General features: G+C 39.0%; 5 protein-coding genes across 10 annotated transcripts; 2 read left to right on the plus strand and 3 right to left on the minus strand.

Moving 5' to 3' along the window:
• Positions 1-20,740: 20,740 nt before the first annotated feature.
• LOC149299027 (renalase-like) lies at positions 20,741-63,345 on the minus strand. Of its 2 annotated transcripts, none has more exons than XM_089486971.1 (7): positions 63,228-63,345; positions 60,295-60,400; positions 59,676-59,818; positions 58,706-58,864; positions 30,082-30,255; positions 24,528-24,703; positions 20,741-20,893 (listed from the first exon to the last, which is right to left on the minus strand). In XM_089486971.1, exons 1-7 carry the CDS (start codon positions 63,343-63,345, stop codon positions 20,741-20,743), a joined length of 1,029 nt encoding a protein of 342 aa, XP_089343097.1. The 2 variants fall into 2 exon arrangements, with proteins under 2 accessions (XP_089343097.1, XP_089343096.1); XM_089486970.1 differs by having other exon boundaries at positions 58,706-58,867.
• Positions 63,346-68,245: 4,900 nt separating this feature from the next.
• LOC149299028 (lysosomal acid lipase/cholesteryl ester hydrolase-like) lies at positions 68,246-78,427 on the plus strand. Of its 2 annotated transcripts, none has more exons than XM_089486846.1 (9): positions 68,246-68,374; positions 71,346-71,460; positions 73,398-73,596; positions 75,083-75,192; positions 75,499-75,635; positions 76,502-76,648; positions 77,289-77,360; positions 77,516-77,584; positions 78,194-78,427. In XM_089486846.1, the coding sequence occupies exons 1-9, from the start codon at positions 68,246-68,248 to the stop codon at positions 78,425-78,427; spliced, it is 1,212 nt and encodes a 403-aa protein (XP_089342972.1). The 2 variants fall into 2 exon arrangements, with proteins under 2 accessions (XP_089342972.1, XP_089342973.1); XM_089486847.1 differs by lacking the exon at positions 76,502-76,648 and adding an exon at positions 73,331-73,340 and having other exon boundaries at positions 68,366-68,374; positions 71,346-71,464; positions 73,406-73,596.
• Positions 78,428-81,251: 2,824 nt separating this feature from the next.
• Positions 81,252-89,667, minus strand: LOC149299029 (ankyrin repeat domain-containing protein 22-like). The gene is made up of 6 exons (XM_089486982.1): positions 89,647-89,667; positions 86,346-86,537; positions 85,051-85,158; positions 84,394-84,471; positions 82,089-82,187; positions 81,252-81,329 (listed from the first exon to the last, which is right to left on the minus strand). Exons 1-6 carry the CDS (start codon positions 89,665-89,667, stop codon positions 81,252-81,254), a joined length of 576 nt encoding a protein of 191 aa, XP_089343108.1.
• A 22,564-nt stretch (positions 89,668-112,231) lies between these two features.
• On the plus strand, positions 112,232-118,125 carry LOC149299030 (AMSH-like protease). The gene is made up of 10 exons (XM_089486910.1): positions 112,232-112,264; positions 112,529-112,746; positions 112,824-112,899; positions 113,293-113,388; positions 114,374-114,731; positions 115,182-115,306; positions 115,602-115,739; positions 116,446-116,558; positions 116,728-116,827; positions 118,069-118,125. Exons 1-10 carry the CDS (start codon positions 112,235-112,237, stop codon positions 118,123-118,125), a joined length of 1,311 nt encoding a protein of 436 aa, XP_089343036.1. The 5' UTR covers positions 112,232-112,234.
• A 4,803-nt stretch (positions 118,126-122,928) lies between these two features.
• Positions 122,929-126,592, minus strand: LOC149299031 (actin, aortic smooth muscle-like). 4 transcript variants are annotated; one of them, XM_089486890.1, is made up of 8 exons: positions 126,464-126,592; positions 125,842-125,970; positions 125,477-125,587; positions 124,542-124,626; positions 124,292-124,453; positions 124,010-124,201; positions 123,476-123,657; positions 122,929-123,072 (listed from the first exon to the last, which is right to left on the minus strand). In XM_089486890.1, the coding sequence occupies exons 1-8, from the start codon at positions 126,590-126,592 to the stop codon at positions 122,929-122,931; spliced, it is 1,134 nt and encodes a 377-aa protein (XP_089343016.1). The 4 variants fall into 4 exon arrangements, with proteins under 4 accessions (XP_089343016.1, XP_089343018.1, XP_089343017.1 ...); XM_089486892.1 differs by lacking the exon at positions 125,842-125,970; XM_089486891.1 differs by lacking the exon at positions 125,477-125,587.
• Between the last annotated feature and the right edge of the window lie 17,587 nt (positions 126,593-144,179).

A 144,179-nucleotide genomic window follows, 5' to 3' on the forward strand; every position in this document is an offset into this window, starting at 1 on the left:
TGTGCATATGGAAAGGAAAAAAGAGACGCTTTATTCTGGCGATAACAGAGCTGTGTGCTCAATACTGTCTGATTTACTGGTGTGTTACTTATTTTGCCTACAGGTTAATAATATTCCATTATTTACACATAACTACCACTTTGGGACCCAAATCCTTCTGTTCCTCTCGCCTTTTTTTCTAGCAGCTCAGAATGCATGGTGGCATTGGCGTATCTATAGGGGTCCCGTGCGACCCTTTGTTCCTGTCTCTTGAGATGGAGTATGTGTTAATGAATATATTAAGTGTGTGTCATTTGTATAAGTGTGTTTAGATTTGTTGTATGTTGGAAGGGGGCAAGGGGCAAAGAAGGCACAGACAGGTTGTTTGGGGGCAATGATGGCACAGACCAGCTGTTGTAGTTGGGGGGCCCCGGGGCAATCTTCGCACCAGGACCCTGTGGTTTCTAGTTACGACCTTGCATGGTGGTACAAATCTCTCACAGTGTTCTAAAGCCCTAGATCTCACGATATTATGTCTGCAATAGGACATATGGTTTAAAATCCTAAAAACATATTATTTCATATTATATCATATTATATCAGAATCACAATGGACTACTACTACTTACCTACTGGCTGGCATCACATTGAAAATACAGTGGTCCTTATGTACAAATGTTTGAGATTTACTGACCAAGGACAGACAGCCGCTTAATAACCTTAAACTTAGATGTCTTGTGCCATTACAAACGAAAATCTCCATCGACATATCAGTTTGAGGCTATTAAACCAGCAAAGGGGTAATCAATATATAGCTTTCTTTATCTCAGCTATCTTGATGAACTACATACAACAGGAATGAAAATGACCCTAAACCAGTACCCTAAAAGAAAAGGAGTCTGAGTATCATCAGAGGTGAAGTTTGAGACCAGATGCACATATATGCTGTTTCTATAAGCATTATGATGTTTTTTAGGATTGTAGATCCTAAAAATCATCACAATATCCCCGGGCTCTCAGAAAAGAGGGGCGTCAGAAGTCGGAGGAAGGACAGAGTTTTGAGTCCCATCAAAGGACCATCCCTCATACACAGGGGGAGTCGGAAGGCATGCTTAAAGGAAATGCAAAGGTTAATGGGATCTACTTCATCCATTATGCCAATAGCCCTCAAGCATATGCAGTTAAAAATGCATCAACACAATCCTTGGAAGCTGTAGTAGGCCGGGTGATTCCAGAATGAGTATTTATTTCACTGCAGCAGATGTGTGGACCAAAGTTCACTCCGAGTGCATCCACATTACAAGCACAGTGTGCTTTGTTCTGTCAAGATATAGAGATTGGGATAAGTAACTAAATTCAATATTAAATAGGGTGGGAGGAGGGGGGAGGGACTGAAGAATTAACCGTGGGTGTAATATGCCAAAGAATTTGAAGTTCAAGTCGCCTCCCTGGGAAGCTTTTGTATATACGGCCAATCTCTTCAGTGTTGGGCATTTGTGTGAAAAACAAAACTTTGTACACAAATGGCAATTTCTAAAATGAGAGTGAGCAATAAACGAGAAGATGCCACTCCGGATTCCCGTCTGTAAACAATTACCACCAAAGAGAGCCAAATCTCTTCAATATGCAGCCTGGAAAAAATGGAATTACCCAAAGGCGGATTTTCCTGGCTCAATTCATATCGATTTACGTAGAAGTGCAGAAGCGAGGATAGACGTTTTGTTAAGACTCATGCAATTGTTGCATAAAATAGGATAAGTTAAAGTGGCAGCTAAAACAAACTGGACCATACCAACAGAGCAGATGGGCTGCTTATGGGTTTTTCTCCAAAATTTTAATGTGCCAAAGATATTTATATCATATCCTCATGTATATTGAGCAAATATCCATGTACAGCAATTCTGGAGCAAATCATTAAAATTGCGACTGTTATCATGACAACAGAATATTTGTGTTGATTGCATCAGCTTAACTTATATAAAAAAAAACTTCTTGGAACTTGTAACATTTTTGTTATCTAAATTGTACATTAAATGTAGGAGAATGATGTTCGTGCCCTATACTCAAAGCAAATAGCATACAATATTTTATAGCAAATACCTTAAAAATAGCCACTTGAAGGATTTCTACCATTATTGCAAATTACAGAAATTTGCATGGAAAAAATGCATTAAAACATTCCTTTGAGTTGCACGGGAGCATGATTATATAATCCTGTGCACCAGATTCCCCAACATTATTTGCCCCAAAATACTTTGCCCTTACATTACCTGTCTCGTGCCCACTAACCATACAGTGTCCCATGATGTACCTTGCCGAGCAAGTGTTTATTATTAAGTATTATATGAAATACTTGTAACCAGGCCCGGACTGGGACAAAAAATAGGCCCGGGCATTTAAGCCTGAGCAGCCCATTTATATTTATTTATTGTTAAAGCCCACCCTTTATGTACCACCCTTACAAAAAATTACTGCAGTTTTTCTGAAGTAATACTGCAGTTTTTTGGACATGAAAAAACTGCAATACTGCACTTTTACTGCAGTATTACTGCACATTTACTGCAGTTTTACTGCATTTTGTACTTCACTGTACTGCAGTTGTACTGCACATTTAGTGCACTTTTTTTTTATACTGCAAACCTACAGTTGTACTTCAATGTACTGCAGCTTTATTGCATTTGTACTTCCGTACAAAAATAACTGCAGTAAAACAGTAAATGTGCAGTAATACTGCAGTAAAAGTGCAGTATTGCAGTTTTTTCATGTCCAAAAAACTGCAGTATTACTTCAGAAAAACTGCAGTAATTTTTTCGTAAGGGCATCTTTGCATTTACTCACTCATTCACACAAATCATTAACACATTCATGAATGCAGTCTCACAAATCATTTAAGCAATTCATCCACACATGAATTCATTAATTGTCATACGCATTCACACAATTCATCCACACATTTATTCATTCATTCTCATACGCATTCACACTTCCCCCTCTCCCCATCTTATCTGCCCCTTCTCACTATGTTCCCCCTTTTCACTATGTACCCCTATCCCCACTTCTCAATATGTACCCCCTCTCACTATCTATCCCCTCTCTGCCCCTTCTCACTGCACCCCCCCTCCCTCACCCTACTTACCTTGTTGCCGGAGCAAGCAGCAACTGCTACCGGGTCCGCGGCAGGGCCGGATTGATTTAGGGGCTGATGGAGCTGCAGCTCCAGGCCCCTACCTTAAAATAGGCCCAGTCAGGACCGGACTGACTGGGCCTATGCGGCCCCTACGGACGCATTAACTTAGGGCCTCTTATGCCCGCCGCAACTGCGACCGGGTCCGCCACCCTAAGGGGCCGAGAAGCCCCCACCAGGGCCGGCCTTAGGGGTCTGTGGCCGCATAGGGCTTAAATTAAAACATAGGGGGGGGGTTTAACTTTATTTAACATCCTCCATGTTAAATAAAGTTTTTGTTAACTTTATTTAACATGGAGGATGTTAAATAAAGTTAACAAAAACTTTATTTAACATGGAGGATGTTAAATAAAGTAAAAAAAAACAAAACAACAAATAAAACCCCCCAATGTTTTAATTTAAACCCTGTGCGGCCGCACACCCGTAAGGCCGGCCCTGGTGGGGGCTTCTCGGCCCCTTAGAGTGGCGGACCCGGTTGCAGTTGCGGCGGGCTTAAGGGGCAGATGCCGCTTCTGCCCTGCATTAATGCGGCCGTAGAGGCCGCATAGGCCCAGTCAGTCCGGTCCTGACTGGGCCTATTTTAAGCTAGGGGCCTGGAGCTGCAGCTCCATCAGCCCCTAAATCAACCCGGCCCTGCCGCGGCCCGGCCCACCAGGCAAATGCCCAGTGTGCCCAATGGCCAGCCCGGGCCTGCTTGTAACTGGTGGGACAAAGAGGGGACAGGAGGGAGTAGAAGGGTCCTTTTTGTGTCATGTATCCTTAGTATGCCATATGGCCGCTCTTCATTAACTGGGTACCTCTTACTAAATTGAAAAAATATAAAATATGCATGTCCTTAAGACAAAACCTCTACTCTTTTTACCCACAGAATGATTTAAATTAAATATTTGAGGGCAAAGGTCAATCAGATCCATCAGACTTCTGGTTAATGGGAAATTCCCAAAAAACTTCGTCATATGAACGTTTACATGCTGTGAAGATTGTTCTGTTGAGATTCCTTTGGAATAACTAGTTGAGATCAGGATTTACCAAATAGCTGGATTGAGGAGTTTATCAAATTTGTGATCATTGTTAGGTGATAAATGAATGGATCAAATCAGAGAAGTCATTAATTCACTTTATGGGGGGAATAAAGTAACACAAAGAATCTGTCTGGTGTCGTCATAAACATGGTATCTGTGCACCAGGGACCACTATTGATATAGCAGACCTATAACTGACACATCTAAAATAATTGTTGGGAAGCAGGTAACGCTCTATAAACTAGAAACTATAATTGTCACCTATTTTGACTATTAACTCTAATATTCAATTTTGTTACTACTCTGTCTTGGACCATGACTTTTTTTCACCAGTATTCATTAAGGTGAAACTATCAACCCAGATCCTCTTTGTCCAAGTGACAGTTTTGACCTATTCCAACCGTAGTGCACTGGTGAAGGTGAGATATATAAATTAGAAAACAACGGGGGTTTATTCACAGTTATGTTTCAGCCCCAGGAAGAGTTGCAGAAGCTCTCCAAAGTCTCATCACCCATTAAATTATATGTAATAGATGGCCAGATGAACACTTCTTGCTGGAGAAACTTACCAGTATTCACCCTTCATAATAAAGCAAGACGGTTGAAACCACAACTCTACCGCCACCTCTGTCTTTAGTGAATAAATCCCAGAGTTGGGCTGCAGCTTTCATCAGGATTTTAGTCCCTGGATCTTTCTTCTTTCTGTCTTACCACCTCTCAGCCCAATACCCAAGCTCCAGGCCTCCTAGATTACAAGGGGCAAAGGGGGTATTTCTACAACTACATGCCAATACATGATCAGATAATGAGACTGCATGCGTGTTACATGGTCACCTTTGTTGTCTGACGGAATGTGTTCATTTCTCGTGTTAAGTATTTCTTTGTGATATTAAAATCAGGAGTAAATACTAAAGTCAGTATAATATGAGTCATGGCTTGGTATTTGCAGATATTTATTTTGTACACTGTGTCCTTGATGAATTTTCTGTGACCTCAAAATCCACTTTTAGACACAAAGAGACATCTGTACAGACGTGCTTCTTTTTTGTGTGCAAAGTCTTTCTGTCACTGATCTGCTATAAACACAGAGGCTTTAGGATTTTTTTAACCTCTGGTTTTCTGAATGGTTTTTGGTACTTTATTGATGGACCCTCCATGTTACCTTTGCAATCATATAATCAAATAACATTTTTAGAAGAGGATTAGTCTGTATTTATCACTGTTTTCAATGTTTATCTCACTGATGTCCTTCAATCACATAAGAAAGAATCATTAAAAATACCCCCTTTTCACTGTAGAAAGTGCCACCTTTTCCTTGGCATTCATGCGCGATAAAGTGCATGCATACACAAACGTTGGGGAGCACGGTTACTCACTATTACCGGTCCTAGTAGAAGAGACATGACTACACCTTTAAGATTTGACACACAATTGTAGAGAGTTAACTGATGTTTCAGTAAAAATTTTGTTACTTCCCTTAAAATAGGGAAGTAAATATATTTATATAACTTGGCATTGAATTATATTTTAATCTGCTGAGATTGCGTATTTCAGAGCCCCTATTTAATTCAGTTTTATATGAGTGCTAGAGAAAGCTTTTCCAGGTGGCTCCTTCAAAAAGGCAAAGCGTGTCACATCTTGGCCATTTTGTGTTGGATCAATTGAGTCTAACGAGGAGTGTACTCATTAAACAACATTTATCCAACATGACAATTTACCAGCTTCATTATGCACAGCAAAGGGCCAACCTTGCTGAGTTTCTAGTCTAGTTGTCCCTATATAATTTAAGTTAATGACATTCATGAAAACTAATGTAATTCATGATGCAGGAATTATACTGTACAGTGGCAGAGTCTTAAAGGAGTTGGCCCTTCATAATGCATTTTGTGGTCAGGGCGTTGAAATGTTCCTGCAAGCTCATGGTTTAGCCAATACTCGAGAGTTTGACGAGATGAAACAAAACATCATGTCATGTTTGGAGAGAACAAGCTGTGATAAAGTTCTAATCATCAAAGACTCCGCAGCAAACCAAATAATTCCAACGTATGCAGATAAAGTAGACACACACTAGACCTACATTGTCTGCCGATTAACTCGATTCTTTACAGCATCACGGATAATTAAGTCACTTATTAATCTTCATCATTTCTACTTCTTCAAAGAAAACAAAAGATACTATAATGGGGTAACTATGTAAATAGTATAGCATTGCTTTGAAGCTAACAGCTGCAAGTTTTTTAAAAAAATGTCTAAAAAAACCCACACTTCAATATTAATTTCCAAGTTTAGCGTTAACCCTCTTTTATTTTATTGTCACAGCCCAGGTAATAGATCCAGCTATTAGTTAGGAAAGACAGGGTAGTGTCGAGATCAGAAAACGTCTCCAAATGTTTATTGTACATGGCTTCTCTAGCTCCTGAAAACAATTTTGCAATACATCTTAAGCTTTCATTCTGGCTCAGAAAATCCTGCAGCTTGTGCAAGTCCTTGATGGCATCTCACCACCAACTATAACATTTTGTCTAAACTAGACAATCTTACAGAAAAGCATAAATAACATTTCTTACAGAAACATGACTTTTTTGGTTTTGTGCCCACTGCATCGTATTGGTGTACAAACCTGTGACGAGACAATCGTTAAGCCATTAGAGATAGTCCCCAAGACCCCTCCTGATTGCCAGCAGTGTGGCTCATGGGATGATCGAGGAGATCCTTTCATCCCAATCAGTCTGGCTATCAATTATGAGATTACTGGATAAAGTTTAAATTTAAGCACATTTTCAGTGAATTGTTCATGAATTGGAAACTACTTCAATCTAGTATACCATATTTCCAACATAACCCAGAACTTAGCTTTGTGTAGTGGGGTCTGTCGGGTTTATCCACCTGCAGAAGCACCAGCACATATATAAAACACTGTATTTTACCTACGTTCAGGTACACGGCCCGTTAGTTGGTGTCTGTAATATGGTGCCAAATTCAATAACCCATCCAAATGTTAAGCGATTAAACTGCAATTCACCTCCCATCATGTCTACGCTGAAGTCTGCACTGCGACCAGTAAATAGACTGCATAAGGATCAATAAGAAAACAAGCTCATCTAATTGAGTCAGTAGTGTGTCCATGTCTTAACTTGATACAGTCAAATCATATTTTGTAGATGATAAAAAAAGAATATATAGAGATTTGACCAATTTACATTAGATAAAATATCTCAGTATTGTTATCTCAGAAGTTTCTACTACAGGATATGGGCAGAACGTGAACTTCCTGTCATTTCTTGGTATATGTGAACAATCTGTAATCACCACAAAATTACCAAAATGCTATTAGTTTATAAAACATATAAGATTAAAGCAACATCAGCAATTCCTGTTGCTAGGGACTGCCAGCCTCACAAGCCGTAAAATCGACAGAGCCTGCAAAGACCAATGACTTAAACCATGTTAAAATATGTTTATTAAACTGTAACTGCAAAGTTACCAGTACCAAAAAGGCAGGATATGTATGTATATATTTTTACGCAGGGCAGGTGATGTAAGCGGTGATATGCAACAGCAGGAACTGTGCTTAAAAAGATGATATCAACTTGAGCTGTGGTTGACCGCAATATTCTCGTGATCAGCTGAACGGTCAGATGTCATGGGTGACTGCAAACGAAGTTCATTTTCCCACAGCACAGATTAGAAAAAAGCCAATCTGCTGCATGCAGTATGTGACAGTTACTAAAGACAAAGGAGATTTTACGAAAGAAAAAAAACATAGAAATTGAGAAAATATCATTAATGCAGTATGTTTTGTATGAGCATAATCTAGAAACACAATTTAGAAACACAAAATATTTGGGGGTTTTTTGGTGAGGGGTAAAAGGCTATGGCCAGGAAATGTAACTCATAACAAGGGGAGGGCTGGCACCTTCTGCCCTGGGGGCCGGTAAAGCCAAGTTACCCTCCCAACATAAGCACTGGCACACATATGCACACACACCTAAACACTCATGCTAACACACACTCCCTCTCACACCACTTACATATACACTTTCGTGCTCACACATACACAATAATGCAAACACACAAACACACATATACATTCATACTAACACACAAACACTTACACATACACATTCATACTAACACACAAACACTTACACATACACATCAATGCTAACACATAAATACACATCCATACTAACACAAATATTTATACATACACATATGTATATTCCATACAGGGACCAGGGGGGGATCAATATCTGGAGGGACACCCTGTTCCAGTATACATAGATGGAGACATCTGTGGGGGACCTTCATGCAAAAAAAAAAGTTACTCCCACATTGAGGCATAGAAGTTAAAATAGCTAACTGAATATACAAATATATCCAAACATAACCCAGCAGACAAGACCGTACAAAACAATTTTGTATCCTTTTCCTTCTACATCTAGTGATATACCGGTACTTAGACACACATATGCATAATGTATATACATACATACACAAACATCTAGGGAGATATATGGCCACTGGCACCACCACATGTATGTATACAGATGCCTCTACACATAAGTATATAGAAACATGATGCACACTGAAACCCATACACATACACTATATGGCCAATATATGACCTGTTCTTGGGAACAGGAAAGGGTCTTCTCCAAACTGCTGCCACAAGTTTGGAAGAATACAATGATCTAAAATGTCATGATATGCTGCGGCTGGAACTAAAGGGCCCAAACCCTGAAAAACAGCCCCAGGCCATTATCCCTCCTCCACCAAGCTTTACAGTGCCTGGTATCAGACTTCTACATTGTGAAGCGTGATTCATCACTTCACAGAAACGGTGTGGCGGAGCGCTTTACATCACTCCAGTCGACCCTTACTATTGTTTATAGTGATCTCCCTCTTGTGTGCAGCCGCTCAGCCATGGAAACCCATATCATGAAGCTCCAGATGCACAGTGCTTGTGTGGAAGTTGCTTCTAGAGGTGAGTGAAGCTACAGGGGACAGGCAATTTCTAGTAAAGCACTCAGCAGCCCCGTGAGTGGTCTACAGCTTCTTGGGTGAGCTGTTGTTACTCCTAGATGCTTCCTTTTGACAATAATAGTGATTACAGTGATCGGGGCAGGTGCAGCAGGGCATTAATGTCACAAACTGGCTTGTGGCAAAGATGACAGTGACATGTTTAAAGTCACTGATCTCTTCAGTACGACCCATTCTACAGCCAGTGTTTGAATAAGGAGATGGCTGCCTATGTGATTGATTTTATAAACCTGTTAGCAATGGGTTTGGCAGAAACACCTAGATTAAATAATTAGGAACGGTGCCCACGGACGTTTGGTCGTATCGTGTAGTATAGATCGACATGACGGGAATTAAGAAGCTCCCTCTGTCATTACTGATCTTACACCATAATCGGAGTGTCTCTGCAAATACCCCTAGCACAGGAGAAGTAGTGATGTCCGGATCATGAACGAATCGTTCATTTGATCCGGTTCTTTTTAGTGATCCGGATGAATCGGTTCACTAGACTGAACGATTCATTTGTAGCGGTTCAGTCTGTGAATCATGCAGCTGTAACCTGATCCTAGAGCTGTGAGTCATCTGCAGAGCACTCAGACACAGACTCTGGGGTCAGGTTACAGCTCATTCATTCACACAGGAACGATGACTCATAGAGTCAGAGAGTCGTTCGAAGAGTCGAATGATCCGAAGAGTCGAATGATCCGAAGAGTCGAATGATTCGAATCTTACAGGGATCCGGATCATACAAGGATCCGAATCTTACAGAGATTCGAATCATTCAGAGAATATTACTGATACCATACTTTTATAAATAAATACATTAATAATGTTCACACTGCCCCCAGGATTTAGATTCCCCTGAGTTTGCCCCCTTTACCTATAACTGCACCTACAGTTAACTTTATTAAATTAATTAAATTAACCCTCAGTCATCAGCATAAAATTAACCCTTATACCCCATCAACCATAACTGCCCCTGAAATTAACCGTAAAGATCCCATTAACCATAACGGCCCCTGAAATTAACCCTAAAGACCCCATTAACCATAACGGCCCGTGAAATTAACCCTAAATACTCCAATAACTGCCCCTAAATTAATTGCATGTACTCCAGATAAATTACCTAATAAATTGGTATGGTTGATGGGGTCTTTAGTGTTTATTTAGGGGCAGTTATGCTTAATGGGGTGTTTAGGGATAATTTAGGGGCAGTTATGCTTAATGGGGTCTTTAGTGTTAATTTAGGGGCAGTTATGCTTAATGAGGTGTTTAGGGTTAATTTGGGGGCAGTTATGCTTAATGGGGTCTTTAGTGTTAATTTAGGGGCAGTTATGCTTAATGAGGTGTTTAGGGTTAATTTGGGGGCAGTTATGCTTAATGGGGTCTTTATTGTTAATTTAGGGGCATTTATGCTTAATGAGGTGTTTAGGGTTAATTTGGGGCAGTTATGCTTAATGGGGTGTTTAGGGTTAATTTGGGGGCAGTTATGCTTAATGGGGTCTTTAGGGTTAATTTGGGGGCAGTTATGCTTAATGGGGTGTTTAGGGTTAATTTGGGGGCAGTTATGCTTAATGGGGTGTTTGGGGTTAATTTGGGGGCAGTTATGCTTAATGGGGTGTTTGGGGTTAATTTGGGGGCAGTTATGGTTAATGGGGTGTTAAGGGTTAATTTTAGGGGGCAGTGATGGTTGATGGGGTGTTAAGGGTTAATTTTAGGGGCAGTCATGGTTGATGGGGTGTTTAGGGTTAATTTAATGGTGAGGGTTAATTTAATTAATGTAATAAACTTAGCTTAAGGTGCAGTTGCAGGTAAAGGGGAATGTAAATCCTGGGGGCAGTGATTATTAATGTATTATTTATAACAGTATGGTGATATTCTCTGAATGATTAGAATGCCAATGAAGGCAGAGAGTCGTTCAAAGATCCGGATCTTACAATCATCCGGATCTTACAATGATCCGGATCTTACAGTGATCCGGATCTTACAGTGATCCGGATCACTGTAAGATTCGGATCCCTGTAAGATCCGAATCTTTGAACGACTCTCTGCCTTTATTGACATCACTGGAGGCAGGGGGGAGGATTCATAATGAAAGGGGCGGGGCCAATCGTTAGTGTGCCTGCACGGAGTTACTGGAAAACAGTAACTCCGTGCAGGCACACTGAGTGATCCGAAGATCCGGATCATGAATCGGATCATTTCAGTGAACGAATCGAAATGATCCGATTCACTTTAATGATCCGAACTTCCCATCACTAAGGAGAAGGACCCTTTGCGGCAAATAGGCCCCTACACGACCCAGCACAATAAGTTGTTTTGGTTGATCAGTGCTGGCAGATCTCATAATGAGAAAGCAGAATATAAGCAGCAAGCAGGGGGCCTGAAGCAAATGCCCTTTTCACACCATTGTAATCAGTCCCTGGCCGGCACACATTTCTGTAAAAGTGCACTCAATGAATGAATGGCTTCCAAACTGCTCTGAGTCTTTAGTAGGTAGGGGATATTAGAATCATGGAGCACTTAATAATGCAATTTCATAACGTATTATGTTAGCAAAAATAATGCTTAATATGCATGGGCTTTTGCCGCTAACTTTTGTGCTTCAAACTGTTAATTATTTAGTGTTGTAAAAAGAAATGTGGTTGCAGCAACTGCTATATTCATGTAAGAAACAAGTAAAACTGGGAAAAAACACAGATCCTCACATCTTGTGGCCTCCAGCAAAGGGGTCAGGCAGCTGCTTCCCGGTTCTCTGTGTAGATCCTCATCTGCATAAATGAAAGGAGGTTTCCCTTGAGATTAAGGAAATGGAAAGTTCGCTTAGTTGTTCCGTTACCCTTTCACTGCTGACAGAGGCAGCTCTAAGTCATTTTCTTCTTTCGCCCAACCTAGAAGATGGAATTGAGTGCAGCCGGTTTGTGAATAGCCACACTTCTTATTCTGTACTTCCTTTGGCATTCATTTCATTTTACGATGCTGAAATGAATTACTTAGCCCTTGGCTCAATTTGGTTCCACAAAATGTTTTGTTTTTCTTTTTGCAGTCAAATACAAAGGTAACTTTGATGGCATTCTGGGATAGTAATATTTCATATGGCAAGCATATTCTTGATGTTCTAAGTAAGAAGAATGGGATTTCAAGAATGTGGTTTCTTTCAACAAAATGTTTTTTTACTGAATTTATTTGTACTTCAGGGATTATATTGATGATTTCCTGGTATTGTTTGATGAAGATTGCCTCCATGTTGGCTCATTAATACTAGCTACCGAACCTTCTATACCCAGTTTTAGTCCTTGGGCCAACTGGGTTTCAAATTGCTTGGTAAATATGTCTTTTGATATGGACCACTTATTGCTAAATTAAATCTCCATACACACAATGGAGAAGCTTGTGTTATCTCAGTTGACTACAAGTTTCCTCAAATTTTTTAACTCAGGTCAGCATTTAACCCTCAGGGATCACATTGGAATGAGAAACTGGGTTGTTTCCATACATTGAAATTTCCCAGGGAAGGGTATTTGGAGCTCTCCTTTTTCTAGGGGGGTGGTTTTATGAAGGGATGGGGCCACATGCACATTTGGGTGGGGTTAGCCCCACATAGCCTTTAGCGAATGAGAAGTGGGAGGGAAGTGGGCAGGGTGAAGGTGGGGCATGGGCATGGCCAAAAACCACTCCTCTTTCCAGAGAAAGAAGAATCTCTGGAAGCAATGCTTAATCTAGAGGGCTCATATGTACGTCTATATCCGAAATTCTATTATCTTGAGGTTACTTTGAGCCATGGTACAGAACTCACAGTCTTATATCCCAAGTATGTCTTAGTTGCCATATACGTGATTTTATACACTTTAAGGATAAGCTAACCCTGAGAGATCAGAAAATGCTAACCGTAGGATATTCCATCACAAAAGAATCCATGCTATCATTTGCCATATATACTATTCTCACTGTTGTCAACCTTTCATCATTCACTTTGTGATTTCAGAATAAAGGCTGAGACTTGGGGTCTAATGCTGACTGAGTATGGATGGAAAATCCTCATTGATGAATGCAGTAAGGATCTCACTTTTTCCTTTATATCAGTTACTATACCTTCCATATTATAGCTGAGTGAGCCAGTACTGGGTTGATCATGGCTCATGAAGACAAAAGGAATGTGAACCAGAGCCGCATCAGCTAAAACAACCACTGTCGTGATTTCGATCCTCACCAGGACCTGGTATGTGCCCAGCTCACTGAGCCGAGTCTTGGATTTGGTTTACTGGCTGGGCTGGCACACTCAACTCTACACCATGTTTCACTTTCCTGCCATGCAAGTCAGTTCATGCTGGAGCCCATTACTATACTGGAATAAAGAAACTTAAAGGGTAAGATGTGCGTTAACTTCAACACCTGGCAAGTAATTAAGCTGGGTTTTTCACTCAATGCAACCCAGCTAAGATTTAGAAATGCTAACTGGTAGCTTTCTGGTTGATGTGGATATGCAACACGTAGGATGTCCAGCCTGCATCCTATAAAAAAAATGACGTTACTTGCTAAGCATTATGGGAATTATAGTTTACAGCAAAGGTATAGTACCAGTTGGCTGAACCAGGTTATGCCTTCATACATACCTATATTGTCATCTGAATGAACACCATTAGTTGTTTCTAGATCCAGAATCTTTGTAAGGAATCCTTGCTTTCAAAATATAAATTTTGGGGGGATGATGTGGCAAAAAAGTAAAACATTGATGGAAATTATCACTGTTCTTTTTTTCCCACCGCAACGTGTATCCGGTGCAAGTTTAAATCAAATATGCATGTGTGTATATTTCTAAAAGAAAAGTGATTGCGCATATTTATAGGTATAAACACCAGATTATAAACATCTTGAAGGGAAAATAACTTTGGTTGTGTATTCATGTGGCTTATCAGATTTGTTGAGGTCTACTAATGATCAGATTGCGGAGTCAGCGGAAGGTCAAAAGCCTCAAGCATTTCCTGTTTTATTTATCTTTTGGCTTGTGGTAATCATACCAGCGAACAATATATGCACCACAACGGAATATTTGTACAGTATACACATGCTGATGTCTATGGAAACCCCTATAGCTATTATTTGCTGTAAACCCCAATCTTCTTTACTAATATTTGGTATTGTATGGTTACCATTCTATTCTTTAAACACAGATTTAAAACGAATCCCTCTTTCTGTCCAGGCCTCTTTATGTTCTATACGTGTTTTTCTCTAAAACACCATGCTAAGTAATAATTCAATGATTCAAGAACAAACTACACAATAAAGTTGTTTACATACATAATAAATCTTTGTCAGACAGCAATCAAGAAAAGTGAGACAAAGATATTTGAGACTCAAAGAATGAAGGCATGTAAATCTTACATATGATAAATTGGTTCTCTCCTCATCGGTGACACTAGCCACTGGGTCCACCAGGGGTTACACAAACAGCAGTGTCCTCGGTTAGGCAACTTCAATATGAAATCAGGCGTCCCCTACTTATACAACACATCTCTGTTCCACAAGAAAAACACTCAGGTTTTGCATGCCACAAGTTGTAATGCTGATTGCCCCCTTTGGCACTCAAGGAATGAAATAGTTCCACTTAGTCCACAATCTAGACAACAGAAATATATTTTAATTGTTTGAAGATGCTAAACTTGGAATGCTAGTAAAAAAAGCCCTCTGGCTAACCAGCTCTATCCAAATGTGGTTGTCACATTGCTTTATCACATTAGTATTTGGTAACATTCTTGTAATATTAAGTGCCTTCAGTTTGGAGGACATCATCTAGCAATGTAGAAAATGACCTAGTGTTCCTAATGGTAATACGATCAGATCAAAGAATGGAAAACAATAGGACTTTGAATGTTTAGTACGCTAATTATTTTCATTTGCACTCAAGGTCCCTAAATAAAAATTAAAATAGGTCTTACTGTTTTTGACAGAGTTGACTTATCGCATTTTCTATATCGAAATAAGTAGAGGATTATTCCAGCAAGGGATATTTAAATATTAACAAATAAAAAAGGTTTGCATGGTAGGACATGTCAACCAACAAGAAAAGAATAGAATATAGTATTGTGCACATTTATTAGAGTTGCTATTTAACCAAACTATGCAGGCTTTAAATATATTAAAGGAGTTCTTGGGTCTTATTTTCATGTTAAATGCATGGAAACCAATGCATATTACTGCATGCAAATAGGTGCAGGTATTCTTACATTATTGGAGTTGGAAAATTCGACTCCTCCCCAGCTGCTTTTTCTGAAAGCAGGTAGCATACTTCAGTATGCTTCCTGCACATGCTTAGTAGATCTCCCATTCTAGCTGAGCTCCTCTTCTAATCAATAGGAGTAGCAGCAGCTAATCCCACATGTGTTATGTGATCACTGTTGTCTTGCTACCATACTTGTGATTGACTGTTGCTTTAGTGACTTCAGTGGAAGTGCTACAGCATACCTCTTACCCCATATAGACAGTCCGATACACATACCCCTAAGTGCAGGCACAGCCTCTCCTTTATCTTCTTATCGCTTATTGGGTGCCCATATGTAATACCACTTATTACAGGTGAATCATGGAAAAAAGATGCTGCAGTCCAAGATGAGATCCCCCAAAACTATACGGCCCCATATAATTCAGGACAGCTGCAAGGTATGTTACTGAACATATGCTAGAGGTTTGCATATTAATGTTTGTTGGTTTCAGTAAAGAAAGCACTTGGAGGAGAAGAATGAGATGCACAATTCAATTACAAAACAAACTGAAATCTTTGAGGGGGAACTTTTTTTTTTTTTAAACTTTTTTTCCCATTCCCATCACTCCTGCGTTCCAAAGGCACGTGGTGTTTGTTCATTCAAGTTTAAAAGGCTAATTGATCTCTAAACCCTTTTAAACCCTTTTGTAATTATGTTACAGCTAGAAATGTCCTTATTTTCCATGAAAACAGCCAAGTGACCCCAAACTTTTAAACAGTAGTGTACATAAACACACAGTCACTCTCTCCTTCTCCCTTCGGTGTAGCTTGCCAGCTCTCCCTCCCACCTTACCGCATACAGCCCTATTGACATGGGGTCAAGTTATATGCGTTACTTGACCCAACTGTATGCCTCAGTTACTGAGCACCTCGGCTTTCCCCTTTAGTGCACCTGTTAGAGAAAGCTATATAAAACTGAGAATATATTTCCCCACCTCGATTAATGTGGTTTGTTCATTATATTTAGTAGTTAAGCTGCTGTCTGGAGTGTGAGTAAGGAGCGCTTAGTGTGAAAAGGTGTGTCAGTCTTACAGACACTAGAAAGATCTCATCTAGCCCAGAACAAAGTAAAATATCTACAATATATACTCGTCTATATGCATCTACTTATAATCCTTACGTTCATTTTGGTCCTGTCTTCTGAAATGCTGATCAGAGAAATAAAACTGAATGCTCACCAAATCACCAAGGTAAAGTAGAGTGGGAAAAGCCCAAAACCTCAATAAAAATAGAAACCGGATGTCCATGTGCAATGGAAAATGTTGACCTTTTAATCAAAACAGAATTAGCGCTAGTTTGCATAAAATTAGTCCAAGATGTAATTTGATAAATTTAGAAGGCGCTTTGTTTACATGTGTATTTATTGACGTTGTGTTTTCTTAGTGATCAGTTTTTTACGTGTCAATTTGCAGCTAGACATACATGGGTTATTAAATTCACAAAAGATAAAATATTTAATTTATTAAAACATAAAATATGGTTTTTTTTTGTTTTGGGAGGTAAATGTTCCATGTCAATTATGGCAAAGGGGACATGTACATTCAATCTGTATATTCTACATAGTCTTTCGAGAGTCCTCTACTCAACTATCCCGTTATTCAGTCTCCTTCTGCAAATTAAAATGTAAATGCGTCTAGACGTTTACATGGCATACCATGATCCATACATTACCCGGTCCTATATAAAACACAGTCATTCCACTCATTCACATCCTCTTTTCACAACACTATCAAATCCTTTCACGCAACATTAGGGGAACATTAGTCTTCAAGAATTTCTTTTTTTATTGTAATATTTCACAAATGAGTAAATGGTTAGGTTTGGTTAGGAGTCAAGCTTTCCATTGTACTTCTGGACAAAATATGTTATATGGGCTGTGTTGGGGATACGTAAAACCCTTTCGTAATGCATACATCTGTCGGGAGGCGTTAAATTACCTATAATCAGGACAAAATGTCATATAGACATATATCATAACCTTTGAACTCGTTTTCCATAAACAATGCTTTCCATGGAAATGTGGTGCCCATGGGTCATTGGAAAGGATGACTGATAAGGAACTACTCATCGAGACAGCAAAATTTGATTCTAAGAAATAATACGCTAACTATAAAGATTTGGGATGGAAAACTGAAAACAATTCCACCTGTTAAATTATATGTTACTACATTGATTAAAAAAACCTCTTTTACAATAATTATGACTGTGATGGAAGGCAACTAAAACATAAATGATTCACAGTTTTGTCCCTTTAAATAAGATTAAGCGATGGAATGCGCCTTTCAGAAATATTATTGTCAAAAGCTACATTTTGCCTTATCGCGGTTTACTGCCCCCAAACAGGAAGTCATCCCTGACATTTTAATCACTGCTTTACAAACAGGAAGTACTTTATTGAAATTTGGATGAAACGTATTTCTTGAAATCCCAAGAGATCTTTTTTAAACAACCAGAAATGAGCAGCATTTATAACGCATGGAAACTAAGCGTAAATAAATAATATATATTTGATTGGCATTTCAAAGCACAGCGCTAAACCTCTAGTACCACATTCTTTTTCTTATAATAAAATGCTTTTATAAATTAAAAGTAATCAGGATAGATTTTACATTTTATTCCTTAAAAATGACTTAACTAACTAGAAGTTTCAAACTTTTGTTATAATCAAGTACGAGGCCCCCCATCAGCTCCACTGGGAGGTTGTTTAAGGGATTGTAAATGTTTCCAACCAAATTGTATTTATTACAATATACAGTATTTTCCCACGGCTTTCATCTGTCTCTTAACAAAAAAATATTTTCATTCTTCATAACCCTGTCATATGTGTAAGTTTACTTCGCAGGGCTCTGTTCTCTACCAGCTCTCTAATGTCTATGGTTACATTTTTATATTTTTAATGCTTTTTTTGTTAATTTTCAGTGGCCCCTTTTATTGTAACAGTGCTACGGAATCTGCTGAAGCCCTATAAATAAATGCAATATAATGAAGGTTCAGGAGTCCAGCTGAACTTTAAAGGCCCGGTTACCAGAAATAAACTTCACTGTGCACAAAATGACTTATTTGTTGTGTTAACATTTTTAATAAACCGATGACAGTTTTATTATTATTTACGCAGACTACAGAATATGATGGCACTTTGTAAGTCAATAATAATATAGTGGCTACACCGAGAGGTATATTTACCTTAAACGCTGCCCTTGAAATGCTGATCAAAGGCACCACTCCCACCCCCCCCACCGCTGCTGCTGTCCTCACTGTTGGGTACAGGGATATGACTTAATTTCCCACGATTAAGGGGCTTTGCTGGCTTAGCTGAGCCTCCATAGTGCAAATGGGCTGGTTGGAAAAGATCTCCCTACTAAATGACCCATTGAGCAGCGACACATCGGGAGCCTGATCACCAAAGAGAGTGATCTGCCACCTGGTTTTGCAGAAAGTTGACCGTCTACAACATACCTCCCAACAAGTCCGTTTCACTCTGTCTTTGGTAGATGTCCTATAGTCTTGCCTTTGTGGGCAGTGGGGATCATGGGCCTGTTGGGGAGATCTTCGAATCTCCCCTGACTAGACGGGAAGCTGTAAAATCTATGGAGGTCTGTGTTACTGCAGGACTCCACCGCAGCTCCCTCGCGGCCGCCGGATGACGCTACAGCTACTTGGTGGCTCGCCGGTAAGGCAGGTGGAATGGCCGTGCCTCAAGCCCAGTCTACCTTTTGCTACATCCTAAACTCAGACCAGATTTGGGGGTGGAAAAGAGTTCCAAGAAAATAAACACCAAGTCTCACTTCAGACGTTTTGTCCATCAATCCGAAAACAGCACACAATCAAAAGCAGTATCGAGGCTCCAATATGCAACTTTTAGAAAAATGATTTCTATTATGTAACAACCTATTTTCAATTGTTTCCGTACACATTAAACGGAAACAAATCTAGCCATTGTTAAGACACAAGGCATGAGAAAATGTCTAGCAACTGATAAGATCTCTGGCAATACTGCATTTGCTTAACCAGTGTTAAACATTTACTATGGAATACAATACCACCTATTCTTAGCACATGGCCCAGGTGCATAGCGACTAAAGTACAGAACTTCAAGTGAAGTAATTAAGATATGGTCTGAAAGTTGTGGAGTTAAATGATTAAAACTGACTTCGAAATCATCATCACATAACTTTCAAAGTTATTTTCTCACCCCAAACAACTAAATGGAGGCGCGTCAAGGGCAACTATATTTACAATAGCTGTTGCGCTCCAACAACGTCTTTACAAAAAATAATTTTGATTTAATTTGATTTGTTTTATGTTAAAAACAAAAGTTGCACATAGTATGGTGTAACCAAGGTTTTGAGGTCCAAAGCTAAACAGGTTTAGTAGTTTTATTTTTAGAGGTTTTTTAATGCATTATGATAACCCTTTCTAAGTCTTTCTTAGCCTGGCAAAGGTAAATTAGCTCAGTTCTCCAACAGGGGCCATGGATGTATAGAGTGTCCCCTTTATCACTACACATATGTATGTATCTATACATCCACAGCTGATAAACCTCGTTGTCAATCAGTGAGATAATCTTACAAATTGAACTCTGCATTTTTCAGAGCCAACTCTACTTTTCTTACAGAAACTTGCCATGGATGGCCATAGATGCCGAGTTAAGTTGGCGTTTCACCCCACCTTAAATTATATATAAATAAGCCAAAATAAGTTGAATTGTGGAATCTTACGCCTCTGGTGACAGCGTGGTAGTTTTGAAGCCCGGGGTATGTAGGTCACTGTAGTGTAATGTTATGTTTTTTATGGCCAACCATATAAAAAATGGACAATTGTATTTTAAGCCGCATTTTTATATATATCAGTGTATTTCCTGTGACATTTAAACAATCATGCTATGTGAGTTTGCACAGACCATATTGTTAAAAGAACAGAGCTCCATATCCATACTCATTAACCCACAAAACGACACATTTTCATAAAGTATAAAACACAGAGACGTTTGGAAATGCAATGTGTCTTCACTTTATATTTGATTACAGCGCCATAAAAAAACTTGATAAATCTGCTTCATGATTTCGCAATGAAGAACCAGCGACACCTCCTATAAAAGTTACAGTCGGGTCTATCAGAGTATTTTTTAGAACACCTTTCAGTGAAAACGTCAATCGTGGCCAAGGGCAGGAAACAATAAATTGAATCAGCATATCCCCACAACTGCGTAATGTCCACTAGTAAAAAGTGATGTTATCACGTAACCACAGTGTACATAGATGTTCCGTGCCAATATTATAACCGAGATGCTAACATTTCCACAATACGCAAGGCTGACTCTGTGCACCCGTCAAAATTAGAATGAGTAAATCCGTCTCCTCCGCAAAGCAGCAGCGGCTCTGTGTGTAGCGGTATCTGGCCGGGGCAACCTGGAAACGCCTCAGTGACCTGCAATATAAATCCGTGATTAGTAAGGGGTACCAGGAGCAATGGAAAATGGGGTTCACACATTGGAATAGCATTCTTATTGCATGAAGGAGTGGGATTATGTATAAAGTACAACTGTGTAGCAGAGTGATAATAATGATGCAATCAGCAGATCTATCTCTTTACTAAGGCGACTGCACCATTTCACCACTTTGCACAAGAGTTACATATAAACTCCAGTATGTATAGAATCTTAGAATCTTGTCAATGCTAAATCTTCAGAATAGGCAGGCGAGTATCAAGGTAACTGGAGATTCCTGTAAAATCAGATTACTCACTGCTCTCCTTACATAGATAGATTTACCTGTTTATATATGTCAGCAGCCATTGATTATCTGATTATTGAACAGCCACCAAAAAGTAATTGGACAAAGAATGACTGCCTAAACATTAGTGTTTGAGTATATGTGTATTTTCATCCAACATCTAATACAGCATATTATGACTATTATTATTAACAAGCATAAAGACATGGTTGGATGAGTTTGGTGAGGAAGAACTTGACCGGCCAGCACAGAGCCCTGACCTCAACCCCATCGAACACCTTTAGGATGAACTGGAACCGAGATTGCGAGATTGCCTTTCAATACAGACACAGGAGAATCATAAGCACTTCACACTGAATGTTTGATAAGTTCCATCTAATAATTAGATTTCAATATATTACTAAATAAAAGAAAATTTAGTGGAAATATATTTGAATTGAAAAGACAGGACATGCACAATTACTTTCAATCATTTTCAGGTTCAGGTTTACAAATAAAATACGAAATTACAGATTTATATCAACAGTTGTAGAGAATGCTAATAGCTAAAGTCTATAACACACTTCAGGAAGACTGGTTTTCGAGATACTCAAATCTTTTCTTATATTGTGTATTAACCCAGTTGTCAGAATAATGATGTGTTGTACAAAGTTCCTTCAAGATTTATTATGGCAGGTGAAGAAATGATAAATAATTTCCATCAATTAATATCTATCAATTAAAATGTAACAACTTAAACACAATTTAAATAGCAGTAGAAGTGTCAGGCAGTCCAACAGAACATAAAATGCAGTCTATCATATTACTGGTTTTATAATTTTTGGTTTTATATTTACACCTTTTAGGTCAACTGTTTTTATCTTTGGTGTATGATAATATGTATCTTGGATCCCTTTAAGGAAAAGCAATAAAGCCTAGGGTGTTTTAATTTCTTTGATACACTGAGAGCCATGAAAAACACATTGGGTGTCACAAATAGTCCACATCTGAGTCTGCAGTTTTGAAGGTCAATGAGATATACGGCAAGCATGTGTTTGAGAGTGGGTGGTTGATATGGAAATGTCCAGAACCTACGGGTTCTATCTACGCTTCTGGTTTGCAATGTTTTTATATTTTACAAAACAAACTGGTTCGCTTCAGTACCCGGACAGCCCTAGCGCACTGGGGTGCAGATCATGTTCAATGTTGAAGACCGATGGCACAAGAGAAAAAAGGCAAGATTCTACTGAATAAGTGATTTTAAGGGACTCTCCAGCCATCATGTACATTTATTGCATACGATAGCCCAGTGTTTCATCTAGCAATGCATTCCACCCATATACATTTGCTGCTTTCCCTGACCTCAGAAGCTACTTGGCTTTCAGGAAATGTGTTCTTCTAAACACATCAAAAGAGACCCCCATGCATACGTGCAGAAAGTGCTCCCATTGATTGCAGTGGACCACTTTCATGACAGATTTACATCTTTAAGTGGGTATATGAGACCACAGAGGGGGTCCAGCAGCAGCTCTGCAGGTTCAAGTACTTATAAAGTATTTTAATATGTACGGTTTGTTGGGCAGGATGCCTGGGACACTGGATTTTACCCCTGAATAAGAAAAGATGAAATTGAAAAAACTAACGATGGTTTCATCATGTAGTCCAGTGTCATGGCATATGTACAGAACATTTTGATTAAGGTTTTACCAACTTCAGGTCTCTGCATTTGTATGCTATTTATCTTTAATGAAAGTTTCCAGGAAGTTTTGCTTAAATATAAGCAGGATTAATAAAACAAGTTGTCTATAGTTTATCTCGAAGAGATTACACTTTGGCTCAGTTTCATTTGGAAAACATGTATTCCAAGTTGCAGCTTGCACCACAAGTAAATAATAGCTGAAAAGTAGACTGAGGATTAGTAATTATGCTCAAAAATATCATTTTTATTGTTTTATATAGCGCCACCATAATCCATAGCGCTGTACAATAAGATAGTGATGTTTTCTAATTTCTGCATAATGAAACTTTGCTCTACATATCACTATGAAGCTGTTCAGGGAGTCACATGGAACGATGAAAACGGTAAACTTTCCTTGAATATGAAGTTTCTATATTTGTGGGACTTCAGCAACAAAAAAACTGGACATTGCTTTCTGTTCCTTTGTAATATTCTGCATCTGTGGTCGTGTTCCAGCTTTGAAGGAGCATCTCATAAACACGGGTAGACAAAGTGTCTGTGACAAGGCTTGTGGTAGTCATTGCTGCTAATGAGGCATTTAGTCAAATATTCATCACAAAGAATGTTGCTATAGCCTGTGATTAAGTGTCTGTGGCTGTGAAACATGTAAGGTTTTTTTTCTTGTTTTTCCTCTTTTGTGATGTTTTGAGATTAAACAGTGCAAATTATTTACGACTGCAGCATCCATTTATTTCTACAGCCGGTGGGCTTTCCGGCTTGGGGCGAGGAGGCTCAGGTTTGTTCTCTTGATTCCTATTTTATTATGTAACTTTCCAATATACGCTTCATAAAGTTAGAATAATCATTTCCCATTTAAAACATTGAGTATTTAGCACAAGTTAATACCTTTTACCAAGACAACATAGAAAAAAAAAAACCCATAACGTCACACAATCTTTTGGGACCTTGGAGGTGTCTTCCTCAGACGAGACCTCTTGAGTTCCCAAAGGCTTATATGGATTTATATCTTTCAATGTAGACATTACTTTTAGATTATCGCTGATATAATCAGTAGACATCTTTCCTGTTTCTACAGTCTATTCGCTTGTTTCATCAAAAGCGAACGGCTTCACTGATGCCTGAGAAGAATAAAAGGATATTCATGGCTTTGCCTTGAAATGTTCCCCTCCACATCAGATATGCTAAGATAAAACCTCCACGCTTTATGAGGCTAAAGGCAGAGAAAACAAGCCAAGCAGAGCATGTCCGCATGTAATATAACAAGTATCATGTAATTTTATGGTTTGTGCCAGGGCAACAGTCTGTATCATTATGTGAGTTTTCAATAAAAGACCACCCACTAAATGTATGCTCAGCGTCTCAAAGCTATGCTTAAAATATAGCAAAGTGTTGTTTAGAGGGATTTGGCCCCAAATTACTGCTTTTCTTAGGACAGGAAACTTTGCTTGCTTCCGAGTCTCAGATTACGAACACTCATACTCTGCTTTGGACCTTCCACTGACATCTTTGCTATCCATTGTTGACTTGCTGAATTTTGAACCAAATGGTGACATATTAACATATTGATCATCTCAGGCAGACAGAAACAAAATCAAAAGTTAATTGAATACCACAAATGTTATACACATAACATGTCATATAAATGTATTACCTGCGAATATCTCCATTTTTGACACTTGATGTCAACTGGCTGGGGAAGATGAGACAAAATGGTGCTAAGCTCCTTTAAAATCAGTGGTTGTACAACTTCCTTTTCTTCCTCCAGATGTTTAATCCCGAAAGGTACACTGGTGTGGACAACAATCGATGGGCCAATTCCTGAAGATTCTGTATTGAATAAAAACATTTAATAAAGTCACCTTGGGAGCATAAAAGTGAGCTTCTGGCTACAAGATAGTCCAGCTTTTCAAACAGTTAAACAATTATAAAAAGCACAAGTAGAAAAGGATATTTAGATCTGGACTGAAATGAAGCTTTAAAAAATTTAATAAAACAAAATTTAGTGAATTAAAAGGAAGTGGGTAAGTGTTGTGCAATGCTAACACAGGCCGTTCCTCTATAAACTGTCATTAATAAACATATCAGGTAGAATGATGAGGAGTCGGGGTGTTTGGGGAGTAGATCGGGCTCAGATAACAGAGCGAGCATTCACACAAATGGCGACTATGAAGCTGTCTGAAGATTAGGTTTTTAAACAGATTTTGAATCTAATACTAGTAATAGAAAATAGTGGGAGTTCCCTTTTGATTATATTAATAGGGTTTATATCTGTAAATGCAAGAGACCCTCCATGTAGTTCTTCATTTTATACATTGTATGTGCTGGTTCGTCGCATGTATAGAGCATGTTAACCCCTGTAACAGCCAAATGAATCACTTGCAAACCAATGCAATAGAGCGATTATCAAACAAGCCCAGATACAGGAGCTTCCCCTGCAGGAGGTCTCAAGTGTGCCCTGCATAATGTATTGTAAACATGAAAGTTTATATGAAAGTAATATACGCTCATTTATATGTACAGCATATGGATTTAAACAAAAAAAATATAGAAGTACAATTATTAAATTATCTGTACATATCTCATTACACCATTTTGAGTTAATAAAATAATAAAGGAACTAAGGTATTGACTTTGAGTATAAAATACAAATTTAACATAAAGTCTTCTGAGGTCACCGTTGGTTCATTTAGAATGCTCTCCAAAGTGAAATTCAAACTCCACAATTTATTAGCCTTGTGTAACAAATCTATGAGCCTCGTGCACAATACAAAGCCAAATACGCTGCTTCAACAAGCTCTCTCATGTCGGACACTTTTCTGGCGCTGGTTCATTGCTGCCCAACCCAATGCAGTGAATTCGGTTCACAGAATGCTAACAGCCCATTTGACAATTGTTAGGAAACACAACGCGTATAATATGGCTTTTAATGTGAAAAGAAAAGGACACGACAGCTAACGTGTCAGTGAATACCATAGTGTGCATTTATTCGTGATCATGCATTGTAGGGGGCTGTCAGAGCGTCACTGGAGCTGAAGAGTGACAGATTTGTTACTTGGGCTCTAACCGAGGCATTGATCTGTAATAGATTTGGAGCACAAGCCCAGGGCAAACTCCTATTCAGGTACAGAAATATACATGTACACACCTTTTCCCTATCTATGACTTTTCTTGTGCCCTTGACCTGTTTCCAGTCTTTTTTTCTTTTCTCCCATGATCTCTCTTACTCCAGTTCCCTACCCTCTTCTCTCTCTAGTAGAAGTCTAATGCCCCTTTCCCCAACCATGGTCTTCCTTCTTCCACAGTCCCCTAAGCAAAAAACCCAGAAGCATTTTATTTCCTTACACCAAATTTTCTCGGCCAAGTGTCATTATTAGTATTTATTGTTTTATATAGCGCCTTCAAATTCCAGAGCGCTGTACAGGTGAGGAGGGCCCTGCTCAAACGAGCTACCAAAATAGAGTCATCCATCAGTCTCCAGCCGCAGATGACCAAGTTGCACTATGGACCACTTTGTCTATCCGGCACAGCTTACAGAGCATGCAGTTCCCACATGCCAGATTCCCTTAAAGGAATCAAGCAAGCAAACAGGGGTCACACAATATAACATCTAACATTCTGATGGAAGGCACATATAGTCTTCACCTCCAAAATCCATTGCTAAGACTTAAAAATAATAATAACTTGGATACGGCTTGCTAAAAGTACCACACAGTTTATATTACAAACCAGAGAAGAGCAATAAAGATTTGTATTTTTGTTGGGACTTGAATACAGATGTACGTTGCTGCTTTGGCTAAAACTACTGGATGAAAAACAGCTTTAGGTTAAAGATTATTCCTGGAAGATGTGTAGATGAAAAAGATCAGAGAAAAGAATGTTAAAAAAAAAAAAAATAGATCACTGAAGCATACAATAGATTTGAAAAATAATATAATGTAACGCTGTAATTTTAGACTTTTAATGTCTGAGACTTACGCTTTTAATGTTTGCCCATTAATTAAATGTGTAGAGTTACATGGCTTCCTCGAATATTACATTACATTGCAAACTAACTTGAGACCACACTGTGTGTTGGAGCCAAGATATACACAAATCTCAGTGTTGTGATATGTTTCCTTGAGATTTATTTATGAAGTCCTTAGCATGCTGTGCTTGATTTTACTTTATTAAAAATGTGTAAGACCTCACGACGAAGCTGTCCAAGAATACCAATGTTCAAAAAGGCTAATTAAGGGGCCAAATGCTGGTGGGGAAATGATTCAACTTTTCTTTCAGTTGCAACCAGTTATAACAAATTCTCAATTTTACAGGAATTCAAGATGGCATTTATGCTTTTTTTTTTTGTAGCTGAGCTAAAAAAGAATACCACTGTTCAACCCGCCAGAATACCAAGGACTCCTTACAAGTAAAGGGTCATCTTTGGCCTGGTTGTTAATGATAATCATGGTAGATGATGATCAGCATGGACAGGGATGGGGTTTCTACTTATGGATGTCATATGGAACATTGAACTCATTATGGAACATTGTACTCATGCTGGATAAAAAAAATATGAAGCTAGCAAGGTGTTCAATCGCTAGCTCTTCTAAATTGCTACCAGCCCATGACCTTCACACTTTTCCAGTATTCCAAAACTGACCCAGGACATCATCTTTTCAGTAGCAAAGTAGAGTGTGGTGGCACCTGGCACGGCTTGTTTGCTTTACCCTATTGGTCTGTCGTTTGCAAAAATATGTTTTAATGCAGTAAAAAAAAACTGTAGAAATTTAATGTTAGGAATTATATGGCAGTGTCACTGGAATAGACTAATTTGGAATAACAACAATATTTAACAAAGTTCCATGTTGAGTTGAAACAGTGATGTCAGTAGTATTCTGCAATTCAGTCATTTGGACCTTTGACACGCTGTTGGGCAATTAACCACTCTGGAACTTGTTACTGGATAATCCCATAAAAAATGAAATCTGAAGAGGAAATACAATAATTGTAGCCATAACTGCAAAAAGAAAACACAGCTGTGAAAAAAGGGTTCTCCTTGACCAGCGTTCGAGTTTCCATTTAGTCTCAGGACTTGTTTTCATGGGAGACTTCATTAAAAAGTACTCAGAAAATCCATGACTGGGATATAAAAACTGCTTTAAGCAAAACATTATGTGGTTCTCAGGAGTTTGTTTTGGTCAGGACTATAGAAAGGAAAGTTACAGGTTTAAAAAAGTGATTTCTTTAAAGGCCGACATTTCACATTTTTTGGTTCTGGGTTATAAAGTTGTCTGTGCTCCCCTGAAACCTCCAATTTATCATCCTACGCTCCGTGGTGACTTCTTCAGTAACCCCTGAAGTGTGATGGCAATGTGCAAAGTAATGCAGTGCATAAACAGTTAATCTTCTATAACTAAGTACCGTATTTGCTCGATTATAAGACGACCCTGATTATAAGACGACCCCCCAAAATCTGAATATTAACTTAGGAAAAAAAGAAAAAGCCTGAATATAAGACGACCCTAAAGGAAAAAAGTTTTACCAGTAAATGTTAATTCATGTAAACTATTTTTTTTAATAAAAGCTATGATTGAGAAAAATATTTTTTTTGTTTTTATTTCTTGTATTTTCCAACCTGTCCCCCAGTTACGCACATCTGCCCCCAGGCTTGCCACTCCAATATGGCACTGTGGCCCATGATATGCCTTTTAACCCTCTATATGCCACTGTGCCCCATGGTATGCCTTTTGACCCCCTATGTGCCACTCTGCCTCCAGAAATGCCTTATACCCCTATATGCCACTCTGCCTCCAGAAATGCCTTATACCCCTATATCCCATTCTGGCATTTAGGGGGTTAAAATGCATATTATGGGGCAGAGTGGCATATAGGGAGGTATAAGGCATTTCAGGAGGCAGAGTGGCATTAAGGGAGTTAAAAGGCATTGTATAGAGCACTCTGCCTCCAGAAATGCCTTATACCCCTATATGCCACTCTGGCATTTAGGGGGTTAAAATGCATATTATGGGGCAGAGTGGCATATAGGTGTATAAGGCATTTCAGGAGGCAGAGTGCTCTATTAAATGCCCCCTTAACGCCACTCCAGAAATGCCCTATGCCCCCATTTAACACACACACACACACACACACACACACACCCTATACCCCCATTTAACTAACACACACACACACACACACTCTCCCCTCCCCTCTCAGCCCTCTCTTACCGGTGCTTCCAGCCGGGGCAGCGGGTTGACGTCGCCTTCTGCTGCAGCCGGAAGGAGGTGGAGTTGGCAGCGGGGGTTTGTCTGCGTCCGTCGCGTATACTTTCCCCGGCTGTCAGAGATCAGAGTTCCCCGCACCGGTGCGGGGAACTCTGATCTCTGACAGTCGGGGAAGGTTTGCGCGACGGACGCAGACAACCCCCGCTGCTAGCCACACCTCCTTCCGGCTGCAGCGGACGTTGTCTACGCGGATCGCGTAGACGTCAACCCGCTGCCCCGGCAATACAGCAGGAAGCACCGGTAAGTGTGTGTATGATGGGGGGGGGGGGTGAGACAGGAGGATCCAGGTCCCCTGCAGCGGTGCGGGGGATCTGGATCTTAGTCTCCTAATCAGACTCTATTTGAGGTCTGATTAGAAGACGACCCCGATTAGAAGACGAGGGGTATTTTTCAGAGCATTTGCTCTGAAAAAAACCTCGTCTTATAATCGAGCAAATACGGTATATTTGAATCTGATCAGTTTTGAGCTATTTTGATGAAACCTCTTTAAGGCCAGCTGCCGCCGAACGCACATTATACTTTTATACTCAAGCAGCATGTATACCGCCGGCCGGCCCATACCGCAGGACCCAATCATGCAGGAGGTGACATTGACAATGCAACGGTCCTTTAAAGTTCGCTTTAGTGTGCACTTCTTCAGTAGGGGTAGTTAAGTGAGACAGAACCTTATTTTCTTTCTCTAACAATTAAAACGTATTAAAATGCATTGGAGTCCGTGCGACTCCCATATGTATTTAATGTGAAAATACAGCATTTAATCCCTTCTGAAGGAACCGTGGATTCCTTATTATCCTTGGCCTAGTGTGACTTTGTTTTATCCAATTTAGGCCTGAAGCTAAATACATGTTCTCTGCAGAGCTACAGCACTCAATTAAGCGGTATATCTCATGATCCCCACCCTCCATTGTCCCCGTGTTTAAGGGAAATAATGGAATCACTGACCTACATTGCGCTTCTTATTATCAATGCAGATGAAGCGTATGCACGGATTATCGGTGATGTACTTTGCTGCCCAGGGGACATCAATCTGTGTGCCTGCTTCATAAAAGAGACCCAGGGCATAGCGAGACGAGTAGCTGACAGTTTCCAGTTGTTGCCTTTGGCTTTCCTTAATTACTGCAAAAAATGTAAGACAATTATTATTATTATAATTTTTTAGTTCAGTCTGAACAAAAGTCATACACATACAATTAAAAATGTAAAACATCAATACAGCATTTGTGTTAAAATAAAAAAAAAACCCATGTCACCAAAACAGTGCTAATGCATAATATGATCCCTATAAGAAGCAAACATTTGAAAAAAAATGTAATATGTACACATATCGTCTTATGTTTTCATTAATCATAATTAGCGGTCATAAAAGTTAATGACGGAGGTCCCCGTTTTATAATCTACTGAAATATTGCTGACTGATTAGAAAATACAGATGCATTTCTTTGTTTCTTACGAACTTTGGAAGGTTTGTAAAAACATTGTTATAGGCCAAATGAAACCAAAGACTTCTTTGACATCTTCTAGAGGCAATCCAGTTGTAAATATGTGGACTTGATTTACTGTAACGAGGAGCCCAGCAGAGCTAAAACCAATATTTTCTAGCTGTGCCAGCTCCCCGGTCCCCGCGATAAAATGTTTTATATACACTAATAAAATGAAAATAACACGTTTAAAAGGTCTGACAGGTCAACAGATTCACTCCACAAAGCATAGGGCTGTCTTGCGTATTAAAAACAAATAAGTACAAGTATCTTGGGGGGTTTTACCAAAAACAGTCGTAACCGCTCACTTATTTCTTTTTAAATGTTATTTTAGATCTTTGAAATATTAAAGGCTACACAAATGTGATATTGGAATAACAAAACGCAAGTTTTCTTTTTGGAAAATACTACTGTATATTAAAATCTAACCAAAGATGTTATTTTAAGTTTTTCTTTTTATTATTGTTGTTATTGTACAGCCTCGAAAATTCCGCTGTGATTTCCTTACATTTGACAAAGCTGTTAAATACTTTTAGAATTTCTTTTTTTTTCTTCTTCTTGCTTTTCTGCAATTTGACTGAACAGTCAGTATTTCATGTTTCAAAATAACACTTCATTTACAGAAGTAGGTGTGGGGACCGCAGACTATTTTCAGAGGTTAAAAAGATATAAAAATAGTTACATGGTTTCATTTGGCCAAACCACCATATCAAATGCCAGATTGTAAGGGTAGGGATTATGTTCTTAGCAAAGTCTATATGTTGATAATAATTGACAAAATGTACACGTCTAGACGCTTGCCTTAAAATTACTTTAAGCAAACAAAAATTGTGTTTCTCAGATGTTTCCATAATGGAAAATAGTATAAATTAGCTTTAGGGTTTAGTGGGGGTCAGGGAGACCTCGGGGGTCAAATAAGCAAGATGGGCAGAAATCTCAACCAGGGTCTGTCCCCTTTAAACAGGCACATTTGGTAACCCTATTAGACAATCTGGAATAGAACCCAACGCCATCAAGTAGTAGAAAGAAAGAAGAAAAATCAAATTGACCTTTGTTAAAGATAGGGAAATGATTCTACATCCGTTATTTTAGAACAAAGTGGCCAACATCTAATTTCAAAGAAAAAGATAGGAAAGTATCCAAAGAGAGCTAAAAAAGAATCGGAAAACAACTAACAGAGATGATGTCATTAGCAGAATGGAGCTAATACTGAGGAAAGAACCCAACGCTTTTATGAACATATTTATTTATGCAAAGCTGATTTTTTTCACATGTTTTCAAGATAAAAGAAATATTGTTTTGCTGAGGACTGTGGATTTTTTTTGTCATTCCCTGTAAAAATAAACCACACTGGGAAATATTAAACTTGTGTTTGTGTCCCTTAAGACCCAGAGAAGTCTGGTTAGAACCATTTGGTGTCATCCATTCTTTTGTAGGGCAGATGGGGGTCAAAGGTTGTATATCCCTAGACTAAAAGCTTTATTTATTCTGTAATTTTCCCCAAAACAAAGCTGGCTGGTTGCCTGTGCTGTAGTTATTTCAGGCAGCAAAGCCGTTTGCATTTCCTCTGCGTGCGTAGGTTGCAGCAAAGGTTATGAGAAAGACTTTGGTAGCAACGCACACTCCATTCAATGTCTCCAATATGTGCTCTTGATCCGGTATGCAAAGCAATGTCTTTAGTCTTGTGGTTCTCTGCGTTACTATCGCCCCGCTTTAAAGCACGCTTACTCAGACTGCGAAGTGACGAGGGATCGCTTTGTGCCATTGGAAGCAACCTACTTATTACTATCTAGATATGTGTCATTAAGCACGATATCCTGAGCACCCTTAATTATGTGCTTTAATGTCTAAAATGCACAGCTGCTTTGAACTGCTGTACCGTATGGAAGGTAAGATTATGATCAAAAGTATTTGCATTTCCTTTGTTGTTACATTGAGCCCACTGCTGTTATACTGCAGACCCAGGCAACAAACACGTTCAACATCACTTCGTCCTCTTTAAACAGTTTGAAGGCACCGGACTGGCCATCTGGCACAGCAGGCAAATGCTGCCGGCTGACAGCCCTCCATACTCACCTGATCTACTGCTCTAGTGGCAGATCAGGTGCTGCGGTGCGTGCAGCAACCGCACTTACATCATTTGGCTGCCACTGGCCTTAAAGTGGTAGGACCGACTTAACAGACTCATTTCGGTCCTGGTACCACCTACTGCACAGCATTAAACACTAAAAATACAAAAAAAGGAAGCATTTACCTAACATAAAAATACATATTCTGAGGTGCTGCCAAAAAAATACCACCAACTACATAATTTCTACTACCATTGAGTGCTCAGACCTTGTTACGCAACAGAAAACAATGCGCTAATAGTTTTTTGCCATAAAAACGGAAAAAGCTTCTTAAGAGTTTCTATTGGCCGATAATATCCCGTTGCCACATCAGCGCTTTTTGCCTTCTCCGAGCAGCTAGAAGGAACGGAAACTTTGGGGCTGTTGTGGTAGAAGGACATCCCAAAAACTTTGCATCTGGTTTCTTAAGAATACGGACAGAATAGCCATATTTTTGAGTTCCGTGACTATCAGGAATAAGAAATAAATCCATTCGAAAGTTTTAATCACTGTAAAATAAGCATTAATCTAATTATCTGAAATAGCCCATTCCTTCCTCCTTTGTCCAGAATATATATTGCTAAATAATAAACACAAACTATGTAGGTTTTGGCAGTGATGAGATTACCAAAGGCATCCCAGCCAGGGGTAGCCTATAAATTTTCTAATCTAATTATGACTGTTATGAGAAAATATCCTTGGCTACATTAGTTCGCAAGTATATTACATATCCCTTTGCTGTGTAGAGGAAAAGGACAGGATGGTATTGTTTAGGATAATTACTTCGAGTTTTACAACCCATGCTTGAAGACAAAAAACCTATCAGCCGTTTTATTAGTCTGGACTGTGTTTAGGCATTTAATATACCCCAAGTAGTGTCCATGGTGGGTAGGCACCTTTATTTTCCTTAAGCCAGCTATACCCAGCTTAATTTTTAGATAATTTGATATAATAAACATTTCGCTGCTCTAAAATCCTCAGTTTATCAGAGCACCACAAAATAAATGAATGCAGGCTCTTATCATTATACCATTTCCAATGTTATCCTGCAAGGTTTTGTTTTAGCTTCTCCAAGGTTCTGTAAGTCCAATTTTGTCCAATGTTGCTGCTTTATAAATAAATTGCTAATATTAGAACCATAGTATCTGTACCCAAATTCAGAGCTGCCCAGCTAAATGGAGATTTACTAATACAAGTGGCCTAATAACTACACGGCTGCAGCTGTAGCAAGTCCCAAGTTGCAGAGGACAATGCCACCCACCACTTTTTGTAAGTCCTGTTCCAGATGGTCTGTTGGGGTAGTGGGAAGCAGAGGGATATGTGCCTCCTCGTGGGCAGATCTCTCTTCTCCTGTTCCCCACAAGTTCTGCATGTGCTAGATGTATGGTGGCTTCTGATGATATTACATGAGTTTCTAGCACGTTTTAAGCAGTATAAGTGTGATCTGTACTGGGGTATCACTAACCAGGGCCGGCCCGACAATGGAGCCGAGTGGGGCAACCGCTCCAGGCGGCACTTTTGAAGGGGCGGCACTTTGCTTTTTTTTTTAAAGCCGAGAAGAGAGAGAGAGGGGCGCCGAGTGGTTTTCTCTTACCAAGTTGTCAGTACATGCTCGGCGCCCCTCTCTCTCTCCTCTGCGAGCCCTCTAGCTCGGTCTCGGTGCCGGCTTGTAATGTTGAGCGCCGGAAGATGATGTCATTTCCGGCACTCAGCTTTACAAGCCGGCACCGAGACCGAGCAGGGAGACTCACCGCAGGACTGCTGAAAGGTAAGCACGGGGGGGGGGAAGGGTAGATAATAGGGGGGTGGCAGGGAGAGGAAGGGTAGATAATGGGGGGGGCATTTTAAACTTCGCCCCAGGCGGCATTTTGTCTTGGGCCGGCCCTGTCACTAACCACAAGATGAGTGATCTGTACTGGGGTATCACTAACCACTACATGAGTGATCTGTACTGGGGTATCGCTAACCATTAGATGGTCAATAGACAAACTCTGGACCCCCCCCCCGCCTTTAGTTCTGACGGTACATTTTAAGGGGACCCACCCTGGTATTAGTTCTGGTTATAATAGTCGTGCAGCTGTACGCAGTGATTATTGCCAGCTGCACTAAAACAATAAACTAAATTAACGTTAAGCAAAGAATGCTCAAAAACCTAAACCGGGTCGGGCTGCATCCAATGATCTGCATAGGTTAACATTGGGATTTTGCGGCTACATTACATTAACCAGTGGGTCATATTTATAAAGCACGGTTCTAGGCTTATGTTGCCATCATTATGGATACTGATGGAAAAATTAATACTGATTGCTTCACACTTAGCACTCCACAACTGCTAGCGACAATAAAAGCCAGCAGGGAAGCAGTCCCTACATAGTTCATAGTCTGCATACGACTGGCATCTATCATGGTAGGAAACAATGAGAAGCCGAGCCAGCAGAACAATATTGTGCATACATTTAGGCATAATACAGTTAACTGACATGGGACGCACGTGATCTGGAGCAGCAGGGAACAAAGATCTGCATATATTTGTGGCGACTGGAAAGCAGTTAACAAAGAGAAGCAATTATCAACTGTACCTTCCAGACATTTTTCTTATAGATTTTCAATAATATAATCAGAATATTGCAAAGCTCACACCAAAAGACGCTATATATTAATAGATCTTTTTTTGCATATTTTTTTTGTTGTTGTTGTAAACTGAGACCTAAGACAAGGGACATTTATTCAGTTTTAACCCTACAGTGTCTTGATCTATACATTACACAATTCTAAGTAATGTAACCATGAACCCATCCGTAGTACTCTTTTTGTAAAATACATTGAATCGTTTGGATTTCAGTTATTGTTATGCCAATGACCAAGCCATAACGTGGTTAATCCTTGAAATAGAATAGTGAAAATAAAAAAAAATAAAAAAAACCCAAAACAATTACACAGTCCTATTTTTACTATAATGTAAATTAAAATACTCCCTTTTGATTTTGCGACAAGTCAAACACTTGTCTGTTAGTTATTGTTGCGCTTGCTATTAATGTATTCATTGTACGGTCTCATTATCCTTTGAAGTTGAGTGTTACCCTTTAGGTGCTGATGGGAGATGAGGAGACATAAAAGACCTCCCACTCATAAGCTTCAAACAGACAAGCGTATTACTGCTAAACAAAATGGAATATTTTCTTTCAACTTATTGTACGCACTTTGTTCTTATCTTAGAAAGCCAGCCTTTGACTGCTTGGATTTTTTTTTAAGTGACAGACTGTTACAAAGTCAGTTTCCCACTTATCAGATTAATGTCTGATAAACCTGTCTACTCCATGCTTCATGATATGTACAGTACCCATCTCACACATGGTGTGACGCTGTACAGATTTCTACGCTGGAAATATTGCTTCTCAAAGATAACGATATGTGGCTTGATTGAAGATGTCCAGAATTCCAATGACTGATCTCCCCAAGGCCAATGTATGCATCAGACATGCCATCCCGGTCACTGTCTGCATGACTCCCTGCGGAGCATCTCCAGAATTTCTCCCGTGATCCACCTTTCTATAGAGTTACCCAATCCTCTCAGACTCTCTTTAACTTTCTCTAGCTATAAACACAAAGGAAATCTTTACCTAAATACAAGCTGTATTGTTAGAAAACAACAACCAGCTCCAATATCTCAAGGAAACGGTGTTGACTACTAAACTGATCAAGGAGACACCATAAGTTTAATGGAGGGCTGTAAGAGAGGGAAAAGGGACAACTGCCCTGCTTTCAATGACATATTTCAGGGACTTCTTTGTTTTTTTGAATCATATGAAATGGTACATGGTACACAAGATAAAAGTTTTAAGGGAACACCAAACAACCTTAGCATTTCAAAAGAGTATAAGTGGTGGGACAAGATGCCATAATATAAAACTAGGGAGTCAAAGGCTTAAGTATGATGCAAGAGAGTATTTCTTCATGGATATGGTGGTGCATACGTGTTATACCCATCCAGCAAAGTAGAGGTTTAATACCTAAGCAGACAAAAAGGCTTTATTTATATAGAAGACAAATTAGGTTCAGTAGATGAACCGAATGGTTCCTACCCATTGGCAACTTGAGTAGCAAGAAGTTGGGAATCATTTATAGCATGACAGGTTTGTTTTGGCCAATACTTAACCTTTTGTCTTCCCTGTAATCTGCTTGCCCTCCCCCGAGTATATATGTGGGCATGTATATTTCTCTCGTTCCCTCTCTCCATATATATAACATTTTGAAGCATTTCCAGGAAAAGTAATAAGTAAACGCTTTGTTTTATTAAACAGCCGTGAGGCGTTTAGAGCCCTGAATGGATTTATTGTAATTTCTTGGCGCGATAAAGTCAATGCTTGTCTCATTTTACTTGACTGTGGGGCAAATTTTCATCCACCCCACTGTGCACTTTAATTTACCAGCTATAAATACACAGTAATGGCATCATAATTTGCCGATAGTAGAAATGTTTTGAAGGGTGCATAAACAAATCACATAATCCAAATTCAATACCAGCACATGAGCCTTTCTTCTTACTAGTGACAGAAAGTATACTTTAAACATTAAAAAAAATGACTTTTTAATTATCAGTAATAAGTAATGTCTTAAATAACAACAGGTACAAAATAACATTGACAATTAGCAATTAAATTGCATTGTACTGTGTGTATATTAGTGTGGTCAGTTTGTTACCCAATGCAACACTTTTGAGCTTAGCTTGGCTCTATTCTATATGAACCGTCCTTCAATATATGAATCCGTAGGGGCTGTTGTCCAACAATATAGAAAACTAGAAGACTCAATTCAAAAGGACAATATGATCCTTATTGTTTCATCATTCAATTGCTACATTGTTGTTCTGTAAGAAATCCTGATTGAATTAGGCTCCTGGTGTTGGGACCAAAGCATGTTACAGGGGTCCTGGGCCATGTAGTTTTGAAGTGTTGGTCAGATCTTTAGCTATATAACAATCATAAGCATTGCTTACATTAATATTTCATTTAACATGGTTGACTTGTGCTTTAAGGAGGCAAGAGAAAGGGGTATTACACATACTTGTTGATCATAGTCCTTTAATATTATTATTGTTATCTTTTATTTATATAGCAATCATACCATTTTTCAAGAAACCATTCTTGGACCCTACAAAATAAAATACCTGCAGAGGAGGGCTGGCACCTTCTGGGGATGGAAAGAGTGGCCCCCATGGTCCCTTAAACCCCCTCCTGGTAACATACGTAGCATACACACACTAGCACACACACCCACGCTTACACACACAGCACACACACATACAAAAGTTAGTCCTGTATGCGCTTGAAGAAGTCTGCATCTATGGTGGGACTGTAACTCCATTACGCTTATGCAGTAGGTTTGTCTACCCTTTATTTACAAGCACAAAGGCCTTCTTTTCACAATAGTTTATGTTTAAATAAAGCATTGCATTCAAATGATGTGATGCCAATTCCAGAAGATAATATCAAGTGTGACCAGTACTTTAGTGTGACAGTATTGGACTTTCAGGTCTCATGGATGCTGCAGAATTCTAATAAATGCTGATAAATCATGACAATAAGTCAAAGAGCTGCCAAATCTTGTGCCAAAGGCTACACGGCATAGAAATAATTATATGTATGAACCAACAGTCAGCTATGAAAGTTACTGCACAAAAAAAATAGAAACAGAATAGAAATAAATTGCTTTTTATATCTGTCCTACAGTATAGGAGCTTAAGGCTTCATTTCCCAGTTAAAATAGGGAATACGATTTTGTTTATTAATAAAAACTTCAACTGAAGAGTGTCAATGGAGATAACAGATTTATAACTGCTTCACATTCATGAATATTTATTTGTTGCAACTATGATCTATAATTCAATTAAAACTGTGCGCGGGGCTGATGTTACATTTTCAGCTCAAAGGATTGTTAATATTATAATTTTTATTTCTAATGCACCAACATAATCTAAAGTACAAGAATTGGAAAATTAAAGTGTTGTAGTGAATGGGCTAGAACTGTTTATATTTCTGTTTTTTCTAAATACCTGCTCGTACATTAAGATATTTGACAGTATGGACTGGCTGAATAATGACATCATAGCATACACCTATATAACTTTTGGTCCAAAAGAAGAGACTTTAGTTGAATGTGATTTCTTGTATTGGGCCAATATAGACAGACATTACTCAGATTAAAATAAAGAGATGACTCGAATGCCATTGAGTGATATGTTTCTGCAGCACACAGAGCCTATATGACGAGTTAGCAAATTGTTGTTTCAATTTTGATGCGCCTGCAAGGAAACCAGTGCCAAATTTTCAATCCAAATTCTCCTGCAAGGCGAAATTGACCCAGAGACCCAGGGAAGCATGACTTTATCCAGAGACACGAGTTAAACCCAGAGTTCCCAGGTATGCTGACATAATACATCCTTTTATTTAATATCCCTTTTACGTCTACACTCCAAATTCTATAGCCTTAAACCACAACAGGGCTTCTTTTTGCCTAGTGATCTGAAGGAAGCTGAAGGAAGAACAAACACTAACACTTGCTAACCATGATAAAAGTAAACAAATACAAATCAAGTAAAGACAGGAAAAAAAACAGTAATAATATTAATTTTCTTGCAAAAATAATTACAATTTAAAAATATCAGAATTCTGCAATTTCAGGTGTTTCTCCCAGGTCACAAAATACCCTGTGCAGGCTGGACAAGGACTTACCAGCACCATCCTGAATTATAGTGTTTTAGGATCTGGGTGATATCAGTATGTGATTATTTAACCTTCGTAATACTGGAGTGCAACAATGTGTGTTCAGGTGTGTAATTATTTAATCTGGAGCGCGCAACTTCCATTAACTATAAATTACACATTGGCAATATCGATGGAACCTTTCCAACAGAGGGCAAGGGTAAAGAGGCCTTAAAATGCTGGAGCTGGTGTTTTTCCAGGGCCTGTCCTGTCCAGATATCGATCCACCATTTTGGTACCTCCACCTGTATTATCTAGCCTTAGTGCACCCACTGTGCTCAGTGTTTGTAAAGCAGGACTGGGCAGTCTGCATCAAGCTTATTGGGACCTTTACATGACCAGCATAATAGGGCTTGTATCTATGGAAATATCAGGACTTTGGAAGAAATACGAGGATACGTTGGTCTAGAGGCCTCTGTTGAGCTCAAAGCAATCTAGCAGTGCAAACTTGCATGCGTCCAATATTTGCACAACACAGTTTAGGATATTGGCATTTCATAAATAAAATAATTATTTGGCACACGTCTCAAAGTTAATTCCTTAAGGACATTACTCATTATATAAAGGTTAGGTTAGCACGAGTTACTAGGTATTACAATGCTGTCTGGTTTTTGTATTAACTTGTGCAAATAAAGTATAGATGATGTCGGAGCGACACCTAATCCAAAGATTAAAAAGTTATTCAACGTAACTAACCTATTTTAAACTAATACACTATAGAAATGAGCATTTTTCAAATGGGGTTCTAGACTCTACCGGATGGGGGGGCTTCTCAGAAAACATGACTGCTTGGAAAGTAATATTAATGAAATTAATTTGTTATAAGATGGTAACACGTTCTATAAAATAAGTATTTGATATATTAAAACTAAAGTGAACAAAAGTTACCATGCAGTCCTAAATAGCACTAAAACTCGTTCAGCTCTCCCTTCACCAAAAACATGCCTGCCCATTAGGTACATCCACATACTCAATACCAAATGATTAGAATTTAAAGCCTATTTAACTGGAAAGTTCAATAAATCACACACAATAAAAGTCCATCTATTAACATGGTTCCCTTTAACTTCTTAAATGTTACTCTCTGAGGGATTCAATCTCTGAAAGCTTCAACTCACAGCTAATCGTTCAAATGGCCTTCAACTGGCCAAGAGGACATCTGGAATGACACAATAACGCAAAAAGTAGACATAAACCGTGCAGTTGGAAAGCTTTTTATTTCCCCAGAGCTGACACTGGCCTAGCCTGAAAAGTGATGTCTGGTAGAAGTATTGCAGGTTCGGCTGTAATCGTTCATTTGTTTGGCATGGTTTAGTCTTTGGCTCAGAGAGACACATTTACCATTAACCTTCAGGTGGAGATAGCAAACAGATTCCCATCTGCTGAAAGCACCAGGTCGCCTTTTTATAGCAAGATAAATTCTTATCTGCTTCGAGACACAGATATCGATCCTTAGACAGAGGAAAATGAAAGCCTCGGTTTATCAGCAGAAAGGGGAAATATTAATCATTTCTATGAATTTGTGTAGAACACTAGATAGATTGTATGAAGAACTGGGGGGGGGATCTCACGCCATCAGAAGTAGATAAAGAGGTTACAAATTTCAATGAGGAACAATCTCAAAATGTTTTTGCTTCTCCTTTGCAGGTGCTGGAAATCCTTGTACATTATATTATAGTACACAATAAATTAATATTTTTGTTTATAACGGGGCAAGTGCTTGGCACATTCCTTAAGTGGGAGCATTTTGACCAGAAAAAGAAATATGTATATATAAGTCTGACAATTTAGATGTAGAATTGCGCTGGCAGAAGTCACAATTAATTACCAAGACCATGCATTACTTTGAAGCGAGGCCAGTGTTTTTTATGCCCCGAACAACTGAAATATTTTACACTAGTTTTATATAAATAGGAGTAATAATCCTAATAATCCCTCTTGTGTTAACAGAGAGAAGTGGATCAAACAGAAAATTCTCAAGCGAAAGCACAAGGAATGGAATTAATATGATTTAATAACGTCGTTTTAATAATTTAGGCAAAACATATTCTCTTTCATCGTATTGTTCACTTAACACAATGTTAGGTCCTAAAAATATACTCAAAATTTCTTATGGTTTAATGCCAAGGTACTTATTATTTGTTTGTTATAGTTCTAATTTCAGATTTGTAGAATGTTCATTAACTCTTTGGATACAATTCCGATTGCAGCGCAGACTCCAATGATACAAGTGAAAATAGCTTGTGTTTTGCCTCTTGGGGGATGAAGATCCTTTGAAGTTTGAGTTGGGAAGAAAAAGCAGACATGTCGCAAGATTTATGAATATACAAAAATGCAGCTAAGGGGGAGGGTGCAGAAAACAAAATCACTAATAGCACAAAGTCTTATTTAACTGCAGATTTGCAAGAATCAACCGGCATCATGTCTTCTACTAGAACATCTTATAAAGACTGCTTATTTCTGAATCCGGCTACCAGGAGAAACAACACAATACAATATACTTTTAGTACACAGAATAGGTTTTTTGGTATTTTTTCCCACACAGGAACAGGACTGCCAAAAAAACCACCCATAGTTATATTTGGCCTGCAGCCCACCAGCTGGTTGCCAGCAGAATTTGACATATTTTCTACTAACAAATGAAATAACGTCCCTGATTTTCCAACAGGCTTATCCAGTTGACCACTTGGGGAAATAAAAGGTTTCAAATCCAACGCTAATCTTCCATAGTAAAGATATTTCCCTGAAAAATCTGGACCCTCTTTAGTATTTTTTATTGTATGTATGTATATATATATCTAAAACACAACAATTCAAGAGATCAGCGCACACCCAGTAAATACTATTTTTTAATACTATTATGAGGAATAAATATTCCAGATTCCGTCACACTATATGGCTGTATATCGCTTACCAATGGGACTGCTTTGCATTTTAAGCCAAACCATTTAATGAGGCACCTATGTGATATGTGGGGTGCTTAACCCTATGGTTTGGTAAAAACCTTTAAATAAATAAATAATAATAAAATATATATATCTCATTTATGGGTTTTTTAATGTTTGAAAAGTTGGTTATTGGCCTCTGGCCAGTCTGCTACATTCTTTTCTCTGTAGAGGAAGCTTTTTGCATTTAATGTAAATACAATGCTTTCCTCTATAATGGAAGTCTGTACAGTTAAACACACAAGACTTCCACTGTTTTGGGACATAGCTGCCAACCAGCTCAGAAATCAGTTGGCAGTCCCATCCTGATGGTGAGTCCACGGATGGAAAGAAGAGAGTGCAGCCATCTATGTATCCATAAGTGGTTTCCACTAAAAGAGTTTAACACATAGTTTACACATTTATGCTGTATTACAATGACAGAAATGGGCAATTGTACATTGAGTTTAATTATATGGTCAAAATGTAAGCATTGCATGTTTTATTAATCTTACAGATTGTCTGCCAAAGCGACCAAAATCAAACCTCCAAATGGAGATTTCACTCACTAGCCCAGGGCTTCAGCCATTAGCAGAAATAAACATTAACATTATACTTTACATATGTCCTTTCCTTACACAAGGCAAAATTAAAATAATTCATTCCCTTGTCATATTCCATCTGAATTGTTGCAACTAACCGGTCTCCCACTTTTCACCACTTCAATCTATCACAAACATCTCTGCCAGACTAATTTTATTTCATCAGCGGCTGCTCCTCTGCGTCAGTCCTTCTACTGGTTCCCCATACATCCTAGAATAACATTTGAACTCCTTACTTCTATAGCTCTGAACAGCTCTGCACTCCTATATATCTCTGCTCTTATCTCCAAATACTCTACTGACCACCATGGAGTCCATCACCTTGATTGTCATTCCCTTCTCCTTTGGACCAGTATGTCTTATGTGTGTTCATGTTATTGTTAATATGTATACTGGTTATTTTTATGTTTTATTTTATGAAAAATGTAATAATAATCATAATAGTAGTGCTGAAATGTAACTTGTATGCAACATCACTACTCAAAGCACCCAGGTGAGAATGTCATGTTCTCAAGTAGTATTAGAGCTGCTTTAACGATTCAAGAAAATAACAAATATGATTCAGTATTTGATTCTGAAGAAAATAAAATTACTAGGCAGACCCTAATTCTGTCCTACGTCGCACAAGCTTAGTACCCAAGCCTGTTTTATTATGGCATGTAAAGTGTCAACTGGGTTTAATTTGTAGACCCAACTACCAGGGGAATGGGCGCTGGGGATCACGGTGATCAGCGACGCTTGTAAAGGCACTAAATTCCCTCGATGACCCATGGGTATAAATCCCAGCATTTTTCATGTACAATTTGAAAGCAACTTTGAAGTATCAGAAAGTGAAGCGAATCAAATATTTTGGGTCCAGTCTGAACTTATGAATATGTTTATATTAACCGTAATTTCTTTTTTTTTTTACAGCACCAGAAATAAGAACTTTTATCTGAGTAATGAAAATAAAGTTAGTTTTCTCATGCCAACATACTTCCCCCTGGGATTAACAATCTATCTTGTGCATAAAGCGAGTGAGTATATTTTTAGTACAATCTGCTAACATTAATATTTATTTAAACCTTATTTTTTAATCAGATCCTGTAAATGTACCAGCGTTTAAATGTTCATTTTCCTACATATTAAAATGTAATGTCCACATGGAAATATTTTCACTTGAATTATGACTAAAGTATCATTTCTTGAGTAGGTTATTAATCAAATGACAGTCAATGAAGCAAATCATCTATAACCCTCTAGGGATTACTTAAATAAAGGAAACATTCTCATGCAAGTTACGTCAGCAAGCGGCAGTCTTTCCAACAAGATTTCTTTTCACTTGGAGTAATGAGTAAAATAATATCTTAAAAGGAAGTCGTTTCAAAGACCTTCTAATATAGTAAAGACCAGTTTTGGGTGATCTTCAAACATCTACCTTCCCTTTATGTCTTTTATTTCAATCACCTTCCACCAAGCAGATGTTGTATTCCTGTGCTTGCAAACGTGTACATAGACAAGTAACAGAAAGAAGCCAGGTTCTTCACTTTAGGCCATGGCGCTTTAGTAAATGTGACAAAGCACTATGGTTCTTATATGTGTAAATGTATATGGGGTTCTTTCCCAAGCATTATTAAATAATAAGATTTAAGATACCTAATTGTATCCTATCAATAAGCCTTTTCATCATAAAACTTTACCCACAAACACTTTCCTTTTTTGAAGCAAACAGAAATGTAAACCACCTATTGTGGCCACATTGTCCAGAAGCCACAACTCTACACCAGCAGGTGGATCAGTACCTTCACATTTCTTGGGACCTGGCCTGTAGGAAATTAAAACTTCACCATTTATAACTCCCACAGGGTTTTGCCATACCTCCGATGACTAATCCCATAACGTAGTGTTATTTAACTTGAGAACCCTGCCATCAAAAGCTTAACTTCCCCAGAAAAGTTCATCTGAAGAGAGCTGGTGGGCAGGAAAGTACTTTCTGCTCCAGGGAACAGAAGGACTGTTTCTCCCCTTCCAGGGATAACTTCTCCAACACATTGGCACCACCAAATACCCCCTTGCTGTCTTTCCAGCGAGGCCTGGCCACTACAAGGTTTCAAGGATAATGTTAAAAAAGCTCTGTTACATTTGTAAATATTAAATATATCACTATACATTGTTAATAATGTAGAGATGAAGATTCATCATCACCATTCCAAGGGACTTAATGCCAAACTATTGGTTCACACATTGGACAGAGATCATCAAGGTGGTGGAGTAAAGTAGTTCAGTGAAAAGGCACAGACTAGATGCTTTAAAAATCCCACTACACCGAGATATTTAATGTCTATGTAAATCAATCAATAAAAAGGAATGATTCAGGCAACACTGCAATTATTCGCAAGCCATGCCATTTGAGGTGAATTCTATGCATGGCTACTTTACAGATTGCGTGCAAAGTAATCTGCCCCAAAAATGTCTTCTCAGCAGATATGTCCAAAGTTGTATCAAAGCAAAAAGCATTATTTTGTCTGGTCACAGAAATATGTACCAACAAAGCTAAATTTAACGCATACCAAAATGCCCACAAATGCATGTAAATGCACATTAAGGAAACATGTAAAATAACAAAACCCAGTAAGTCTAAAAATACACAATTACACTTTGTGTGTTCCCTACATTATGATCCGAGCACAGCTTTTTATTAGAGAAAGAGAAGTTGATTTAGACCGCAGTCTGAGTCAAGTCATGAACAGTGAGAGAAAAGAATTAAGAACTTTTGGCAGACAGAATGATGAATTCAGTGAGTTTCTAACCTCCTACACAGAAGCTTTGATGTTAATGTATTGCTGAAAAGGATTTAGCTATTCTGAACTGCTTGTAGCAATGGTAAGCATTCATAGTCTTGATTCTCGTTGAGGAGAGGCTACTACACTAGGCCTTACTATACATCTTCTACAGCCCTTTGCCCCAGAGGTTGAGCACCTGGTTACTCTGTGTTAGGTTTAAATATACTGTACATGAGCAGGATGTGCCTTTACAGGAAAGGAGAGAAAAACACTCATCTGCCGGTCAAACTTTGGATCTTGGTTAGTTAGGGTGTGACACCTGTCCCTCGAAACTACCTGATCCATTAGACGAAACCTGCAGAAACAAAGGGTGAACCAGGAACTACACGGGTATCCAAGCTGAAACTTACATGGGGCAAGGGATGCAGCTGTTGTCTCCCCCCCTGTTCCAGCCAACCCCGGCACCTGCCTGACTTCCCTGGGTCTAAGTCTGGCCCTGGTACAAAATGTGATGATGCTATATAAGTCAATAAACATTAATAAGTTGAACATCAATCAGATGTTTTTTATAAATGTATGAAGTAACTTATTTTGTTACCAGCAGATGGTTTGCAACAAATTTGTGAGAAGCTCTGATTGCTTATATAAAATGTATGGGGAGCAGGGGCGTACCTGGAGTATTTGGCACCTGGGGCGGATTCCGTATGTGGCACCCCCACCCCCACACAACACACTTAAAAACAGCATAACTACTATCATTATATACTGAGGCAGACATCACAGTGGAACAGCATAACTACTATCACTATACACTGAGCCAGACATTGACAGTGGTACAGCATAACTGCTATCATTATATACTAAGAGTAGGGTGACCATATCAGCCATGTTTTCCAGGACACATCATTTTTACATATTGCTGACCAGACCAAAGTGCTGCCCAGCAGTATGGATAATGTTTAACCGACTAATTGGTTCCCTTCCATGAGTCTATACATCCCACATACTGCAGGGCAGCTTTTTTTCTGGGCTGGTCATCAATATGGAAGAATACAGGAGATGATATGGCCAGGTAGTAGAATTAAAGGGAAATGGAATAATGGTTCTGAAGCAGAGTCTCTTTAAATCTGGAATCAACCTTTGCAATAAATGATGAGCATAAACAAAAGATCCTGTAGCTCCTCGTCTGCTGGAGGCTGAGCAAACACAGATACAATCTAGGGAAATATTAGCAACCACAAGACTTCTCATAAAACTGCTAAAGCCTAATCTAATAAAATAGACTGAAATATATGAGCCAGGATGGAATGTTGCCTATTTAAAATATAAAAATCATTTCAAGAACACTTATTAATAATACACAAGAGAAATAGGACAGTTATGGTTGTTAAATACCGTATTGGCTCGAATATAGGGCGCACTTTTTTCCCCCACTTTAAGTCTTTAAAGTGGGGGTGCGGCCTATATTCGAGGTCTAGCGCCGGGCAGGCAGCGGGGTTAGGATACAGATCCCCCGCAGCGGTGCAGGGGACCTGTATCCTACTCTCGGATGCGCTCAGACAGCCTCCCCTGCCAGCACTTCCTACGGGGGGGTGGTGCCGGCACGGGAGATTGTCTAAGCGCATCGCTGCCGGCACGTCTGCACGATGTGCTTTAACAATCTCCCTTGCTGGGAATTCCCACGGGGGGAGTCCCGGCAAGGGAGATTTATAAAGCACATCTTGCAGACGTGCCTCGCATCGCCGCTGCCGGTGAACGTCTGCGTGAACAATCTTCCTTGCCAGTACTTCCCACGGCGGAAGTGCCGGGACCGGAAGTTTCATACGTGTTATGTGTAGATGTCCCCCGCCGGCCCCGCAAGACCCCGTGGAGTCTGCACCGATAAGTCTGGTGGGGGGGGACATCTTGGGGACAGAGTGGCAACATATCTCGGGGGGGATAGAGTGGCAGCATATCTCGGGGGGGTACATCTCCGGGACAGAGTGGCAGCATATCTCGGGGGGGGCAGAAACTTTTTTCATTAAAAAAGCACCTAACTTTTAGGGTGCGGCCTATATGCGGGTGCGGCCTATATCCGAGCCAATACGGTATCTGCAATTTGTTCATCAAAACGGCAAGCTATATGAATGTTAAAGCTTCATAAAATACAAGTGGAAGAAAAAAGTAATTTCCAACTACAACATTAAGCTTCTTAAGTCAGCTCCAGGAACCCAACTCTGCTCTTTAAAACCCTGCTGACTTCCAGTAGTGCCAGGTTGACTTTAGGGACAGGTGTGCAGGAGAAACAGATGAAGGGCATCACCATAAGACACACCTTAGCATGCTTGGACTCCAGTGCCAATTAGTGACTGCTATTAAGGGCAAGTCCCAAGCAGCGAGGGTCATTTTCCACTAAATATATTTCCACTAAATATATCCCTAGGCTTTTTTTAACATCTCATCCTATCCCATATGCATAGGATTTAACTTTGAAGGTATTCTAATTAAAATAGTTTACTCTGCCATTTTAAGTTTTGTTTGGATATCAGTATTCGTTGGATAACCATTACATGTAAGGGGGGAAGCAGCCCCGCAAGACATCATCCAGAATGTAATTCAACATGTTGATATTATAGCCAAAGACACTTCTGCCACTAATAGTTATATTACTGAATAAACTGCAGATTATCTGAGCTCATACAAAACAATGGCAAAATAATATTTGGGTTAAAAAGAAAAAAAAATATGACAACATGATATGCTTTCCAAAATGTACATTAAATAGACAGACACTTTATTAGGTACACTTTGCTAGTACCGGGTTGGACCCCCTTTTGCCTTCAGAACTGCCTTTATACTTTGTGGCATACTTTCTACTTCAATTGGTACTAAGGGGCCCAAAGTGTGCCAAGAAAATGTCCCCAGACCATTACACCACCACCAGCCTGAACCGTTGATACAAGGCAGGATGGATCCATGCTTTCATGTTATTTACGCCAAAGTCTGACCCTGCCATCTGAATGTCGCAGCTGGAATCGAGCCTCATCAGACCAGGCAACGTTCTTCCAGTCTTCCGTCGTCCAATTTTGGTGAGCCTGTGCAAACTGTAGCCTCAGTTTTCTGTTCTTAGCTGACAGGAGTGGCACCCGGTGTGGTCTTCTGCTGCTGTAGCCCATCTGCCTCAAGGTTTGACGTGTTGTGCGTTCAGAAATGGTATTCGGCATACCTTGGTTGTAACGAGTGGTTATTTGAGTTACTGTTGCCTTTCTGTCATCTTGAACCAGTCTGCCCATTCTCCTCTGACATCAACAACACATTTTTGTCCACACAACTGCCGCTCACCGGATATTTTCTCTTTTTCGGACCATTCTCTATAAACCCTAGAGATGGTTGTGCGTGAAAATCCAAGTAGATAATTAGTTTCTGAAATAACCAGACCAGCCCGTCTGACACCAATAACCATTCAGTGTTCAAAGTCACTTAAATGCCCTTTCTTCCCCATTCTGATGGTTGGTTTGAACTTCAACAAGTTGTCTTGACCACGTCAACATGCCTAAATGCATTGGGGTGCTGCCAAGTGATTAGCTGATTAGCCATTTGTGTTAACAATCAACTGAGCAGGTGTACTTAATAAAGTGGCCAGTGAGTGTATATATTCATAGATGTTTTTCTTGACGTATCATTTAGTATAGACCTAGTATAGATCTAGTATAGACTCAACAAAGCAAGGAATTAGAACAATTCATAGACTACATTTGTAAAAACCCCCAACACCAGCCATATGATTACACAATTAAACTCATTACCCTAAAGGGCATCTTCTAAACCTTTGATTTTCCACAAAAACTCAAGTTAATTCCAGACATCAGACCTATACTTCCCACTTCCACCATAATTTAAGAAACGTGCTTCAGACAGATAAGACAGACCTTAGAGTAAGTATGGCTGATCTAGATTTTAGTCTGACACTATCTTTGCAAAATGCATCAGCAAACTACGGTGTCTGGGTTTTAAATTTTTTATGACGGGCTAAGGTGACAGCTTACTGACAGATTACAATGGGTTGTCGCTATTGGGGGTAGTCAAAGTAAGATTAAGTTCTATAATGGCATTCTTTCTCTTCAACAATTCATTAGCATAAGTATAAGGAAATCTTTGGAAGGTAAGGTCATCAGCTCCTACACATGCTGCCTCTTTCAATTAACTGATCAAGTTTATAATACGCGACATATTTTTCAATAAATGGACTATAAATGTTAGTCCTCCCCTAACAAAGCTGTGGTTCATGATGTAATAGATGTTGATTTTACTTTAATTTACACAGACACCTTTTTAGTGAGAGGGTCTGTGTTGGCATGGAATGGGAAGATAGCGTTAGAGACAATTAGCCCTAACTCCCTCTTCCACCAAGAACAGGTACCTATCACTACATACTAATATTGAGCTCAAAAATCCTTATAGTTACACGGCAACACTATAGTTTCCTTTGGTTGGTTCACTGCTAGGAATCGTTCATACCGATACACATATTTGGCTGTAAGCCTAGTTTTAGTTTCGTTCCTACTGTATCTGTATGTCCTTTTAAATGTGTCAATCACAGTTAAGTGTCATCATTTGTCTCTCTTCCACTTTATGGTTCATCATCTGGAAGACTCTTATAGGGTAAATCACTACAAACCACAATACTCATTTTTAACTACCTACTTACTGATGTATAGCAAAACTGGCAGTGAGTTTTGGTAGAATGATCAGTAATCGACATTTGGTTCCGTTACTAGTGTTTTGAGGGAGCTGAAGACAAAGTATTTCATGGGTTATATCGGTGTCTCCCAACCCAGTCCTCAAGGCAGAACAACAGTCTATGTTTTTTAATCTCCTAATTGAAACAGAATGTGGTAATTACTAAATCCTGTCTTGTTTGTGTGCCTTGAGGACAGGGTAGAACTGTAAAACTTTACAAGTTCTGGCTTCTAAGAACAGAAAAAAAACCTAAACATCATGCATTGAACAGGAAAAGAGATCTGACCGGTGAACCTCATCCACTATATTTAAAAAAAAAAAAAAAAGTATATTCCTGCATTAATATTTCTGGCAAAAGGTCTTATGTAATAATTACTCCTGCCTAAATATTTACCGTCAACAAGAATGTTGGTTGTATAAATCCATCCATGTACGCCAATCTCATGTCAAATTAGAAGCATTAAATTAAGTATTCAATAATGGTGCTTTAAAAAAGCTTGGTTTATGTCAGCACACACACGCAAATGAGCAGAAAGAAAACGATCCACAAAAAATAGCAACAGTGAAAAGGAACAGCATGTCTTAGCCATTTTGTTGGTTTTCCCTTTTGCCTTCTGTTGACTTTGGCTGTTTCTGGCCTTTCTCAATGAAAACAGACACTTGGCTTTATGTGCTGCATTAAAATTTTGAGCATGATGGAAAACATCCTGACATATTCATGAACGGCTTTCTTTTAATCAGATGTCATGCAAATGTTCTGAGAGGCACGCATGTGCACTCAGGGGTCTGTCGCTGCCAGCACATGTGTAAATCTACTTTAAGATACCACCGTGAAATTATTTAACTCTACACGCATCAAAGGGAAGAAGTATTTTTACCATTTTACAAGATGTTATGTGTCTCTCTGAGTGTTCTCAAAAGGTTTGCTTTTTGTTGTCTTAAAGGAACAGAGTTTTTGTCACTGATTGCTTAAAAAACGTAGCATAATTTCTTCTTCAAGACACGACAATCCACTTGTGTCTCTATTAGAGATTGCCAGGAAGTATCACTTTGGAGAGATATAATGTACAACTCCTGAAACCTCATTAAAGAGGAACGTCTAACATTTTTAGATAATTACATATTACCAAGATGTTCTCTAACATTCCTGTTGGTCACCTGAGATCACCACAGTCAAACGAAAGAATAACTGTCCCTCCTACAATTCCATCTTAATGGTTAGCAAGGTAAGAAACAGTAATGGGAAAAAGCCTCCCCAAATTACATTACTTAAGTCACGTTGAGGCTGCCATTGTTACATAAGTCTTTAGTTCTGCCGTCTGTTAGCATCTCAATAAATACTGGAACTTAGAATTGTGTGACAAATAAAAGCCATCCCTGTCTCCTCCAGGCTTTCCGTTTCATTAACTGGTGAAAAACAGCCTTGTTTGATCCTTGGTGTGATGTTCAAGATGGCCTGATGATCACCATCCTAGTTAAAGTGTTGTAATAAACCATTAAATATGTAAGCAATGCCTCCTTAAGTCTTTAGATCTTTCATTGTATTTCCCTGGATGGTTTAACATGAATACTAATGATCTTCTGGCACTCTTCTGTGTCTTCCCCTGTCACTTGGGAGCTGCCTTGACAGCATATGCAATGTAGTGTGCAATATCATTATTTAAGTATTGAAGGGTGCTTGCTGCCGAAAAAGCAAGTTGTGGAGGTATTTTTAATATGGGGCTTTACGCAAGGGGCGTCTGAATTAATTGGAGGAGGTCACCACCACGTTTGGTCAAAGGTCCACCTAGGAGAGGTGACACTGGAGCGCTGTGAAGAAATGGCATCCTGCACAAGGAGGAAACCAGTAAGCAAGAATATCCAAGGAGAACTTCAGGTAAGTTTTCAAACACGCTGCTATACCTAATGCTAGCTGGCGGAGCATGCAACCTACCCAATACCCCACTGACTGCACAACTAAACTATCACCAAATCTGCCGGCTGCCATCTTCAATGACAGATTTGTAATAATGGGCCTCATTAAAATTTATACTAGATACCACCAGATAATGTATTGAGAGGTGGCAGGCTAGGGAGATAAGAACAGCAAACACACAAAAATATAGAACGCCAAAATTAAAGTTATAATAACCATAAAATTGCATTAAATTCAGCACTAAAAATATAATATATAAATATATAATACAAAATATGATGCTGAATTGTGTATAAATGTTTACCCATAAAATACAAGGAATGGATTTTCCTTAAACAATTAGTTTATTTAAGGCACGCTGTTGCTTTTAACTGTGCAAATTATTCCTTAAAATGACATAGTGACTTCCAGAATCTTCCAGAATCCCGATTACTCATACATACCGCAGTTATACTTTTATAAGTTGTTTTGTGGAGTAACATGATCTTTCTAAAAAGGTCAAATATTAAGTTTCCCAATTAACAGCTGCAGTGCAATAGTACAAAAAAAAAAAAGAAGTCAAGCCCCAAAAATATGCATTGCTACTCAGTTAAAATAAATAAATAAATAAATAAATAAACCTATTTGCAGGCCTGGAGGCAGCCATTGTAGTCAATTATTTGACATTTTGGATGACTCCCTCACTGAGCGGATTCTTTATGGCAATGCTAATGAAGTCCGGTCCTTTAAGAAATCAGCACAATATTATTCCAAAATACATATTTTTATCCTAAAGCTAGTAAAAGAAAAATGGTGGAAATTTGCCTTCAAGTACATTAATAGTGTTCTTACCTTTAAACACAAGAAATTGTCCAAAAAACATAATTGTTTTAAAACAGAAAACACCACAATATTTTAGAAAACTGATTCCAGCAATATCAGTAGGCGGTAGCTCCCCTTTATGGTTTAATAGTATAAAAACTAGGGTTTTATCATTCAATAGTACTAGGAATGTTGTTTACTCATACTTTAGAATGGGGGGGCTCACTTATCTGAGCTAGAAGCTGCAGCTTTGCAGCTGCCACCCCTTCTGTTTACCACTTAAAATATCGGGGGGGGGTATATGGGCAAATTCTACACATTAAGGGATAATGCAGCCATTTTATACATATGATGGCTGGATGTCCTTTTAAATACCTCACTGGCCTGTTGCACCACAATATTCTATAGTTTAGCTTTAAATCAATTCAACTTTCTACCCTCAAAAGGATTCACTTTATTTTAAGAGAAAAATTGGATTTAACCAGTGCCTGACTGTTCTAAAATAAGTCTTTACATCTGGCGTTTTGCTGCATGAAACTGTAAGGTCAATGTTTGGAATTGAACACACGCTGAATTGGGAAGTATAAGTATACCGCCACCACCTGGGCACATCGGGAGTGCGCAGTACCTTCAGTTCTTTCACCAGACTTTTATATCCTGCCGTTATACTCCAATGCTTGTAAGAAATACATATATGCAATATTTGTTTCAAAGACTTGCATTAATAGTAACTATTATTTATTTCTATATTTTTCATACGAGTATTAATCTACTCAAGGTACTCCTTTCCTGCAGCCCTGCTTCTTCACTTGCCTCTTCCGTCTTCTTTCACACCATGGAGGATGCGCTCCTTGAGGCCTGGTTAGCGGAGCTGATACCAGGGAGAAGCGGCTGTAGAAAGAAGGAGAAGCAAGAGAAGAACGGAGCTGCAGGAAAAGAGACAGGGATATGGAAGGGAGACATTGACAGAGAGAGTGTGAGTGAGAGCGTGAGTAAGAGTGACAGTGTGACTGTTTTTACATTTTAAAGTGGGGGGTCAAATAAGATTCGTCCCAGGTGCCAAATACTCTAGGTACGCCCCCGCAACATAATCATATAAATATTGATGCTGCAAATGGCGTTAAACGAAACTACATAAACCACATATACTTCTGTTTCTACGACTTCACGCAGCTCAGGTTAATACCGCCCCCGTAAACCTACAGCTGTATAACTAGTCCTAAAAGGCAGCATTACAAGATGGGCTAACCATGTGGATGCACAGGTGCGCACGATGTACAGGTGCAGGGGGTGCGCACGATGTACAGGTGCAGGGGGTGCGCACGATGTACAGGTGCAGGGGGTGCGCACGATGTACAGGTGCAGGGGGTGCGCACGATGTACAGGTGCAGGGGGTGCGCACGATGTACAGGTGCAGGGGGTGCGCACGATGTACAGGTGCAGGGGGTGCGCACGATGTACAGGGGGTGCGCATGCGTCTTCTCCCAGTGACCCGCCTATGCCAATGTCACCAACGAGGAGGAAATGAGAAGAGCGGTGCTTCTGCACAAAGAAACACAATGTAGGGTATGCAGAGGCTTGGGGCTCCAATATTTAGTCACCACAAATAATATAACAAACAATATAAATATAACAAACAAATAATCCTAACATGTTAGCCCTGTATAACATGTTTAGAGCCAGGTCCTAAACACAGCTTAGTGCAAAGATAACGATGGCCTACGAACACAATTCTTTAATTCATATTTTAATCTGCTGCTCCATAAAACAGTATGAAGAGAGGGAATACGCAGTATTTGAACTGGTGTGAAAGCGGCAGAATTTCTGTGAGCAGCTCAATAAGACTGATGTTTTATTTATTTATTTTTTTACCGAATTCTCTAGTCTTTCTATATAAGTAGTGCTTCACCACTGGTGCTTTCGTATTTATATATCCTGTCTCAGTATATGCCCTGAATGCAGCCCGAACACGCACACTTTTTTATGTTCTTTTTTTCTTCCTTTCTTTCTTTCAATGGTCTCGCTGCCAACTCATTCAGAAAGTTCCCTCAGGGATTAGTCCTGTTAATGGGAGCCTGAATTAGGAAGGTCATTGATTATTCACATAGCTGTTTTGTAAAGTGAGGCAGTAACACTGTATTTAGACATGAGATCATTGATGCGATCAGACCTATATCACATGCACATTTGCAGCACTACCATCTGCCCATTTCTCCCCAATCAATAAATACTTGCTGCTTTCTCAGCAATATCTCATATTCTATTCCTATTTTGCTCTCAAGGTTGAAACAAGCATTTTATTTACCTGTTACTGGGATATTGTTACTGGAATTTATAATGAAGTCTCCTTCAGTATTGAGGCAATTGTAATATGAACGCTAATGCACAGCCCATCCATCTTCATATTCCGTGCATTACTGTCACACCCCAACCCGTAGATACCTCCTTTAGCAATAATGGATTGAGAATTGGACAATCACTCCAAGCCCCTTGAGATGTAAGGCCTGATCAAGCTTCCGTTTTATTTAGATCCAGAGTGAGTGGGATTGTCCTGAGTTGGAAGGTCAACAAGGCATTCCCTATACTTAATACCGGAGAGTAATGAAATACGTGAAGTATGATGTCATCTTGCTACACTCACCACTAACTGTGTCCATTCTGGTAATACTTCTCCCGACTTAGCACTGGCCCAGAATGCACCTGTTGTTAGAGGCTATTTCAGGATACATTTCAAAATGTACGTGTCCCCTGTTTTGATTCAGACATTAAATTACATTTGATAAGAAACAGTTTCTGCTGGGATTTCCAGTTGGGAAAACATTTTGTTGGGGGTACTAGACGAAATTTTTTCATAATTTCACTTAATTAGAATACGTGTTGATGGGAGGAGGTTGAGAATCCTTGAAATGCAGGGGACAGGCCCGGACTGGCCATCGGGCACACCGGGCATTTGCCCGGTGGGCCGGACCACGGCAAGGCTGCATTGATTTAGGGGCTGATGGAGCTGCAGCTCCAGGCCCCTACCCTACCTACGGCCGCATTAACCGCCGCAAAAACCCGATGTTTTAATTTAAACCCTGTGCGGCCGCAGACCCCTAAGGCCATCCATGGTGGGGGCTTCCCGGCCCCTTAGAGCAGGGCCGGCCTTTGGGGTGTGCGACCGCACAGGGCGCCACACTCCAGGGGGCGGCGGCGGGGGGCGGTCCGCACCGGGTGCCGCTCATCAGGGGGTGCCAACTTGCGGCACCCGGCACCCCTCCAGAGACGGACAGTAATGTCCGCCGCTGGAGGAGCAGGCTCGCAAGGGAGCGGTATCGGAGGTCTTTAACAGACCTCCGGTTCCCTTGAGTGATTTTAAGCCGGGTTCAACCCGGCTTAAAATCACTCAAGGGAGCCGGAGGTCTGCTAAAGACCTCCGATACCGCTCCCTTGTGATCCGCGCGGCAACAGCTGCTGTGCGCCGGGATTTGTTGTCAGATCCCGGCGCACAACACTGAAGCCGCGCCGACCGCTGTTCGTGCCCTCTGACCCGGAAGAAGACAGAGAAGACAGAAGAACTGAAGAAGAGGAGGAAAAGGAGCTGTAAGGAGAAAAAAAGGAAAGGTAGGAAAACATTCAGTGAGAGTGGATTGGTATATGTGTGGATTGGTGTATACGTGTGTATTGGTATATATGTGTGTGGATTGGAATATGTGTGGATTGGTATGTGTGTGGATTAGTATATATGTGTGGATTGGTGTATATGTGTGGATTGGTGTATATATACGTGTGGATTGGTATATATATGTGTGGATTGGTATATATATGTGTGGATTGGTATATATATATGTGTGGATTGGTATATATGTGTGTGGATTGGTATATATGTGTGGATTGGTGTATATATATATGTGTGGATTGGTGTATATATATGTGTGGATTGGTATATATATATATATATATATATATGTGTGGATTGGTGTATACGTGTGGATTGGTGTATACGTGTGGATTGGTGTATACGTGTGGATTGGTGTATACGTGTGGATTGGTGTATACGTGTATATTGGTATGTGTGTGGATTGGTGTATATGTGTGGATTGGTGTATATGTGTGGATTGGTGTATATGTGTGGATTGGTGTATGTATATGTGTGGATTGGTGTATGTATATGTGTGGATTGGTGTATGTATATGTGTGGATTGGTGTATGTATATGTGTGGATTGGTGTATGTATATGTGTGGATTGGTGTATGTATATGTGTGGATTGGTGTATGTATATGTGTGGATTGGTGTATATATATGTGTGGATTGGTGTATATATATGTGTGGATTGGTGTATATATATGTGTGGATTGGTATATATATATATATGTGTGGATTGGTATATATATATATATGTGTGGATTGGTATATATATGTATGTGTGGATTGGTGTATACGTGTGGATTGGTGTATACGTGTGGATTGGTAGGTGTGTGTGGATTGGTAAGTGTGTGAGAGTGATGGGTGTTATGCTGTACCATTTCCAATGTCTTTTTCATGATCTAATTATGCTCTAAAAGTACATCATAACTCCCATCACTCTATACTGTTCCATACAGTGGCAGAGCTGGGAGGCAGAGGCCTTGCACCCCCACCGCAGGACTCCTGAAAGGTAAGTGAACTTCAAAGAGGGAGAGGGTAGATAGTTAGGAGGGGGTAGTTGCGGCGGGCTTAAGGGGCTCTGCGTTAATGCGGCCATAGAGGACCAGTCAGTCCGGTCCTGACTGGGCTTATTTTAAGGTGGGGGCCTGGAGCTGCAGCTCCATCAGCCCCTAAGTCAATCCTCCCCTGCCACAGGTGCGGTCGCAGTTGCTGCTTGTTCCGGCAACAAGGTAAGTAGGGTGAGGGAGGGGGGTGCAGTGAGAAGAGGCAGAGGGGGGTTAGATAGTGAGAAAGGGGGAGAGGGGATAGATAGAGGTGGTACATATTGAGAAGTGGGGAAGGGGGTTACATAGTGAAAAGGGGCAGATAAGATGAAGAGAGGAGGTAGTGTGAATGCGTATGAGAATGAATGAATAAATGTGTGGATGAATTGTGTGAATGCGTATGACAATTAATGAATTCATGTGAGGATGAATTGTGTGAATGATTTGTGAGACTGCATTTAAGAATGTGTTAATGATTTGTGTGAATCATTAAATGCAAAGATGGTACATGAAGGGTGGGCTTTAACAATAAATAAATAAATAAATAAATATGGGCTGCTCAGGCTTAAATGCCCGGGCCTATTTTTTGTCCCAGTCCGGGCCTGGCAGGGGATATAGTCTGTGTGGGGATGCCACCAGTAACACCAAACATATCCTTAATCATGATACATAACGTTACTAGGCACCTAGGTTTGCCTATTCACTTATGCAGATGTATTATGTTACGATGAACATGTTCTGGAACACAAGCTAGATGTCATTTTAAGGATTATTTTATTCTATAGGATGATGATTTGAGTTTGGGAAAAAAGTGTGAAGACTTACATTTTGCAATGTCACCCTGAAGCTGTAAAATCTGGGGGACGGGCATAGTGAGGACCACTGCATCAAAGTTTTCAGGAGATCCAGATCTTCTGCACACCTGCCATTTGCCACCTTGAAGGTTTATCTGTGTTACATGGTGTTCATAGAAGACATCAGCACCTGCTTGGAATGGCAGACAGTTAACATTTACTCATCCCATTCTCAGACCAAGGCGTCAGAAAAATAAAGCTATCTACCGGATAAAAGGTTTTTGTTTATATTAATAGCATCTTGTCGCAGGTTCACCAAATCAAGGTTTTATTTCCAAACAATCACTCTGCCATGCATATGTAAACATCTATGCCATATGTCTGGATGCATCTATTGATTCCACTAAGTATGGTTTACTAGAGTAGAATTTTGAACCCTGTATTACATGAACCCCCTTGGGGCACTTCTGATCAATCCTGGGTCTACTTTGAAGTCTGGTATAAACCGAGAGGCTTAGTGAAGTAGTTCATTTGGGTTCTTGGTTGTGAAAATTACATGGTTGGAAAAAAACATCACGTAATACTGCACTTTAAAATTGGTACAATTAGTATATTACTACGTCGCTGTCTTGACTCTTGACGTATGTACGTTTTTAAGAATGTATTATTTAGGACAGATCTATTGAATTGAAGGTTTCTGACAAAGCATCTTGCCACTTACTTAAATGTTATATTATTGCATAAATTGTATGTGTATAAAACTGAATGCCCTGCATGAGGTGAATCAATCGTGATGAGGTGGATCAATCCCACATCAATGATATGGAACGCTGCAGATACAAAGTTTCCATAACACAAAGGTCCTATACATGGACACATTTGACTGTGCCGGTGATGATCAGCTGATTGCCAGTCACAACTGCAACAGGGGCGACTGTGACAAGATATCTAAAAACTGAACTGTACTAAAAGTAAATATTATAGGTTATAATGGGTGCCACCTGACTGTTTGAGGTAATGCTTGACGATGGAAGAGATTCCTTGAGGTGTAACCAAATTACGAGACCCATCTTTCATCACCATACCCTCCACCACAGCACTTAGGGGTTTACAAATGCCATGGGCCAACAGGTCATCGTGAAATCTGAAAGAGACAAAGCAAGACTTTGGCTATGGACTCTCTCGACCACTAGTCGTACTTTTTCTCATTCCATTTTCATGTCATTTCTTTAGATTTAAATTTTAATAGTATATCTTTTTCAAAACTTTTCCTTCAAAAAAAAATAAAATCCCTCAGTTCTCATTTAGAACGGTAACCTTTAGATATAACTCAATAAATCTGTGTCTAGGAAAAAATAAAGTATATGTTTGTGAACCTCGCTAATAAAAACATACCACATACCATCAGCCATGTTCCTTTAAAATTGATTCGATTTAACATCTCTTACAAATATATTACTTATGGATTTTTAACCCCATTCTGTAAAAAAAAATAAAAAATCATTGAGGTCACCCTGCTATAGAAGTACTGGAGATTTGAGACTTGAAGCTATCAAACCACAAGCAACATTTGGCAATACAATTTACAAAAGTAATTTTCGGAACGATGTCACCACTCACGTTTTGTGCTTCCGTGCGTAATCTGGAGTTACGGTGATATACTGGGCTCCCAAGTCAACTGTACAGTTTGGATCAGATGGACAGCGGCTTGTGGACATTCTGCCTCCTACAAAAAAAAGTAATTGACCCGTGAATTTATATGTAAGGAGGATATTAATAATGACGGCTCAAAATATATAATTTAAGATGGTTGAGTTAAAAAGAAACTGTAAGAATTGAACAGCCCGTCCCAGCTTCTGACTAGGAATTATCCCAGTCTGTCTCTTGGCCAGACCCCCTATCAAAATGGATACATGGCTCTCCCCCTAAGAGATCAGCATTGTCCAGATGGGTACCACCAGTGTCTGTTGTTGGATTGGCTCCATTATCCAAGGAAAGTAAAGGCTGGGGCTTCCATAGTATTTTTGTGTGATTTTCAGAGTGATTTTGGATTTGTACTGTGACACAGCACAGGGCACAGATAATGGAACAGACTAACGGTTCTAGGCTTTTCTGGTGAGGAGGGGGTTAGCTATCTCTTCTCAGCACCCCTCCAAATGTGGCCCTAAACCCTTGCGTGAAAGGGCCAAGAAGATCCAACCCTCCTGCAGTCCTTTTTGCTGGGGAGAAAAGGAAGGGGCCACACAGTGCAACCCCATAAGCAACAGAAATGGGCACCTAGGGTCCACCGGGGCCTTCTGGCACCGTTTTATGTTTTTGTTTTTTCACAGCTCACTGATGTGATTACTGTCGCTTCCCTGTACATCTGTCCTCTCTGGCAGCCTTTGCTGCTGCCCTGACTTCCTCAGGGGGCTTCTATGACGGAGAGACGGAATCACATGACCTTCCGGTGCTCCACCATAGAAGCACCAGCGGAGGTGCCGGCAGCAGCGGAGGTTGTCTGTGCGCATCCCGTAGCCGGGGTGTGCGGGACGCGCACAGACAACACCCGCTGCTGTCGGCACCTCCGCCGGGCTTCTATGGTGAAGCACAGGAAGGTCACGTGATGCCAGCGCTCCGTCATAGAAGCCCTGGCTGAAGTACTGGCCACCAGCAGCGGAGGTCTGCATCGCACAGACCTCCACCGGCTGCCCCACTAGACACCAGGGAGTCTGAAGACGGGTTACAAGTAAAGGGATGCACTGGTAAGTCAGGGGAGTTAAGAGTGGCAGAGAGGGGGTTGAGAGCGGCAGAGAGGGGGTTAAGAGAACGGCAAGGTTCAATGTTTTTCTGGAGGCAGAGTGGCATATAGGGCAGGGCTTGACAAATTTGTTGTAAATCTAGGCGCCAGCTAAAAAAGTTAGGAGCCAGGAATTTTTTTTAAACTAACAGTTGGTTAGGAGGGATCTGATCATCATCAGCCCACTTACTAAACTCACAGCATTTGACCTGGAAGCACCCTGGACTTTTAGGTCAGTGCTGGGTTTTTTTTTTTTTTTTTTATATATATAAATATATATTTAACGCTTTCAATGCTGATGTTCCATTGGAGCACAGCATTGACTGATATTTAGTCCCCACAAGCTTGTGGGGACAAATGTTAACCCCTGGAATGCCACAAATGTGTTATAGACAATTGTGGAATTGAAGGGGTTAACGCTGCACTGTCGCTCTCATGGAGCGATCAGGCAGCAGGGGAGGGTTGGGGCTGCTCTCCACACTCATGTGGAGACCAAAGAACCCTCTCCCCCTGTCCCTGAAGCTGCCTCTGGCAGCTGGGACGCAATTGCTGGTCTATAGACCAGCCATTGCAGGGGGGAGTCTCTGATGACTGCTGTAGGCTTCCATGCCTACAGGAGTCAAAGGGCTTGTGGGGGCTGGTTTTTGCTGTTGCTGGTCTGCCTGGGCTTCCAGGCAGACCACCAGCAGCAGAGCCCCTTACAAAACGGGAATTAACCCCTAAATGCCGCGACCGCCGCATTGAAGGGGTTAACGCTGCCCTGTCGCTCTCATGGAGCGACCAGGCAGCAGGGGGATGTTGTGTCAGGTCCCCACACTTGTGTGGGGACCCAATCAACACTGAACCCCCTTTCCTGAAGCTGCCTGTGACAGCTGAAAACGCTATTGCAGGTTTTCCTGCAATCGCGGTTTCAGCCTACAGGATCACTCCGTGGGAGGGGTCTCAGGCTCGGGTGACGCGGGGGCATTTTTTTTTGATGTAAGAGGCTGACAAACTCCTAGGCGCCAGGACAAAATTCTGAGTCGCCATGGCGACCTGGTGCCTGGGATTTGTCGAGCCCTGATATAGGGGGTATAAGGCATATCTGGGAGGCAGAGTGGCAAATAGGGGGATTAAAAGGCATATCTGGGGCAGAGTGGCTCGTTAGGGGGGTATAAGGCATATCTGGAGGGGCAGAGTGGCATATAAGGCATATCTGGGGGCAGATGTGCACAACTAGGGTGGCAAATAAAATTAAAAAAAGGTTTTTTCAATCATAGTTTTTATTAAAATAGTTTACATGTGAATTAACATTTACTAGTAAAACTTTTTCCCCCCTATAGGGTAGTCTTATATTCACCCCCCCCCCCAAAATAATTAATATTCACATTTTGGGGGGGTCGTCTTATAATCGAGCAAATACGGTAATAAGTAGTATATAACTATTTGGCTTACAGAAACAACAGGCGTGGAGGGTCCTGCTCAATCATGTACATCTTAAGCTTACATTTTCTACTGAAATCAATCCATAGGGTAATCCTAACTTAAAGTAAAGCATTAAAGCAAATGTTCCGGCATGTTTACTGAGAAGGGCAAGAAATGTCATTCCCAAGATCACTGCAGACAAATGTGACCTGCCGGTTACAGGAAAGTTGGGATTTGGAACCTTATATGAAATGTAAATCTCTGGACATTATGGCTGCAGCACGGAGAGATCACGTGTGTATATAGGAGCCCATCACAGAGGGACTGTTTGTTATCTATATGTTATAAAACACATATACAGATTTATTACCTGCACCCTTGGCTTTGTCCCATATGACAAGCTGCAGTTTGCCAGGCAGTTCCTTTCTTAAGAGATAAGCACACAGGCTGCCCGTGAGCCCGGCGCCTACGATTAGTATCCGGGACATGGCTGTGTGCAGCCGGCGAGTACAACGATCAGCCTGCGGACAGCCGCTTACAGCAGCCGGACAAACGTAACTTTCCCCGGGTTACAGTCTGGGAAAAAGCTCAGGCCTGCTGCGAACGCTACTGCAATTCCAGCGCTGGCAGATAGATGGCGCTGCACACATTACCCGCTCTCACTCAATGTGCTTAAAGGGATAGTCACAGCAATATAAACTGAAGTGTGAAGCTGCATTGTACACAATACACCGCTGTATGTTTTGGGTAATAAAGGACAAATAGTTATAAAACTAGGCGTCCATTAATTGCAGCCACTTCATGGACTTCTTCCTATGATGTTTCAGTGGGCAGAGGTTAAATAGTGAGAATATAATGTCCTGCAGTCATAGCGACAACATAATGCTCTGTCTTTGCTGGTGTTCTGTTGCCTCCTGCTCAGAAATAGGCAGCTAAATAGAACTTACCTTTCACCTTAAATCAAACACCGATCTACCGTCATTGTGCTACAGTCCTGATGTGGTTTAATTTGTAAAACCCGAGGTATCTGCATTTCCCTCATCAAGTGAAGAAATGGTGACTGTGCTCCATACAGAGGCATGCTACATACACCGCTGTGCCTTCATCTTGTGATGGAGCAATCTGGAGGATCATTCCATTGGTTTCTGTAGCGATTGCTCCACATTACTAACTTAATCCAGAATAGCTATTCATAAATACATGTGATACAACGTGATTATTTTTCCTTTGGTAAAATACCAAGTAGGGCACAGCAGGACAGCTGTCAGAAATTATTAAACTCGCGTACCACACCCTTCTATCAACCATAGTCTACCTTTCCTGGACTAGGCCGACTAGGCACAATGGGACGGTTAAAAGGGAGATCTTTGTTCTCCCCAACTGGCCTATTTATGCTATGGATGATGAAGTGGGTCAGCACAGCCGCCGTAGACTTCATTAAAAGAGAACGTATCCCGGCGCTCCGTTTCTTTAAGGCATCCAGCTCAATCATTGTACCTGGATGCTGACCATGGGGGAGAAGAAGACCGGGGGCCGATGATCCAAACGTGAGCACGTCACTGCTTGTGGGTGCGAGTTAGCATGCTTGCGATGTTTTCTTCCCTAGGGGCAGGTTCAGAACAGAAGCCTGTTGGCTGCTATCCGATACGGGGGCACATAGCCTGCTGTGTTACCTGCCATAAACCGAAAAAAGGGGGGCAGCACCGCTTGGAGAGGACTTCACTGATTTCATAGAAAAGAAATGCCAAGCTGAAAAAACAGTTTAATATTACAAAAAATGCTAAACCACCAGGGTTTCAGCGCTTTATTAATGACAGCATTAGTGTGGGGGTATTTAAAATTCCAGTTTAAACTCATCATGATCTTAATAAAATCTTAGCAAAGGCAAATTATTTTGAACGATTGGTAAGGAAAAAATGCTGCTAAAGGAGTTTGTCACTTGTGATTTATAATGTAGCAGTTTCCATGGTGATGATAAGGATGTATAATACTACCTTTATATTATTATTATAATAATATTCATTGTTGCAACATTCCATGGAAACAGTCAGATTACAAACTAACATCTACCCATACGATTATACATGAGCATGATATTAAACATTCAGACTATTAATGGCCATTATAATTCTTCTTGACATTTGGGCATTCAAAGTCATGCCTTTTAGGCTCTGCTTTACAACCAAAGATATTACAAGGAATTCAGAGGCAGACCTAGTTTTACAGAGGGACGACTTAATGGGACAGGCGCAGGCACTCACCAAGACGAAGAATGTACGTTTAATACACATTCTTTAATGTTGTGTAAAATAAATAAAGAACTTGCAGTAAGAAGAAGTTGCAACACGCATTGGCTCCTCTGTGGTCTGATGTTTAGCACCACTGAATGTCGGCGTCAAGTGGCACCCACACATAATCAACTGGTGGGGGGTGGTCATGTTAGGTCCCCGAAATGCTCTGACTGGAAGGGAGAAAACAGGCTGAGTATCTCTTATCCGAAATGCTTGGAAGCAGAAGTATTTTGGATGAGGGATAACTTCAGATAATGGATCCGTGTCGGAGTATGGTGGGGATATATTGACCCCTGTACTCTCTGGCCATTCTCGGCGCACAGCGTCACAGCAGAGAAGTCGAGGAGGCAGGGAATGGCTCTGTGGGACTACAGGAAAGGTCAGGTAACAGCAACAGGAGCTTTCCACCCACCCCAGGCATTGGTATCCCTAATCTGAACTGCACTCATGTGGACAGAAATTCAGATTTTGGATAAGGGATCTTCGTATAAGGGATGCTCAACTTGTGTGTACATGGGGGGGGGCAAAGGCATAAAGTAGGGTTCTACGTTAAAATGTAAAGGGTTCACCCAGCTTCCATAGCAGAGGATGACCAGAATATCCCTTTAAATGTGTCCAGGCTGCCACCATTTGGTCCAATTACGCAACAGAGAAATCAAAATGACTCACTGCTTCTAAAAACACTTCAGTCCTATTCTTTGCCTTGTGGTTATCTGATGGCATTAAATATTCGCATTGACAGGTTGCTCATATGCATGGGATAATTATATTTAGCCTTGAACTTTGGATAGTGGTGTTTTTATTTCATTAAAAACCCACCTTTTAAAATGAAAGTACAGAAAACAACAAAGTCCTAACTAACTTTTACTAACACAACTTATGGTAACTGTGGAATAAAACATTTCGAGTGGTGAGAAAAGATAAAGCGATATAGTTACAGTATACGGCCATCCTTCTGTATCACTAAACTAAATTTAAAAAATGAGAAAATAATAATAAAACCACGAGACACATTAATTTAATTAAATGCAATTATTTTAATATTTTAAATAAAAAAAGAACCAAAGAGCTCCTATGTACTGCAACTCCCACCATCATTGGCCAGGATGATGACAAAGGAGTAGTAGCCCTGCAGGTGTATTTTCTACCAAACTCGTTCCTCTAGCTCGGTGTGCCCACCCTGCTATCCATTCCATACTGTCACCTACATGGGCTGCGTGTGGATGCGATATTTTATACGCCAGGGAAGGTGGGGTGTCCCGGGCGACTGTTTCCATATCTGCCTTTTTAGCATTAAGAAAAGAGAAGAAAAGGGTTACAAAATACCAAAGAGGAACTAAAAGTTATAAGAACCTTAATATAGAAAACAAAACAAGAAGCAGAACAAATGACTAACTTTATATCGCAAAATATGTGGCTTTGTAACAGGAAAAGGGGACTTTAAATTATTGTAACATTACTCAGTTTGCCCTGACGGTCAATGCTTTGCACAAGCAAGATCTGCTTGCCTATTTCTGGCATACTTCAGCCTTAATCAAGGTGATTAATTTATTTACCGCATCATCAGCTTATTAAACTTTACCTGCAGTTGGATAAATTATTAATTTGTTAATTGGGGCAAAAGGAAACAGCATTCACAAAACATTTCCTGCCATTATCAGTGATCAAAAACTGCACCCCAATCATGGATGCTGCAGGGCAGGGACTCTGATTACCACGGCCGGGGAGTGTGTGTTATGTATACACTGTGGCCACTGACAACACGATGAATACTTTTGTTTCTAAAAACCTTTTGGACCAAAATACAAGAGTATCTTCCGGGCTGTCCTGTAACATGTTGAATTTGTAGGTTAAGTCTCCAGTCTCCGGGTAATAACCCCAAATAAGTAAATATTGATAAGGATATTGAGTTTAAAAACCTGGGTTTTGATACTAAAAGGTTATGGATACAGGGAAGATGCAGATCTCATTGAGGCCCATCTGAAACCATCGCATTTCCGCGCACGCATCATTCTCACCTCCGGCGCTAATTCGGGGGGGAACGCTGCGGGTGAGGTGTCTGTGTGGATGTACGGAAAGAATTCCTGTTGCAATTAAGCAGCCAATCAGGGGCCAGAATCGTGATACCACAGAGGAGTACGGTGACTGCGGATTGTGCATCTTTCTTTGCAAGGGCTGTCAGGGGCAGTTTAATGTCCCTTTAAAACTTTAAACTTTCTGCAAAGTCATATCATGCAGAAGCACCTATCGCTTTTTATAATTTAATAATAATAATATATAATATATGGACTTGGGCACAAAAAAAAATACAACTCAACCTTACAGTGAAAGGCAATGTATTACCTGCAGAGACTTCCCAAATAGCTGTTTACTTAAGAAACAGTGTAAGCTTTGTGGGACGTAATAGAAGCCCCTCCCGTGTATATTGCTCCATTGTTCTCATGTTACAGTAAGTTACACAACCATTAACTGCTGTGTAAACGGAACCTGACGAGCATCCTTTACAGAAACAGTCGTCCTCGGTTACAGTGCAGTCACGTGATGAAAGTTTCATTCTCAACCCGAAGTGCCTCTCAAACATGGTCACATATGATTGGATGCTGTGCCTACTAGGTGAGGTAGTTCAGAAGCAAATATACACCTCTCCCATTGGTGAAATCTGCATATTCATCGAGTAAGAGCACAACTGATTGGACGTGTAACCTGTCGCCGTCAGGAGAACGAGCCCGCCCCTTTAGTTATGTGCTGGTGGTGCGTCACTTGTCTGAGTGAGCTGATAGGCTAATAGGCTTATGCGCATCCTGGTTCTGGTCACAGTGAAGTCTGTGTGCTGCTGCTGGAGAGGGTGTGTGCAGCCGTGTGTCTGCGGTATGTGTTTAGTAATTACTTTAATAGAGTATTTTGGTGTGATAAGTCCCAGTGAGTGTAATTACTAATGACACTGTGTAAGCTGAGTACGTTTACTTATTGTCAGGGTGTCAGCGTAGAGTGTTTGTCAGTCTAGTAAAGATGCATTAGAAGGCTCTTGCACCGTATGCTCTGTATATGTACATTTATTTATAAAGGTATTCCTGTCTATATGAATAACAGTTACAAGATGTGGCTGCCGGTAGCTGTTCTGGTTCTGGCCCAAGGCGTTGTGCATTCGGTGGATGTGTCAAGCAAAGTCCGAAGAGGAGCCGGAGACTTTATCTATAGAGCAGATCCTGAAGCATCAATGAATATTGTAAGTCAAAGATATATAAATATACATATCGGTGTATGTGTGTGTGTATGTATATATATATATGCACACTACCGTCTGGGGTCACTTGGCTGTTTTCATAGAAAACAAGGAAGTTTCTAGCTGTAACATAATTGCAACACTGTTTTCCAATGATTGCTATTAAAGGACCACTGAACGCCTATGAAGATATTCCATTAAAAATCAGCCGTTTCCAGCTACACTAGTCATTTACAACATTAACGCCGCCTGCTCTGGATTTCTGGTCAATTTCTTGTTATTTTTAATGGGAAAAATTTGCTTTCCTTAAAAACCAAGGACCGTTAAAAGTGCATCGTTGTGTATATAAAAGTGCATCGTTGTGTATCTAAATAGATATATATAGATACAGGTATATCGATATAAAGACAATTTCTAACATAATAAAGCACTGCTTTTAAACAAGGCTGGGGTGTAAGACAGATCTAGCACATGTTTTGCACATCGATATAGATATATCGGTAGATAACACACCCAAGGTAAAATAAATTGTCTCTGCATATTGCTATTTTAAAATTGTTGGCTTTCCCTTTTTTTGGGAATGTACAAGACTTAATTAGATTATAATATTTTAATGATATTTAGCTGTTGCCGTTAGCAGTTGTTGGACTCCAACTCCTATTGAATTGCTGGCCAAAGGACAAGGAGCATGAATGAACGAGTCCGGTTGTCCAAACAGACTATTGTATAACAAGTTATAAACTAAAGCAGCACGGGACTGCAATAAATATTTACCAGTGAGATTTATTTGCCGTTCATCAGATCCTTTATGTGTAAACACCTTACAGCATGATAAATATTTTTAAAATGAATCTTGAACTGTCTTTTTGCAGTATAAAGCATAGTTACATCAGAGAGATTTAACTTCGAGTCTCCCTGCATTAGCTGTACATCTTGCAGGGCGAGCTCCACATTCCTTGTAAGAGAAGCTCACAATGGTTGGCCCTTCATAATGCAGAATGAAATTCTTTCGTTAAAATTAGAACCTTTCCTGCAAACTGCCACTTAGTCAATCGGCCCTTTTTGTTTACTTTACATACTTTTAACGCGTCGCCAGCTCATGTTTTGATGTCTGATTTTAGAAGCAGTTTTTAGAGTTTTCTAATCACACAAGTCAAATAAAAATGAGTTTTGATCAGTTGTGAAAATGAAGAACCATTACGACAAAGCATTTGCGGTTCCTGTTATTGACATCGTCTTCATTGTAGGATTTTTGCAAAATACTCTGAATTGAAGAGCACACGAATGCCATGTGAGATCTCGTCTTGTGACCAGAAAGATAATTCTCTTTTATTCCTGTAATGAGAATTTCCACTCCCCCGACTACGCATTTTTGTGTGAATATAAGCCTTTTATGCTAGGATCTGTCTCATGAACCTTGAGGATATGTTACTGGTAGGTGCCTAGTAGGGAACATGTCATTTTCTTTAATGAAAGACTTCAGTTTAGGAAAGCACAATTGTGAGGTTTCCAGCGCTAGGTGACTTCTAAAAGACGTTGACTTCCTGGGAATTTCTGTTGAGTGTGGTATGACTTTGACCTACACAGTCTAATAGGAAGAGCTGGCCAACATTAGGCCCCCAAAGTCTCGGGTAAAGTCAACCTAACAGTAAAATGAACACGATGTCCAGAGATCTGACTCCAAGTGTTCCTCCTGCCAAAGAAGAGCGTGAGCATTCTGTCTAAACTGAAATAAAAAAGAATTGCTCTCGTACATATTGGTGTCTGGGAATGATGTAGCAGCCGCTGGATATCAAAACTTGATGATGCCTGCCGTAGATGAGTATAGGAGCAAGGCTGTTGGGTAGAACCGGGTAAGTGTATGCTGTTGCCCCCAGCTGTTGTTGGACCTCTCTGGGGCATGTTGGCAGAGGATCGTGACTGTTGTGGTTCAGTAGCAGCTGGAGGATCGTAGGTTCTCATGGCTTATATTGTAACAGCTATAGGATTCCAGTGAGTGAAAGTGATACAAAGTGCCAGTTGTCTTTAATTCTTCTTTTTCTTAGGATTCTATGTGAATTAAAAAAAAAAAGTGTAAGGCAATTATTGAAGGGGGAGTCCCACCAAGTAAATTATTTATTTATACATTTTCTAGTTGTTACCTTGGCCTAATCTATTCGAAACAAACACCCTGACTCATTTTCATGCTGCCTTGTGATAAACATTAGAAGGGCTCATTCTGAAACTCTAATGAAACTGAGGAAAGGGTTTCATTGGACAAGCAGGTATACATTAACTTTGCCAAAAACAGGTTCCTTAGTGTGACGTTTGATCAGGGAAAGTCGAAAAACCGCATAACTGGGTCATAGCAGCGTCAAGGTCTGCCTATAAGTGAAATAAAACCGTTTTCTTCAGTGCTAATCTACGTTACTGGATACATCACAGCATCCAATGCCTATATATATATATATATATATATATATATATATATATATATATGTAGATTTAAAGATACGTGATTTATGACATCACTAAGCACTTTAGACTTTTCATGATGTCATCCAGAACTGTTACAATTTTTGCTTCAAAGGTCAAAATCAGCTATATTGTGAAATGTGTTGTGGAATTTGTCCTGCGTGGAGGATTATGATGATACCGGGTATTACAGCCAGGTAAACTTTGCACTTTGTGTCAGCTGTAGTGGGATGATCTTGCTTTGTTCTATGACCTAAGGGAATACGTTGTCAAATTTGTTGTTTATAAGGATTGTCCTAGTTTCTCTTCCAAGCAGGAAGGGGCCGGTGGGCTCCACAGCCTTAACAATGTGTTTCTCTGTACTCTCGGTTATTTTACAGATTTGGGTAACAGAAGTACCCTAGTATGCCACAGATTAATAGCTTTGATTGCTTAGGTTGTCTCATTTCTTCGGTGATAAAAATAAACATTTCTTTTGTCCTCCACATGACACTTCCATTTTGAATTTATTGTCCTCTAGAGTGAGTTGATCACATTTTGGGGATATCCGAGTGAAGAATATGAAGTGATTACTGAAGATTCCTATATCCTCAGTATCAACCGAATACCTCATGGGATCAAACGTTCATCTCCAGGTATGTATTTTTTTTTTTTTTTTATATGACCATTATAAAATTGCAACTGCAAACGAGTGCTGCTTATAGCCATTAAAGTTTGAAAATGGTTAAATTATTTAACACATTACTAGTAGAGATTAGGGCTGTATGGGGTTAAAGTACTTTGTATGAAGCACCTGGAAGAAGCTGCAGCGAATTGCCCCATCCGCTTGCCGGTTTGGTGCCAGTTTTGGCTCCTTGAGGCAACCAGTCACTGGCAGGAACGCACTCCCGTTTTAAAGTGCACATGGCATCTGGAGTGTCCCTTTAACACCAAATAAAGAAGATTAAATATAGGGTTGGAGTTAAAACGCCCATCACGGCGATCGGCTTTCATCGGTATACTTAAAACAATATATGACTGTCAATATTGCAAACAAACTTGAACCAGACGAGGAACCAAGTCAGGAAACAGCTGTCTCTCTTTTTTAAGGAAACCTTGGCTCATTTTCATAAACACAGTAGCCTGCTGAAACAGGTCCGTGGCGGACATCAATGTCTCCCTTTTCATTTGGAATGAGACAATTTCTTCATTACGTACATTCCGCTCTTTGTGGAAATGAAGTGTGAAATGTTCTGCATGGTTTTAATGGAGTGACACCATCTGCTTTCATAGATTTGCTGGGCAGGCTTTGCACAGATGCTTAGGTTGGGTTGTAATTATTCAACAACGGAACTTCAGCTGTGCCGTTTCCTTACTGACTTGGCCCGCGATCATCTGCTGGAGAACCGTCTTTGGTCAAAGTGCCAAGACCTAACATGAGGTTTCCTTGTGGCTGGGACAATATGTCCATGTGAGATTGAACATGTTCTTGGAAAAAAACACGGAGTTAAGAAGAAGCATATTTATGTTTATCGTAATTTGTCAATCTGAAATCAAATACACGCCTTATTCAGGAATGATGAGGGAGCGTAAGATTATGTGAAGGACTCGTGTTGGATGCCAAATCCTACTTCATGGAAATGTGTAGCCCAGTTAATCCCTTTCTTGTTGGATGCAACCGTATTGAATAACAGTGATTGCTGGGACTTTTTTTTTTTTTTTACCACACCTTAACTGTTTATTAAAAACAGAACATTAAACATGTTTTCACTTGGGAAACTTTTATGTCCTACAAACATGAGCTTGTTTGTACATATTTCTTAAAAAAAAAAAAAATTGATATATAATTCTATGCAACAGGCTTTTGTATGGAACTGCAGTGAATAATGTGTTACAAAAAAAGTAATTTTTTGAATGTATTATATAATCTATAACACTAAGTGTATGGATTGCGACCAATATAAATAATGTTCTCTAGAAATGCCAGATGCATTTATTACATTACGATACAGTAAATTTACTATGGTTTTGTAAATTTTACGCATTTTTCCATTGCGTGGATATGCATCTGTAATTTTATGCCTTGTCCCAAGTTGATGCCAGATTTGTTTGTTTTTTTGTATTTTTTTTCTTAACTACCCTTATGTTAAGCATGATCATTACATAGTACAGTGGAATAGTACTTTACAAACTATAAGCAAGATTAAAACGCAAACATATAACAACTTAGGTGATATTGTACCTGTATATTTCACGAACCTGGGTAAAAGCACGGTTGATCAACCCCAAAAAACACACCTTTCACTTGGCCATTATAGATTACTGTGCTGCAGGGTAGCGTAATAAACTACATTTGATTTGACACTGAGAGGCATTTTTTTTCTAGGAGTTTAGCTAGATTACAAGCTTACTTTTTTGTTTAAAAAACAAAACAAAAAATTCTTCCATGTACTGTTGTTCCCTGAAATGACTTGAGCTCCCCCTAGTGGAATTCAATTGTTTTATTGATGTATGATTGTATCACAGTTCGCAATCTGTGCCAAATCGATGGCGATAGGATTTGTTTATATTTTGCTCTTGTTTTCTCTTTAAGTCCCTAAGCCTGTAGTATACTTGCAGCATGGCTTGCTTGCTGATGGAAGTAATTGGGTTACCAACCTTGCAAACAATAGCCTGGGATTCATCCTGGCTGATGCCGGCTATGATGTTTGGATTGGAAACAGTAGAGGAAACACTTGGTCAAGGAAACACAGGACGTTGTCGCCCGAACAGGCTGAATTCTGGGCTTTCAGGTATTCCGCTATCTGTATGATTGTACTCATGGGCAGCATTCGAGTTTAAATGGTAGTCTTTCTCACCATGTCGCATATAAAAGTATGTGAAATTATAAAATACCTCAAAGTGTTTGCTGAATTTGCAATACTGTAGACATTGCTAAAAAAATACTACTGTCAAATGATTTAGGAAAATTAAAGCGACAATTGTGTGGTCGTTGGAGTTTAATTAGTCTCACACATTCAATGAAATTTGTCAATTTCAAATGTCTGAAAACATTCAAATAAAACAAACAAAAAAATGAGACAAAGAGAGCTCTAAATTTATGTTTGCATTTGTAGATATTTTCATAGATTCTCTCTATATCCTACCTTCTCCACGGCTGCGTCACTGTTTCATTTCCCGCAGCTCCGCATCTTCTCTTTCCTCTTCTTGATGTTTTTTCTCCTTGGTTGGTGCACTTCTGCAAAAGGCAGAGCCATGGGGACAGCCTCTACCCCGTCTTCCTCTAATCAGGGGAGTGGATGTGCCCCGGAGGCTCCGCGCTTTTGCGGAATTTACTAGAAGGTCATGTTCTCTGAGGAGTGTGCGAAGAAAGAGGACACGGGGAGAAGCAGACTAAGAACAAGAAGAAGCAGAGCTGTGGGAAAAGAGATGGGTACACAGAAGATGTTGGAGAAAACTGTGAATGAGGGTGGCAATGAATTTCCTTTCCGACTGGAAAAAGCTCTCCAAATTACGACTGAACCTAAAGGACAAAAAAAAAAATAAAGTCGTCTGAAAATGAACGGTCCAAAATGCAACAAAAAATTTCATTTTTATTAACAAAATCATTTATGGTTAATTTGAGCAAGTCTAATTGTAATCGTCCAAAGGCAGTGTAAAGTAAGAGTACTGAATTGACAGCAGTGCAGGAATGACTTTGGACTTAGTGGTGTCCAAAAAGTTAGTATGGCAATGAGTGGCAGGGGGTATGAAACATTTAAATAATTAAAGGGATTAAAGCAGACACAAGAGGAAAGTATATTTATTTGGAGGAGCAGTCATAAGAGAAGAGCCTGTAGTCTAAAGGTAGAGGGTCAGGTCAGCATAAATATAATATAAAAGTAGTTGGCTGGACTAATTTTGGAAGAGAAGACAATGATGCATGATATTAAAAGAAAGGTATTGCCAAGAGGATCCTGACATCTTTTTGTATTTTATACTGAACTTTGCACGGCACTTATCAAAGAAAGAGGGTTTAGCCTTTTGGGAGGTCGCAGATCTCTTTAAATGGAACATTTTATTTGAAGAATAGACCTATGAGGTACTGAAAAACGTTAATTTCTACATGCCCCAAAACCTGCTACACTGATACAAAATGCAGAAGACTTAAAGTATGCAAGAGTTGATGCAATGATTAAAGGTCAAGTAGTACTTTGGTAATTGAGGTCTTTGTTTCGTAGTATTGAACGGTTAGGGTCAATGTCGAAAAACAGCCTTAAACATTTTTTTATATTACAGTTATGATGAGATGGCTAAGGAAGATCTTCCGGCGGTTATCAACTTTATTCTTAAAAAAACTGGCCAAGAACAAATATATTATGTCGGCCATTCTCAAGGGACAACCATTGGTAAGCGTGTCTTTTGTCGCGTTTTGTAGGACAACTGCGTTTTGCTGCTGCGTTCCCTGCGAAAAACACTAGGTGGAGGCGCAAGCAGTCCTCCAAAACCTAACCGTCCGTAACCACAAACCAGCCGTCTTGTTTATTCAAGCGACATTGTCAAAGAAAACAGTGCGTCACAAATCGGATACTATTTTCTGAAACAAGCTGTATGTTTTGATTAGAAAAGTATATCATCCATGCATGAGCGCAGCGTGGTGATGTCACTTGATAGTTATTGTTTCTGGAGTCTTGTCTTTTTACTGTTTTCTTTAGGTTTTATAGCATTCTCAAGCATGCCAGAGCTTGCCAAAAAAATAAAGATGTTTTTCGGTTTGGCTCCTGTGGCTACCATCAAGTTTTCCAACAGTCCTCTTGCAAAACTAGGATATTTCCCAGAGTTCATTGTCAAGGTAATTATTATTATTTAATTTTTTTTCCATTTTTCATCAGTTTTTAAATGAATGGACTACCGATGACAATATAACTGTCATGCAATACGATGGCGTTACCGCTTATGAAAAAGACCACTCTAGATGAACTTGCACTATGCAGGCGTGGATGCAGGCTTTTGTTGCGTAGTGAATACACGTTCCAATGGACAGGCAATATAACAATACAGCGACCTCACAGTGTTTTAGACAGCCCTGGAAAAACGTTTGACTACAGCTGGTACAGAGCATGAAAAAAATAAATCTAGCAAGTTCAAAGCAGGTCATACTGTGTATACTAAGTATACTTTGACAATTTTAAAGGTGAACCTAATTTGGCTAGTAAAGCAATTTTAAATGGAAAGGTTGTTACCTTAAATGTGCTATTCCAGTAAAGACGTTTATCTATCGATTCCCGCCCCTGATATAAATTTATAGTCAATCAGGCAGGTTGTTTAATACAGATAAGCAAGAGGTTTATGGTGCGTTGGTTAAAGTGGGCTTCTCTCTTGGGGGGGGATCTACAGTACATTACAAGAGTATTAAAATGGTTTAGTAGTAGATAATGTGATACAGTAGGCCATTGGTATTCATTCCACTGTCATCCTATTCCCAGTTTGCAGCACCAGTTCAAAAATCATTTGCAAGATGCGGCTGCACAAAGGGTCCGCTCAGCTGTCCTATGAATCAACGTGCATATCATTGCCAGAGTGTCCCTTTTTAGTTGTTTATGTTTAGAAGTCTTCGTACCATTTATTGATTATTGTACAGCACTACAGAATTTGGTGCTATATAAAATATAAAACAATAAAAAATAATAATAATAATTTGTATTCATTTTTCTCTAGGACCTGTTTGGGAAAAAGGAATTTCTCCCGCAAACCTACCTCATCAGGTGGCTTGCTACGCACTTGTGTACCCACGAGTTAGTGGACAATCTGTGTGGCAATATCTTCTTTGTTCTCTGCGGATTTAATGAGAAGAACCTTAATATGGTATGTTTTGCGTATCCGGTCTGCTGGAAGTTGCAGTACTCTTAATAGTTGACATTATTGCTTCGCAGTCCAGTTTATTGCGTGAAGGATTGCTAAGTATATAGTTTAGGTATAATTATATGTTTATCTGTAAATACCAATTTGCATTTTGTTGGTGGGAGAGCTGTTTGACTTTATCCAAGTAAATGGTAATTTGATGGCATTAATTAGATTTAATATGTAAAACATCCTCAACGTATTCCCCAGGATTGGCTCTGCTGGGTGTACTTCTGGTTTATAGTGAATTTGAACTATAGTGAAAACCAGGTAAATGTATATAAAATACATAACCTGCTTTAAATGTGCTTTTCCACCGGCTGCTGAATGTAACGCTGTTTTGTAACGTCATGCAGCATTAGGAACCTCGTTCTTGGTGCTGATGAATGCCCAAACCAACTCTTCCCAGAAATATTTCTTTAATCAAGGAATTGACGTTTCCTCTACATGGAAATGCTTCTAGGTTCATTTTCTGATGTACTACTGTTATTTGCACCTCATGTCGATTGTCTTCTTCTACATGTTCCTTAAGAACAGCTTAATTACCTGTACGTTTTGTTACATATTAATCTGCGTTTATTCCGTTTCTTCATAAACTCTTTAGACGCGAGTAAATGTATACTCTTCACATTGTCCTGCTGGAACTTCTGTGCAGAACATGATTCATTGGGGACAGGTAACTATGTCTTGATCGCCCAACCATTACCAAGTGAGACTCACTTGAAATGTATTTCATGTAACGATGTAGGCTAGATCATTTGCGTAACATGCAGCCTCTGATATAATGTACTCTGTTTATAATCTATATTTTTTACTTTGTGTTTTATTTAGGCTGTTAAATCCGGAGAGCTCAAAGCCTTTGACTGGGGATATAAGGGGAATATAGCTCATTATAACCAGGTAATAAATGTTTTATTGAGGTCTCGTGAGAGGCATTTTCTTTATACTGTGAGATATTTTAGTGTTAAAGAACCTGCAAACATGCTGCGATACTGTATGGCGGGGGTTACTTAACACTGGTTAGGTGCCCCGCTACAGATATCTTTTTCAGACCTGAAGTGATTGTAGAGCGGCCTGCTTTTATGTATGTTCTTGGAGACAACTTTATTTTACAATCCATATTGAGGTTTCACGATTTAGCCATGTCAGGCTGCTTAGTTTTGTGTAACGTGTGTAAGGAGTAATCCGGTTTCTCCAAATAGTCTAACGCTTGCTCAAGTTTAATATGGAAGATTTAGGGAGCCCCGTTAGTCCAAGATAAGAGGAAGAATTACACCTAGTTTTGTGATTCTATCCCTTTTTTACTTTTTTCTTTTTTAATCGGCTCAGCACAGAAAAATATCACCTTCATCACTCCTGGTAAGAATCTTTGCCCAACATATCATTGGATTGGACTGTACACTTTATGCTGTGTTTGTGTAGAGCAGGTTTGGTGGTCCTAATACAAACAAGTTAGATATATCCTTTTTTTACTCAAGTTTCACATGTATTACTATTTTTTTCTTCCAGACTACTCCTCCCTGTTACAGAGTGCGGGACATGAAGATCCCAACTGCTCTGTGGAGTGGCGGCAATGACTGGCTGGCAGATCGCAAAGATATTGCCATGTTACTTACTCAAGTCAGCAACTTGGTCTACCACAAAGAAATCCCAGAATGGGAACATCTGGACTTCATCTGGGGATTGGATGCACCTTATCGCATGTACAACGAAATCCTTGACTTGATGAAAAAAGATTTGTAAACCACGCTGCTATCACGAAGGTGCCATATTGACTCTAAACCACAGTCGAAGCACACTGAACACCTTAAAAACCTCCTGGATCCTGCTCTAGGGTTCACTATACATATTGTGCCCTTTTTCTAGACAGCGATTCACAGGACTGCTTAGAAATGAATAAGGCCATCAAATGAACATCTTCGGGTAATGTTCAGGACTTAGACCCAAAATCAATTAAACAACTCATTCAACTACTAACAATTAAGAAAATCTTTTGGGTAGAAGAAAGTTCTAAATTTAGAATGGGTGCTTTGTTTCACAGAGGAAGAATCCACTAGAAATACTCTTACAATGAGCTTCATTTTCCTCATGATGGTTAGATCTCTTTTGAACATCATTACCAGTGCCATATCTTATTAGACTTTTGTATGTTTTATTGCCAACAATGACTCTTGGAACTAACGTATGCCTCATAGTTAAGATTCATGGAAATTTTAGCTAAACAAAAGCTCTGGCATTATCTCTACTCTAAACTTTGGTCAGATTGTTTTGATATTATAATTATTGAGGCCGGTTCAGTTATCTGACACGACCTAATTTACAAATACATAACTTATGACATATGTATTGTAATATCGTATTGCATAAATCAGTTGTTAATCCTCTCTAGGGAAGAGTTTTATTGTATTTTTAAGATTTTTCAGATTGTTAGTAATAGAATATAAACCAAAGATATTTTATTGCTTAATGTTTAGATTTATTTCTGCGATTTCATATCTTTTTAGTATTTCAGATAAACATTTCCTGGTTTAAATGTTTGTATAAAAATATGGCTTTATTAGCATCTCATATGCAACTTTATTTTTTTAAATTCACATCGCATTTTATAAACTTTTTTTTTTGTTAATGATCTGTAGGTTTCTAAGCATACTTGCTGTCAACAAAATATCTATTTCAGAGTATGAACAGTGCTGACAAACTGATCACAAAACAGGCTCTGGCCATACTGATACTTGTAAAAAAATAAATATAATAAAATACTGATATAATGGCTCAGGGATATTTTATCAGGATCGACTGATACAAAAAAAAGTTTAGTAATATTTTGCTACCTACAGTGTGACCAGGATGCTAACCACTTTTAGATGTGCAATTATTAACTTGTAACTTAACTTCATACTTGGGAACCAGTGTGGTTTCGTGTGGAGGATCTGGGAATCACAGCTGATCACTGGAGCTGTGCCTGCTTCCACCCCATCCCTGTCCCGTTCTATGGTATCTTTGCCTCAACGTTTCCAATGGGAAGCAGGAGGGAAATACCACCCCGAGCAAGTTTTCCCACTTAAAGCTATACTTTTTTTAAGCTTAAAGAGGACTTGCCTGATAGAATTGTAATAACAAAATTACATACGCGTTTGGTTACCTCTTAAACGGTATTAGCTTCTGTCTTTTAGGGTTCTAGATTACAGCAATGTGCAGCCAATGAAGAGATGAGGAAAGCATTATTTTTCAATGTAACAGTCTAGTTTGCCAAAATCAGAGCTGTGAAATGTTCTAATGCAGTTAAGCCATTGCAGCATACTGTATAGAATGTATAATATAGTATTTGTTTATGCACTCGTGTGTGGGTTTTTATATACTGTATATATAAGTGAAACTGCAGTATTTGTTCATCAATGATCCATTAAAATACAACAATACTATGCCACCATGATATGTAAAATCTATTTTGTAATACAGTTTTCCATTAATGCATATCATTCACTGTCTACAGTCTCATCTTTATTTCTCATCTTCTTTACTCTGGATTTTATACACACACGCCGTTTGATGTAAAAAAACCCAAAAAATAAAACAAAAACATATGCATAGAAATATTTATTAAATTCTACAACCAGATGAAACCAAATAAATCATGTAAAGGTATTTGTAAACATTAGACACATGAGAAAATATACATTTTGTTTACATCATGAAAAATAGCAAAGTTATACCTGACTTAAATAAAAATTATCCTTCTGGCCATTCAGTGCCTGGCACTCAAGTGGTTAAAGCCAGATACATAGGCAAGCAACCAATCACCAAATTCAGAGTAACCTGGGAGTGGGAGATAAAGGGGGCATCATCATAACCCCCATATATTTTGTAGTATGTGCCAACACTTCAATCGCAGACATATATAAGCATTTTAACAATACGGCCATCACCCTATTTTGTGTAGAGATGGGCGATGGCTCACGAGAACACGTGCGTCAGTACAAAAGTAGCATTCCCACACGGGACAAGCATGTCAACTCACACAATTGTGGTTTAAACTGGTAACACATTTTAGCATGGCTGGTAGTAAGGGTAAGTAATGTGTCATTGTCATTTTTTGTGTGGATCTGTGACAGTAACAAACGAAAAGGGGGTGAAAGATCATTATATACAGTATTATATTAACCTTAAACGAGCAGCGCTTACTTATCTGTCCATTAACGTTTTTTTGTTCTTGCCTCTATTTGGCCTTCTAGTCTTTGTGGATGTTTTGTTTGTGTTTGTTTTGTGTGAAAATTCTATTTAGGTGTTTAAATATATAAACTGTGTTATAGATAAGTGTTTTGGATAGTATTATATCAAATACATATAATTCCACTCCATATTCTAACCAGAATTATATAATACTTCAAGGAAAGGCATGGGCTCAAACCTTAAAAAAAAAAAAAAAAAAAATCAGTCTTACAGTTACGGGACGCACTCTAATTTAGAGATGGAAGATCTGGAATGTTACAGCATATACCATGCAGAGCTTCAACATGTGCGATGTTCTGCCTTCATGTTCAATATACATACAGACTTGATTCTTATTTTACGATGACTTCTTTAGCGAGTTTAAGATTTGAGAGAATTTTAATCTTTGTGCGATGTCCATTGGGCTCTCCCCGTCCTATAAATTGAAAAATGTGAAATTTAAACAATATTGTGCAGCTTAATGGATAAAAAACGATCGCTTGGTTTTTTACTTTTAACATATGTGGAAGCCGTTCTTACACTTAAGTTACTACTTATATATTAAACTGGATTATCTTTAGTCAACATACTTTAAGTTTCTCTTCATGTAAAAGATGAAAATGCAACTTAAAATTAATATCTATCTCAAACTGGAGAACAGTAGAAATGATAGGAGCTGTTCAACCAGGTTTAAGAAGTTTAGAAGACCAGATTTACTCAAGAGCGAGAGAATTGTATGCCAGGCAAATAAAACCTGACTGAGGGTTTTAAGACGTGAGCATGAACCAACTATTCACTTTTAAGCACAAAATCTGTTTTAGTTGAATGATGCGACATCTGTTTTCACTAAATTGTAAACTGTCGGTATGTTGAGATGACATGAACGTTACCTCCGTAACCATGCGTTATGAATGCTCAGCCCCAGGGACTTTCTTCTACAAGATGGAGACCTTCCAGGTCCAGCCCAAGCATTTAGTGCCTATGGTGCTGAGCTGGTGGGATGGGTGCCCCCGCCAGGTTCAAGCAAACAAGTACACGATGGAGTGGGTTCCAAAATCATCATTACCTTAGTCTACTGGAAACTTTAGGACTGGCCCTACACCCTTCTCTGGAATAAGCACAATTAACAACAGATGCCGTAATAATCCTTGGTAGCCTACACTTGCATTAAACTAAATCTCCATTTCATACTTGCCTTGTTCTTTAGGTAAGGATCTGCGTTAGCTCCAAGAAGAATTGGTATTATAGATTGACTTTTCATCTTGCAGGCATAATGGAGAGCAGTGTTTCCTTTCTGGAACAGAAAGTTCATGTTTTCAACATCTTATTACAATAACTATTGCCACTCAGGATTTGCATAAACTATGTAACTAAAGTTTTGCATGTCCTTCTCCAGTGAGCTTCTCCTGTAGAAAGGCCTGAATTGACCCTGTATCAGCCATAGCAAAATTGGTGTTTCCTTCAACATGTCATTGACTTATTTGTGCATAATGTATCAACACACTGATTTACACACGAGGTTTAGTGAATCAATGATTTTATTTATGTAGTATTACTGTATTCTGCAGTGCTGTAGAAGGAATACACTAAGTGTCTTATTAAATCAATTGAACTAAGCAATTATAAGCAAATTTCTGTGACCATTGACAAGCACCGCTACAGGCAAGTTCCATATAATTACTTGCACCCAGCATACTTTTTTTTATACTATATCTGCACCCAACAGACTAAGTTTGGTAACTTTGGAAATATGGCTCAAAACATTTAGTGTTGACAACGGAATGAACAGTGCCAGGTCTGCTATAGCCAGGGCAATTGGAGTTTGTCCATAGTGGTTTTCTTACTACTGCCTCCATCGTACCAGCTGTTTACATCTGTTTATTATTAGGCCTTTTACTGAGATTTATTAGTGTGAAAACAAACACATGGGGAGTTATATGTAATTGGGGATTTTGGTGAAAAGTAATAATAGCTGTGCAATCAGCAGAAACACCTCATTGGTTACTATGGTAACCACTTTTGTCACCTCTGCGCCAGTATTGCTCATTATAGATCCTCTTTTGTTTCATACCGAATCACTACACGGAATACTAGAATAATGGTTGCAAATGGCAGTTTCGATCATTAACAAGCACCACGTGATACTAAGTGGATTTACAAAGCCTGCATTTAATGTAGAGCTGAGGCCGCATTGAAAGCTCCTGTCTGTTCCCCAAGGAAACGCACCGTGTTGCTTCAGGGGCATTATGGCCAATTATATCAGATCAACATGCCCTTTGATGCACTTAATGTACAACGGACCTGAAATATATCTGGTTACTTAATGTGTTCATCTCAGCATATGAGATCACCCATCACTATTAGCCAGATGATGCTGCTGCGAGCCGGGAAAATATGAGGTTAGGGCTCATCCGAGGATTTACAGTAAGTGAGACGACAGAAACAATGATCCATATCTAGGATCAATGACTACAGCAAATATATTCCGCCAGCAGAAGGAAGCATCATAAACAGACTAGGGTGGAGAACCGGCAAACATCTAAACACATTTCAGCCCATGAATAATAATAATGGATTGTCCCATCTATTGATAACTAGATGTCCCTTTAAGGAGAGAAAACTATAATACATCAAAAGGAATAAAATGAATGCCAATTTAAAGAGAATGATGAAAAGATTATTAATCCGGGGCCGAAACCAAAGGGTTGTTACGCTTTTGTGATTACGGATGGGCCTCTTTGTGGTTAAGAAGGATGACCTGTGAGCATATTCTTCTAGATTCTTTTAGGTATGAAAGCCCAGGACTCCAACGGAAAAGCAGAGCTTCTAGTATTTCAGTAACATAAAAAGGGCCACCCCTACTAAGGACAGAAGTTAGATCATTTTTTTGTGGCATGGCTGTTTTATGTTCTAAATTATTGAATGCCCCACAGACCTACCTCCTGTCCTGATGGTTCCCCCCCATGAAGCACTCTTAGGATGAAATCCCCATCCTTTTGAATTTAATGAAACATTAGCCTGCTAAAACAATCCTGCCACTGGGGCAAATGCACTGGGGCTGCATGCTGGCATATGGAAAGGTCACGAGGCAGCCATTGGCATGAAGCAAAGTTTGACTAAAACACTATCGTAAAGGGTAATTATGGCTCCATGCTACTTGGGTTTCTGTTACCATTATTTTTGTGTTTCAGGACGGCCATATTTTTCACACTAATGCATATTTTAAGCATGGCGGGATCCTCATTACATACTTTAGGCTCTGTGTTGTCGATGACTATGCATAAATGCTCATTTAGAGAACCATTAATGCTAATATAAGCTTGCAGAACGAACTGGCCAAATGGCCATGTCGGAACCAATAGAACAAGAGGTGCCTTGAGTATATGATCAATCAAACAGGATCAATATATTACTTACTGGCATGTTGTAATCCCACGCTTGTGTAATGACTTATAGTGGGTAGTAAGCAATATATCCATATTATATCTAAACACACTTACATAATCTGAAGCATTGATGTCGACTCCAGATCCTATCAAAAGCTGAATCAACCTTTCATTCTGCTTGGTCTTTGAAATCTGTAGACAAAATGAAGAGTAAACTAGCCATTAATCAAGAGCCTACAAGCCACTTAAAATTTCTGTTTGTGTTTATGATAGCCCTTATGGCAATAATAAGATATTTCAAGGTGTGTTTGGGCACTCATCTAAACATCTTCCGGCACTGGTCAAAAAACATCTAACAAAAATCTTTAAAAAAAAAGGTAAAATAGGCAGCCAGTCAGGAACTTGAGGTCAGCCTCATGCGGAGGTCAATCAGTAATGGCATTTCTAATCTTGCATGCACCTATACATCTGTCATATAGATCTGTTAAAATAACATAACGAGGGTAAAAGGAACGGTTATGTCATGTTTTTGACCCAATTACTCCTTTATGTTCACTATAGGAGCTTGACTAGTGTAGCAGGTCCAGAGAGGTAGAATAACAGGAGGCAGGCAGCCTCTACCTCTGTCCTGCTTTTCAGGGCGTTAATTATTTGGCTTTTGAGAACAAGAAGTTCTCAATGTATCCACCACAGAGACAATGTGAATGTGAATGCATGTGAGGCTGGTTTTTTTTATGTTTTTTTTTTAAAAGGCATGGCGGATTTACTTACCATTATAACGTATCCGATAAGCATAACAGGCATTAAGATAATAATTAACAGGTAATCCAGGAATGTAAATTTTCGTCTTACAGCGTAATGCAAACACGTCCTCTCTTTCTGCAATAAAAGAAGAAGTACACAAATTAAGCAACAGTTCACATTCGCCTGCCATTTAATGTACTATGCAGAATATTTTTTGTCTTTAGTATGTGATGAACTCTACCCTACTGTAAGGTAGTCAGTTGGGCTGATAGTAGATCTTCAAAAGGTGACCTATATATGCCTAGTGCTAAAAATTATACAGTGTTAACACGAGTCAATGAGAAACAAATGCTCTTTCAAATAGCAAAGTAATTTACACCGTTAAATAATGCTAATGAAGCATGAACAAGAATGATTCCAAAAAAAACAAACTTTACATAAATACAGGGTCGCTTTAAAATATTAGAAACCTCATTCCTAGTGATGCCCATATTTTACCTAAAAAGAATGCCTAATATGTTAAGTTTTCCTCATTCATGATTTTTACAGTCAATACAGCGGCGTATTCTGATCTAGGGTGGCAGGTTTGGGGGAAGGTGGGGCGGCAGCCCCTCTGCTACATAAAAGGGAGCAAGTTGCCCTATTGCGCGATCAGGACCCCTGTAACACCGCTGCTCAATGGGCACATTGAAAGGGAGAGCACTGAACTCCCCAACTGGCCCATTACTCTACTATATTCAAGTTGCCAAAGTCCTCCACAGTTCCCCTCCATCTAGCACCAGTGTGCCAGGATATGACAAGGAATATGGTATGGAGGTGATGGCTGGTGGGTTAGGACTAGGACAGAGCTGAAGATAAATACGCCGCTGAGGGAACACATAATTGTCCTATGACAAGAACAGCAATGCAATGATAGCCTGTTCCTACAGAAACGCCAAAAGCTTTGTACAACTATCCCTTTCCCTTTTTATGTGATTAAACTTTCAGAATAAACTTACACACCTGCTTTATTTGACATACTACAACATGCAATTAATGTTTAGTCTATGTTAAACAGCATGTTTAAAGCCCTGGGCATAGTCCCCCATGACATTTTTAATTTTACCAATATTTAGCCAAATAAGCCAAGAAATAATAACAAGCATTGGAATGTCTGGTGTGAGCACTGGATACATTGAGCAGATAATGTCTGAAAGTTATCAGGCCTTGCATTGCCAATATGGCTCCAATGACCACCTAAATATGGAATTTATGGCAAATGAATAGATTATGTTATGGAAATTTTGGCTGGTGTATATTGTTGGGATATTTGATCCACTTACGTTATTTCTGATGTTCACATCGGCTTTCATAGACAATAAATAACTTGACACTTTAATATGACCTCTTCGGCAGGCACATATAAGAGGGGTGTCCCCACCAAAGCTGTCCCGTACGTTCAAGGCTTTGCGGTCTTCTTCCAGAAGAAGCTGGACTTCTCCTATATTATTCTCATATGCTGCTTGGCAGATGGGCTGAAGAAAATTAAAAGCAATGATATAGTTTTCTAAATACATCCAGAAGCCATCCACTGCACAGGATAACCCAGAGCGCCTCCTTGGGTAAATAGCATGGCGGATCTCCATGACAAAATAAACCAAGTCAACCAGTTTTGGACCTTCACTCAGTACTAAGTTAATGAGCAAGCAGATACCTTAGTCTCATTCATATTTATCTATTATGCATTCTGAAAAATACACATGAATCTTTAGGTGGGTTTCAGGAAAACAAAAATGAAACCAGGTTTATTGTAGAAAATCAGTCCTGGGCACCAGAGACCCGTTACCTCTGTTACCCCAGGACACAGGGAGTCATTGCAAATGGTTTCCACTCAAAAAAATGATATGCGCTCAGACTCTAAAGACTCAAACCTTAAATCACTCCTTGCTACTGTTTTAGATTCAGGATAATCATGTGTCTATGCAAGTTTGGATTCCTTTACTGCATTAGCCTCTACCACTTCTGCTGGGAGCCTATTCCACTCTATACATTACATCTAAGCCTCTGGTTTTAGATTATGACCTTTTGTTCCAGCATCCCTGCTTCTTTGAAAGAAACCTCCTCTTGTACTTTATGTACTTAATTGTTTCTACCACACATGTCGCTGCTCCAAGCTATAGATATTGAAATCCCCTACTCTTTCTTGACATTTTCATCCAGCAAATGATTTGCCCTTTTAGCAGCCCTTCTCTGAACTCTCACTAAAAGGCCAATATTTTAGGTTAGTTCTGATCAACAGATGGTTCAAAGCAACCAAGGATACCTTAGAAAGGTCATAGTTAATAGATTGCCATTTTGAAAAAAATGGCAACGTAGCTATGTTCTCGCTACCTCTGGATTACAAGGAGCTGAAGGGGAAACAGGGGACAGAGGTAACATACTGTGCAATGTGTGTATAGTCAATCATTACCAAACTGAAAAGGGAATTCAGTTCCATTGTGAATGTTAAGTATGTAACTGCATATAAACCTAACAAACAACACTAAAAGTGCTTACAATGTCATTATATATACAGTTCTGTGAAAAAGTATTTGTAAAGAACTTTAGACCTCACTTGCCTTGGTAAAGGTCACGATCCCACAATGAGAAATGGAAGAGTTGCAAGGCAAAAAACAGTTCTGACCAAAAAGAATACAATGGCTTGTCTCGCATTTGCCAAAAAAGTGGATCTTTCCAAAAGACATGGGTTCCATTACATCTGGACCTCACCCTTTGGGAAAGCACCCGAAAATTGTTCCAGAATCAACATTTTGCCAACAAATGTGGCAAAAACAAAATGAAAATTTCATCCAAATTGATTTTGCTTGCCGTGCACAAGTCTAGTTAATATTTCAAGAGTTTCAGTGTCAGCTCATTTAGAAAGTTCGCAGGTATGATCATAGTTAACACAAGTTAGTGCTAGAACAAAGTATAATGTATATAATGAAAAATACATTTTGCATGATGAAGAATAAGACTGAAAAAAAATCATACAAACTATAATAAAATAAAATCTTAATTGCTTAACATATTGTACAATATCGAGGACCTCACAAAACATTTTGGCAATGAGGTGCTATTAGGATCTGTTTAATTTATGGATAAATGTCAGGTTTGGCATACTGTAAATAAAAAATAGTGCTGTATAAAACATAATTACCAAAGCCAAATCCATCTGCTGGGTACAAATATCACATATGGAAAAAAAAAAAATTTTGTATGTGGTCCCTTTAAGTTGAGTTTTAACAGGTCTTGCAACATTTTTCTAAGAAACAAAACTTCTCCGACACTATCATTCTGCTTTGGGACATACGGATGAATCAGTTGTGACTAATCTTTTAGTTTTATGGAGTAATGGAGCTTCCTGTTACGCAGAAAAGAGCCAACGACACAAATTGACTCATTACTAACATACATGCTCTTTCAATCCTTCTAAATATTGTTTATATTCTCTCTCTGAATTTAACCCCAGCTTCACCAGGACCTGTGTGTGTCACATAAGGTGTGCTGGACCTTCTCTAAACATGCAGACTTTTGACCCTTTTGTGGGGTCACTTGGATACCTAAATTGGTCATTATTCCACTTAAAAAATATGGAACATCAAAAACATGATGATGGTTTTGATCCTAGGATGCACGTCCCTCTAGATTGCTTGATAACCATCATGCCTAGGAAAGTTCTAATTGCGCTATGCATAAAAAACACAGCATAAAGTTTCTATATTACAACCTGGATAAGCTTTGATCATTACAAAGGCTGAACTACCTTCTATGAAGATTTTGGTTATTTCTTAGGGACCCCCATTTGCCTACAGGGCCCGCATTACAGGTTGAATCTCGAAACAGCAAATGAACACACACATTACATATATATATATATATATATATATATATATATATATATATATATATATATCCCTTAGTTTATCTTTAATTAAATCGATCATCTTTGTTAGAGGTGGACTCTTAATCCCTTTAGAACCCAGAACCAACCCTGGATAATTAAACACGCGTTGGTATGCCATAAGCATTGACGTTATGGATTGAGTCATCTTTGTTCAAGTTGGCACTATAACTATGACATATCGGAAAACATGGAAACTATTTAATTTTTTTAAATTAGCATCAAAAAAGCCCAGGACTGCGTGGCATAAACTTTTTTAGTGTCTTGGCATCAGTTGGCATGTCTGCTTCGCTTAATACTAAAAATACATTATACATAATGTATACTGTGCAGTATATAAAGTTTTATATAAATATCCATAATCCAGTACATTAGCTCTATTCATGTAAATAGTTGCCACATTCAATATATTTAACTAAAAGTTCAAAAGCTTCCTATTGCTTAGAAGCCAGTGAATGGCACACTTTGTCAACTTCACACACCTGGCCTGTTGAGTTTTGTATAGTTTGTTGTTAACCTGACATTTTTCCGTTCTTCTTTACATAGTATTACATACATTATATAGTTATACAGTTATACTGAGATGACACGATTATTCTTTCCCATGGTTAAATATACCTTGCATTCTGCGTGTTTTTAACGTGAAGTTGGTATGAAAACAATGTAGAAAGTTGGTGGATAAATAATAAAACGTAACCTACCTCAGAGTAAAGGATTCCCATGTCATCAGCTGGTTCTTCTTTGCTTCTTTATAAGTAACTTCAAGGAAAAAATAAAGTAAAAATCTAAAAATTAAACAAGATCCCTATATATGAGGTCGGTGCAAAGGCAGAAGTGTGAAACATCCTGATGTGAAAGAATTGCAGTTTCAGACGCCCAGCCCAGAAGTGTCATGTTACTCAATAGCATGACAGACTAGTACATGTTACAACATAGCCCTTAACATTTATTTTTCACGTATAACCACACATGACAGATAGCCAGGTAAAAAGGTGAACCCAACCTGGATCCGATATCTGGTATAAATCATGCATTAATCATATCCTGGAAGCAGGAAGAAAAGCGAGATCTGAGTATGAGCGTAAATGCTATCAACCAATATAAATGTCTTTGTCAATAACAAAACCTTTCTTACCTTAAGCATGCAAACTTCTTAAATGTAACATTCTGACATCCATTATTGTCCGTAGCCACTAATGCTTTACATTATAAGATTACCATTATTATTGGTTTATTTGGAACATAACGTCAATGATCTAATGTTCACATTCCTGCTGTTCTTTTCCTAATTTGTAATTGCCGTACACATCATAGCTGCTACATTTTATATATTTTCTATGGAAGAAGTCAACTGTTGGCCGACAGCACAAAACACTCTCCAGCAGCACATCGGATTTTTCAGTGTATGGCTGCCAGCTGGACTCAAAATGCTGCTTTTTATTCCCATTTTGTCCCTACAGAATATACAGTAGAAAACTATTCCCAACAGTCAATAGAAACATGCTTTTTAAAAAAAAAAAAAAAAAAAATAATATATATATGTGAATTGACCTGTTATTTTTCTAGAAATTACACATGCTTTCAGGGAGAAAATATACAATAAGATTTATTGAGTTTTCTAATATGTTCTGGAGAACTTTTACAATTACAGCAATCACCTCCAATATAGTTACAGGATAAATACGGGCAGAGGTCAAGGAAAACAGCATACAAGCCAAGACCAACAAACCATCCAAAGTCAAATCAGTTTAACAAGACCCAGGACCAGAAAGCATCCTACAAGTGGAGTAAAAAAGAAAAAGGTGAATGGGGTACAATTTTAATTAATAGGTAGGGTCTGACACTCCTTAAATAGAGGCTGCAGATATTCAAGAACACTAGAGCAAGATGGGGGGTATAGATGCTAAAAGAAGTAGTGAGATCGTAGATATAGGATACATTCAAAAAGGAAAAGGAAACATATAAAGGAACTCCATGCTGCAGTTATACAGCCACCACAAGGATACCAGGGGCAACCTCTCTTTGAACACAGAAACATAGCAGGTCCTACAAATACCCTGGGTTACTCAAGAAAAAGGATCATCGTAAAGATAAGCGAGTCTAGGAAGACTGAACTTATCCATGCACAAGACTCTTCCAGCTCTGTCCTCTCTCTCTCAATGAGTTCCTCAATTCATACATATCTAATTAGCAGCAAAATGTGTCGTAGTATCTTACTGTCCTGCAAACTCTCATGCCAACTTTCCCTTTAGTGAATAAACCCAACTGAGTATACACTTCTTTCTCAGTTGGTACTGTGCATGCATGGAGACCACGTTCGTTGTGCTTTAGTAGTCATGTGCAGTTATGCCAGCATTGGTGCTAAATAAAAATATATTTGGTTTATACAAGTATAGTAGGGAGTCTGTTAAATATTCTTATATTTGGGACCAATGCAGACTCAACAAACCAGAGTCACCCAGGTTAAATAGGCAACACTAACGTGTTTTGGTTACCATGTTATTTTATATCTTTGGTCAGTATTGTATTTGCATGGATTATGCAGAAAACAATCTCTTATATCTGATCTCAACTGTAACTTGTTTTGTATATACACACACTTTCAAATTAGTTACAGACCTCTAAGGTTTATTCACTAAACGGTGATTTGTAGTGAGATTCAATATTTGGCAGGAGAAACGTATCTGGTTAAATAATTTATACGTAAATGATCATGAAAATAAAGTAAACCAGTTAATTTTAACTTTTTACGCTTCGTAAGACTTAACACCTTAAAATGAGATAGTGCTAATGCGATCGGCCTAAGTAGAGGCAGCAGCGTAGCCAACTAAAGAGCAAGCTAGACCTAAGATCTAGTCCACTCATGTGAGTGAACCTGTCCTGCACTCAAATATGCAAACATGGAGTTGTGCATGTGCGGAAAACTCTATGGCTGCAGTTTCCACTGCTTTGCCCCCTAAATCTGTGAGATTGGAGCATTGGTAAATACAGTTGCACCAAAGTCCGCACATTTTTTTTCTAGAAAGCATTATGATTTGATAAAGGGAGAGGCTTAGTTTGTATTATATGTAAATAAATAGAATATAACATAATGGCTTTAACATCTAACATCTACAACAGACGATTAATAGACATATACATTTTTGGTACTATAAGTCACTCTACCTTAGGCAGAAAGTCTACCATATGATACATCTGTCTCTCTTTTACTATACAGACACTATTCTTTTTTGTATACACATTCTGCATACCTGCTAATGTTATTACTTTTTTTTTCCCCCCATTACAGGTACATGTTGATAATCCTTTCCAGCGAATATCTCTCATATTGCTGCCGTGTGTGGGTTAAGACCAATTCTTAGCGCGTACCTTTTCCATTATTAATGTATGTGAACTTTCACAGAGAGATATTCAGCCTCGCCCTTGGAGGCCTAAGTGTCTAAAGTAGGGAGACCAGTTTTTCCTGTTCCTTAGGCTGTTTGAAGTTGAAATATCAATGCCGACTGCTCAGCATATAAGATTAAAAAAAAAACCAAAAAAAACAATTCTGGTTTTGTAGAAGAGGTCTCTTAACTCTTGTTACTGAGTTAGGGGTTACACTAAGATATTTGGTTTCTGAAATAAAGGATGTTACACTTGGGCAGAGTTTCGGCGGTTTATATGAGTATGATCTGAAACCAAAAGTTAGGAGCCAACATTAATATTTTATAGCCATGACTATCTGATGTATGGGATCGCACTAAAGGAAAGCCTGGAGGCATTCGGTTAGGAAAATAGCTGAATGTCCTTTATTTTCATACATGGTGACCAACGTGCGTTATGAAGAGCCTTCCCTACCCATGTTTTGATTGTAAGAAAGGGCCAGGTTCACCTTCTGGTTAAAATTATGTAGGACCCTTCACATTGCATAGCTAAATAAATTGGATTAAATGCGTCAATCATTACCTTCAACTCAATTTTCAGTGAATATACTATATTATATTTTTTCTTACTTCATTGCTACCCCCCCCAGCAAAACTGAGAACAATTTGAATCAACACAGAGTCATAAAATCAGGGCAATAAAGGTCTTGACCCTGATTGACCATCACACAAAAGCCTAAATCATGCACTATTGGGGGCAATTAAATGCAGCCTTTGAGATACCTTAGTATGCAGAGAACCCTGCTATAGCAACCTCTAAAGATCAGATATACCTTCACATGCATTGAACACGGGATGCACATATAATGCAGTGGCAACATAGTAAATGTAGCTGTAAAGATATTTTATCTTTTAAATTATGAGAAAAAAAACACCTGAGATTGCGTGCGGATTAACCACTTAATGCTCACGAGAGCGAGGAACGCGGTCATTTGTTTATGGTTTCTGTCTGCTTGTTTGCCCTTTGAACCATAGTAAGGTAGATCTTGCCGTTCCACTGTGTCATATTTCCAGGTACGAATATCTCTACCTTGGAGCTGTTCAGTGATACTTACAGGGCAGGGTTTCTGCTTTTATTTGCTGCTTCAGGATCTATAGGGTGTAGGAACCTCACATACAAGGTGTGACTTTAAAGGGTAACATAGAAGCCCAGAAACAGAGCAGGCTTTCCCGTATCCTCATCTCAGATGATAGACACAGCGGTAATCTGTGTTTAGGAGTATCTGGGCCACGGCTGCTACAGAACTTCTATCAAATCATTTGTGAAAGGTTAGAAAAGGTAAGACTCTAATAGTTAACCTCTTGGTTCATGGAAACTTTTTTCCACTTAGATCTTGAATGACAATCATTAAATGTTGTTAGGTTGTGACCACATGGGCATATTTTTGGAGCTATCTTGTACCTGAGGCTTTGGCTAATTTCACGCAAGAATATTTCAAAGAATGTAGCGGTACGCAGCCTCTTTTCAGTTCTATGATATGAACCATATAGAGTTAACGAATAACTCAACAACCCCTGCACACGTATATGGCATTTGACAACAGCGGGCTGTAAGGCTGGACAGTGCCGCCAAACCAGGAAGCATTGCCTTCTAAACCTTTACTGCTCTCGCCTAACCGCTTGTGTAAGTTTGCATTGATCTCTATGGACGTAACCCTTCCGTGGTCACAAAACTATCTGACCAAACCTTCCAAGCTAACACATAGCCCAACGCAACTTACCTCTACAGAGCTGAGGGACAATGATTCACGAAGGAAACTCCTCAGCTATGGACCACACTAGAAATCTGGTTTCGGTGGATCCATGCCGTGGTTCTGAAATTACCGTCTTTTAACTCTGTTGGTACCAGGCCTGGACTGGCCACCGGCTCGATATAGCTGGCCGCATTAAAACGTAACATGCGGCCTCTCATATGCAGCCATTTGCCACACTTACCTCATTGGCGGCCGCTTGCCTTAAAGTGCCGGAGTCGCCTTGTTATCCCCAGTCCGGCCCTAGTTGGTATATTATGGTCTCTGCAGGAAGCATGTACAGCTCCAAGTACTTTGGACCAGTGAGCCGTGGACACGGAAATCAAAATTCATAACTTTTTTAAGACTGTGGGAACTTTGCATAAGTTGTTACGTGAAGTACATATGGAATGCAACATCATTATTGCCATTATAAGGCTAATAGATATGTGAGAGTAGTTCATAACAAGAATTTTGGGGTAACAATGCAAAACGTTTGTTTCACTGAAAGCACGCGCATTAAACGTTCCATATTTACTGGACCATCCTTATAAATGCGGTATAAATGGGATACTCATTCTCATCCTGATACACTACTGTTGTTGTTTCTGATATACAATCCCGTCTCTACGTTTTAAAAGGGGTCTTATCGCCACAGCGTCCAAATGCAAACTTTAGGACAAATTAACATCAAACGTTGTTTAAATTGACAGTATTGTGAATAATGATGCGGGAAGCTCCCCAGGGAAGACTCTTACAAATGAGGAATATTTGGGGCTGCGTATCTAAATGAATGGTACGAGGGATTGGGCCTAGATACATCCTGGCAGTCGCTTAACCCTGACCAGTGCTGTGCTGAAGAATTAAAACTGGACCTGGTACTTTAAGTCCAGCTGGCCCATAAATCACATAACCCGTTGCCATGACACGTTAATGGCTTATTTTTCATCTAAATTCTATACAATCTGGTAAAATAATTATTATATTCTCCCGGTTTGTAACAGCGCTTTGGAACCTGCTGGCGCTCTATAAACAAAATGTGACGTAATATTTTATCCTAATGCATTTATTTCCCCACAAGAACTGGATGATTAGCACTTCGCCCACACAAACACCATGAACTGCCTGAACTAGCAGCAGAGTTGTCCTATACTTAATAATAAAAGGAGAGGCACCATTGAGGAAGAATGGAGAGTTGTGACATCTAATTAATGATGACATATGAGGTCATAAATGGGCATGGAGTGCGTGGCAGACATTTTGCTTCCTGGAGGGGCGGATCTTTCTTGGATTGCAGTCTCTGATCATCTACCGGGGTTGTGTGGTGCACTGAAGCTCATTCATATCCCAGGATCTTGTGTTTGCAGCCGCTTTAAGGATTATACGTTATCCATAGGTGGGGGCTGTGAGTGCTGATGGGCTCCACTGCCCAGGCCCCTGAATCAGCCATTCATTTCAATCGCCGGGACCCTCTTGCTTTTAAAGGACCCGCAACGTGCCCACTATAACCTGCATCCCATCGGGGCAGGTAAACAAGCATCACAGAGCAGGGCAGGTGAGAGGAGGGTGAGAAGAGGGTGAAAGGAGGGTGAGAGGAGGGTGAGAAGAGGGTGAAAGGAGGGTGAGAGGGCAGCTGCAGCAGCGGTCACTTGATGTTTTGCGGAGCTGCAGTTGTTTCCAGTAATTCCCAGTGCGAGCGGCTGCTGATGAGAGGCTGCACCGGGGGCTGGACTGCGAGTAAGTGGACGGTTGGCTCCGCTCAGATTTTCTCCTACTTTAACCCAAAATGTATGTTTTCTACATTCAGATAACTTTCTAGTTTTGTAATATCTGAATCCCAGGATGCCGATTCCCCTGACAGTCCTATACTATATACGTATACTATATACCTATATATTAAATCATTAGAATGAGATGGGAGATCGCTGCTCTTCTTAAACTGAATGTAACTGAATGAACTGCTTCATTAGCCCACCCTTTCTTACCATGGGCATCAAAGGGTTAAAACTACTACTATTTATTTATTATTATTACCGACGTCATTGTTGTTGTTTATTATTTTACTGTAGTAGTTTGTTTTTATGACGATCCACACAAGTTAGATACTTTGGTAGTAATTTTAGGTGGAGGCTGTTAACCCTTTGTTTGCTAGGTGAGGGCACAGAGTGCTAGAGGACAATTGTGTTTGTAGCCCCCTTCTTACTTCTTTAATTATGATCTGTTGGAGAGTTTATTCACAAAGAAAAAAAAATTAAGTTCGTCTGGATATTGTAAAAATGCAGAATGGGACAAAACAAAAGTTATAGATTTAAGTAGTATTTGTATGGGGTCAGTGTTAACCCTTTGTACGCTAGGCGAGGACACAATGTTAGAGGGCATTTGTGTTTCGCCTCTTCTTATTTCTTTCCTCTAGGAGTTCATTCAATGTAAGTGGACCCTTCCACAAAGTTAATCAGATTGGGTGCAAAGTGAGACAAAAGCTTTAAGATTTATCCTATACTACAACAAATAGTAGCTATTATAGATAGCTACTATAATTGTTGTGGATATAAAGTGCCAAGATGTCACTACAGTATTTGCTTCACATTCCTACCTCTTTCAAGTTTTACCTCAGACAATAAAAACATGTTGTGACCTTGAGGACAGAAAGAGGATCTGCAATTCTGCATGCACATCCTGAGGCTAATGTTAGATTTTGATTTATTATTATTGGATTATGATCACATCATGAAACCTCATCACAAATGATGTGTTACTGTACTTTCTACTGTTCTGTAGAATGTTTGGAAACAAACAAAACAATACAAAACATTTCGTCAGGCTCCTGGCTTGTTAGAAAATGAAGAATGAATATTTGTGTTTAAAGGTCCTCGTGTCCTAGATCTTGAGCTTATATCCGTCACATACATATGATATTTCCTATTGGTATACAGAGAAAAGATTGATGGGGATTTCTTTGCAGTATTAGAAGTGGTATATGGTTGGGGGATGGTGTTTTATTGATACAGTCAACAAAAACTGACCTTGTGTAATCAGTTAAACGAAATTCTCAGATCTGATAGGAGGTCAGTTTGTAAATATAGGTGGATTCCTTGTGTTTTGCAGCCTAATGCTAAATCGCTTTCTTTGTTCTAAAAATCACCAATATTTTAATATTAGCATTTTTTTTCCAGCCAGATTAGACACGTTGTTACTGGAGTTAAGTCTATCCTTAGGGTGGACTTTAGGTTTCTATATGGCAGATCTCATCCTGTATAGACTAACAGAGCTGATGTTCTTACAATACAGAATCTCATTTTTGTATTAAAATTCCTCCTAAAACAAATGCAGACGGCCTCTTGTCTTCTGCACAGTTTGGAAAAAAATTGCTGCAATACATATTTATTTTCTTGATTTAATACTGATACTTTTGCCTTTTACATTTTTTTTTTTTTTTTTTTTAGATAATTTATTGGAATTTTTCAAATATATAAAACACATATCAAAAAGATACAGAGCATATGAAGAATATACACAACAATTCTTTGGTAAACCAGAGTTATAACTCTTAGTGATACAAAACCATTAAGGAAAAAATAAACTACTCTGGTCCACTTCACATAAACTACAATAATATCCTTAAACAGTACTAAGACGTATATAAATCTTAATATTACCCAACATTCATACACATACACGCAAGACGCAAACAAGCGAGATTGGCGGTGGGAGGGGTAGAGGTTGAGTTATCGGTAACTATAATGTACTCCGAAGACACTATACCCATTGGGGTCTTTCAAGGGAATTAAGGTTAGTACCCAAAAGAGTATATCTATGTGATAGAGACAGAATCGTTTGAATGAATATCCATAATATAATTAAACCACAGGGACCATATCTGGTTATATCTCAGCAGATTTTGATTCATCAGATAGAAATATTTCTCCATCTTAGCTTGGTGGGTAGTTTGATCCATTACTTCTTTCCAAGTAGGGGATTCAGCTTTCCTCCAAGCTCTAGCAATGCATATTTTAATAGCTAATAAGATGTTAACTGCCAATAATTTAAATGCGCTAGTTGAAGGAGGAAGAGCTAAATGAAAAAGCCAGGTATAAGAGTGGATAGCAAAGTTGCATTTAAAGATAAATGAAAGAAGCTTAGTAACTTCTAACTTAATACTATCCAGTTTACAACATGCCCACCAAATATGGAATTGAGTCCCCTCCTCATAGCCACATCTCCAACATAGGCTAGAGGTTACATTAGAGAATTTACTTAGCCGGGAGGGAACTAAATACCAGCGATGTAGCAACTTAAAAAACATCTCTTGTATATTAATTGCATGCACCGCATTCCTGACTTGTGTCCAGGAATCAGCCCAACTCTCAATAGGTAGTATGATCTCGCAATCAGTTTGCCATTTTTCCACAGAAGCAGGTATTATGTCGTTCTTTTGCGTATCCAGATACGCTGACATCAAAGAAATTAATTTTTTTTTCTGATGCTTATTAATTAATAGATCTAATTCTGAAGGAGGATGGACCATCTTAGAACTCAAAAAATACTTCAATCTAATATATGAAAATAATTCTTTGTCAGGAAGCTTAAATTTAGTTTGTAAATCGGAAAAACTAAGGAATGAATCATTCACTTGTAAATCTCCAAGAATATTAATATTATTTGAGATCCAATTTAGTAACTCAATATCCTGAATATAATATTTAAGAACCTTCAAAGGAGTTAGAATTGTAAATTCCACATCTATACTTTCAAGTGATCTAAACTTATAGCTTGTTTTTATTGCGTCCGTTATAATCGGATTCATAAAATTTAGTTTTTTCGAAATAGAGGGGCTAAGCCAAAAAAGATTAAATAGATCATACTCATTTGCCTGACTACGTTCACAATAGAGCCATCCCAAATTTGTATCCTTTTTAATGTCCCAAAATAGGACATGTGTAAACATTACAGCTTCATGCAGCATTCTAATATCTGGGAATCCCAAGCCCAGATATCTATAACTTCTTTTTATTATTTTCTGACTTATTCTGGATTTACCCGATTTCCAAACAAAGGAAAGAGCCATTTTAGAAAATTTATCCAAGATATAACCCGGGACTCGAAGAGGTATTGTCCTAAATAGATATATAATTTTAGGGATTAGATAAGATTTTACCATATTAATTCTGCCGAGCCATGATAGCTCTATTGATTTCAGTTTTTCTATAGATGAAGCAAGATTATTCAATACAATTTCATAGTTCAGGAATACTAATTTTTTTAGATCAAACATTAATTTAATTCCAAGATAGTCCACCAACTCCTTTGAACAATCTAAATGATATTGGTCCACAAAAAAAGTCTTTTGAGCAGAAGAGATATATGCTGAGATCGCCTGGGTTTTAATAAAGTTCAATTTATAATTCGAATATGAGCTGAATTCTCGGATAACTGACAGGGCCGCAGGGACTGATACTTCTGGATTTGTCAAAGTAAGTATAACATCATCAGCGTATAATGTTATTTTAAAGGATTGTTCTTTAATTCTTATCCCTTCAATATCTTGTAATGACCTAATTTGAATCGCCAGAGGTTCAATTGATAACGCATAGAGCAGAGGTGCCAGCGGACACCCCTGTCTAGTACCGTTAGTAATATCGAAAAATGTAGAATTTAAAGCAGGGCCTGTAACTTTAGCGGTAGGATTGCTATATAAAGCCATTGTACTTGACTTAAAAAAACCATTAATCCCTACCGCATCCAGAGTCGCACTCAAAAAATTCCAGCTTACTCTATCAAACGCCTTCTCGGCATCTAGAGCGAGAAACACTGAAGGAGTGCGAGTATAATGAACCTGCGCAATCAGGTCTAATAATTTCCGAGTATTATCTTCCCCGTTTCTGCCACTAATAAATCCAGATTGATCTGGATGAATCAGATCCATTATTACTTTACTTAATCTCTTTGCTAAAATTTTAGAATAAATCTTTGCATCTACATTTATCAAAGAGATCGGTCTATAATTTGAAAGAAAACGGGGGTCCTTCCCTGCCTTTGGGATTGGACAGATAGAGGCTTGGAGAAAATCTTTAGAGGCTACACCATCTTCTCCAATCTTATTAAAGACCCTCAACAAAAGAGATGAAATCAAAGGATCTAACGATTTATAAAAAATTGCTGTATACCCATCTGGGCCAGGTGATTTCCCATTCTTTAAATTTAAAATAGCTTCTCTTATTTCAGATAATGAGAAAGGTCTATTAATATATTCAGCTTTTTCTCTAGATAATTTTGGAATTGGAAGATTACGCAGGAAACATTCAATACGAGTCAGCGAGATATCTCTTGATCTAAGATTGTAAAGGGATTTATAATAACCTCTAAAAGCTTCTGCAATTTGTAAGGGGTCCAACAGTACATTATTATTAACTATTAATTTTTTTATTCTATGTCTTTGAATTACTGACTTGATTTTATTAGTTATCCACTTATTTGGACGATTATTATCATAGTACCACCTCTGTTTAGAATACGAGATAGCTCGCTCTAATCTCTCATCCAATTTAATTTTAATCTCCCTCTGAATCATTGTTATTTCCTTAGTCAGATCCAAGGTGGGGTTTAATTTATTGGTACGTTCGGCCTTTGCCAGTGCTATGTAAAGTTCAGACATAGTTCTGCCTTTTTGCCTATTAATAAAGGCATCAGTTTTTATTAAATAGCCTCTTAATGTGCATTTAAATGCCCCCCATAAAGTAGAATCTTGAACCAAGCCATTGTCATTTATCTGCAAAAATTGCTGGGCTTCTTTGAAAAGATTTTGTTTATATAAGTCAGATTTAAAATTGAACTCGTTCAATCTCCATCCCGATCTAACACTATATTTAAGTTGATCACTCAAAGAAAAAAAAACTGGAGCATGGTCAGACCAGGAAATATTCCCGATTCGAGATGAAATACAGCTTTTTAAAGCTACTAAATTAGTATAAACTGCATCAATCCTTGAGTAAGAAAGGTGTCTATTAGAAAAAAATGTGTAATCTTTTTCTGCAGGGTGTTGAATCCTCCAAACATCAAATAAATTATAATTTTCAATAAGTGTAGACAATTTCCGAGCCGTAGTCCCTGCGGCCCTGTCAACGGATCTACTATCTCTTAATTTCTTATCTAAATCCACATTCAGGACACAATTCAGATCTCCACCAAATAATAAGATACCTCTTTTAACTTCCTCCATTCTTTTAATAAGTGACGTCAAAAATTTCACCGGATAATCATTGGGAGCATAGGCGTTAACCAGAGTGTAAATTATATCGTTTAATTTACATATCAGAATAACATATCTCCCAAACGGATCACTCTCATGAAATATGTAATCAAACTTAATTTCAGTAGCCAAAATTATCGCGGCACCCCTTTTTTTTTTTGTTGATAAATTAGATGAATAAATAATAGGGTACTTTTTAAATTTCCAATATGTAGAACCTTTATCATCCCAGTGTGTCTCCTGCACAAAGCAGATCGATATCTTTTCTCTAATTAAGGTTTCATATAAATACATCCTCTTTTGAGGTGTGTTTAAACCTTGGGCATTTATAGTAACTAAGTTTATCATTTTATTTTAAACTTCACCCCATAGTGTCTGATCCAAATTCTCCCGATCCACCAATAACCCTCTACCACCGACCCACCGCCACAACAACTCACAAACAGACCTTTCATACTCAAGAGATACAGAAAATTATGCATCTCCAGCTCTGATACCAAAATAAAATCAGAGCACACTCAAGTGGAGACGCGAGGGTATAGAGAAATGGCGAGAAAATCATGCTCGGAAAGAAAAAAAAAAAAAAAAAAAAAAAAAAAGGGGAATAATAATAATAAGTAAATAAATATAAATAAAATAAATATATAATAAGCAGATTTCATACATAGAGCGCAGCAATATCGTTTCATACCTTAGTACTCTATAATGATGTCATTATTACCAAGTAAACAGATAATATAGGAATAACACCTTTCCATGTTCACAATAATAATCTGTGCTCTATTATATATTCCCTTGACATAGCTGACTCTCCAATTAATCAATCATCAGCTAGTCACTCTATTTCAATGTTTTACAAACCTGTTTATATAACATTAAATATTTAACAAAAAAAATTCATAAAGTGCTAATGTATAATATCCATCCTAAAATAGTCATAATACTCTCAAATCTCTTAAAGTATTATAACAGTATTAATATATCCTTTACAATAGTCATAGTTATTAAATACATAAATTCGCTCAATACCTGAGCAAATCATTATAAATCTGTGCTTTAAATATCCACTTTATATATGATATATAATAATATAATCTAATTTACATAATTTCATTATGTGCATAGTGTATCACCTTTAAGAAAAAGTACAAAAAAAAACACTAGTAATCTATAATAATCTTAATATTACCAAGTAGATAAGGAATTTTAACAGTATCACCTATATCATATCCAAAAAATGTATAATCTGTGCTCTATTTTGTGATCGCTTAATGTATCTAACTCTCCAATTCATCAGTCGTAAGGTGCTAGTATATAGCACCTTTCAATAATTATTACTGCAATAATTATTACACTAAAACTAAAATTTAAATTTCCTCAATTCATAAGGGGATATAAATCCGTGCTTTAGGTATCCCCTTTGTATAATATTTATTCCGTGCATAACGTGCATAAAGTGTATAATGTATCAAATTCTAACAACAGCGATACCGTTTCATAGTCTAGTACTCTATAATAATCTTGTTGTTACCAGATAAATAGGTTATATATCAGTATCACCTATACCATATTCAAAATTTAATAATCTGTGCTCTATTTGTGTTTCCTGCCGCAGGATGTTTATTCTGTGCATATTATACATACTATGTCTTATTTAAAGAGAAAAAAAAAAAAAAATAAAAAAAAAAAAAAAAAAAAAAAAAAAAAAAAATTTAAGTTCGAGCGTAAAAAACCAAATGCAGCTTCAGTTTTTTTAATTGAGTTCTCTTAATTGTGTTCTATTAATTCTGTTCTTCAGCCTGTGCTAAAAAAGCTTTTGCCTTTTCTGGATCTTCATAAATATGTTCTTGGTGCCGGAATATGAAGAATAATCTAGTTGGAAAGAGCCATCTGTATGTGATTCCCATCTTCCTCAGAATCATCGTTACGTCAGAGAATTTACGTCTGTTATTTCTTGTTGCCAAGGATAAATCTGAGAACAACAGTAGGTCTTTATACGGGTCCGGAAATTGCCTAGCTCTAGCCGCCTTCATCAATAGATCTCTAATTTTATAATTATTACAGCATATAATCACATCTCTTGGTTTTTCCATATTGGGAAGATTTCTTGGTTTTGGTAGCCTGTGGATGCGCTCAAATGGAAAGTTTCCCAACATATCCTCTTTAATCACTGAGGAGGCCCATTTTTTACAAAATATCTCTAACCGATCATTGGAGACATCCTCAGGAATACCTCTTATGCGAAGGTTTCTTCTCCTTGATCGATCCTCCATATCTGTAACTTTAATCTCTAAGTTATGCAATTCTGCTTTCAGAAGTTTATTATGTGCATATAGTTGTTCTACCTCATTCCTCAAGGATTGTGTCTCAGTCGACAATCTACTGATATTTTCTGAAATTAAATGGATGTCTTGCTTAAGATCTGACATATTTTCCTTGAGATCAGCTTTAATTTGTTCACGGAGAGTTTCCAAGGATTTTGTTAAACTTTCGTTAAAGGTTAATTCCGTGGAGACAACAGAACTTTCAAGATTAGTTCTCTCAGGAGTTGCCATCAAACCAGGTAACGATTTCCTGAGTATATTCGCAGCTTTTGGGGAATAATATCCACTTATTGCAGTCATTGCTTTTGTATTAGTGCTTTGAAGCTTTTCTTTATCCTTCTCTTTTTCTTTATCCTTTTTCGGCGGCATTATAAAAACGGTATGTGTAATATTCAATGAGTTGCTCAAGAAGTTATAATGAAATATAGCCTTTAAAGCTTAATATAATAATATCCAGCCAATTGATATATTACTCAAGAGATTATAGTCAATAAAGTCTTTAAAGCTTAATGTAACACCATAGAACATTTGTAGTTTCTGCAGACTCTTCTTATATATATATATATATTCTTATATCAAAAATTCTCCACTCTCCTTATTTAAGATTCTTCCTTTCTCAGATTAACTTACAAGGCCTAATATATATCAGCCCTTAATCAGCCTTCAGTTCCATAAATTTCAGAAAGGGAAAAAAAAAAACAAAAACAAATAAAAAAGAAAAAATACTCTATAATGCCTCCATACATCAGGGATCAAAAATCCATCAGAAATCCATCAAATCTGTCTCTGCATCACTCCCACTCTCTTATGATCAACTCAAATTGCTTTTATATTTTCTTTTTCCTTTCTTTTCTCCTCTTTTCCCAGCTCCAACCTTCACCTCCTAACAGCCTCACCGCTGACCGCTTCTCCGTTTCAGTGTTTCGATATTTCATTCGCCACTCACCGCCCACCGTTCACAGCAGCCGCTCGCCCTCGTTTTCGCCGTTTCACCGCTCACCGCCCTCACTGCTCCCCGCCCTACGCCTCACCGCTCCGCCGCTTCCACGCTTTACCACCTCACCTCATCTCCTCTCTTCCAAGCCGAGATCGCTGAGGTCAAGGCTGCTGGGTGCTAGCTTCTGGGTACTGGCTTCTGGGTGCTAGCTGGCTACTGGGTACTGGGTGCTGGCTGCTGGTGGCTGCCGGTGGCTGCTGGTGGCTGCTGGCGGCTACTGACGGCTGCAGGCAGCTACTGGTGGCTGCTGGTGGCTGCTGGTGGCTGCTGGTGGCTGCTGGCGACTGCTAATGGCTGCAGGCAGCTACTGGTGGCTGCTGGTAGCTAGTGGGCGCTGATGGCTGCTATTTGCTGCCGCAAAAAACCGCGGAAAACCGCCGCCGCTAAGAAAGAGAAGAGAGCGCCGATCACGGCTCCCTGCTGGTTCGCGCCATTCCTCGCCCCCCAACGTTCAACCACACCTCCGGTACGTGCGTCCTACGTCATCACGAGCGTTAGCCCCAAGCACTCGAACATTATTGCCTTTTACATTTTTTTTATTAAGGAGCTTACTTACTTTTATTTGCTACATAATATTAGGATTAATTTAGATGAAGAACATACATATACAAGGGAATGGACTCCTAAACACAGCATGAAGGGGGTCCCAACATTTTGGGTCCCAACTTTTAAATAGTTACAGTGATGAATATAAATCTCAAGTTTTTGGTAGTTTTAATAAACATATTTAGTTATGGTAACATCTGTTAATACATGAGTAGAGTTTAATTAAGTGGACATTTTCTATATCAGTGGGGTTTGTTTAGATCAGACTTATCTTCTGCCCCTTCAACTCATCACATTGTTGGTACCAGCTGTATATTAGGCTGGACTCAAAAAATGATAATGATCACCAATGTGAATTTGCTTTTTTTGGTGCCACCCATAAGAAAAATTCTATATTTATAATGAAAACAGAAGGTTAAGAAGTAGGTTAATCACATGTGGCGTCGTTTTTCCTTCCAAGCTTTTTCCATTGCCCTTTTGACCTTCTCCTTGTTCATAGCTATGGAATTAGTGCTCTTTTTTGTTCTCTGATTACGAGGGTCATGTCTTTTATTTGAGTTTCGCTGTTTATTTTTCGACATTCCCTCTTCAACAAACCTTAAAAAAATGTAGGTGCCGTTTTATCATCTAATCTTTTTAAATTTACTTTGTATAATCCTAGCGCCAGACATCATACTGGCCTTCCTAGGGTTAGGCAGCAACGCATTTGATTAAATGCCCCATAAGCAACAATGACTTCCACAACCCTTACGAAAAAAATACTGCAGTTTTTCTGAAGTAATACTGCAGTTTTTGGACATGAAAAAACTGCAATACTGCACTTTTACTGCAATATTACTGCACATTTACTGCAGTTGTACTTCACTGTACTGCAGTTTTACTGCAGTTATTTTTGTACGGAAGTACAAATGCAATAAAGCTGCAGTACATTGAAGTACAACTGTAGGTTTGCAGTATAAAAAAAAAGTGCAGTAAATGTGCAGTAAAACTGCAGTACAGTGAAGTACAAATGCAGTAAAACTGCAGTAAATGTGCAGTATTGCAGTTTTTTCATGTCCAAAAAACTGCAGTATTACTTCAGAAAAACTGCAGTCTTTTTTTGTAAGGGAAGCCTTGTCACAGACCCCGGCATCCGATGTACAGACCCTTTTCTTACCTACACTGGGTTGTGATAAGTGCTAACACCAATCCTGAACATGACCGATTACTTGCAGGCCACGCCAATAGCCTTCAACAAAGAATAATAATTGGACTATTATGTAGGTGCTATAATAAGACCACTTCTCAAGCCCAGAACTGCTCTTTATAAATAACTCCCACGTGAACACTGGTCTGCCGGCCCACCCGGTGCTCGTGCGTGTGCATGCCGACTGCTTTAATTTTATTACCCGGGCCGCACCTTGAAGTCCTTGAAGCACTTTGGCCCGCGGGCCGCACGTTGGAAGACCCCGCCATATAATATACAATAATAATAGATCTTTACTTCACTCTGTGTCTCCCAAAGTTAAGGTAACCGTGAAGACAAAAAGGCTTAAAAAAAATAAATGATATCTTCAGCCTCCGCTCTACCAAAAAGATTTATAGGTGAAACCCAAGACCAAGTTGACCCAATTCTAGTCCTGAATTTCTTTCCGTTTTCTTTTTAGTTTCACTGGTTTGAACTCGGACCCACCACTCTCTGTGGCATTCTCAGTGGAAATATTACTAAAATGTAGGAAATCTCCCATTTTTCCATTTTAAAAATGTATTCAAAAATGTAATAATATGATCTATTAAAATAATCTTTAGTATTTCTTGTCCTAATTCGGTTAGTACCCAATTTTAGGAAATAAAATACACAAATATTCAGGAGAACTTCAAAAGAAATCTAACTTTTGGCCGACACGCTTGTGATCATCTATGTAATTAGCTGTTCCAGGAAAATGTTGTTGAGTTTACACAAGGGTAAAATCTGTCATGGGCGTTAATTTTGTGTCTTCTTGCAAACAATAGCCGTTGTCACATATAATCAGTTTTCACTGTTCCAGAACAGGTGAAAGCGGGAGGCCGTCCGCCGATGTAATTCTACTAAACAATTCCTACTGGAAATTCTGGATGCTTGAAATTAAGACGAGAAGCTGTTTTTAACACTTGCTCCCACAGACAAGTCATGCACAAAATTACTTTTTAATGTGTTTAATTTTCATGCCATATTCAATCAATCAATCAATATGATTCCACGGAATTGTATGTGTTTTAAAAGGATGTATAGTTTGTTATAATATATCATGGATGTGCACATGATTAGTTAGACAGTCAAATACCAAAATACCCTTATAGAGCCCTATTGTGGCCATGCTCCTCAAAAATAGAACTCCTTAAATTAGGGGTGCAGCCTATAATTGTACCCGGGAAATTTCTAAATGAGCTGACCCTGAGACTCTTGAAAAATTAACTCTTTAATAGCCCATCGAGAAGATTCTATGTAGTGACCCAAATGTGTTACCCAAATGGCTCTAATACCAGTGTTCAAGAAAACCTTGACTTAACATAACATGCTGGTAGCAAAAGCACCAATTGGGAGTCTTATAAATGATCACAGCAATGTAGAATAGGAGGGAGTCCTGCGTGACCCTGAAATTGAGACAAAATCAGGACTTTCAGGATGTTGTGAGATAACAGCTACCACCTTGTTTCACGCAGTCGTGTATTTGCCTGGATGGATTTGTTCAATAAGTCAGTTTCCTGAAAGTTCCAACTCACTAAATTCACTGTATGCTATTCAGGACCATCCCAAGTTAAAAAGAGCTTATGGACCCTCCATAATGCATAGTTCAATCAATGATGTGCACTCGTCGCTTATACAACACTTCACAGGGCAAGCCAGAAATTTAATGGGGTTGGACTTTATATTGTGTAGTTAAGTTGCAGAGCTGAAACTCCAACCCCCATGTTAATCAATAAACCACATTGTTCTTATTTTAAGCCACTTTTATATATATAGTCTGCTTTCTAAATAGTAGGGAAAAACAGACATTTAATAAGGGAAATAAGAGAACAGAAGCCTTCTTCGTGTGCTCTGGGAGATCTCCTGGTTTTCTTTCATCCTCTCCATCCCCGAAGCTAAAGTACACATGCTTCATGCTCACATTATCTGCTTCAGAAGATGAGACAGAACGCACTTTATTGAACAAACCCAATACCAAGGTAATTATTCCGCCTTCCTTTCTGGTGGATCTACCTCTTCTTCATGATAGCCTTGTACTAGTAAAGCATTTTGTAGGTTGTGTAAAACTTATTGAGTGTTTGCTTTGAGCCCTTCTACATTGTAAAATGTTTTTAGTTTATTGATTTTATACCCGCAGGGCAGTAAAAGAATAATATGAATCTAAATAATTAAGAGTAACAGGTGGCTTAAAGAGATGAAGGAAACAATATTTGCATGCTTGTCTGGTTCCCTTTTCTGTTCTATTTTTATGTCGGAGAACATCTCTGTGTTTGAACGTGGTTATACACAGGGTTAATTGTGACCCTAAATTATTTCATATACTTTAATTGAGTAAACAATGGTTGGCCATGGCCAACAGGGAACTGTTAAGCCGTGTTGTCCGTTTCCCTTTTATTTAAGTTGTTTAAAGGAATGTTTAAATGTGGGCCACCATCCGCTGCTGTGTGATCTGCTGACCATGAAATGAAAGTACTTCCAAAAAAAAAAAAGAATTTTGGAGCCTTATGAGACGCGACACCCGCAGGGATGTTTAGGCAACGTGTTTGTTTGTGATCTTGGCTGTGGATACAGAAGAACTTTTGGTATGCCAGAAGGAACAAAGAGCACTCTCTGATCTTTTTGACTCTTTACTTGTGGATTGTGGAGTGTATTGATTAATTAGGAGATAGTTTAGATGTAATGTTTGGAAGTTTTTACTTTATTGAGAAGATGGTAGATAAGTGGAACAGACTCCTAGATGAAGTGGTAGATAGGGATTTCAAACGTGCATGGGATAGACATAATGCTCTCCTGAATTTAAGATGGGACCAAGTACTGATTAAGGTTTGACTCTTTACATCAGGAAAAATGGGCAAACTAGATGGGCTGAATGGTATACGTACTGATGGCACGGGCACCTGCTAGGGTTCTAGTAAGGGCAAAGGAGGGGGCTAAAATTCAAATGGTTGCAGACGATTGCACACAAAAATAATAAATTCAACTTCCAGGCCATAAATCTAAAAAAAAATAATAAATAAATAAATTTTTTTAAAAAAAGCAACCCACAACCGCTCATAAGCCCATACACCATCCCGCTTACAATGCAATGCTGTATGATCCATCTTTCATATGCTGCCTTGCTCCCGAAAGATGTTCCTTCCTAGAACTGATGAGTCAGACTGTATTAATAAACGTATCTGGTGTTCCGCAAATGGCATTTTTTTCCGGTAAAGACGGTGACGCAACCTTCATTAGGAGAGAGAGGCGATCTAAGGACAACGGCCTGTTTATCAAATTACATTTGGCTGATTGAAACAGGTTATGTGCTTTATCTATCTACTCTGTAATGTAATCATATATGTTTCATTTATGTGCCTCCATGATAAGGCTTCATCTTCACAGAAAAGTAAAATCTCCAACCCAGGGGGAGGGTTGGCAAGGGGAGCAACTGCCCCATTTAAAAGATTTTGGGCTACTATCCAAAGCCGGGGCTTTAGGAAGCATTTGCATGACGGAGGGATTTGTTCTATGCTGCTATTATGCAATTTCCTGCCTGTTGGACTGCTTTATTATTGCCTATTATTATTATTTATTTATTTATTACTCTTCACTTTTACAGCAGTAGGGTAGATCCAGCCAGTTTTCGACCAGCAAGTTAATGGTGGGAAGTTGGTCGAGCACAATATCTTTTTGGCCCCCACCTAGGATTACTATAAGAGAAATCCTTAAAGACAGACAGCCTCAGGGATTCACAAAATAACCTAAATTGATGATAATAAATAATTACATAAATTGATCAAATATGTAACTTTTTACACTTATTGCTCTACAACCCATCCTGGTTAGAAGACCAATAGTACGTCTCATCGTCTCATTTGTATACATTTGGGGGGGGGGGACTGGAGTGCACATCACAAAAATAAATGATTAAAGAATAAGAGATGCTGTCCATAGATGGGTTACCTGCTCAGAGAACCCTCATCGAAAACCGATACAAAAAAGAAAACATTGCGCACGCATACAAATAGAAAAAGTGACATGATATCCATAAATATGTACCTTCCCACTTATATTAATAATAACTTTTTTTTTTTATTCTATCTGTGAGGTTTTTTTGTACCAGTTGTGTGTTTTTTTTTGTGTTTTTTTTTGCAGCCTGTAGTACAGAATTAAAAATAAAATATTTGGCATTCGCTGAAATTAGGAAATTAGAAACACATGCTCTGTATGAATTTAAACTTCCTCCTAAAATCAGATCCATGTGATTCTTACAGCACATGTTTAGTGTCTCAACCCAGATGTTGTCAGACCTAAGAGAGTCTTTTTTAACCTTCAAAGAGGTCTTCAGCATAGTCCATAGACATGTTTCCTGTGAGAGGAAGCCACGTGGGTTATTAATATTAAACAAGGCTCATTTCAGAAGCTTCTCCGTGTATTGATTTTTACATTGAGTATCAGGTTGCCAAGTTTCAGAGGTTAACGTTTATACTGAATTCAGAGAATGGGGCATCACGATAGTCTACATCTTTTCCCAGGAAATTATTAAGAATAAAATAGTGATATAGTACTATATTAAGGACGTTGCATTTAAACAGGCATGTTAAAGATACGCATGCTATCATGAGATGATTTTTAAGGCAATCTGGTTATACAGCCTTATGTTTATTCTATTACAAAGAATAACTTTGCAATGACTAAAAAAACTGGGTTTACCAATTTGCATGCAAAATTGACTCAGTATTTATCATCAAAATAGGCCTGGAGACTACTTTTAAGTATTGGGGGAATGCACATTTATCTAAACTGCAAGCACTTTTTGATGTTAACCTACACTGAATTGCTATAATTCTGTGAATTAATATATATCGAATTAAAACATACATGGGGTAGGCACATGGCTATCCTGAATTTACATACAAGACCAAGCACAGATTAAGGTCTTTGAGAAATACAGGCAGACTTGACGGACCAAACAATTCTTATTTACTGTCAAATTCTGTGTTTCTATGTTTCTGATTTGCATACGATCCAAAATGTGCCATCCAGTATTCCATAGAAATGAAAGATCCTGTAACTTGCCATTCTAATTCACATCAATGCAGCTTTTTGAGCTGGAAAGCAAGTTGGGTAACATGGCGGCATGTAATGCATCCAATGTAAATCTAGCTCCAGTGGCTTGATATTCTTAGATGGTGTTTCCTGAGATGCTTGTTAAATACACCCAAACTACATAGTGACATCATTAAGCATACAGTATATAGTGTTGCTAAAAGGTAATGATCATAGTAGCCCAAGGACTAATCCAAAGGTTGTTGACATTGAAATAAAAATATAACAGATTAACGTTAGCGGACTGACTTCCTAAGGTCCGGGCAAGGTGCAGCATATAACAATAGGTGGGAATTCCCTAGAGTGGGCTACCTCTTCTGAGAGATTGGCTTCTCGAGAAAAAATATTTTTATAGTCATCAGGCTGGTTTGGAACCCATATATAACGAAATACTTGCCAGTTTATCTCTCTAGTAATTCATAAAACATCATCCTTTCAAAAATCTCATCATTCCCTAGAAGCTGCTAACATTTTGAGTAGGACTATAATAAGCCTCAAAGTAATTAGCAATTATGGTTTCATTAATGGTTTCCAATGGGCGCTAACATGAGTCCTGATTTTTATAGATCTTTTAAGTCTTTCGGAACGTAGTGCTCGCCTACTGAATGATAAGTTACTGAATTTTCCCAATATGTTGCAAAGAAAAATTTACATTTTTTTGGCTTGCATTGCAGATGGAAGGATTGTGAAGCTATCACTAGCCGTTTCCCCTGGTATCTGAAAAGCACCATGGAGCAACCATTTAATATCTCTTCTTTGGTAATTTATTGCATATTGTGTGTGTGTGTGGGGGGGTCCATGCATGTTCTATATTCTGTGATTTTTCAAGATAAAAATTTCTGGGAAGGGGTGTTAAAATGGACAATTTCCTTAAAAACTGTTTTTTTTCTGTTAATTGGTTATTTAGTGTCTAAAACAATTTACCAAAAGTATACATATGGATGTACGGCCAGAATTTCCTTTTGTAACCACAGTTAATGATCATAATCCCATTAATAATAATGCTGTTTTTTGTGTGTGTAGAAGCGGCTAGTGGTGATGCCAGACCACACTGATGTATCACTGAGCCCGGAGGAACGTGTCCGCGCACTAAGCAAGCTGGGCTGTAATATAACCATCACTGAGGACATTACCCCTAGGCGCTATTTCCGCTCCGGAGTGGAGATGGAGCGCATGGCTTCGGTGTATTTGGAAGAAGGAAACCTTGAAAATGCCTTTGTCCTCTATAATAAATTCATCACGTAAGGAAACATTTAGTGTTCCGTTCAAGCATTTGATGGTTAATTTACAGAGTCATTGAAATCTTGGATTTTTGCAGGTTGTTTGTTGAAAAACTGCCACAACATCGGGACTACCATCAATGTGAAATCCCTGAAAAACAGGATATTTTGAAGGTAATACACAAAAAAACCCATCTTATATCAAGGGGAAAGGGTATCTTAACTTACCTTACTCAAGACCTGCATTATAATTCTTTCCGTTATCTTCTCTTTGCCCTGTGGTTAATTTGCTGATTGTTGGTGATTGAAGAGAAAGCATGGTAGTTGAGAACAAGGCTTGATTAGATAAGGCAGGCTCTGCCACACCGAGCCACTCACCTCATTTTCCATCAGGGGAACAGGGAGTTGGCAAAGGATGCCTATGATGGTCTACTTGAATAGTCAAAAGGTGAAAAGTCTTATACAAGAGCTAGTTCAACAGATTGTCAGCTGACCTTCTTGTGTGTATTCCCCTAATTATTAACCAAAATAAATCATGCTAATTTTTCCTGTTTTGTTCTCTGAAAGAAATTAAAGGATGTTGCCTTTCCAAGAACAGATGACATAAAGGGGGATCTTGTAAAGAAGTACAGTTTGGAATACCAAGAATACATAAAAGGCATAGTAAGTGGCGCAGCGAATTGGCTGTCCAATAAGCTGTTGGTATATGTATGACTTCTGCACATGTCTTGATAACCCTTATAATTAAACATCTGCACTAAGTGTTTATCCAACGTAAATTGACGTTCTAAGAGGTCGATTAATCCCAGGAAATCACAGCTGTTCTGTTGCTGTAAAGTGTTCACTGAAAAGGTCACAGTAGAACATCATGAAGAGCAACAGTAGAAAGCCATGCAACATGTCCCATGGAAGAAATACTCTTTTCCTTCACCATAAACCAGAGTGCTGTATAGAGCAATGTAGGTTGGCATTAAGAAAACTTGGTGTCCGCTCATTTTATTCCTATAAAAGCCCCGTATCTGCAGAATTGGAGGTGGTCTTTGTTGTCATTCATGTGATATTTTGGGTGACTTTGCCACACCACACTGAGCTGATTCTTTATGGCAATGATAATGAAGTCCATTTTTTCATACACAAAGACTGAGGCATTCTATAGTAAACAAGAATTGTTTTAAAAAACAAAGAAAACAGTAAATCATAAAATAATTTTCCATTTAAAATGTCCTAGAGCCATAGCATTTTCCCTGTTTTATTCATATATATATAATGTGTAAATTTTTTTTTATCTGTGTTGCCTTTTTTATAACAACTACTTGAACAAACCCTGACTTTTTTATTCTGCAGTGCTATACAGTGGTATAGGAGGTGAACCTTGGATTTGAAAAGTAAATCTTATTTTTGTTATTATTATAAGGATGGATGATGGATGGATCCAGCTTTTAACTGGTATGGCTCCAGCCCAAGGAAAAAACCTTGGCTTACATGGTCTAGATGATTGTCGATATCTGTAGTGCATAGAGTGTCTTTTGAAACCTACTCATGTTTTATCGTAATTCCAGAATCTGTTTCCAAAGTTATTTCACAACGTTCTCTCTTTATTTTAGTTCTTGGTTTCCACAAACAAGACTCTCTCAATCATTTTTTTCAGAACAAAAGGAAAGCAGAATCTATGAAAAAGGTAGAACAGCAGCAGCTTATAGAAGCAGAGAAGAAACGTATCGCCCAGCTCCGCCAGCAACAGATAGAAACCGAGCAATTTAACTTCTTTGAGGAACAACTTCGGAAGCAGGACCTTGTGCGAGGTCAAGTGAAAGATAAAGGCAGCTCGAAGGTGCCTGAACAGATCGATGGCAGCATGATGTCTTGTATTTCTACTCCTAAAAGCAACACCTTAGGCAATGCGGTCTCCGGACAAGCTGTTATAAATGACGCAGCCAAGTATGCTGGGCAGTCGCCTCCAGTGAGCCGGGCCTTAAAACCCGCTGCTACTTTAAGTGCCGTGCAAAGTAAGTTCTACTAGAACATAAAATAAATACAAAATAAACCTTAAAAGCATACACATTCAGATTGTCAGGTTGCTGCTAGAATAATACTGACCACACAGGTACACAAAACAAGAAATCAGTGCATACCCAGCGAATACCATTCTAAAAAAACCTAGGGCATAAATATTGGGGCCATATATTGCTTAGCCCACCACTACATCAAAGTACCCCAAGTTTGACGAGTCCTATCTAATTTTTGCACTGCAATTTAACCCAAAGGAGGTTCTAAGGCTATTTAAGCATATAAGGTTTACATAGGTGGCGAAGGTCACTGTAGAAGGAAATCCTCAATTACTTCACATAGTTGTAAACTGAAGTTTAGCCTATTTGCTGAGTGATCCTAGAACAAGAAAGTTTATTTTAAATGATGTAAATACCATGTAAAACATGTTCTCACTCTTTCCTCTTTAGATGAGGTTGTGGAAGGCCTTCGACTTGTTGTTCTGCCCCGAGACCTTTCACAGAAGTTCCTGCAGTTGGCCGAGGCAAATACAACCAGAGGAATTGAGACCTGCGGGATACTGTGTGGCAAACTGGTGAGTGAAAGTCATTCAGATTTGTTGTTGTGATTCTTCGTATCGGACTTGCAGAAAACATAGATTGTGTTTTTGTGGGCATCACCCCAAACCATGAAAAGGGTGAGGAGGACACACCACAAAATATACTTTTCACACACATTATCAACGTGTGCTTTATTTTTCATTATATACAATTTTAAAGTAAGCCTGCATTAATTATAGGTTTCCTACAAGATAACATTTGACGGATGTCACTCAGCTTGTCTTCTTTCTGAGATATTCTGCTTGACTGATTAATCTTTATATCTTTTAGACACACAATGAATTCATGATCACGCATGTTATTGTACCAAAGCAGTCTGCTGGACCAGACTACTGTGACATGGAAAATGTGGAAGAATTATTCAATATACAAGACCAGTATGATCTCCTAACTTTGGGCTGGATCCATGTATGTAAACCAAACACCTGTACAACGTATTTGACCTGCTGTAAAATAATATGACTTAAGTGATCACAGTTATTATTATTATCTTTTATTCATATAGTGCCAACAATTTACGCAGCACTTAATACAATACATATATTCAAGGGGTATGACAAGACGAGAATTGACATACTAAGACAAACCGATACATTAGGTGGAGAGAGCCCTGCTCGCAAGCTTACAATCTTGAGGGAATGGGGTGACAAACATAAGGCACAGAGAAAGGGCAAGAGGTAGTGTGGGGGTGTATCAGTGACAGGGAAGTTATGGTGCGGCTTCTCTGAAGAAATTCGTTTTGAGATGTTTCTTGAATGTTGGGAGGAAGGGTGAATGCTGAAGGTTCAGTAGAAGTAGATTCCAGAGATATGGGTCAGCCCGAGTGAAATCTTGTAGACGGGAAAAGGAAGAGGTGATAAGTGAGAAGGAGATCCTTAGCACGTGGGAAGAACGTAAGGATCTAGTAAGAGAGTATTTTCTTATGAGGGCAGAAAGTTATGGAGACATTTGACATTTGCAGTCTGATGTTGTATGTTTGCCATAAGGAAAGTTTTCACCAAAAACACATGGCCCATACAATGACAGAAGCTGAACCCAGTTTTATCTTAAAGTGCTTCTATTTAGTTCTAAAGTGCATGTTCTTTGCTGAAATATCATCATTTTCCTTCTGCAGACACACCCAACCCAGACAGCCTTCTTATCCAGTGTTGACCTTCACACACACTGCTCTTACCAGCTCATGCTACCAGAAGCCATTGCTATAGTCTGCTCTCCAAAGCATAAGGAGTAAGAATACTTTTTTAAATGTAACACATCTAGATTATAAAAGACCCAAAAATCTCTGGTATATGTGACGTTAACTGTAAATACACACAACACAGACTTTTGGGGGTTCAGTAGAATTGGTGGGAATATGTTTAGTATTATGCACTGATTTTGTTTTTTTCTTTCTTAGTACTGGGATTTTTCGACTTACTAGCGCTGGAATGCTGGAAGTATCTGTATGCAGGAAGAAGGGCTTTCATCCACATAGCAAAGAACCAAGACAATTTAACGTAAGTGCTCCTGACAAGCCAGTGATAGATATAAACTAACAGATTCATTGATAAATCTAATTTGCAAAGCTATTGCTATAATATTCTATATAATATGCTATAATCAAATCACCATTTCCGGTTTGGCTACATCTTGGGTTCCTCACCATTGATAACAATATAATGACGAAGAGTTCCAGATGTGGCTTAACAATATTTGGCTTAAAGGCACACTTCAGCCATCTTATGTGCTTTAATGCATGATTATACCTGGGAACACCAAACGTCACCAAACATCTGACCACACAAGAGGAGTAAATTATTATTAGGATAAGTCATTCATCTTTCTGGTCATGAATGCACATTAGAGATCAGAGTTCCCCGCACCGGTGCGGCACCGGAACCGGTGCGGGGAATTCTCTCTGACAGTCGGGGAAGGTCTGCACGATGGACGCAGACAAACCCCGCTGCTAGCCACACCTCCTTCCAGCTGCAGCGTAAGTTGTCTACGCGAATCGCGTAGACATCTACACGCTGCCCCGGCTGCATGACAGGGGAGTCAGAAGCACCGGTAAGTTTGGGGGGGGGGAGTGTTAAATGGGGGGCATAAGGCATTTCTGGATGCAGAGTGCTCTATGAAATGCCTTTTAACCCCCTTAATGCCACTCTGCCTCCTGAAATGCCTTAAACCTCCCTATATGCCACTCTGCCCCATAATATTCCTATATGCCAGGGTTGTCTTATAATCGAGCAAATACGGTATATATATATTGTCAATTGCATGTAGGGTGGTGTGTAGTGTTGTAGAGGAACTACTTTAAGCCACTGAGCTGTGAAAATGTTAACCCCTTAATGACAAAGCCCGTACATGTACGGGCTCAAAATGCATTGTTTTCAATGGGTTTAGGGACCGCCCATTGTCCTTAAGGGGTTAATCATTAATTATGCAATATGAAGGGTCAACTCACTGAAGAGTGAAACGTGTTTTACCCTCCACAACCAATGATATGAAACATTAGAACACATGCCTTTTTAAGCACATTGTAAGCTGTGCCCAAAGTCTTGGACTTACCAACTGTGAAGGGCCAGAGGTACCCATCAAATGGAAGGGCGTCAAGATATATGCAAGGACACAAACGCATAAGAATAAGCTTCTGATGTGCCAGGCTAAGCTAAGCGTTCAGCTTGAGCTCACGCTAAGCCGCAGTAGTCAATATACAGTGGTTCATTAATTGTTTGGTTTTTTTACTCCTTTATTGCAGACATGCAGACATGTGATTGTAAAAGACGCAAAAATCACTGTGCTGGACCTAAGGTGATAAAGAGCTTGGATTGCCGTCCTTGCCTACGATGAATGGGAAAAAAAAGTGGCTCCAAGTTTGCCTAAACCATTTCTTGAAAAAACAACAAGTAGACATTTTTCTAATTTATACATTTTAAAGGTGATGATTTCTTATTTATTGCTCCTGCGCATACATTTGTGTTACAAACACAGTCATTTCAAAGAAAAACCTGCATCAATGTGTGTGTGTTATTCACAAGGAACGTGGTATTAAAGGAATGCTTCGACTGGATCCATTCTCCTTCCTCATTTTGTTATTTGGATTAAAGCTACATTAACCATTAAGTTGCTAAACAAGGTGTGATTGTCTACTGCACATACATTGTGTATTACCAGTGCAGAGGAGTTTTTCAAATCGCGATTGTAATATCGCCCGTCGGACAGTTTATTAACCTGACTAATATTTTGTCTTTTCATTAATATAACACAGACTTTTATTTTTTTTTTTGGTTAATTTTACATCCTTGGTGTCCCCACACCAACATATAGTTTCTAGTGCCAGTGAAAGTTGTTTATTAAAATTATAATTTGATGTTAAATATGTCTGTTTTTACTTTTTTGGTGATTTGTCTACATGCATAAATATTTTCAAAGACTAAAATAGTAGCAATTATATAATCCTTTTTTATACTGAAACTTTGATTGCAAATTATTGTACAGAGATCGACAAGCCAAGCTAAGTCATAGAGATAAATCTTCTTGCCAAAAGAAGGAGGGAAGAGTTTTAAGCATTTTGGGACCCAACACACATACGGTACCTTTTATTTTGATTAAAGGGATAAAACTCATTTTCAAGACATATACGGAGTTCCTTTTGTTTCAGAAATATGGACAGCAACTCTTAATCTGATGCATTGTCTAGCATGTTGCACAGGATTAATGGTAAATCTGGACACACATTTCTCTAGACCACCTTGCTTCAAATGTGTACTTCCCCTTGTTATTGATCTTAGATCCACTCTTGTTCTACTTTTTGTTACAATGGCTTTGACTTGTGTATGTTTGGATGGCACCGGGGATTCTCGGGGTGAGCTGTAACGCTGAACTCTCCCCATGGTCCTGTAGTACTTTAGCAGTTCCCAGGTGAGATTAGTACTAAAATACTGAACATTCCTGTATCGGATCTCTGTACCAGCCAAGAGGATCCAGTCTAATAGGGAAAATTCCCCTGTACTTTTCATGGAAAAGGTGGTGAATAAGTAGAATATCTTTCCTGTCCAAGTGACGGAGGATAATATACGTTGCGGGAGTTGAACACATGGAATTGGTATAAAGTTATCCTGAATAAACAGATAGGAGAAGGACCAAGTGTGAGTTCATACAGCAGATAGAAAAAGAAGAACAATTGGTTCGGCCGTCAAATATGTCAGTAAGGGTATTTGATTGCACTTGGCACTTTACAATTTGAATGCACAATAGAACAAAGGGTGATGAGTATATCTTTACATAACAGAAGGCACAACATTAATAACAGAGCCATAACTAGATGGGACAAGGTCAGAGGTATGTGACATCTACTTTTGTAAGCAGAGGCAACTACAAAGACGTTCAAGAGCATTTCCACCAGTGTCTCTGACTTTGCGGTGCAGCTGCCCCTCTTGCCTTGTTCCGGGAGCACCAAACCATAGAACATGTGTCTGACCGTGTGCCATGTAACAGAGGAACAGAGAACAGATTAACTGGGATGGATATATACAGGGTTTGGTACTTATGAATGCTTTATAAAGTCCAAATTCTTGGACATGATTCTTACTTCTTTTCATGCTTTCATTTGCTACTATATTATTTGTTATATTTTGTTTTACGATATGGAACCACTTTCATGTAGAACATATTTTTGGTGGAATCATTAACTTACCTTACTCCTGTTTTTAGTTATTGATGATGGTAGTTCTGTTAGCGTTGCTATGTCCTAAACCACAGGTAGAGATACTCAGATTTAACCTTTTAACTACCATTGTGGTCTGAAAGTTCATTCTAATTCCACAACCAAGTTTGTCAATCTTTTATTCATAAGTAATGGAACCAACCACAAGAGGTCATCAAACCCCATAAAATGAACTAACATGTTCCTAAGAAACGCGAAACAGTACAGTGCTATTGGGCAGAACGGAGAGATCCTTTTTTTTTTTTTTTTTTAAATGCTGTCTTGAATGCAAACTTTTAAAGCTAAAGCCACCTAAATACCGTTTTATATATAGATATATATATATTGTAACAAGGTGCGGGGTGTTGTTGTGGAAGGGGGAATTTTGCAGGGTTTTATATGACATATAGGGCAGGCTGGTGCTCCACCCCGCAGTTTCCATACACCTGGACTGACACAGGATCCAGGCCGGGAGTTTAAGCCGACTCCAATGCGCTGGTCAGCTGCAAGTAATTAGCTGCACTGACTGCAGTAAAGCCTGACCTGTTGGACAGAGGAAAAAGGAGAGAGTTTGTTTGGAAGCAGCAGGGCTGGCTATGCACAAAAGAGACCATCAAAGAGGTTGGTGGGATTACGTTTTGTTTTAGTTTAGACCCTTAGTAGTGAGGGAGTTATATGTTAGTAAGCGCTCAGACGAGCTAGGCTTTTGTTTGTAGGGAATTTGTGTTCTATGTAATCCTGTAAATATCTGCATACGTGGACTACAAATAAATCGTGGTTGATTACCTAACTGAGATGTGATGTTAATACCCTAGAGGACCGTGCTGTTTGGTAGCCTGTGTGGGTGCAGGATCACAATATATATATATATATCTGACATATTCAAATTTCTGCTTTGAGGAATTGTCTTGCTATTCATTCAATTACATACACTTTTATGTGAAATAACATCATAGTCAATAGAAATGGTAAAATAAAGGGTAACTTAGATAGATACAACATAAAAGAAATAACAACTGGCCAATTTGGCTTTTTTCCCCTTCTTTTGTTATAGGAAAGCTGGTACATTTAGACAAAATGGCCTCAATGTAAACTTAGAATAGATACAAACCCAGCAAGGGGTGAAATTTAAACTAGTACTATCTCTGTTATGTTGCTGATTGGTTCTGGCAGCCTTTGTAAGGTAGTGGGGTAGAAGAGAGTGATCGTCACCGTATGACATTGATTAGCTATTGCTGGCCCTGCCGCGGATACACAGACTGTGGCTTTCACAAGGTGAACATTTAAACTAAATATATCCAAACCATCACTGAAAAATGAAAAGTACATGCTACAGATGGTTTAAAAAATGTGTTTAGTTATGCCAAATGCTTTGATGGCAACAGTTCGATTAAATATGATACAATTAAGTTCCTTGTGGGAGATTTATTTCTAATTTTCACATCTACATGTTATCATATGGTGTAGAACATGCCATTATAACATGCCCTAGTTGACTAGTAGATTTTACGACCTGGTCTACTTACCAAAATGTGTAATGTAAATTGCTATCGAGTAAAGACAGGTTTGATATGAGTCCCAATGATGTAAATACACAGTATCTATGGCCGTTTAATCATTGTACATTTATATATTTAAGAGTCGTCTGTGTTCTTATACAATAATGCCATTAATTTCTAAATTTGTGGTGGGTTTATTTCTTGGGACATTTTAGGATTTATTCTTACAAATGCATTTGAATGTGGTTATTGCTCCGATTAAATTCTGAAAATGTAAGACAATTACATTAATTTAGGTCAAATGTGTTTTTGTTAATGCCAGACTAGCTAATCTCCTAATTTAGTTATTTTTAACCATTTCTTGTATTTATGTATATTCATAAAGAAATGTGGATCTGTGCAGTTGCTGTACAGGTATTCCCTTTGACTGTATGCTAACAAAATCATTTTATAGATTGGTCTATGAATATTCACCAGAGCTGATTATTTTCAGCATGCCACCGTGATGTGGGATGTTGGAAAGATCAATGATATGGTGTGGTGGTCTAGCGTGTAAGCCAGGCCAAAAGGGGCACAAGGACAAACTAAAATATTAAGTACTGGAACCCAAGCAGGTGCTTCTATGAGCTCCAAAAGGGGGACAATGGTTACATATACAAATGTAACATGATCTTATCACAATCGTAACCAATTAAATATTCCTGCTTATCTGAGTAGTCCATTCGTTTTCATGGCTATAACCCTGAATATAGACTTTATTACGTTTTCATTTTAAGTAAAATGTTACAGTGGAATCTTGGCATCATTGATCCTCTTACAGAGTCCCACAATGGTAAGGAATATTTTTTTTCACATATAACCCTTTTCAATTGTAACGCACCGTAATAAAACTACAAATAAAACTTTCTGATAAGTGTTAATTTATTCAAAACCATGTACCTGGACAAAATCATATTATAATATAACATGTTCTGGTATACAGATGTGGTTCTACTGAGATAACGTAGACTCTTATCTCATATTCCATACATTCTCTTTTAAATTTGTTGTTTCAGTTAGTTTACCTTATCAATAAATAAACAAGGGTGTTTATATTATGAGTTGGTAAGCAAGTGTCTTTTGATAATACAATCTTATCCTATACATCCCATTGCTTTAAGGGTAGCTGTGGCTACACATTCCCCAAAACCTTCTTTAATGTAAAGTAAAATATTGAAAACAAACACGGGATGGTGTAACTGGTAGCATAAGCTTTATTCAAAATAAAACAAAATCAAATAAAAAAAATAAAATAATAATTTTGTATCCAATCAGAGAATAGAATATGATTTTGGAATGAAGTGGTGGGCACGTACTTCTCGCTCAAGGTACACATACTGTATTGGAAACAAAAATAATATATAAAAGTAAAGGTTTAAAAGCATTTGCGGTGAACAATGGAGGGTCCGGCTTCATCATATTCTGGTTTGCTGATCCACATCTGCTGGAAGGTAGACAGGGAAGCAAGAATGGAGCCACCGATCCAGACAGAGTATTTACGCTCAGGAGGAGCAATGATCTGGTGAAAAAGAATGGAAACATTAAGAGAAGCACATGGGGTTCTCTAAATTTATGCATTAATCTAATTAAAATATGGTTTTATAGGGCCAGAAGGCATGTGGAAAGCCCCATAATCAACACTGTAGGTACATTGTAGCTGCAAACAATATAGACCTCAGAATTCGCCATAAGTCAAAATGCACATCAAATATAAGCCTGGTACATGTGAAATAATTTGTTTCTGACATGCAATAGGGCTGAACATACTCCTTACGTCAGACAGCTCTGGCAAAGATGTCCCTGCTTACTACCAGATTGTATTGGTACTTTATGTATATTTTTTTGTCAATGCTACTGTATGAATTATGCCCGACCCCTAATTATTTCATGAGCATCCGGTGGGCCAAATACACTTTATTTACCTTAATTTTCATTGTGCTGGGTGCCAAAGCAGTGATTTCCTTTTGCATTCTGTCAGCAATGCCAGGGTACATGGTGGTACCTCCTGACAGTACATTGTTGGCATACAGATCCTTTCTGATATCAATGTCGCATTTCATGATGCTGTTGTAGGTGGTTTCATGGATGCCAGCAGATTCCATTCCTGTGTGATACACGTGTTTACGTGTTAGACAAAAGCAGTACTGGTCACTTCATATCTCCTGATCTGCCTCTGTTATTCTCAGATAAATGCATGGGTTTCTCAGTTTATTCCACAAGGCAGAGAACCTTTTACACATGCCCCCAACACAAGGAACACAAATGTAATGGGTAGTTGGAAACCTCATATGTAATCTCATATTGATGGTGCAGTTCTTAAATGCCTCATGTAGTAGACAATGTCTATCTAATAAACACTTAGGATAATTAACTTGAAAAGGTTCTGGATAGTCATCCTCCTAGATCAACTATAGACCTCCTATATTTAAGTATAAAATAATGGTGTAATAACTCACCAATGAATGATGGCTGGAAGAGAGTTTCAGGGCAGCGGAAACGCTCATTGCCAATTGTGATGACCTGACCGTCGGGAAGTTCATAGCTCTTTTCAAGGGAGGAGGAAGAGGCAGCTGTTGCCATTTCATTTTCAAAATCCAGGGCCACGTAGCAAAGCTTCTCCTTGATGTCACGGACAATTTCACGCTCAGCTGTTTGCAGGGAATAACAGAAATTATTTTTGAGAATGTATATAATTTTGGTTCAGCTGAGGGAAAAAAGATATGAGACATGATGCATACCAGTAGTTACAAAGGAATAGCCGCGTTCAGTCAAGATCTTCATGAGGTAGTCTGTTAAGTCACGGCCAGCCAGGTCAAGACGCATAATGGCATGGGGAAGGGCATATCCTTCATAGATTGGTACATTGTGGGTGACACCATCACCAGAGTCAAGTACGATACCTTTGAAAGAAAAAAAAAAATGTGTAAGAAAAACATCACCTGTATAGTAAAAACATATAATTTTTAACAGGGTATTGTGAGATCTTACCAGTTGTACGTCCAGAAGCATAAAGGGATAGCACCGCCTGAATAGCAACATACATTGCAGGTACGTTGAATGTCTCGAACATTATCTGGAAGTCAAGATCACAATGTCAGTGAGCGATGGCACTTCCTTTTGAGTTAAAACCCCCAGTACTTATTATAATACAAGTCTTATTGATTAGAATTATTGCAAAGTGGTGAACATTTTATTTATAAAATCTTACACCTATTGCGGAGGATGATTATCCACCCACACACACACTTTCTGAATCTCGCCTACAAACTCTTGAATGGTTCAGTAGTAGCATTTGAGCTTCGGGGCATCTATAAATCCATATGCACATTTGATCTAGTCAATGTAGGGTAATATACTACATGACTTCTTCTTTATAGTCCATTTATGGATAACTGCATTGTTTTAAATACTAGACACTGTATCCTTACTAGGTCATCCAGTAAAAAGCACTCTACCTTCACTACCCACTATTCTCAATTAGACTAGTCCAAACTCTTTCTCCACCTCCCTCACTGTTCTTTAGTTGTGTGGACATCTCTCCTAATCCTGGTCTGGGGTCGGCATCAACACTGCTCATGGTGGACATTTATTGGGTCAGTGGTGGACAATTTAATGATGTTCTATGGACCTTCCACGGACACTGGTGCTTATCCTGATCCTCGCCCCCAACATGTTTCTCTCTGTTACCAAATCTATCGGTGGCACTATCTCACCCTTTCTCCATACCTTATGGTTCTCTATCCCCCACTTCTTCTAGATTGTAAATTTGCGGGCAGGGCCCTCTTAACATAATGTATTGGGTTTTCTTGGACATATGTATTGTAAGAAGCACTGCATAAATTGTTGGCGCTATATAAATAAAATATAATAATAATAATACTAAAAACTTGAACCAGAAGTCTTTCTAAAGCAGAATGGGTTACCTGGGTCATCTTTTCTCTGTTTGCTTTTGGATTCAGTGGAGCTTCAGTAAGAAGTGTTGGGTGTTCCTCTGGGGCCACACGCAGTTCATTGTAGAAACTGTGATGCCAGATCTGAAAAACACCCACTTATTAGCAAACATATTGGCAATCAAGCATTAATAATCTATTATTTATACTTGTTTAAATTGAGTGACATTGTCATAGAAAATGTTTAATATAATCAGAACGAAACAGAGAAGCAAAGACTTCTAAGTCTTAATTTGGAAGTGGATCTCACCTCACATTTGATACTGTAACATTATAACTCTGATAAATATTATCCAATTATTTTGTATCCTGTGTGATAACTACAGAGTAAACTATACCTTCTCCATGTCATCCCAGTTAGTGATGATGCCGTGCTCAATGGGATATTTCAGTGTCAGGATACCTCTCTTGCTTTGAGCTTCATCACCAACATAGCTGTCCTTCTGACCCATACCCACCATCACACCCTATTTCAAAGGAGGAAAAAGATCACCATTAAGCCACATCTGTGCAAATGTTCTGTGCCTGTTGGTACATATAGCAATGCAATTAATACTAGTGCAAATACATTTCTCAATCCACGTGGAACACCTTTCACCATTAATAAAATAAACAAAGGCTTAATTTCAATAAAGAGATAATCTATTTTGCTAATGGCTAATACTTATAAAGAAAAGTAACTAATATGTTTTTACATATGGTTCTTCAGCTATTGTGCTACAACTCCCATGACTCCTAGACAGCCTCTGAATGAAGAGTGTTATAACCAGAGAGTAACATGTTGCCCAGCCCTCATATACAGAATACACAAAGAATTATTTTCTGGTTCTAATAAACAAAGGGCATATAATGTGTTTTTGTTAGATTGTTTCTAGAGCTGCTTACTACTTTTTGCTACATATTTGGAAGCAAAAAAGTTGAATACAATTTTTATAAAGGTAAAACACCATGCTACATTACCTGATGCCTGGGACGACCCACAATGGAAGGGAAAACTGCTCTCGGAGCATCGTCCCCAGCGAAGCCAGCCTTGCAAAGTCCAGAACCATTGTCGCACACAAGTGCAGTAGTATCTTCCTCGTCACACATCTTTTATTTCTACTTGCTAGAACCTGTCAACCAAAAAACCTAGAAAATTTAAAAAAATAACATAAAAATAAGATAAGCACTTAATGCTCATTGAAAATTATGATACATATTTCCTAGTATGTCCATACGCAGTCAGAACGCCCCTTCTCCAGTTGTGGTATCTTATTAATACTCTCTAGTACTTCAGTTACTCCAGTCCCAGAGTCTGCATCATAGGAGAATTAGCCCACAGAAGCCTATACCTGAATCCTTGTTATGGACTGCGGTCATGTCGAAGAGGCTATTTAATATACTTATGTTTATTAATATCTATGATCAGGCAATAGCTTGGCTGGTGATTTTGCATTTAGTGGGCAGACCTTCATCAAAACGATTAACATCCATGACTGCTTTTATAACAAATCATCTCAGTGGAGAAATTATAGATTTAGTTTTCATTGCAATGTTTATATTTTCTTTAAAATATATATGGTTTTGGTTTTATTAAATGGACTTTTGGTATGCTATCCACAGCGTCACTTGGAAATCATGGACCTTGCATTGAGGATGTCTATTTTAGCAATCACCAAAAAAATTTCCTTATTTGGCATTGGTTACGTTTAAATGGATTTAGGAAACCAATGTAGCGTAAAATGGAAAACACAAATGTTTTAGGATTATTATTGGTAAAATAGTTTTTTATAGTAAATCTTGTAATGAAGTAAGCAATTGTTTACATATTTAACTTTTTATCATAGTGATGTTTCACAAAAGGGATTTTTGGGACTTTAAAGCAGCTGACTGTACGTAATAATCAGACATCAGTTTTTAGTCATGTAATTAATCCCCTGCAGTTGTCCTTTTGTATCAGAAATCTGTCTCAGAAGAAAAAACCTCCAGCCTGGAATATTTAAGTGTTAAAAAAAGTACAACAAACTTAACCTGCTTTGTACATAGAATGTCTGCAAGTGGGACAACTATGATATTCGCATTGGCAGAGAATGATGGGAGTTGTAATCCAGTAGAACGTATCTCATGGACTGCTGTAACACATGCCTGCTATATGACAACACCTGCAAGATGGCCACGCCCTCTTTTGCCATATCATCAACACATTTAATGTAATTGTATAAAAAAAAATCATTAAGAAATACACTTTAAGTCTTGTACTTAAGAACAATCCAGCAAGATTGTTTTGCATTTTTCAAAAAAAAATAAATAAAAAAAAAAAAAAATAATGGCTATTTTAATTTTTTTGTCTATTTCATTTTTAAAATTGTAGTTGTTGTTCTAGAAGAAAATCTACAATGCACAATAAAATAATAAGAATACAACCTATTCTCTGCTTGCTTAATTATTTAAGGGCTAAAAAAATGCAGAGGGCAAAAAAAATGAAGATTCATCTTGAAACAAACTAAAAAAAATGCATGTTCAGAAATCCCCTGTTGCTAAAACTGAATTTGTTTTTCCATTGTAGGCAGCGTTAGTGCTTTCGCAAGTATGAATGAACTGGCTTAGAACGAGCCTTTTCCTAATTAGGAAATATTCTGTCTGTTTTTGGAACAGAATTCTCAGGTCAGGGGGTTTTGTTCAAACACCAGTTCTGGCTTTCTCAGAGCCAAAAAAAGAAAAGAGAGAAAAAAACTGTCTGGGAGGGGCAGATGGAAAGTTATTATTTACTGAGCCGGCTCCCAGAGCATCCATATTTAGTAATAGACCACCAAACAGATACCCCTCTGACCTGGAAGCCTGGTCTATGTCCTGTCAAAATGTCCTATTACTTCGCAGGCCTTGCACGAGCAACTGCCAGGCAACCAAAGAAAAGTCACCCTTTTACAGAGAAGTACATGTCAAACATCTGTCTCTCCATCACCGATAACACGGATAACACGGATAACACACACTCTCAGTTTCATTTTATGGCTGAAAATCCATCCTCACAAGACCTACAAGGAAGTGAAGCCAGATTCTGCTGGCAGCAGTGGGGTTAAACATCTGCTTTTGGTTTAAAGAAAGCTATTTATCTGAACTATGTGAAATTGTTCCTAAAAGTACAACATAATAAACCTTGTACAGACAGCTCATATTAACTGATTTGTAACAAAGCACACGTTTTCGGTTAACCCTGTAAATGCCACCAGCCAAAATGTTATTAAAATCCCTGAATTTAGCAACAAATTCAACACTGAGTGCCCCTCGAGACTTACAAGTAATTATTACAGGGACCTGTACTAATCCAGTAAAGCGAAGCAAGAGAAAGGTTGCATCCAACAAATGGTAGGGCATCACTTACCCTGACGGTGCCTTGCTGGGGTTAGCCTGCTCCGGGATGGTGCACTGGAAATCTGGAAACTCTTTGACTATATAGTCTGTGGGTCAGTTCCCCTCCCACCAGCTTCCCAAAGAAGGAGCACAGACAGACCTCATCTCCATCTCCCACTCCAACACATCCATATAGGGACCTCAAGACAAAAACCTCTAATCTGTGTGGATAAGGGCCCTGGGTCTCTTCCACCGCATTCCATTATAGTACCCAAGAAAACAGGAGGAGATTTCTGCTGTGGAATATAAACAAATAAAAAATTCAGGACGGCCGCTAAAATATACTGACATACTGTACTCCGTGACAGGCAACCCTTGGCATAGAATAAACATTCTCCCAAACAGGGAAGATGAGTCGTATAGGATGACAAAAAAAAAAAGCTGTGCTATGTATGGGAAGTCTATGGGTTAAAAGAGAAATTTCTTTTCCTAAAAGGGAGTAGCACACATTTGCCAGCAATGGAGCAGTTGCTTGTCTGCAATGGGGGTAAAAGAGACACGGTAACTAATCAGATCTCTATTTACTAGCCTAGGGGCAGTGCAACTAAGATCCCGATGCCCCTGTTTAAGTGCAATCTCGTACTTAAGCTGTGAGCGTGGAGCATAGAAGATCATTTGCAAACAAAAAAGCTACAATTATTTGTGTTGTAATGTGTTTGAAAGTATACGCAAGATTCCCTACTGACATCACCACGAGGCAAATGCACTACTGCAATGGTGGATAATGCCACAAGCGAGGGGCACATTTCTAATGATTTATTTGGTGCTAAACTTTGGCAAGGAAGCTGGTGCAGTCCATGCTGTTTGGGCACCTGCCCCATTTGGTGTGGGTTAAACAGCCTTGAAATGAATATATTTCTGATAATGGCTATTAAAACTCATTTATACTCCATTTTACAATCTATGGGACCACTAGTAAGATTATACAAATATAAATACATGGATGGTAGGCTGTGCTTGACCTGATAGAATATGTTAAATCTTTTCGAACAAAAAAAAAGTGTTTTCACAGATTTGTCAAACCTCTGCATGCCTCAAAATTCATTCACTTTGGACACTTGTGTTATATAACATTCCTCATCAGATTTTATCGACTAAAATAATGGAATTCACACATGTTCAGGAGTCTTTTTCTCCAGCAAGAAACATCTGTGGTGCACCTGTCTGTATATATACACACATGTATTTCATATTGTTGTGTTACCAAGCCCATATCGGCATAAGTATATTTTATTTTGGCTTATAGAGGAAAAAAGATAAATAGGTGCATTACTTTGTGTGTTTTATGAAAACAAATAAAATATAAACAACCAAACCTGCAACCTCAATCAGTGTATAGCAAAACAGACACTGTATATAAAGATGGAGCTCCTAGGCTGGACTCTGTAACTAGTACTTTCAATGTAAGCCGCCGGCACCAGTGTCAGATTATATTCGCACAGAACCTGCTTGAAGGCATATAACTGAGGACTGACAGAAAATGTCAGTATTGGTGTGGCCCACCAATAGTTGGTGGGCCGCAGACCCCAGTTCAAGACAAACTGTTATAAGGGATTAACGGGAAGTATCGAGAAGCATATTAGGAATATGGAATGTCTGATTCAGGAAGCATGACCGATCCCATGAAAAGGGCTCTAATGGAACATTACTTGTACTCAGATTAGATACTTCATTAAGGATGTTAGTGAATGTTAGGACAGGAGATGCTTTCAATTTATAGTCTGTATTCAAAGTGTGTTGCCTTGTAGCCTTGTGATCGAGGATAAGCAGGAGTGGACTCCTCGTGTTGAGAGATGGATTTATACTAACTGTGAGAGTTTTGTGTCTAAAATTATCTAAAATAAAATCAGAGTAGTTGAATGTGAATAATTTAGTTTGGGCTAGAAACATGTAAATGCACTAAGGAGGGTAGGACTAACATAACATTCATCAGGAACAAGCTACAATGAGTAGTGAGAAATTATTATTGTGCGTTAATAACCGGATCAGTAGGTTTGTACAAAGCGAGCAAAATCCATTCTGGCTAATTTTTTGTTTTGCTTTTATCACAGATTAAATTTGGTACAATATTTTTAAGGGGGAATGTGTCTGCCACCTTCTGGACTCAAACAAGACTTCAAGCACCAGCATCTGTCAATTACCACTTATTACATTTTATGAATGCAAGGCAAGCTTCCTCTGCACAAGGGATCTGATAACCCCAGACACACATTTCTACCTTCACGGGCCACATCAAACAGAATACAGGGCCCTACAGTGCAAATGATTCTCAAATTCTAGCTCACTCCTATTTAAGAGGAAACATGTCAGCCTAATGCTGCTGCTTGGTAAGTCCAGAAACAAAAAGCAAGCCACAAGAAAACCAGCAACCCCACTTTGCCTTCATGTGGAGTATGGCTGGCACCCCCTGTAGGCACAAGTGAGCAGGGAGGTCCATGTCTGGACTGGGCTGATCCCAAAAGGGAGAAATTCCATACAAGAAGGTATGAGACCAACTCAGTCTTATATGTATTCATGAGACAAAGACTTCACACACCTTTGGTATCCCTAACCGTATGAGTGAGTCCAGGCATGGACCTTTTTGCTCACTTGTGCTTTGAAGCTGGAACTGCACCACACTGATGAGGACCATGAAGGCTAACAAATGCACACCTGGGGTTGTTAGTTCCCCTTATGCAGAGAAAACATGCCTTGCATCTTGGTTCTGGACTGCGCCTGTATGTTCAGGGTGATTTTCAGAGGGGACACAATGTAGGACAGGGTGTTAAAGTACTGTATGTTCTCTTTGTATGTATGTTTTATATTTTATTAAGCAGACGGCACTGATCTACTTGATAGGACGAAAACAATCCCCATGCAGTTTAAAACCTACCCCCTCTGTTTTCATTGGTTACTTACTTACATGGAAAATGCAGTTTCTGAAAAAATGAACATTTCTTATGCCTAATTGTTCAATGTATATACTTAATTTTAAGAGTTGAAGTTTCATTTGAACACAGTAGGAAATATGGACATAGAAGCCTAGAGGTTCATCTAAAGACCGCATCATCTCCTTTATCTCAAAAGGATAAACCCAACTGTCTTTATCTAGCTTCAGCAGTACCTAATGTGTTCTGAATGACAACAACTGAAGGAAGTGTTTTACAATTAAAGATTTGACCACAATTGTTCAGTATACTGGGAAACTGAAGAAGAAACTGATTGGATTAAGTAAGAAAGACAATGGATCAATACCTTAATTTTCTATCATTTAACAACGTCAAAGAAAAACAATTTTACAAAAACATAGTCACAGACTCCAAGGCACTTTAACTATCACCACCACCAACCCCTTTGCACTCTTCTGGCCTTCTTCAGGCCCTATTACCCATGAACTAAGATGGGGGGACTATATATCTATGTATGTATGGGAAGAGTGTAGCACAAGTGAGCAGTTATTTTTTAAAAAAACAGAAACTTTCTGGGTATTTTACTAACTCTACCACAAGCTATTATAATAGTGAGCTAATGTATTAAGATTGTCCTTTAATCATATCAGGACATTTCTTAATACAGAATTAGCATACAATCATACAGTACATGGGACAGATACAATTAAATCCATATGTTTTCCAGACATGGCTATATGAATTCAATTAACATTTTGGTGCAGCGAACACAGCTGTGAAGATTTCTCTTCCTATCAAGGTCTACAGGTTGACCTGTATTGGACAAGACATTTCTAACCCTTACTTCATTCAATTTCCATTTTCTTTGTTATGCGTAACACATCAGGTTCGCTGGTGTTGTAAAGCCTTCTGTTCTAATGGTCTTCAAGCAAATCCTGGATGTCCAATTGAAAAAAAAAAGAATAGTAGTTTTTGTATACTCTGATGGTTTTACTCCCTTTGCTTACCCTTAGCCTAAGCTTAGCTTACAAATGGATAAAAAAAATCACACATTGTTAAATTAGCAGAGGAAACACACAATTATCTACCCATACAGTGTTCCAGTTAACTGTTTTTTCTCTCAACACTGCTTATCCAAACACATGTTATTTAAGCTACAAGGAAGCTAAATGGAAGGTTAAGGATTCTAGGAATATAAAGCACAAGAAAATTGTCTGTAGCATAGAACAAGCCCTGTTGGGCAAATGATAGTATCCTCTAAGTTACAGACCTAAGTTTGAAAGGGTGTCTACATCTGCATCTCACCATCAATGTACATAAAAGGAAATAATCTGATATGGTACCGAGACCTTTCTCTGTCTGGCCCCTTAGTGCTTGCTGCTAGAAGCTGCAGTGTTACTGGGTGTTAGCTGCTGTAAATGGAGATTTGCTTGATGAAGAATATTTTAAAAAAAGAGCATGTGTAACACATGCCCGTGATTTACGGCTTTATTCCATACAGAGAGTGCTTGCATGGATTTCTGGGATTGCTAGCTCAAAAAGTTTTGTTTTTTTTAAACAGTAAACTCTGCATAGATTTTATGTCCTATAGAAACATTATTTGAAAAGCAGCATTCATGCCTGTGGCATTTTGATTTTCTAGAAAACAGAGTAACTATTTAAATTCTGCTTTTTTGTGTTATGAATATGTCAATAGCCACATAGAAAATCTAAAGTCATTGTTAGAACTGCTTAAAGCAGGGAAACCCTTTAACACTAGGTAATACCACTCAATTCTGACAGCACCGTGATGCTATTGGGACACCAGATTTTGAGTCTGTGGCTAAGGTAGGCAGGTTAACCACTGGCCCTTAAGACATATACAGTACAGGTAGATATTTCTAGATTGCTCACTTGACAATTCAGAGATTGAGATCTATTCACAAAGTTTTGAGTTTAGGTGAGCTGGCAGTCCAGTAGAGGTACAGTAAGTTCCTTTGGTCAACTCAACAGAATTGGTTGAGAAGAAAGAAGTCCATGTATAAGGGATCCATGTATAAAGTGGATATAGAGGCAAAGGTGATAATTGTTAACCTTATTTGCATGTGCCTACCCAGAATCCCTTGTGGTTGTGAAAGCACCATGAGATTTCTGAGGGAAAAACAAGCCTTCTGGCTTGTCTGGTATCTGTAGATGAGTGTTTAATAATACTTCTACTACCCCTTAAATTTAAGTGGAAGGGTTTCCATCACCTTTTACCCACCATAACTTATGTAGTGGAAAGCAGAGAAACTAATTCAAAGAATGACTGACAGAATTTCATGATTATTTCACAGCAGTTGACTTGAAGTAGATGGAAACATAATCCAGTTAAATGAAAGACTAACTTTGACTAAATTAAAAGCACTTGTTAAAAAAATACTAAAAGTGAAGAAAATCCTATCAACCATATATATTAAGATTTTGGGGGTGTTAGACCCACATACCAACACCGCGCACATTACTGTCATCCCAAAACCCGGCAAAGATGCAGAGATATGCGCCAATTATCGTCCCATATCGCTCATCAACACTGACCTTAAAATTCTGGCCAAGGTCTTATCCACAGTGACCAGGTCGGCTTCGTCCCTGGCCGGGAGGCCAGATACAATACCATTAAGGTCCTTGACCTAATGGCGCTGGCCCAGTCACATCATTCCCCTCTGCTATTGGTCTCCATGGACGCCAAGAAGGCCTTCGATCGGGTCTCGTGAGCCTTGTTGTTTAAGATACTGGAGCGGCTGGCCATGGGCCCTAGGTTCTTACAACTCATACGCGCCCTTTACTCCTTGCCCTCTGCCCATGTCCGTGTCAACGGGACCCTCTCCGATAAAATTGCCCTGGCCAATGGCACCAGGCAGGGCTGCCCGCTCTCCCCTATGCTCTTCATTTTAATGCTCGAGCCCTGGCCAATGCTATCCGGGCGAACCCATCCATCTCTGGCCTCTCGGTCGCGGGTGAGGAGTTTAAACTCTCCATCTATGCGGACGACATGCTTTGCCTGGTCACTAACCCTTTAACCTCTCTTTCCCACCTTACCGCCGAGTTGAGTAGGTTTCAAGCCCTTTCCCTTTATAAGATAAACTTACAAAATCTGAGATCCTGGGTTTACGTGTCCCTCCTCTAGTGCAGACGCAGATATGTCGCACATATCCCTTTCGGTGGGCGGTTTCCTCTATAACTTACCTGGGGGTCCGTCTCCCGGCAGACCTGTCCTCCCTAGTGGAGGTCAACTTCGTTCCGCTCCTGTCCTCTGTTACGGCTGACCTTCGGAGGTGGTCTTTCGGTCACATCTCCTGGTTCGGCAGGGTGAGCGTACTAAAGATGAATATACTCCCCCACCTTCTTTATCTCTTCCAAACCCTCCCTGTCTTCCTCTCCCGATCCCTTCTTAAGCAATGGACTAGGCTTTTTACTAGGTATGTCTGGTCCAACCGCTCTCCCAGATTGGTGCATTCTTATCTAATCGGTACTAAGGAACAAGCCGGCCTGGGTCTCCCAGACGTAGAGGGGTATTGGATTTCTTCCCATCTGCGTCGGGTCGTAGAATGGGCTACCTGCCCAAATAAACAATGGGTTCGCATTGAGAACTCCCTTTTCTCCACCAATATTGCGGCGATACCCTGGCTCCCGAACCGGGGCATCCGACTGTCACGGCGACGCTTCGCGTCCTCACCAGGTCCCTGGCCAGGCCCCCTTACCCCTGTCTCCTCCAACCCCGCATTTGGTGCTCCTCCTATAACAGTCCTCAGTGTTGTCTCCCTAGTGGGACTTCTGTAATTGGACCTGTATGCATTGTGACTATCATTGTCTGTTGTAACCTCGGGAGGTATATGCTGTACGATGTACGCCTCTTCTGTTCGCATGAACTGTGAACTGCCTTTCTCTTCTGTATACCTTGCCTGATGTATACTGTTCTCTTACGATGCCTTATGTACCGGTCCTTATGTTCTTTGTAGTACTTTTTTTTTTTTCAATAAAAGGAGATTTGATTAAAAAAAAAAGATTTTGGGGGTGCTCCTGAAATGACAAAAGGGTCATTTGATCAATGTAATAGGGAGAATCCTCTCGCTGACAGTTTCTATAATTTTCCTGCCTTTCCCTTTCTGAACAAACCAACGAGGGTAAAGCTACCTTCTACCCTGGTAAAGTTACTGGTATTTCATTACAGGTGTGGTCATCAAAGCCCCATAAAGCTCAGCCTCAGACAGAGAGAATAAAGGTCACAAGGAAATCTTTCCCTTCAGACTGTAGGCTCGGTATATACGTCATGCCATGTAGTGTGGGGCATATGATCTAAATCAATAGACCTGTGGACCTTAGAGATTGCTTCTCTGCAGCAATATAAAAGCCAGAAGACTGAGCATGTCTGACCCAAGAACCTTGCATACATTATTTGTTTTATTTGGACTTTATTTGAAAAGGCCTTATTGATTAACTACTACATAAGTTTTTATTGAATGACACTCCCTCATTTGTTTAAATGTTGAGGGAAAGCATATTTCTTTTGTGTTATAGTCCTGGAGAAATAAAACAGAGGCGATTGACGTAGAGCATTGTGTATCTTGTCCAGTACCACATTCTCATACAGTCAGGTTGACCAAAGGGCCACCACGTGTCTCATTGAGCCACTGGCCTTTCAGAGACCCTAAAGCATGCCATTTCTGGGCTGAAAATATTTGGTAATGATATGGTTCTAGGATATCTCAGTCCACACGTTCCAGGTAACAAACAGATATACATTTAGTTTCTCTCCATTTGGCAGGAGTCGGCTAGTGTCCAGAATGCCAGCATGATGATGTTTTATCTCAGTATCTCAAAAAGATGCTACAGAGGCCTGGGCAGACTGCCTTAGTATAAAGGTACCAGTTTCAAGGGAGGTCTTTGATCTCCGTAATCTGTCTATTTAGAGCTGTTGCACACTAGGAAGGTCAATTGGTCCCTATTAAAGCTGCTCAGAGGATGTGGTCCTAGTTCTTGTTGGTGAAGGTGAGTATACACCACTGGTTTGCACCCATGTTGGGACTGTCCATCCCCAGCAGAAGGAACATATATTAGCAGAAATCATTTTTATCACGTTAAAACATGTTTGTGATACAAACATAAAGATTACACATGTGTTTTGCTACCTTTCCTGGAAGTACACGACTGTTACATTCTGGCTCTGTCCTCAGCGAGTTAAGTATTAGTATGCTGTTACGTATGAGATATTCTTAGCATTTAGTAGCAATCTCTAATTTGCTAGATTGAGGTATCTGGTGCCTTTCAGTATATATATTTACAGTACAGAGTACTTTTATAGGCATCCACTTGGGTCAGTGCAGAAAGTATTAAAGCTCAGAAAAAGAGGGCTCTCGCCTTCTTCAATACCAGTATATTGGTATTTTCAATTCCATGGACTGTAATGTTTCTAGTCAGTGTTACATATTTTTACTGTGCAGTATTGTAAAAGCACAGCAGGATCTGCAGGCACTATATAAATAAATGAAATAATCCGAGAATGAAGAAGAAAGCCAGGATCCACACACGGCTCGCTTCTAAGGGATCAGCATGTGTAGGTACAGCGGTATGTTCTAGATTAAACAGGTCACTGGATCTTAAAATTATGAATAGAGAACTAGACGCATACATATAGGAGAATTTAAAGAACACCTAATTAAGATCTGTATATTGGAAAATGTCAGGCATCCGAAGGTGTGTGTGTTTGTTTTTTTTTTAAGGCATTTCAGGGAGTATTGTGGAAAACATGAAATAATGTGTGCAATCCCTTAAACTCATAACAGACAAAATACCAGTTATGTGTCTTGACTTTATAAGGGAAAGCAACGTCTTTCTGTAGTTCTTCCTGCTTTTCTGTGATTGGTGATCGCTGCACGGGGCTGCGGCTGCTGCTAAATATGTGTCTGTTTCATTTTGATTTAGGAATTTCTTTCATAAAGCAGCATAGAGTGAGCTGGGAAGTCTGGCTATCACGTTTAAAGTTATTTTTTTTTTGCCCCAGGGTTTAATTGTCTATTAAAGGACCTGATGTTCTTGAAATATATGACCCGCAGTTTTACTCATATTTTTTAAGCATCTAATACTGAGAAGTTTAAATAATGACTCCAAATTTTAGTTTGTGTAAAGGTACCACTATCTCAGGGATCCAGAGACGAACCTAAACATCCCCAAATCATCAAAGCATGGTGAATTCTCTCTTGTGCCAGGGCGCTCCATGGGCCTCTTGACTTTAGGGTTTATACACTAAAGCAATAGTTAGCAGGGCAGGATCTGATATTTGGCAGCCTCCCTCCCCCTTTAAAATGTAAAAACATCCACAAAAAGTTTGCTTACAGTGTTGCCAAGGGAGCTTTCTGCTCCACAGTGCCAGCATAGGCTTGCCAGATAGATGGAGTTCAACGCTCTGCAGCAGACACACACAGACTTGTAAGTCTACAACACAATGCCAGGATGGGAGGCCACCGTCTCAAGGCTGGAGGCAGGGGCGTAACAAGAAAACACAGGGCCCCAGAGCAAAAATTGCCATTGGGCCCACATGACTTCACCAAGCAACATGTCCCACAGCACCACATTTGCACCCAGAAGGCTTATTAGTGCCACAGTTTTCCCAAAACATCTTGTCTGTGCCATCTTTGCCCCTAACAGCTTGTAAGTGCCATCCTAGTCCTCAAACAGCTGATAAGTACCCCATATACTAGCTTGTGCCATCTTTGTCCCCAAACAGCGTGTCTGTGTCATCTTTGTCCCCAAACAGCTTGTCAGTGCCTCCATACAGATTGTCTGTGCCATATTTGCCACAAAACAGCTTGCCAGTACCCCCAACCAGCCAGTCTGTGCCACGTTTGCCCCAAACAACCTGTCTGTGCTTTATTTGCCAAAAGAAGAGAAAACATCCTGCTCTGTGAGGGAGTAATCTGGGGAGGGGGCTCAAATTTTCTAAACAGGGGAGAGGCTGTCCCTGTCGCTCCGTCCATTTGCGGTAGTGCACCAAGGGGCAAGAATAATTCAGATGCATTTGCAGAGAAAGAGAGGTGCAGAAAAATGTCTCTTTCTCCACAAATCTATCACAAAATAACATGCCTCAGGGCTGTCAAAATGCTGCCTGGGTCTCTTGGACCTACCAGGACCCATGTAAGGGCTGGCTCTGGGTAGGGAACATATGGTATTGGAAGAGTCTGTCTGACAAACAGTGCCATTTTCTGATTTCTTCTATTTTTGCTTATTGGTCACATTTAATGTCTCAGATCGTACATCTTATTTAAATATAAGACACAGACAACGTCAGTAAACACAAAGTGCAGCTTTTAAACGATTATTTCATTAATAAAACTAGTTAATCAAATCACAGTACTGTGCAAAATCTTTAGTCAGGTGTGAAAAAAGCTGTAACAAAAGATACAGCATGCTTACTTTGCTTCTGAAAATGTCCAGCAGCGCCATCATCTTAACATTGGCAGAAAACAGGGAGACTCTGGTATAGAGCCCTGCACAGGACTGTTTTTTTAATCCCGCTCCCGCCGATTTTGTGACCATTACCGCCCGCTCCCGCAATGTGCCCCCTTACCCGAACTCCACATTTCCTGCGCACTCCCGCAAGGCTTGATTACGCAGGACTACCGGGACCCGCAGGTACATTGTCTCACTGCCCGCTCCCGTCCGCAACTCCCGAAATACCGCACCCACCGCGGGACCCGCATCCCAATACAGTCCTCTACCCTAGTACACCCATCTACTGTCATGAGAAGTCTGGTCAGAACTAGTCCTCATGGAAGACTTGCGGCCAAGAAGTCATACCTCTGACGAGGAAACAAGGTCAAGTGACTCAACCCTTTACAAAAACACAGGAACTGGGGTGCTCAAAAATGGCAGCAGGTACTCTAAAAATATGACTGTTGGTATGATGTTCTTCTTGTGGAATGCTGAATTAGCTTTACATCAGATGTAACGGGACCTATATCTAAAAAAAGTTCCACTTTTGACTTATCCGTCCACAGAATAGTATCACAAAAGTCTTAGAGGTCATCAAGATGTTTTTTGTCAAACGTGAGACAAGCCTTTGTGTTCTCTTTTTCCTTGGAACGCTACTATGGATGCCATTTTTGCACAGTCTTTCTCCTAGTGTGGAATAGTGAACACGGACCTTAACTGAGACAAGTGAGGCCTGCAGTTCTTTACAAGTTAGTCTGGGTTCCTTTGTGACCTCCTGAATGAGTCGTCAATGAGCTATTGGAGGAATTTTGGTAGGTCACTCCTGGAAGTGTCAGTTCATTTCTAGACAATGGCTCTCACTGTGGTTTGCTGGAGTCCCAGAGTTTTAACAATGGCTTTATAACTCTTTCCAGACTGATAGATGCAAATTTATATGACTGTTCCTAAATTTCTTTAGATTGCGGCATCATGTGCTGTTTTTTTTAAACCTTTTAGCCTACTTCACAAGATAGGTTGTATTTAATTGATGTTTAGATTCAACAGGACTGGCAGCAATCATGCCTGGGTGTCTCTAGTGAAATTAAACCCAATTATCAATTCAATTTGGTTAATTGGTCGATTTAGTAACTAAAGGGGCAATTACTTTTTAACATAGGACTAGGTAGGGTTGGATAGCTTTTTGCCTTCTATACATAAAATCATAATTTAAAAGCTGCATTTTGTGCTTACCCGGGTAATCTTTGTTTCATATTAAAATTAGTCAAACAAAGATAAACATTCAAGGATGACAAATATGCAAAAACAGGTCACTACACCCTATGTTGTTGTCATACCTTGGAACAGAATGGACTCGTAAATACACACATTTTGAATATTTATTGGAATTAGCATTTTCATCTGTACAATAAAGCAAAGAAAGTATAAAAAACATCCCTTACACAAAATGCATTGTACTTGGCTGCAAGCGGTGCCTATTAGCTCATGCTGATTTACTTATCTCCTGTAATATGTTTGGGTTTACTCTCTAAAGTTTAAATGTTCCACGAGTATAATGTTATTATTTCCCTATTGTGGCTTACTTTCTCCTTTCTTGTTGTCTCAACTCCGTGACATTTCGGCTATAAGGCTTCCAGTTGAGGAATAAATATTGTATAAGCTGAGGAATTCCATTTTGTTACATGTATATGATAGTAGAACATGTATTGTATATGGATATGCCACTCCTTAGATGAATAGCATTTTCTGTCTCGAGCACATCTCTGCAGCTCCCAAGTTAAAATAAAGAAGCCTGAAGCAAATGCTGTTCTAAGATCTACATTTATGGTAACATTGACATGATTGGCTGGAAGGTAATGGTGGCACAAAGCCAGATTCCTCTTCCAATTCAGAGCTACAGAGAAAGAATTAAAAAAGTTTACAACTGCAGAACTGCTTCTACATAGAAAAAATCGGTCTTATGTATATTTTAAAGAAGCTTATGGTTTGTGACTTTATCACACTAGATTTATATTTTTTAATTATGTCAAATGTATTGGGAAACCCTCTACTGGTTCCCCATCTCCTGAATAATTAAAATATTAAACCATACAAAGCCCTCCATGGTACTGCTCCCCTACTCGATATAGCAAAAGTCTTCTAGTGGACTTAAGGCTCTCATCGCTTGTCCCTTAGCCTCCCTTATCTTTTACTTTGCACACTTTCAAGACTTAACTTGTGCTGCCCTATACCTCTGGAACTCACTTCCATCTAACCTCCAGCTTCTGCCATCCCTCTTAACTTTGGAGAAGGACAGTCTTTTCAGCTAGAGCCTTCTTATCTTAAAAAAATATATTTAAAAGGACACTCAAGCCATCATATATACTTTTAATGGGAGCACCTCCTGTCACTGATTGGCTGCTTAAGCTATCAATTCACAACAGTAATACACTGTATTTTACTGCCATTGATTGACAGCTTAGACAGCCAATGAGTGGAAAGAAAATTCAGATCAAAAATTTGCAGAATGCCCGCAACTCTGTGTCAGGTTCTTAATGTTATTTTTCATTTTGTAAGAATGCATATTAAGATAAAATGAGTGATACATTTAAAGAAGTGACCTCCAAGGTTTCTGAATGCTTACATGACTTTATATCATGGTGGCTCAATAAAAGATGTCAACTTAGACTAAAGACTGAATATAGGTAAGGGGGGTGGGGGAGGGTGTATGAATGAGTATGTGTGATTGAGGGGGGCAGCTAGCCAGGTTTCAGCATGTACTGGCTGACTTGGCATAATAGGAGTGTGATTACTAACAGCAAACACAGTCCTATCATGCCCAGGTTCAAGCATGTACTGGTTGCCTGGGCATGATAAGAGTGTGATTGCTGTTTATATATATATATATATATATATATATATATATATAATGTGTGTGTAGTTACTTAAAAGTAAGTAACACACCAAAATTGGACAAAATACAATAACAATATTAATTTATATATGATTGTTGATAGCAATCACACTCCTATCATGCCCAGACAACCAGTACATGCTGGAATCTGGGTATGCCTGAGATTTCTGTTAACAATTTATATATATATAAACATTGTTATTACATTTTTTGTACAATTTTGGTGTATAACATTTATTAAAAGTGTGGGGTTTTTTTTAATTATTTTTAAAGGTGGGGGGTCATTTTTGTTTTTTGCTAAATGAACCCTGAATCCTGAATTTGTAGTCACTTCAGAGGACAAAACTTTCTAGGCCCAGAAATCAGTGTCATTTTCTTTATTTTAATCTGCATATTTTATTAAAGGACATATTTTCTCACAGTGAAAAATGAGTGCGGCCCACGCACATATACATTTCTGATGAAGTGGCCCACTGCAGAAAAAACTTGGACACCCCTAATATATATCTATATCTATATCTATATCTATATATATATCTATATATATATATATATATATTTATTTTTTTTATTATTATTATTATTTTTTTTTTTAAATACATTTGTAGGATGTGTTTGAAACGTTATCATCACTGAAGGCTAAACTAAGGGCTCATCACTATGACTGTGCTGCTGCTACTAGTGACTGCGCAGTTTACTTATCTTTACTACATTTAGCAAGAGAACCTGATTACGATCGCAACACTAAGACTTAGAGACAGGTTACAGAAATAAAAAACCTAGGCATATCTCTTAAGACAGTTGGCAAGATCATGACTCATAAGCTGTAAATGTATTATTGTGCCGAAAACCTTTAGGGGAAATTTATAGGGGAATTCCTGTTTTTCTTAACTGCTTAAAGGGACACTTTAATGCATTTGATAGCTGAGTAGTTCCTTTAAATTTTTGTGCAGGGAGGGATTTGGCAGATTCTCCCCAAATGCATTTGCCCACTTCCTTGCCACCCGTACTGTTTGCACTGCAGAAGATACGTTTGGTTGAACACATCTCCTGACATGCGGTCACTCCATACCGATGAACTACAGATCTACAGATAATTAAAGTTTATTGGAACAATATGAACTAAAACTAAAACCCAATTTTCTTCAGTTCTTCCCTACAATATTGTATTTAACACTGTATCACTGTATTGTAGTATTCAAAAAAATGTGTATTTTTCCCTAAGATTCTTAAGTAATAATATAAAGCTTGGGAGATATAATCAAGAGCAGTGTTCCCTCTAAGCTCTGCGCTTGTGCGCGCACACATAGCTTTTTTAGAGAGCGCACATGTCCAAAAATTGTGCGCACAACAGTTTTTTCCAAAAAAAGAAAAAAAAAAATTTTTTTTAAACTTTATGCGGCGTGGATATTGTGCGCACAACATTTTTGCTCTGTGAAACTTTTTGCACAAGAGAAATTTTCTGCGCACACCAACTAAGAAAAAGTAGATGGAACATTGATCATGAGTATTACAAACATACGCTAAATATTATCACTAGAAGTGATACACATGGGAACATACAGCTGCCCCAGATAACCTTAGAAATATGCTTAATACAGCGATAACAGATTATGATGCAGCTCGCAGTGCTATAACATCACTCAGGCTTTGGTAGTAGAGCTAAGCTCTAAGCCACTTTTGGTTATTAGGCAGGAGTTTGTGTGGATGGATACTCCTATTCTGCAAGCCGCCAGCAGCTGACTGACTTTACTTATGTTTAGGTGGCATCTAGTGGTATGATGAAGTATTACACAATTATATTGGCATGAACATTGAAAGTATGCAAATCACACAGTCATATATTGCTTAAGCCAACACTATGCTTAGCTTTGCGTACATATCGCACGTATAGTTTACGGACTAAGGCAAGGTAGTACCTAAACATATTAAGAAATATATACAACATACATAGGGAGATATTTCCAGGAATGTAACACATGCCCAAGATGCTAGCAATGCCATCCATGCCTTCTGTATTTACCACCACGTGATGCAAGACATGTATCCATTGTGAAATAGT

This window comes from Sceloporus occidentalis, unplaced genomic scaffold (assembly GCF_023333645.1).
Source record: "Sceloporus occidentalis isolate IW3139 unplaced genomic scaffold, rSceOcc1.0.p SCAF_30, whole genome shotgun sequence".
In the NCBI taxonomy this organism is placed as follows: domain Eukaryota; kingdom Metazoa; phylum Chordata; class Lepidosauria; order Squamata; family Phrynosomatidae; genus Sceloporus; species Sceloporus occidentalis.

Bases quoted from the DNA above. Each gene is read 5' to 3' on its own strand.
- LOC149299030 (XM_089486910.1), top strand. From the start codon at position 112,235: ATGGAGCAACCATTTAATATCTCTTCTTTG. The intron at 112,747-112,823 runs GTAAGGAAACAT...GGATTTTTGCAG, and splicing joins CTCTATAATAAATTCATCAC to GTTGTTTGTTGAAAAACTGC. The intron at 116,828-118,068 runs GTAAGTGCTCCT...CCTTTATTGCAG, and splicing joins AAGAACCAAGACAATTTAAC to ACATGCAGACATGTGATTGT.
- LOC149299031 (XM_089486890.1), bottom strand. From the start codon at position 126,592: ATGTGTGACGAGGAAGATACTACTGCACTTGTGTGCGACAATGGTTCT. The intron at 124,202-124,291 runs GTATGCATCATG...CCCTGCAAACAG, and splicing joins CTATTCCTTTGTAACTACTG to CTGAGCGTGAAATTGTCCGT. The intron at 123,658-124,009 runs GTGAGTTATTAC...TGTATCACACAG, and splicing joins CTTCCAGCCATCATTCATTG to GAATGGAATCTGCTGGCATC.
- LOC149299029 (XM_089486982.1), bottom strand. From the start codon at position 89,667: ATGGGAATCCTTTACTCTGAG. The intron at 86,538-89,646 runs GTAGGTTACGTT...AATTTTCTTCAG, and splicing joins TGGGAATCCTTTACTCTGAG to CCCATCTGCCAAGCAGCATA. The intron at 82,188-84,393 runs GTAAGTGTGTTT...TTTCTGTTCCAG, and splicing joins ACATCAATGCTTCAGATTAT to AAAGGAAACACTGCTCTCCA.
- LOC149299028 (XM_089486846.1), top strand. From the start codon at position 68,246: ATGTGGCTGCCGGTAGCTGTTCTGGTTCTGGCCCAAGGCGTTGTGCAT. The intron at 71,461-73,397 runs GTATGTATTTTT...TTTCTCTTTAAG, and splicing joins GATCAAACGTTCATCTCCAG to TCCCTAAGCCTGTAGTATAC. The intron at 75,636-76,501 runs GTAATTATTATT...ATTTTTCTCTAG, and splicing joins TCCCAGAGTTCATTGTCAAG to GACCTGTTTGGGAAAAAGGA.
- LOC149299027 (XM_089486970.1), bottom strand. From the start codon at position 63,345: ATGTCCCGGATACTAATCGTAGGCGCCGGGCTCACGGGCAGCCTGTGT. The intron at 60,401-63,227 runs GTAATAAATCTG...TTTTTTTTGTAG, and splicing joins GGACAAAGCCAAGGGTGCAG to GAGGCAGAATGTCCACAAGC. The intron at 24,704-30,081 runs GTCAGTGATTCC...TATTCAATACAG, and splicing joins TAATAAGAAGCGCAATGTAG to AATCTTCAGGAATTGGCCCA.